Source organism: Bubalus bubalis, chromosome 15 (assembly GCF_019923935.1).
Source record: "Bubalus bubalis isolate 160015118507 breed Murrah chromosome 15, NDDB_SH_1, whole genome shotgun sequence".
NCBI classification, from domain to species: Eukaryota; Metazoa; Chordata; class Mammalia; order Artiodactyla; family Bovidae; genus Bubalus; species Bubalus bubalis.
The window spans coordinates 8,943,305-9,065,200 of record NC_059171.1 but is presented as its reverse complement, the minus strand read 5'-3'; the positions used below and the strand labels follow the sequence as shown (position 1 = coordinate 9,065,200).

General features: G+C 38.5%; 2 protein-coding genes and 1 long non-coding RNA gene across 3 annotated transcripts; 1 reads left to right on the top strand and 2 right to left on the bottom strand.

Moving 5' to 3' along the window:
* Window positions 1–1,512: 1,512 nt before the first annotated feature.
* On the bottom strand, window positions 1,513–83,549 carry LRRC69 (leucine rich repeat containing 69). The gene is made up of 8 exons (XM_006055364.4): window positions 79,843–83,549; window positions 45,899–46,025; window positions 41,139–41,211; window positions 37,874–38,069; window positions 34,945–35,016; window positions 22,396–22,497; window positions 17,082–17,261; window positions 1,513–2,381 (listed from the first exon to the last, which is right to left on the bottom strand). Exons 1-8 carry the CDS (start codon window positions 80,023–80,025, stop codon window positions 2,271–2,273), a joined length of 1,044 nt encoding a protein of 347 aa, XP_006055426.3. The 5' UTR covers window positions 80,026–83,549; the 3' UTR covers window positions 1,513–2,270.
* Window positions 83,550–88,370: 4,821 nt separating this feature from the next.
* Window positions 88,371–103,932, bottom strand: OTUD6B (OTU deubiquitinase 6B). Its single transcript, XM_006055363.4, has 7 exons — window positions 103,728–103,932; window positions 102,933–103,084; window positions 100,368–100,448; window positions 93,803–94,115; window positions 92,151–92,212; window positions 89,881–89,987; window positions 88,371–89,195 (listed from the first exon to the last, which is right to left on the bottom strand). Exons 1-7 carry the CDS (start codon window positions 103,807–103,809, stop codon window positions 89,111–89,113), a joined length of 882 nt encoding a protein of 293 aa, XP_006055425.2. The 5' UTR covers window positions 103,810–103,932; the 3' UTR covers window positions 88,371–89,110.
* A 137-nt stretch (window positions 103,933–104,069) lies between these two features.
* Window positions 104,070–104,624, top strand: LOC102393261. Its single transcript, XR_327295.4, has 2 exons — window positions 104,070–104,222; window positions 104,331–104,624. It is a non-coding gene; the product is annotated as an uncharacterized LOC102393261 (long non-coding RNA).
* Window positions 104,625–121,896: the final 17,272 nt, after the last annotated feature.

The window sequence follows — 121,896 nt, the reverse complement described above, 5'->3', positions numbered from 1 at the left end:
TATTTACCTGGGGCCAAACTATGGTGGAGATGATGAAGATAATGGCGACCTCCTTCAAAGGATCCCATGCATGCACTGCTACACTCAGTGCCCCCAACCCTGCAGCAGGCCACTACAAACCCACACCTCCACCGGAGACTCCTGGACACTCACGGGCAAGTCTGGGTCAGTCTCTTGTGGGATCACTGCTCCTTTCTCCTGGGTCCTGGTGCACACAAGGTTCTGTTTGTGCCCTCCAAGAATCTATTTCCCAGTCCTCTGTAAGTTCTGGCAGCTCTATGGTGGGGTTAATGGCGACCTCCTCCAAAAGGGCTTATGCCACACCCAAGTCTGCTGCACCCAGAGCCCCTGTCCCTGTGGCAGTCCACTGCTGATCCATACCTCCACAGGAGATGCTCAAACACTCTTGAGAGTCCCTCGGACTGCAAGAAGATCCAACCAGTCTATCCTAAAGGAAATCAGTCCTGAATATTCATTGGAAGGATGAATGCTGAAGCTGAAACTCCAATGCTTCAGCCACCTAATGCAAAAAGCTGATTCATTGGAAAAGACCCTGATGCTGGGAAAGATTGAAGGTGGGAGGAGAAGGGGATGACAGAGGGTGAGATGGTTGGATGGCATCACCAACTCAATGGACATGAGTTTTGAGTAAACTCCAGGAGTTGGTGATGGACAGGGAGGCCTGGCGTGCTGCAGTACATGGGGTCACAAAGAGTCAGACATGACTGAGCAACTGAACTGAAATTAACAATATTATAAATCAATTATACTTCAGTACAAAAATGTTTTAATTAAAAATAGAACTATTACATGATCCAGCTATTCTACTTCTGTATATTTATCTGAAGAATATAAAAACATTGATTTGAAAAGACATATGCCCCCTATGTTCATTGCAGCATTATTTACAAATAGCAAAGATATGGGAACAACCTAAGTGTTCATGAATGATGAATGGATGAAGATATGGGATATTATATAATACTGCTGCTGCTGCTAAGTCGCTTCAGTCATGTCCGACTCCTAGCAACCCCATGGACTGCAGCCTACCAGGCTCCTCTGTCCATGGGATTTGCCAGGCAAGAGTACTGGAATGGGTTGCCATTGCCTTCTCCATTATATAATACTCAGTTCAGTTCAGTCGCTCAGTCGTGTCCAACTCTTTGCAACCCCATGAATCGCAGCATGCCAGGCCTCCCTGTCCATCACCAACTTCCGGAGTTCACTCAGACTCACGTCCATCAAGTCAGTGCCATCCAGCCATCTCATCCTCTGTCGTCCCCTTCTCCTGCCCCCAATCCCTCCCAGCATCAGAGTCTTTTCCAATGAGTCAACTCTTCACATGAGGTGGCCAAAGTACTGGAGTTTCAGCTTTAGCATCATTCCTTCCAAAGAAATCCCAGGGCTGATCTCCTTCAGAATGGACTGGTTGGATCTCCTTGCAGTCCAAGGGACTCTCAAGCGTCTTCTCCAACACCACAGTTCAAAAGCATCAATTCTTCAGTGCTCAGCTTTCTTCACAGTCCAACTCTCACCTCAGTCATAAAAAAATAAGATGCAATATTGCCATTTGCTACAACAGGGATGGACCTTGAGGGGATTACGCTAAATGAAATAAGAGAAAGACCAGTATTATATGATTTCCCTCATATGTGGAATATAAAACAAAATAAACAAGCAAAATAAACACACAGATACCGAGAACATATTAGTGATTACCAGAAGGGAAGTGGGTTGGGGCAGGGCAAAATGGATAAAGAGGATTAACCATATGGCAGTGAATGGAAACTAAACTTCTGGTAGTGTATACAGAAGCTGAAATATAATGTTGAATATATTAAACTTATATGTTATAAACCAATATTACCTTAATAAAGAAATAAAAATAAAGATTTTAGTGCCTCTTAGAAAATAAGAACTCAACTGAAATCATAATTGAACTATCTAGCACTAAAATGTGATTCTCTTTCACTTGCAAAATACCCATAAAATAAATACTTGACCCCATCAAAATAAAATGACAGAAAAAAATGACACTCAATTGCCACACACACTGATTTTTCTATTTTTATTTTATTTTTCAGCACACTTAAGAGTCTAGACAATCTAAAGTTAGACTGTGGTGCTTAAACTGGTCCTTTACTTTTCTTTTCTTCCTTTACTTAAGGTATTGACAAAGAGTAGGGCATCATAAGCTGGGCATAATCTGACTATGTGTGCAGAGCTGATGGGTAAGTCATGTGAGGCTCTAAATGAGCTTCTTACCTGCTCTATACCTGAGCAATTCCAAAGATGTTAGGGTTACGTTGGTAAAAACATTTATAAGAACAAATTAATATTCGAAGAGGTACCAGCTGTAGATTTCTGCTTATATTCCAGTTCTAAAAAGTAAAGATTAAAAATAAAATTAAGGCACTACTCAATAAATATTTTAAACATGTACAATATTTTAAGTAAATAAAATAAATATTAGCTTTCTCAGAGATTTCAGAATATTGATTTCTAAAGTACATACTAAACTGTTTATGCTTGATTTGCTCTTTTCCCACACACAAATAAACAAACTTAACTAGTTAACAAGGGCATGCTGCTGTGTGCTGTGCTTAGTCGCTCAGTTGTGTCTGACACTTTGTGACCCCAAGGACTGTAGCCCACCAGGCTCCTCTCTCCATGGGATTCTCCAGGCAAGAATCCTGGAGTGAGTTGCCATTCCCTTCTCCAAGGGATCTTCCCAACCCAGGATCAAAGCCAGGTCTTCTTCACTGCTGGTGGATTCTTTACTGCCTGAGCCACCATTGAAGCCCTAAGAAGGGCACACTCAACACTAAATAAAGTTCAAATGATAAAATATTATCTAGGCTTTTATCCAAAGATATTATTGTATTGCCTAGTTGTAAAGTTTCTGGGATGAAGGCAAAAAAATGATACAGAATCCACACAAACCTGATTCTGATCTACAGGAATGTTAAACTGATCAATAAACAGAGACTAACTGAACACTTTGATACACATCTCAGTTTTACCTAGCATCCATTTCTCATGGAAATTAATCTTCCTAAAACTCTGTTTATTGTCTGCAATGTTCATTAAGATTTTCACAGGCTAGGTTTCAGGAAAGTTGATCAATATATGACTTAAGTTTTTGTACTTACAATATCTCTCATGTTACTTCTATATGTACAAATAAGGAATTTTAGAATATATACACTAAGTTGGTGTACATGTTCTGACCACTTCAGTTCAGTTCAGTTCAGTCATTCAGTCATATCCGACTCTTTGCAGCCCCATGGACTGCAGCAGACAGGCCTCTCTGTCCATCATCAACTCTCAGAGTTTACTCAAACTCATGTCCATTGAGTCGGTGATGCCATGCAACCATCTCATCCTCTGTCGTCCCCTTCTCCTCCCACCAACAATCTTTCACAGCATCAGGGTCTTTTCAAATGAGTCGATTTTTCGCATCAGGTGGCCAAAGTATTGACCTCTTAGTGTACATGTTCTGATCACTATATTTGAAATAATGGCAACCTCAAAGCTTACCATTTATTTGCTTTATAAACAACTTCTGAGGTCAACACAGGTCTCAGTGAGAGAGTCCAAAACAGAGTCAAAGTTTAATTGGTTGATAACGCTGCTTAGTTTTATCATTAACCAACCCACTGGGCTATCATTATCACAATCCACAGTAAGAGATTTCATTACTGTTCTGTTCACTCTTCCATAAAAGAACACCCTGGGCCTATTTAAAGGTTAAAGAACCTAAATACAGCTATTAATCCACTCTCAAGAGAGTAATAACCTTTCAACCTTGGTGATAAATCAATGAAGAGCGAAAGGCTCAGAGAATACATGGCACTATTCTAATGATAAAATATTTTGGATGAGGGTGAAAATTGGAATCTCTACAAATCTGACTTATTTCCTAGAAGTTTATGTGATCAACCAGGAAACATGACTGAAATTCCCTAATGGGAATCTTATTTTTTGTCTGTCAGCACCCATTTCCCACCAGCTGGCACAAAAGCCCACCTCTTCCTTTAAGGAACTGCCTATTCTCCAATTTCAGTGCAAATGCTATGAAAGAGAGAGGGCAACTGATCCCACTACCATAGCCATGTAAGCACATGACCCAAGAGCTTCCAAGAAAACCGATAATCATCAGCCCCAAAGCTTTCCCTGAATCTGTTGAGAGAGGGAAGCGCTCCCTCCACAGCCAGAAGACACAACTGAAAGAACTCTAACCTGAGAGCAAGGGTGCCCCCAGTGGCTCAGTGGTAAAGATCCACCTACAGAGCAGGAGCCACAGGAGATGCAGGTTCGATCCCTGGGTCTGGAAGATCCCCAGGAGAAGGGCATGGCAACCCACTCCGGTATTCTTGCCTGGACAATCTCATGGACAGAGGAGCCTGGTGGGCTACAATCCACAGGATCACAAAGAGTAAGACACTACTGAAGCAATTTAGCACACATGCACACAATCTGAGAGAAAAGCCAAAACAAAGGAAACCAGGAAGACAAATTCTGGATGAATAAATTTGGATACCCAACCCAGCATGATTAAATATTTATTCAGCCAGACTTATCCCTAGACCTTCTTCCTTACCTTAGTTAGTGTGTGAGGTGGGTTTCTTTTACTTGCAGCTATGAGTTATGACAAATTACAAACAACCAAAAACCTGTACCCTATTAGGCAAAAGTGTCAAAGATACAAAGATATATAAGAAACAATCCCTGCTCTAAGACTCTTTCAGCAACTAGTTGGAAATGTAAGATATAAACACAAAAAAATAACTAGAAACATAAGGCTCAATCCAATGATGTGTTCTGCATGGGTGCAGAGAAAAGACACATCACCAGAAGTTGCATATGAAGCAAGACTTCACAATATAACAAAACAGGTTTTAAGGGTTTTAAGGATGTCTAGGATGTGGCTACCTGGAGAAGATACAAAAAGACATTTATTAATAGAAAAGGTTAACTATGAGAGCAGCAATTCAAGAATGTTCATTTTGTATTGGGGAAACAATATCCTCTATATATAAACAATACACAGATCATAAAATGTTGACTCATGGGACATCAACAATAAATATTAGTCCAAAGATAAAAAGAATCCATAAGTAGTTGTACAATATCAGACACATTATATATAATAATTCAAATCTACTCTATATGAGATCAAATTGATTAATTAGCTTATAATGGTTAAATGTTGAAATGGTACTTAAAGAACTAATGACAAAAGCTGAAATCTAAATGTGGCCTTTCCATATACATAGTAGATAACCCTCTCATCTAACAAGCTATTCCTGTCGACGACTGTAACACATCTCATCGAGAACTAAAGGCTATCAAAATATACCATGCTACATGCACTTCACTCAGCTTCTGTTTAAGAAACCAGGACAAAGAGCAGAGCCATGAACCAAGAGGAGGAGGTTGAAGAAAGACAAACACAAACCAAGGAAGCAAGCGTGGCCATAGAGTGATCCAGTTCTCTTTGTCCGGTTTCTCCATGAGGTGAAAAGTTCATAACAGAAACTATTAAAAGCATTTCCTATTTCTGCCATGGTTTTAGCCATTTTCCCTCGTGTCTTTAAGAAAACTGCATGAGCAGAATTTGACTTGGCACTTGCTGCAAGCAGGAATGCAAGATGTCTGTGTTCCTCATTCCTCTTCTGGAGGGTATTATTGTTTAATTAGAATATAATATTTTATTTAAATTTTTTAGTATCTTATTTTACCAAAAGCCATTATCAGCTTTGTATTGAACAACTTGTGGTTATTCTCTGAGTTAATAATTACTATTTACAACATCATATCTCTCACGGCTATTAATTGTTTCCTGGAAATTTTACTGAGAAAAATGGACTCAATATAATTCCTTGGTAATATACTTTTCCATCTAAAGTCACTGAACTCAGCGATGCTTACATGAGAAAAGAAAGCCTCTAATGCCTTGACTCTTGATACCATTTAAGTTTCTATCTCCATTCGTGGCACTGTCACCAGTGTGACATATGTTTCTACTTGTGTAACATACATCCATCTGAAATAAGCATTTACAAAGGAATTATGACACACAGAGTAGACATGTCTTCAGAAACCTCAACTAATAAAACCTCGTAACTCTATCTTAAATACTGCTTTATTGTTTACAGTTAGAAATTGAAACGCTTAAACATCCTTTTTATCAAGCCAAAGTCAGAGAAGAACAAAATGAGTTGGTTTATGATTTTATATCTTTTTAGCAAAAAGCTTTAAAATGTGAAATGCTATACTAAAGTCTAATTTTCACTCTTTAGTCTCTACAGTGAAATGCATTATTTCATTAAGGAAATAAACATGATTATAATCCTCTCCATATTTTAAGGAAAAGTAGCCTTACACTTTAAGTTTGAAAATGCATGCTTACTAAGTTTTATATTCATTGAATGGTGGAATTGAGAGTTGTTTTTAAAATATGCCTGAGTGACAACTACCATATTTTAAGCTTTAAGAAATCAAAAAGTATCAAAATATATATTTATATCATATAGTATAAAGCAGAGCTTTGGATAAAGTTTCAGTATTTCATGAAGTGCAAGGACTAGGAAAGAAGAGATATATGTCTTTCTTTGTTATTAGGAAAGGTATCATGGTAGACAGGAAAAAGGCTCCCCCAAAATATCCAGGTCTTAAACTCTGGAACCTGTGACTACATATGTTATCTTACATGGAAAAAGAGACTTTGCAGGTGTGATAAAATTAAAGATCTGCCGGCATCCAGCCCCGGCTGATCCAGGGAGTTCGAAGCGGGGACAGCGTCGGCGAGGATCAGGATACAATAGCTTCATTTAGATATTAATTAGAGATGTAAAGAGTAATAGAATGAGGATAGCTCAGTAGGAAAATTCAGTGGAGAAAAGAGGCTGAGTAGCTTGGTTTACGCGGGAGACCAATAAAACTTCAAGACAAGAAGCTTGCACCACTTACGTAGGCCACAGGTGTCCTTCCGTTCTCCCAAGGGAGAGGAGACACTGAGGCCTCCCCGGTCGGATCTTAGAAGCCCAGGCATAATTAGTAAGCATGGCGGGTTCTGCGCTCCAGATGGAGACTCAGCCAGAATTTGAGAGAGAGAGCGACATGGGGAGACCAGTATTTCGAGAAACTGATCCCAATTCTTTATTTTCCATGGTCTACTTTTATACACTGAGATGTTATGCAAAAGTCATGCGGGGTCAGCAGTCCTGACTTTTATCAAAGTCAGGTGCTTCATACAAATGTATACAGAGGTCTTAGGGGTGTTACATCATCTTCTAGCCAGGGGGGCCTGCTGACAATTTATGACGCTCTCCTTGTGACAGCGGTCAGTCAACCAGGACACTTATTTCTCCAGGGGTGATTATTCTTAAAACAGATGCCACCCAAATAAAGTTACATTCCTATAGGGTGAGGGTATAGTGGGTTTTAGTTAAGGAAATAATTTACTTAGCCTAATGTCTAATGTGATTAATATAAAAGGTTAATACTTATTTCTTCTATATATTCATTAATGTGTGTAAGGACAGTGGATATGGAGACTTAGCAACAAATATTGGCTCAACAAACGAAAAACCCTTCATCAATACAATTTCTAATCAGCCCACTATACTTATACTAATAGTTATCTAACTTCTCTAAAGAACCTGTTTTTAAAGGGTTTAAAGCATCTCGTGCCTCTCACGGTTGGGAGGCTGTGAGCAATCACATGTGGCCAGACAAGCCTGTCAGGCAGGCCAGAGAACCTTCAGAGGAGTTTGTAGGTTAAAACACTCTTGTCACGCCAAGGAGTTTTTATTAACTGGAGCTCTAGGTTAACTCCTTCTCCGAAAGAGGTGGTGGGGGACAGCCCCCCACCCCCCCCCCGTAAAGTCAGAGGTGTAGGTGAGAGCACAAAGTAGTAAAGTAGGCAGGCTCTGGTTATGGAGGTAGATGCTCGAGGATTTCCAGGGGGACTCCTGAGGCTCGATCCCGCCTTTGCGTATGTCGAGCCTCCTTCCTCATGACCTTTGTCACGGGCGGAGTGCCTCACGCCGGCCCCCCAACAAAGATCTTTAAAAAAAAAAAAAAAAAGATTAAAAGGATCTCAAGATGGAGAGGTTAACCTGAATTATCCAGGTGGACCCAATTTCATCATAAGGACCACTGAAAGTGGAAGAGGGAGGCAAAAGAGAAAGTCCAAGTGATGTGGTCTGAGGAGGACTAGACTTGCCAATGCTGGCTTTGAGAATGGAGGGAGGAGACCTTGAGCCAAGGAAGGTAGGTAGCCACTAAATCCTGGAAAGAGTGAAAAAATGGATTCTCTCTTGGAGGAAAGAATCCTCCAGAAGGAATGCAGTCCTCCTGACACTGATTTTAGCACAATAACACTCATATTGGACTTCTGACCTACTAACCTACAAGCTAATACATTTTTGTTGTTAAAACATCAAGATTATTAGAAATTTGTTACAGCAGCAATGGGAAACAAATACTAGTATCATGTTCTGAATTAGCAGGACCACGAAAAGCCTGACTATGATAGCCACTCTCCCAATTAAGGAATCAAGGCACTCTGGAGCTAGAAGAGATTTTGAATCTACTCACTTCATTGTACAGATGAGGAAACTGGTCCAGATATAATGAGAAGGAAGGTGACTTACCTTAGGCCTCATAGTTAGAGGCAGAGACAGGACTAGAATCTAAGTTCACTAAACTCTAGATCGTTTTAGTCATAGAGTACCTCCCAGCTTCTTTCTCCAATGTAGTGTTTTGATTAGAGTTTAATAATAATTTGCAGAACTGTTTGGAAGAATGAACAGTTATTGGAAAGTGCACATATTTTCAAATAAAGCATAGAAGTTTATTGTTCTGCTATTCTAGTCTGTCTCCAACTGATCGCTAAAAATAGTGACTTCAATTATCCACATATCACTTGAAACTCAACATGTCTAAAATGAAACTTGAAGTCCTGCCCCAAATCAGATCCCTCTGGAACGTTCTGGGTTTCCCACATCCAATCAGTCACCGTGTTCTGCTCTCCTTCCTCCCTTGTGGCGCTTCCGTTCCTTGCATTTCTACTTCTACCCCTCACACCCCACCAGGCAAGCACTCTAACAGCTCTCTGTTCTTCACTTTCTCTTCCCTTCAAACTCCAATTACTCTAGCATAAATGATTCCTTCTAAATCCCAAATGATTCCTTCTAAAATTCTTTTTTATAGCATTGACTCATCCCCACACATTCAGGAGAACTCCATTTCCAAACAGGATCAAGTTCAAATTCTTTATTCTATCCTTTCACATGTTCACAGAATTTGACCCTAATATTTTTGTCTCTTTCTCCTACTCTTAGCCACAAATCACCTTAATTGATTCACTGCCTATAAACATGACTCATTCTCCTCCATACTGTTCTCTCCTCCTAGAATATCTTTCCTGCTTCCTTCTCCATGTATCTGAATTCTAACTATGTCAATGCCCTGCACAAGTTTCAGCATCTGCCTAGGCACTTCTTAGGCCTGACAACCTATAGCAATCTCATCTTACACTTTGAATCCCTAAAGCAACTAGTCTCATTTAACATTTTGAGTTTATAGCTAATGTCTTTTACATCTTCAGAGTTTCAACTCTTAGATTTTAACCATTTGAGACAAACTAGGTTCCCTATTTGTTTGCATGGTATTTAGCATCCAGACTTCCCTGCTTAAAGCAAGGTCTTAAATATTTATGTAATGACTGAAAGTGAAAATGAAAAGTGAAAGTGAAAGTCGTTCAGTCGTGTCCAACTCTGTGACCCCCATGGACTATACAGTCCATAGAATTCTCCATAGAATTCTCCAGGCCAGAATACTGGAGTGGGTAGCCTTTCCCTTCCCCAGGGGATCTTCCCAACCCAGGCATCAAACCCAGTCTCCCGCATTCCAGGTGGATTCTTTACCAGCTGAGCCACAAGGGAAGCCCTGAAAGTAAGTTTAAAAATACAAGATGAACATTCAGAATGACAACTCCTCTATTCCGCATAAGCACCAGGAATGACCACTCCTCTAAAGTTAATTGCTTCAATTAGGAAATGTAGCAATATTCAGTTTTGCTTAGGACAGTCCCGGCTTCCTGATTTTTCAGTTATTAAGAATGCTGTCTACTTTTACTCTCAAAAGAATCTTGACTTACATGATATACTATATATGGTCATTCCACCCTTAGGGCAGTTTGGACTGTAATAAGGGCAGAAATCAGAAAGAAAATCCTGCTCATGACTCAGCAACCCATCTAGCTATGCAACATTCTCTCCAGTACAGAGTGATAACTGCCCTCTCATCACCACCTCTGCATAATCAATGGCTTTTAAGTTTCACATGGGAGGTTCAAACATTCTGGTAATGCACAGCAGATAAATGTGCTGCAGTTGAATGCAATTTAAGATTCTTTAGAAGAAAAAAAAATCATGTATACTGAATACAATTGTTAACTCTACCTAGCAGTTTAACAAAAGACTTCCTTAAAGGGAAAAGAGAATTCAATGAATTTCCATAGAAGTAGAAGCAATCAAGAGACAGTATGTGAGATCATTCATGATGCTGTTGTTGTTCAGTAGCCAAGTCATATACCGACTATAGATCACCAGGCTCCTCTGTTCACCACCATCTCCCAGTTTTTCAAATTCACATCCATGGATTCGGTGATGCTACCTAACCGTCTCATCCTCTGCCACCCACTTCTCCCAATCAATCTTTCCCAGCATCAGGGTCTTTTCCAATGAGTCAGTTCTTTGCATCAGGTGGCCAAAGTATTGAAACTTCAGCTTCAGCATTACTCCTTCCAATGAATATTCAGGGTTGATTGACTAGGATTGACTGGTTTGATCTCCCTGTTGTCCAACAGACTCTCAAAAGTCTTCTCCAACATCACAGTTGAAAAGAATCAATTTTTTGGTGCTCAGCCTTCTTTATGGTCCAACTTTCATAGCCATACATGACTACTGGAAAAACCATAGCTTTTACTAGATGGAACTTTGTCAGCAAAGTGATGTCTCTGCTTTTGAATACATTGTCTAGGTCTGTCATAGTTATCCTTCCAAGAAGCAAGCATCTATTAATTTCATGACTGCAATCACTGGCCACAGTGATTTTGGAACCCAATAAAATAAAAATCTGTCACTGCTTTCATTTTTATATTCTTCTATTTGCTGTGATGGGACCAGATGCCATGATCTTAGTTTTTTGAATGTTGAGTTTTAAGGCAGCTTTTTCCACTCTCCTCTTTCACCCTCATCAAGAAGCTCTTTAGTTCCTCTACATTTTCTGCCATTAGAGTGGTATCATCTGCATATCTGAGGTTGTTAATATCTCTCCTGGCAATCTTGATTCCAGCTTGAAATTCATCAAGCTGGAATCATGCTTGGCATTTCGCATGATGTACTCTGTATATATTAAATAAGCAGGCTGACGACATACAGCCTTGTTATGCTCCTTTCCCAATCTTGAACCAGTCAGTTGTTTCACACCTGGTTTTAACTGTTGCTTCTTGACCCACATACAGGTTTCTCAGGAGGCAGGTAAGGTGGTCTGGTACTCCCATCTCTTGAAGAATTTTTCAGTTTGTTGTGATTCACACAGTCAAAGGTGTTAGCATAGTCAATGAAGCAGAAGTAGATATTTTTCTGGAATTGCCTTGCTTTCTCCATGATGCAACAAAAATTGGCAATTTGATCTCTGGTTTCTCTACCTCTTCAAAACCCAGCTTTTACATCTGAAAGTTCCTATTTCATATACTGCTGAAGCCGACCTTGAAGATTTTGAGCATGACCTTGCCAGCATGTGAGATGAGCACAATTGTACATAAGTTTGAACCTTCTTAGACATTGTCCTTCTTTGGGATTGGAATGAAAACTGACCTTTCCCAGTCTGGTGGCCACTGCTGGGCTTTCCAAATATTCTGACATATTGACTGCTTTGATTTAGGTCATACCTGGATGGCTTAGCGGATTTCCCTACTTTCTTCAATTTAACCCTGAACTTTAGTCATGATCTGAGCCACAGTCAGCCAGGGCTTGTTTTTATGATCTTATAGAGCTTTTCCATCTTTGGTTGCAAAGAACATAATCAATTTGATTTTGGTACTGACCATTAATATCCACGTAGAGTCATCTATTGTGTTTTTGGAAGATGGTGTTTGCTGTTGCTAGTGTATTCTCTTGACAAAGCTGTTAGCCTTTGCCCAGCTTCATTTTGTACTCTAAGGCCAAATCTGCTTGTTATTCTGGGTATCTCATGACTTCCTACTTTTGTATTCCAATCCCCTATAATGAAAAGGACATCTTTTTTTGGAGTGAGCTCCAGAAGACCTTGTAGGTCTTCTTACAACTAGTCAGCTTCTTCAGCATCAGTAGTTGGGGCACAGACTTGGATTACTGTGATGCTGAATGGTTTGGCTTGGAAAAGAACCAAGATGATTCTATCATTTTTAAGACTCCACCCAAGTACTGCATTTTGGACTCTGGTTGACTGTGAGGACTACTCCATTTCTTCTAAGGGATTCTTGCCAACAGTAGTGGACATAATGGTCATCTGAATTAAATCCACCCATTACCATCTATTTTAGTTCACTGATTCCTAAGATGTTGATGTTCAATCTTGCCATCTCCTGCTTGACTACATCCAATTTACCTTGATTCATGGACCTAACATTCCAAGTTCCTATACAATATTGTTCTTTACTGCATCAGACTTTACTTTCAACACCAAACACACTCACAGCTGAGTGCCATTTCCACTTTGGCCCAGCCACTTCACTCTTTCTAAAGCTATTAGTAATTGCCCTCCACTCTTCCCCAGTAGCATACTGCACACCTTCTGACCTGGGGGGTGGAGGGGAGGGCTCATCCTCCAGTGTCATTTTTTTTGCCTTTTCATACTGTCCATGGAGTTCTCCAGGCAAGAACATTGGAGTGGGGTGCCATTTCCTTCTGCAGTGAACCACATTTTATCAGAGCTCTTCACCATGACCCATCCATCTTCGGTGGCACTGCACCACATGATTCAAAGTTTCATTGAGTTATTCAAGCCCCTTTGCCACAACAAAGCTGTGGGCCATGAATGGCAAGATCATCTATACTCTAACTCTTTTACTGTTTTCCAAATTAAGTGATAAGAAACATTCATGCCATTTCAATTTTCTGAATAAATATTTATTACTGTCATGATTATTTACAATTAGAAATGTGGTATCCTTGATCTCCTAAGTGTGTAATTTACTTTAAATTAACTAACCACTGCATAAATATTTTAAAACTAACATTCATTTTCACAGATGACTGGTTGAAATGATCAGTTTCATAAATGAATGTCAGTGGTATACAAATAATAATAACTTTTTGTTGCAAAGTAGGATTTTGCTCTATATGTAATGAGTAAAATTATTAAATGCAATCTTATGTTTCATTACTGACAGCTTGTTATAAAAAAGAAATTAAGACTGAAATTTTAATTATTTTCATAAAGTAGATCAGCTTTTTCACTCATGTGTAGTGAAACCTACTCGACTGAGACTCTTTTGAAGGAAGCCCTCATTACATTACATCACTAAATACAGGACTGACAGTTCATATTCCAAACTATTCCCTCCCTAAACTCTTCAACTTTAAAGGACTCTAGGAAAATATTAAGTTCAACATAACTATAACTATTAAGTTAACATAACTATACAAAATGAAAACATTGAATGCATATCTTTGGCACTATTTGGAATGCAGTATTTGGAAAGAATTTTATGAGACTATTTCATTGGTAGTACCAAGTACCATCAACATAGATGTTACGATCCAAGTTGGTGGTAACTAAAAAGGACTAATTTTTGTTGTTGCTTTGAAGCATTATATCCTTAGTAGTTAATACTTAAGTATCAATTACTTGAAGTTAATGATAATTCTGTAAATGTTGAGGACTAACAAAACTCAGATGGCAAGAGCTATAACACATGAAAAAGTCAAAGGCATCGGAATGAATTATGGTAAAAGTTAATATTTGAGATTCAGAAAAATTTTTCATCAAATATTTTCCAATCCTCTTCTAACTAATTCATAAAATAATTATGGCATAATTTCACATTCACATGAATAGAAGCATTACAATTTGATATTTAGTTATTTCTAGATTTTTAAAACAAGAACAAGGCCCATTTGTAATTGTGTCTCCCTTTTCAATATAATTGGAAAGACTAGAGCTCTCTTCAAGAAAATTAGAGATATCAAGGGAACATTTCATGCAAAGGTGGGCACAATAAAGGACAGAAACAATATGACCCAAGAGAAGAAGAGCTATTAAGACGTGGCAAGAATACACAGTGAAGTGAAATCTCTCAGTCATGTCTGACTCTTTGTGAGCCCATGGACTATACAGTCTGTGGAATTCTCCAGGCCAGAATACTGGAGTGGGTAGCCATACCCTTCTCCAGGGGAACTTACCAACCAGGGATCAAACCCAGGTCTCCCACATTGCAGGTGGATTCTTTACCAGCTGAGCCCCCAGGGAAGAAGAACTATACAAAAAAGATCTTAATGACCCAGATAACCACGATGGTGTGACCACTAACCTAGAGCCATACATCTTGGAGTGCGAAGTCAAGTGGGCCTTTGGAAGCATCACTACAAACAAAGCTAATGGAGGTGATGGAATTCTAGCTGAATTATTTCAAATCCTAAAAGAGGATGCTGTTAAGATGCTGCACTCAATATACCAGCAAATTTAGAAAACACAGCAGTGGCCACAGGACTGGAAAAGGTGAATTTTCATTTCAATTCCAAAGAAGGGCAATGACAAAGAATGTTCAAACTACCGCACAACTGCATTCATTACACATGCTAGCAAAGTAATGGTCAAAATCAACAGCATGTGAACCAAGAACTTGTAGATGTGCAAGCTGCATTTAGAAAAGGCAGAGGAACCAGAGATCAAATTGCCAAAATCCACTGTATCATAGAAAAAGCAAGAGAATTCCAGAAAAACATCTACTTCTGCTTCATTGACTATACTAAAGCCTTTGACTGTGGGGATCACAACAAACTGTGGAAAATTATTAAAGTGATGTGAGTATCAGACCATATGATCTGCCTCCCTAGAAACCTGTATGCAGGTCAAAAACAACAGTTAGAACCAGACATGGAACAATGGATTGGCTCAAAATTGGGAAAGGAGTATGTCAAGGCTGTATATTACCACTCTGCTTATTTAACTTATATGCAGAGTACATCAAGAGAAATGAAGGGCTAGATGAATTACAAGCTGGAATAAAGATTGCCAGGAGAAATATCAATAACCTCAGATATGCAGATGACACCACCCTTATGGCAGAAAGTGAAGAAGAACTAAAGAGCCTCTTGATGAAAGTGAAAGAAGAAAGTGAAAAAGTTGGCTTAAAACTCAACATTCAGAAAACTAAAATCATGGCATCTGGTCCCAGCACTTCATGGCAAATAGATGGGGAAACAGTGGAAACAGTGACAGACTTTATTTTGGGGGGCTCCAAAATCACTACAGATGGTGACTGCAGCCATGAAATTAAAAGACACTTGCTCCTTGGAAGAAAAGTTATGACCAACCTAGACAGTTTATTAAAAAGCAGAGACGTTACTTTGCTGACAAAGTCCATCTAGTCAAGGCTATGGTTTTTCCCATAGTCATGTATGGATGTGAGAGTTGGACTATAAAGAAAGCTGAGCACCGAAGAACTTATGCTTTTGAACTGTGGTGTTGGAGAAGACTCTTGAGAGTCCCTTGGACTGCAAGGAGATCCAACCAGTCCATCCTAAAGGAGATCAGTGCTGGGTGTTCATTGGAAGGGCTGAGGTTGAAGCTGAAACTCCAATACTTTGGCCATCTGATGCGAAGAACTGACTCATTTGAAAAGACCCTGATGCTGGGAAAGATTGAGGGCAGGAGGAGAAGGGAACGACAGAGGATGAGATGGTTGAATGACATCACCAACTCAATGGATATGAGTTTGAGTAAACTCTGAGAGTTGGTGATAGGGAGGCCTGGCGTGCTGCAGACTATGGGGTTGCAAAGAGTTGGACATGACTGAGTGACTGAACTGAACTGTATGCACTGTTGGTGGAAATGCAAACTTGTACAGACAATATAGAAAAAAGTATGTAGGTCACTCAAAAAATTAAAAATACAACTACCATATCATCCATCAATTCCACTTTATTACATATCCAGAGAAACTGAAATCGGATGTCGTAGAGATACCTGCACTCTCGTGTTCACTGCAGCATTACTCACAACAGCCAGGATATAGAAACAACCTATGCATGTCTGTTAACAGATGAATGGATAAAGAAGTTGTGGTGTATATCTATACACCACTGAATGTTATTCAGCTAAGGAAAATAAGGAAATCCTGCCATTCATGACAACTTAGATGGACACTGAAGGAAGTACACTAAGCGAAATAAATCAGAGAAAAAATAAATACTGCACAATAATTTATATGTGGAATACAAAAAAGACAAACTTAGAGAAATAGTAAAGTGATAGTTACCTGATGTTATGTGTTGGGAGAAATGGGGAGATAGTGGTCAAAGTGTACAGATTTTCAGTTATAAGATTAAGTTAGAGGGTCTAATGTACAGCATGGTGATTACAGCTAATACAATAAACATATATCATGTTTATGATATATAAGTATACATATGCATCATACATATTTATGATATATATTAATCATATATACATACATATTACATATGTATCATATATTTGAATGTTGCTAAGAAAGAAGATCTTAAGTGTTCTCACCACAAAAATAAAAAATGATGATATGTGACAGGATGGAGATGTAGGTGATAACTCTGGTGGTAGTCATTTTGCATTTATAAGTGTATCAAATCAACATGTTGTACACCTTAAATTTATACTATGTTATCTATCAATTATAAATCAATAAAGCTGGTGAAAAACCCACTATATAATCATAGATGTCAATTCTTAGATACAAATGTAGTTTATATTGATCAGCTTAGACAAGGACAAAGAATAAGAGGTGGTCTTATGTTCATATTCATACAGAAAACACCATTTACCTTTGATGGAGGAAAAAACTCAACACATTCCAGCCATATGGTTAAAAAGAACTTCCCACATATTGCGCACTTTCTTCCCTGAGAGATTATGCTCCTGACCTGTGGGTACCATTTTATGGCTTCCATTAGGAAAGGATTCTTTTCTGACAGCTGATTCATTATAAATCTTGATGTTATTTCCTAGATTAAAAAAGAATATGGTTTCTCAGATTATTCTCAAAATAACTGTTTTATATTACATTGATTCCCATTTCACTAATTTATATTTTTGGCTTATTCCTCACAGTTTCTGTTAAATTAGTTCTCCATGGTATATATAATGAATTATATTGTCAATAACTGGCATTGTAAGTTTAGTTTTCAGCATATACAAAAAGCAAGTTACTTCCATTGTAATATTTCTGTCTCTGACATATAGGAATTCAGATTATAATAAATTTACATTATTAAAGTGTAGGTTCAAATTTTGTATCTCTCATCACAATAGGAAAGGACTGTACAAATATTCAGTCTAGACTCAAAAATTGACTCTGTCACATTTACTAAGGTCTAAATCCTTGCTACTTAAGCTGCAGAATCAGTAGAATCTGTATCACCTAGAAGCTTATTAGAAATTCAGACTTAGTTGCACTCAGATCTATTGAGCCAGAATCCACAATTTAACAAAGTTCCCCAGGTATTCTGTATGTACATTAAAGTTTGAGAGGTACTAGACTGTTATCTACTAAACTGAGTACCTGAATTGAGCCAAATTAGTAAAGAGTATTGATTTCTATTGATCAAAGCTTCGAATTCAGTATATATTAAACCTAGCCACATAAATACATGCAGAAACCACACTTTAGATAATAACATTACTAAACAATAAAATAGGTGGTGAGGATGGTCACTATGACAATATCACCATCTTAAAATAAAAAATTATAAAATACATATATATCTTTACTGACCAAGCAAACAAAATAAACATTTGATTCATTCCACTAAATGCCCCTCTTGTGCCAAGAGCATGAAGTTCTTTGTAAATTTTACAAAAACACTGCATGAATTTTTAATAGTGTATAAGACCTTTTTTTGGCCAAAGTGAAAGATTTCTCAGTGGTATTAAGATAGTCCGTGTGGAAATACAAACATACATACATAAATATACACATACAAACGTAACCTTTCACTCATCTATCCCAATTAAAATCTTTAAAAATAATAACAAATCCTATAAATCTCTGTCTCCCTGTTCCTTATTACTCTATCCCTTGCACTCAGCAAACATCTGGGAACATTGCCTCTGTACAGAAACAGCCCTGAGCATGGGTTCCTTAACTGCCTGATCCTACAGCAGCGTAACCTCCTACACACTTCAGCTTATTCTCTGGGATGGTTACATGATGAAGTCATCCTTTCTGAAAAACTGCCCTTTCACACTAATATTACAGGACTCCTAAATTCGATGAATGTTATCGCTTCCCTCTAATAAATTACAGAGAACATAGCTTGTGATTCTGAATGAAATGGTGATTTTAGAGGTAAGTTTTAGCTACCAGAATTCAATGGCTAATTTCACTATAAAGCCACAGAAAATAGAGAAGAATTCAAACCCAAAATAGCAGACAGTAGAAGAGTCTGCTGAAATACACGGGACCAGTGAATAGGTCCCATGAAAAAGATACTGATGATGGGGAGAGATTGAAGGCAAAAGAAGAAGGGGGCAGCAAAGGATGAGATGGTTAGATACGGACTCAATGGACATGAATTTGAGCAAACTCTGGGAGATTGCAGAGGACAGAGGAGCCTGATGGGTTACAGTTCATGGGGTCACAAAAAGTCAGACATGACTTAGCAACTGAACAACAACAATTCACACAGCTGACATTTTCCATTTATGATTTCTGGAACCAATCATGTTTGTTGCACTTGGAATTGTTGCACAACTCTTACGTTACCCATTATTTATATCTTTCTCCTACTTGCTGCCAATGTGTTGCTTTGGAAGACTGCTGCTGCTGCTAAGTCACTTCAGTCGTGTCCGACGCTGTGCGACCCCATGGACTGCAGCCTACCAGGCCTCTCCATCCATGGGATTCTCCAGGCAAGAACACTGGAGTGCGTTGCCATTTCCTTCTCGGAGGACTAACATATATCATTGAAATATAAAGTTATTATTTGAAGAAACACACACACACATATATAATAAGATACTTTTGGCATGATCAATAGTAAGTTTTAGGAAATTTATACCATGAAGACACACGCAATGCAGTTTTTCAGAATATACTACTTAATGATGGCTTAATCTCAGTGTATTTAAAAGTCAAGAAATCATTTATAGAAAAATAAATTATCCCTTTTGAATAGCTTATATGCTATTCTGTTGAATATTTGTTAGCTAACTATATGTAGGTCAGAGATTATTTCTATGTTTAAACAATTATAGATTAAAATAGTTTAAGGTGTTTCTTTTAGTTTTCCTTATACATGTTGATTTGATTTGAATCATAAAGTTATCCTTACATATATTTATATATAAATATTAAAATCATAAAACATAAAAACAAATGTGAATCAGAAGGAATGATGAACTTTGGAACTGCTGTATGATCAGTTGTTGCTGTATGACAGGCACTAAAACACAGCATCAAGAGCAAAGATACTGAGTCAGAGTCAGATACATAAATAAGTGCAAATCGTGTAGCTCTATGACTTACTAGTGTGACCCTATTTGACAAGTCCTTAAGTTCTCTGATCTGGAATACCTCACCTACAAAATTGGAATTTTGTTTCCAACCCCACCACACAGAGTTCAGAGAATTAAATTATATAATACAGGTAAAACTCTGCCTAGTATCTGCTGACAGAGTATACTCTGGTTAGTATATTGTTATAATATAGTTATCAATATTAAATTTTAGTTCACATATCTCTGAGGTAAGGAAAAGTCTTTAAAAATCTTAACCAAGGAATATCCTGAAACAAATCCCTATAGTTTTTGAAAGTCCAAGTAGTTTAATCAGTAATATTATAATGGTAACCAAATATCCAGTAGAAATGACTTTTACTTTAAGTATAAATATAAAATTATAGTAAATTTGTCACCTTTCTAAGAAAAATTCTTAGAGATACTCTCAAAAACAACCAATCATTTATATAAGCAAAAGTCACTGCTTCTACTAAATAAACAAAACCCCCAAATTGTTGTGCTTCTGGGTCCTTAAAGCTTTGAAACTGAGAGGGAAGAACTGTTCTCTCACCCTGCACCTAGGTCCCAGACTCAAAGTAACATTCTTGCTCTCAAGGGCTCCCTGTAGTAACCCTTCCACCTCAGGTTAACTGTTTATCCAGTCCCCTCCACAAACCAGAATTTCTTCCAACAAGAGACTACCTTTGTTTCCCTTTTCCCTCACTTCTGGCAGCCCCTTTCTGAGGCAATACTGCAGCATGGAGTCTGGAGGCCAACTGCTTAGAACAGCATCAGCATTCGAAAACTTACTAGACCTGTGAACTTGGACAAGTGATTTAACTTCTCCAAAGCTCAATTTATCTATAAAAGAGGAATAATAATGGTGTCTTCTTTTTGAGGGTTAATGGAGGACTAAATTAGTTCATTTCCATTAAGTGCTTGGAACAATGCCTTGCCCATGGTAAACATAATAAGTATTAGTTGTCTATTAATATTTTTATTATTACTATCAATATTATTTCATTACTATTGTTCTGAAATGTTTGATTCAAGGAGAACAATTAGGGCATGAGGAATTAAACAAATTTAATACTTCAATTTTAAAATCATTTATAATTAAACTTCAAATAAGTTTTTATTCACATAAGAGAGGGAAATAATACTGTTTATGGAAATATAGACTGAATCTCTGGAAGAGAATTGGAAAAGAATTAATCAGCCTTGAAAAGATGAAAGTCCTTTGGCTTAGTGATTTCATTCACAGGGATAATATGGACATGAGAAGAGGATAGCCTTGTTTATAAAGGCCAAAAAGTTATAAGATTATTAATATCTAAACAGCCAACAGTAGGAAAGTAGTTTAAAATATTCTGGTATAATCATATACCAGTATATTATTATGTAACCATCAAAAAAGATGTCATGGACTTATTTTTTACTGACTGGAAAAATATTCACAGTTTTTGAGTAAAAAATGAAGTATCTATTTAGTACACAGCTTGAACAAAGCTTTGATATCAAAAACTTCTGGATTTTTGAAAAGTTCTAGCAAAATAAATGTCAGAACAGTGATTGTATCTCTGCACACTGGATTTTTGAGTATTTTTTTATAAATTTTTATTGCCTTTTCTCTGATTTCTCTAAATAAGCTTGTATTACTTTTAAAATAATTTTTCAACTGGTGACTCAGATGGTAAAGAATCTGCCCGCAATGCAGGAGACCCCAGATCAATTCCTGGGTTGGAAAGATCCCCTGGAGAAGGAAATGTCAATACACTCCAGTACTCTTGCCTGGAGAAATTCATGGACAGAGGAGCTTGGCGGGCTACAGTCCACAGTATCGCAAAGAGTTGGACACAACTGAGTGACTAACACATATGGCATTATAACTAATATTTTCTTCCTCGCTCATCTGTATTTTCTAGTTTTCTGTATTAAACATATATTACTTGTTCAATAAGGGAAAAATGTTATTTTTTTTTAAAAAACTAAACCATTAAACAATGTTGGTTGTTTCCTGTAGTCAGGAAACTTGAACCTTTCCCAATACTTGAAAATTTTAAGACAATTCTGCATGTTCAGCTAAAAGGACCTGAGAAATCCACATTCACAGTAGAGACTCATAGTCAAATGTGGTAAAATCTATAATCTTCAATGTGTCTATCACCAAAAGACATACACAGCCAGTCCTCTAATATACTTCCCTATTCCTTCTTTTAATATCATCAACTTGTTTGACTAAAGGGAACACAATTTCTGGATCATATTCTTTCATCCCCTAGGAATGGGGATAAATGACAAGGGGATGGAAGAGGCAAAAGAGCCCAGTAAGAATAAATCAAATATATCTTTAGATAATACTGAAAAAATACGTGGATGCTAAAGCGAACACAGATTCCTCTCTTTTGATCCAACAAAGTGTTTAAAATGTCTCTGAATGTGGTCACTCTGGAAATCGGGTAGGATCACATTGGATTCTGCAAGCAAGTAAAAAAGATTATGATTAGGCTCCATAATGCCAATGGATTATAGTTGTATTAATCATTTGCTGGCTTGGTAAGAATTCTTTAGAAGAAAACTCTTTAAAACTTAAATCATGGCTTTAGCTCGAAGACCTGTGTGAATGACATAAGGCTTCACCTGTAAACTCCAGACGTCCTCCTGTTTTATAGCACTAACTGGCTGCTTCAGGAACAGCGGGTTTCCCTCACAGTAGAACTCCCTCAGCTTCAAATCTTGAAACTTTCAAAAACAAAATAAAAACTTCATTACACAACAAAATAAACTTCACTTTGGAGCCTTCATCGTCAACAAAACTAGACTTTTTAAAAAGTCTACTTTAAAATTTAAAATAATTAAATATTTATCAATATTTTTAAAAAATATTACTTTATTTAAGATCTATATTCCACATTAGTATTTTAATAGCAAGGCATACTCAAGTTATTAGAAGCACAAGGATCTTCAAGTTACCAAGGATGCAATGACTTTAGAGGTCATTGGTGGCATCCCCCAAACTAGACAGCTGAGAAAGCTTGTTCAGGATCACAGAGCTGGTTACTAATAGAGTAAGGGTTAATTAATCAAATGCTGGGTACAGTTTGCAACTAATATGTTTGTTAGGAACCAAGTATGATGAAAAATCCCTGGAGGTGTGCATAGCGACACACTCCAGTATTCTTGCCTGGAGAATCCTCATGGACAGGGGAGCCTGGAGGGCTACAGTCCATAGGATTGCACAGAGTTGGACACAACTGAAGCGACTTAGCACGCCCTCATGAATGATGAAAAATAACACTCTAATACACACCAACATCTAGGTATCACATACTGTCTTATGATTCATTTATTTATGATCAGGGAGGAAGGTAAGGGGAATAGAGAAATATCAAAAAATTCTCATTTTATTGAAGTACAATTGATTTACCTGTTGTGCACAATGAAAATTAAAAAAAAATGTACAATTCACAAGGGTATTAAATCTTCTTTGAAGAAAACCAAAATTCAGCTGGATTCTACCCTTTGCATAGAAAAATAGGGAATTCTCTTATATTAATATTATGCTTTGACTCCTAAGAAGTCAAAATTTGTGGTTTTCAAAATTAAACTAATTTAGGGATTTACTTTTCTGAGCCTTAGATTCAACTGTGAAATAGGGAAAATAATACCTGCCTTCAGTGGTGCGCAGATAAAATGGCTCTCTGGAAAGGAAAAAAAAAGCTCTGATATGTGGCACGTTTTGATTCAAAGGTGTCAATAGTCCTACAATGGCTGATTCCAGCCACTGTAGGAGTGAGCCAGGATGAGCAATGCCATCACACCACTGCACTTCACACTTATGAAAGAATTAGAGATATTTCCTTGATTTCAGCCCAGGATTTTAAAAAATAATTGATTTTAATACATCTCTCCAGGGCAGCATGTCATCAGGTCCCAAAATTCTCATGAAATTTCTACAACATAGACAAGATTTTAAAATAAAATACAGGGTTCAAGACCTCATTGGAATCACCTTTAGACATTCTACCTTTCTTAATTCAGTTTCCTCTGGTATCCATCAACAAAGAGAACCCAGAGAGTTGAATCCAATGGTGGCCTCAGGTAAGTGCTGAATATGCTAAAGTGAAAAGAGAACTTCTTGTGTTTAATGGAATCACCCTTTCTTCCATCTGGTCCTGGAGAATAACATTCTATTATTTATACTTAAACTCAGTCTTTTTATAAAAAACTGATACAAATGAATATCTTGGGATATGCAAAAGCATTAACAGATGTGAACCTCATTTCAAAGCTGACCATGGCCCAAAGAGCATATATTTTTCTTTAGAGATCATTTTTTTCTTCCTTCAAATTCTGTCATTATTCTTCCATTAAACATGGTAATGAGTTATCCAGCTTGCTAACTTACTACACATAATATATCAGAAAGAAATTAATGAAAGGAAAATAATTAATAATGAAAGGCATTAGCATGTGTTTTGTAGCAGGTAAATTTCAGCAATCTGAAGTCACACAATGTCTCGGTGTCCACTCTGAATATTCCCCAGAGCAGCACTTTTTAATACCCTGTTTCTACATGCACTACTGGGTTTCCTGTCAGTGCATGCGTGCTAAGTCACTTCAGTAGTGCCTGACTCTGTTCGACCCTATGGACTGCAGTCTGTCAGCTCCTCTGTCCATGGGACTCTCCAGGCAAGAATAAGTTGCCTTGCCCTCCTCTGGGGTATCTTCCTAACTCAGGGATCAAACCTGTGTCTCTTATGTCTACCTGCATTGGAAGGCGGGTTTTTTACCACTAGCACCAGCTGAGAAGCCCTTCCTGTCAGTCTAACTTTTTAATACAACAATATTCTTTGCTAGTGTCATCACTCCAATAGCACAATCTCTCCTGCTAATAAAATATTGTTATAGCTGTTCAGAGGCTCTTTGCATAGGCCTGCTTGAACAAACACTGTCATGACATTAATCTCAACTGGAACAATTTTGTCCCTTCCCTCCCCCTCAAGGGTCTACAGATATTTTTCATTGTTACAAGTGGGGCAGGGGCAGTATTACTGGCATCTATTTAGTAAATATTAGGGATGCTGAGAAACATCCTATAATACACATAGCAGCCCCCGCAACAAAGAATTATCAGGCCCCAAAGTGGTGTTGATGTTGAGAAAACCCTGGTTTAGAGGTACAAGGTCATAAACATTCACTGACCCTCTTATCTAGAAAGGGGATTTGCAGCTGGAGGAAAATGAAGGTTCAAATGAAGGGTTTTATTTTTTTAACCTAAAGAAGACTTGATCATGTAGAAGTACCAACACAGAGAGATTAATTTAGAGGAGAAAGAATAATTGAAAGAGTAATGCTCAGGTGAAGGACACAGAAAGACCTTTGAAGATTAAAATCTTTCAATTATCCTGTCTCTATGGCTAGAAGAAAAGATGCAGACATGAATAAATTTGAAGGTGTGGAATTGGATGTGAAGGAGTCAGACGTGATCCCTTTAATTTTTCCTTTGAAATAGAGAATAGACCATCTGCTAACTGAGTTATGAAGTTATTAGCAAGTTGCTAATGTGGGAGAAGCCTTGAAAAAGGTGGGAAAAGTATGGAAAAGTATGGGATATGCTACAGGTTTTAGAAAAGGAACCTGGCATGGTACAAGCAAAAATATTATACAGGGGTGTTGAGGGACCCACTGGAATCCACACATGTGGAGCAGTCCCTGTCCATAGACTGTGTGCTCCTTTGGCACCCAGCAGTCCAGATGCTTTAAGAATCTGCCGAAGGATATACCAGAAAGCAGGGAATGAGCTCATACGTACTAAAACATAACTGAACTGGACTGGGTTCTTTGGCATTTGGACCAGACAGAAAAAGAAATAACAGTACAAAGTTTTGAGGGACTGAAAGTAAAAGGAAGTGTGGAGGGACATGAAGTCTCAGTGATCTCAAAGGAAAGATACCGCAATAAAGCAACAAGAGAACTAGACCGGGAGAAAACAGAGGTCAACCTGCCAAACTGGACTGAGAGCAGCTGAACAGACATGATGTGACGGTAAAGTGAAGACCTGAAAAGATCATCAAAGTCAAGGAATCCAGGGACTTTGAGACTAAGTTGACTGTATTGACCACATTTTTAAAACAACTTGAGTAATATTTATTCTCAAATATTTGGCTATCTCCTGGACATCTCCAGATGGGAGTCCCACAGTCACCATAAATTCTAACATTCAAGAATCGAATTCATTTCTCCCATATTTTCTTCACTCCTTTTCCTTATTACCCACATCAAATCTTCCGTCATCAACCTCCTGTTCTATCAATTCTACCTTCTTAAAACTTCCAGAATTTATCCTTTCTTTCCATCCCCCATTCCATCCACCTCCTCAGCACCTCTGCACCATCCTTTTTCCTGCTCCCTGCCCCCGCCACTAATCTCTCTGGTTTGATTGAAGCCCTCATCTTATATGAACTACTGCAACAGTTCATATATTGCAAGCTTTTGCTCCCAAAGTAGTCTTTTAAAATGAGAACTTATTCATAACACATCCTTGATTAAAATTATCAAGGTTCCCTTATGTCCATAGGATAAATTCAAAAGTCCTAGTATATCATATTTGGTTCTCCTTGGCCTGTTTTAACAACCATATATCCTGGTAGGCTCTACTGTTACCCTTATAAAACAGCCATCCTGTAGAACTTAGGGTCCCAAAGGCCAGTGTCTTATAATTATCACTTGTGCTGTGCCCACTATTCAACACACTCCTGGTCTTCACTTCATGACTAAAATATCACCCCTGTAAGCTTTTTGACTTTCCTTGTGACTCAGATGGTAAAGAACCTGCCTGCAAGGTGAGCAACCCAGGTTTGATCCCTGGGTCAGGAAGATCCCCTGGAGAAGGGAATGGAACCCACTCCAGTGTTCTTGCCAAGAGAGTCCTATGGATAGAGGAGCCTGATGGGCTACAGTCCATGGGGTTGCAAACAGTCAGACACGACTGAGCTACTAACATTTTCACTTTCAGTTTTTGCAACTTCTACCAAATATTCCCATATCTCCTTAGGCCTTATATGTAAATTAATCATATAAGTCATATATGAATCATGCAAAGTCACTTTTGTCATGTCTGACTCTTTACGACCTCATGGACTGTAGCCCACCAGGCTCCTCTATCCATGGAACTCTCTTGGCAAGAATACTGGAGTGGGTTGCCATTCCCTTCTCCAGGGGATCTTCCCAACCCAGGGATCGAACCCAGGTCTCTTACATCTGGTGCATTGGGAAGCGGCTTCTTTACCACTAGAACCACCTGGGAACTCCCAAATTAATCATGCCACCTATAAATACTATGAGGCAATCACTGCTGAAAAGTCTGTTTTCATTTATCAGGTTTTGGTCTTTTTAAGAGCTGCATTGTAAGTGACTATTTAATGTAAGCTCTAAATAGTACCTAGTACACAGTTGAGGCCCAATAAATAATCAATCACATACAGCTCTCCCTGGATACTCAAGATTTGCGAAGGCCTTTTCCTCTGCTGCTAAGTCACTTCAGTCGTGTCCGACTCTGTGCGACCCCATAGATGGCAGCCCACCAGGCTCCCCCATCCCTGGGATTCTCCAAGCAAGAACACTAGAGTGGGTTGCCATTTCCTTCTCCAATGCATGTAAGTGAAAAGTGAAAGTGAAGTTGTGTCTGACTCTTAGCGACCCCATGGATTGCAGCCCACCAGGCTCCTCCATCCATGGGATTTTCCAGGCAAGAGTACTGGAGTGGGGTGCCATTGCCTTTTTCTCTAGACTTGTTCAATTGTTACAAGCGTTTCTGAAAAGCCCCAGGCCTACGGACAATGTGTAAGTTCAGCATTTGCTTCAGACCAGTCTTAAGTAATGGGGGAGATCGGAAGGGGGCTAATTTAGGAAGACATTTGTTAGTGCAAATGAGGAGAATGGAGGCTGAAATTTCATATGAACTTAAAAACAGAACTGATAAGTAAGTGATGGCAAATAACCACATGCCCTTTAGACCATCTCAAAGCTCACAGGGTTACCCTTTAACAAGAATTGGAAATGATAAATATGCTAACAGTTATTTGTGAAAAGAGTAAGATTTTAAGTATTGGGACTGTGTCATCCAAAAATATTTGAAATGGGAGCAAATATGTATATATAATTTTCTCAGAATTATTTAAAATTTTAAAAACCTTCCTATATTAAACAATGTATGACAAGTTACATTACACATGTAATACTCAGGTACTCTGCCTTATCACTATCTATGTATAGAGATCACCCCTACCATCAGCTTTCCCTGTCTCTGCACCAAAGTAAATAAGTGCTATTTGCAGTTATACCTTAGGGCGTGCAAGAATCACAATAAACTCATCTTCACCGATTTCCAACATACCCTCAGTGGTTGCCGGAAATTCTCCTCTAGTCAACATGCTAGTCAATACAACTCCATGTTTTCTTTGCTGGCTCATCTTTTTTGCTTAACAATGAAATAGTTCTCCCCTAAGCCTAGTACATTCTCTTTTCACTTTATTTTTTCCCTAGGCAATCTGAACCATATCCATGACTTGAGTGAAACCTCTATGCAGATGACTCAGGTTCCACACCCTACAGCCAACTGCCTACTCAAAATCTTCACTTGGATATCATAAATATATGTTAAACTCACTCTATCCAAGACTGAACTCAGGATCTGCCCTCCTGAAGTTGGTATTTTTCCTGTGTCTTCTGTATTACTCTATAGAAAGCTCACTAGCTCATCATCATTTCTAAATTTAGCTCTTAAATGTCTCTTGAATTTGTTCAGATATTTCTATCCCAATTGTCACCACCTTAGACCAACTTACTATCATTTACTTTGCTTCAGTAAAAGTCTACCAGATGTCCACCCAGTTCCCTTTGTCAACCCGTCCATTGTGTACTCCACACTTCATAAATATGATCTTTTCAAAATATAGATCTGATATGTCATCATAATCAGAGCACCAAATCACAACTAGCTACTGAACAACCATCAACAGGAGGATGCTGAAACCCACCAAAAAAAGGTACGCCACATCCAAAGACAAAGAAGCAACAATGAGATGGTAAGAGGGGTGCAAACATGATAAAATCAAATCCCATACCTGCTGGGTAGGCAATCCACTATCTGGGGAATAGTAAAAACCAAAGAAGTTCTCCCACTGCTGTGAAGGTTCTGAGCCTCATGTCAGACTTCCCAGCCTGGGGATCCAGCCAAGAGACTGGGAATCCCCAGGGAATCTGACCTTTAAGGCCCATGGAATTTGATTACAGGACGTCAACAGGACAAGGGAAAACAGACACGACTCCTGGAGGCGGCAAACGAAATCTTGTGTGCACTAAGACCCAGGGGAAGGGAGTCGTGACCCTACAGAAGACTGAACCAGACCTACCTGCCAGTGTTGGATGGTCTCCTGTGGAGGTGTGGGTCGGCAGGGGCTCTCTGTGGGGGTGAGGGCACTGGCAGCAGCAGGCCTAGAAGGGGCCCCTTGGCATAAGTCCTCTTGGAGGCCACCATTAACCCTACCAGAGAGCCAGCAGACCCCAGGGCTGGGTTGTCTCTAACAGAGGCAAACAACTAACAGAGAGTGAGTGCAACCACACCCATCAGTGGAGAATTGGATTAAAGTTTTACTCAGCAGGCTCTGCCCACCAGAGCAAGACTCAGTTTTTCCCACCACCAGTCCCTTCCATCAGGAAGCTTATACAAGTCTCTTAGCTTCATCCACCAGAAGGCAGACAGAGAAACAAGAACCACAATCCCTCAGCAGTGAGAACCAAAAACACATTACAGAAAGTTAACCAGGATGAAAAAGTAGAGGGTTTTGTCCCAGATGAAAGGACAAGATAAAATCCCAGAAAACAAATGAAATGGAGATAGGCAACCTTCCAGAAAAATAATTCAGAAAAATGACAGCAAAGATGATCCAGAATCTCAGAAAAATAATGGAGGCAAAGATTGAGAAGATACAAGAAATGTTCGCCAAAGACCTAGAACTAAAGAACAAACAAACACAGATGAAGAATACACGAGAAAGAATCAATAGCAGAATAAGTGATGCAGAAGAACAGATATGTATCTGGAGGATAGAATGGCGGAAATCACTGCCATGGAACAGAATATAGAAAGAAGAATGAAAAAAATGAAGACTGCCTCAGAGAACTCTGGGAAAACATTATAAGTACCAACATTCACATGGGTCCCCTATAGGGGTCCCAAAAGAGAGAGAAAGGACTTGAGAAAATATTTGAAGAAATAATAGCTGAAAACTTTCCTAACATGGGAAAATAGTCAACCAAGTCCAGGAAGCACAGAAAGTCCAAGGCAAGATAAACCCAAGGAGGAACGCACCAAGACACATAGTGATCAAAATGATGAAAATTAAAGACAAAGATAAAATATAAAAAACAACAAGGACAAAAGGACAAATAACATAACAATGAACTCCCATAAGATTATCAGTTGATTTTTCAACAGAAACTCTAGAAGCCAAAAAAGAATGGCATGATATATTTAAATTGATGAAAAGGAAGAACCAAGAATACCCTACCCAGCAAGACTCTCATTCAGATTTGATGGAGAAATCCAAAGCTTTCCAGACAAGCAAAAGGTAAGAGAATTCAGCACCACCAAAAACAGCTTTGTAACAAATACTAAAGGAACTTCTCGAGGCACAAAACACAAGAGAAGGAAAAGACCTACACAAAATAAACCCAAAACAATTAAGAAAATGGTAATAGGACCATACTGTTGTTCAGTCGTTAAGTCGTGTCTGGCTCTGTGACCCCACAGACTGCAGGATGCCAAGCTTCCCTATCCTTCACCATCTCCCAGAGTTTGTTCGAACTCATGTTCATTGAGTCAGTGATACCATCCTACTATATTATCCTTTGTCACCCTCTTCTCAGTCTCTCCCAGCATCAGGGTCGTTTCCAACATGTTGGCTTTTCACATCAGGTGGCCAAAGTATTGGAGCTTCAGCTTTAGCATCAGTCCCTCCAATGAATATTCAGGGCTGACTTCCTTTAGGATTGACTGGTTTGATCTCCTTGCTGTCCAAGCAACTCTCAAGAGTCTTCTCCAGCACCACCGTTCAAAAGCATCAATTCTTCAGAACTCAGCCTTCTTTATGATCCAACTCTCAAATCCATACATGATTACTGGAAAAACCATAGCTTTGACTATACAGACCTTTGTTGGCAAAGTGATGTCTCTGCTTTTTAATATGCTGTCTAGGTTTATCATAGTTTTTCTTCCGAGGAACAAGTGTCTTTTAATTTCATGGCTGCAGTCATTGTCCACAGTGATACTGGAGCCCAAGAAAATAGCCTGTCTCTGTTTCTATTTTTCCCCATCTATTTGCCATGAAGTGATGGGAATGGATACCACAGTCTTCGTGAATGTTGTCTTTAGCTGGCTTTTTCACTCTCCTCTTTCACTCTCATCAAGAGGCTCTTTAGTTCCTCTTCACTTTCAGCCATAAGGGTCGTGTCATATGCATATCTGAGGTTAATGATATTTCCCCAGGCAATCTTGATTCCAGCCTGAGCTTCATCCAGCTCAGAATTTCACATGATGTACTGTGCATATAGTTAAAATAAACAGGGTGACAATACACAGCCTGGACATACTCCTTTCTCAATTTTGAACCAGTCCTTTGTTCCATGTCCTGTTCTAACTGTTGCTTCTTGACCTGCACACAGGTTTCACAGGAGGCCTGTAAAGTGGTCTAGTATTCCCATATCTTTACAAATTTTCCACTGTTTACTGTGATCCACACAAAGGCTTTATTATAATCAACAAAGCAGAGGCAGATGTTTTTCTGGAACTCTCTTGCTTTTCTATGATCCAACAGATATTGGCGACTTGATCTCAGGTTCCTCTGCCTTTTCTAAATCCAGCTAGTACATCTGGAAGTTTTTGGTCCACGTACTGTTGAAGCCTAGGTTGAAGGATTTTTAAGCATTACTTTGCTAGCATGTGAAATGAGCTCAATTGTATGGTAGTCTGAACATTTTTTGGCATTATTCTTCTTTGCGATTGGAAAGAAAACTAAACTTTTCCAGTCCTATGGCCACTGCTGAGTTTTTAAACTAGCTGGCATACTGAGTGCAGCACTTTAATCGCATCTTTTAAGATGTGAAATGGCTCCACTGGAATTCCATCACCTCTGCTAGTTTTGTTCATAGTAATGCTTCCTAAGGTCCACTGGACTTCGCACTCCAGGATGTCTGGCTCTAGGTGAGTGACTACACCATCATGGTTATCTGGTCATTAAGACCTTTTTCACAGTTGTTCTGTGTATTCTTGCCACCTCTTTTTAATCTCTTCTGCTTCTGTTAGGCCCATGCTGTTTCTGTCTTTTATTGTGCCCATTTTTGTATGAAATCTTCCCTTGATATCTCTAATTTTCTGCAGAGACTTCTAGTCTTTCCCATTCTAGTTTTCCTCTATTTCTTTGCATTAGTCACTCAAGGTTTTCTCATCTCACCTTGCTATTCTTTGTAACTCTGCATTCAGTTGAGTGTATCTTTCCCTTTCTCCATTGCCTTTCACTTCTTTTCTCAGCTCTTTGTAATGCCTCCTTAGACAAACATTTTGCCTTCTTGCATTTCTTTTTCTTGGGGATGGTTTCAATCATCACATGCTGTACAATGTTATAAACCGCCATCCATAGTTCTTCAAACACTCTATCAGGCTGAATCTATGTCACTTTCTCTGAATAACCATAAGGGACTTGACTTAGGTCATACCTGAATGGTCTAGGGTTGGTTCATCCTCTGTGTTCATCATTTACCACAATAGTGGCCTTATCTATCAAATGTGGAAAATTCTATTCATTTGGACTAGTTGGACCAAACCTCAGATGAATTCACAGAATATTTTACTTCAATGCACCCAGAAAATTCTGAAATAGGTGCTCCAAATGCAACATTAAGTCATATTCTTTCACAATTACCCTACATTAATGGGCTGGTGTTTTATTAAAACAGCAAAATTGTAACTACAGTATCACTATAGAAGGAACTTTGAATTCATGGTATTACTAAGTCAAATACTGAATATAGTTAAAGAAAATTATTTTTATTTATATGTTTAACAAATATTTATTCAATTCAAGGGCTTCCCAGGTAGTCTAGTGGTCCACCTGTCAATGCAGGAGATAATAAGAGACACGGGTTCAATCCCTTGGTCAGAAAGATCCCATGGAGAAGGGCATGGCTACCCACTCCAGTATTCTTGCCTGGAGACTCGCCACGGACAGAGGAGCCTGGCAGGCTATAGTCCACGGGGTCACAAAGAGTCAGACATGACAGAAGTGACTTAGCACACATGCATTTGATTGAAATTCAAGCCTCCTGGTATAAAGGTGAAAAAGAGTACTCTTTTCCTTTGGAAGATTACAGTCTATTGAGAAGACCAACTTGAAAAGTATTGTTCCATTTTGTGGTATATATGAACCACAGAGGTGCCAGAGAAGACATGGGCGGCTTTGGCAATCAAGGCAGGTAACATAGGGCAGAAGAAGAGTCATACCGAGACATGGATAATATCGTGTAGCAGGACAAATAAAATCCTGTAGGATTTGCAGGGTCAGTATTAACATCCAATGCTTATTAAACATTCAAAACTGCATGTTTTTGGAAAACAGTTTGGCAATTCCTAAAAAAAAATTAAAATATGGAATATGACTCTGAAATTCCACTGCGGGGTATATGCCCAAAAGAAGTGAAAGCAGGGACTTGAGCAGACATTTGTACATCTATATTCACAGCAGCATTATTCTCAATAGCCAAAAAGAGCAAGCAATCCAACTGTCCGTGGGCAGATGAATGAAAATACAAAATATATATACATTTAATGCATATACATTACATATAATGGAGTATTATTCAGCCATAAAAAAGAAAATCTGACACAAGCTATAACATAGATGGACTGTGGAGACATTATACTAAGTGAAATATGCCAGTCATAAAAGGACAAATATGGTATGATTTTATTTATATGAGATTCCCAGAGTACTCGAATTCTCAGAGACAAGAAGTAGAATGCTGGTTGCCAGGGGTTAGAAGGAGTGAGGAATGGATAGAAAACTCCTGGAGATAGGTGGTGATAATGGTGCTGCACCAACACGAATATATATATATATATATATATATATATAGTGACTTACAACTATACACTTAAAAATGGTTAAAATGACAAGCTTTATTAAACATTGCTCAGAGGGTAAAAAGGACGATAATCTCAATTTTGTATTGATTAATCAGAAAAAGTAATGGATCAGCAACTATTTATTGGATACCTCCTGGATTGTTGGGCTTCTAATTACCTTGAAGTGGAAACACATTCACTCCAACATGAAAAACTATAGCTTCTTTCTGAAAAGTTACAAGTTGCTAAGACCAGTTACTTAAAGCAAAGTCAAAATTCATCTCCAAGTGAAAAAAAGTGCATTCCTCATTGTCCATGGCTTAAAAGCAACTAATAAATATCTCCTTTGGATGAACTCAGTTCAGTCGCTCAGTCGTGTCTGACTCTTTGCAACCCCATGGACTGCAGCACATCAGGCTTCCCCATCACCAGCTCTCAGCATCAGGGTCTTTTCTAATGAATCAGTTCTTCACATCAGGTGGCCAAAGTATTGGAGCTTCAGCTTCAGCATCAGTCCTTCCAATGAATATTCAGGACTGATTCCTTTAGGATTGACTGGTTTGATCTCCTTGCAGTCTAAGGGATTCTCAACTGCAAGGGATAAAAATCTATGCTCTGGAAAGTAATACTTTGAAAAAGTCTGAAATGACCAAAAACAGTATGTGATTTTTTAAAAAAACACTTAATCATAGATAATATATTAAAACATTTATGATAACAATCAGAGTTCACTCCGAATTGGAATTAATTGGAATTAATTGTTCCAATTACCGTAGGTTTTACTGGCTGCCTATTTTTTCATAGGGGATTTCCTCTGGCTCAGATGGTAAAGAATCTACCTGAAATGTGGGAGACCCAGGTTCAGTTCCTGGAGAAGGGAGACAGAGGAGCCTGGCAGGCTACAGTCCATGGGGTTGCTCAGACACGACTGAGTGACTGACGCTATTTTTTCTATTCCCAATAAACAAAATTATTTTTCAATTATAATACAAGTTGACTCTACTTACTCCTGGTGGAAACATTTGAATAACATTTCCAGCTACGTCTAGAATTCTCAGGTTGAAAAGATTACAAAGTCCCTGTGTCAGGAAACAAAAGAGGGAAAGAGAGCTTTAACAAATCTAATATGTAGCATCATAAACATTTCTTATAAGTTTAAACTTGATGAGGCTGATCCCCTTTCCTAATTACCTGATCAGTACTCTCCCCAAGGAAATCACAACGAATGAAGCACCAGATTCTCTGAATTCTCCATTTCCTCTGACCACTCCAGGGCAACATAACATGGTGGCCAAGAACTAGACTATCTGTAGTAAATATCTGTAGGTTCAAATTCACCTCTGACACTTACTATATATCTATGGGCAAATTTCTAAATCTTTGTACTTTCACTTAGGAGATCCAACCAGTCAATCCTAAAGGAAATCAGTCCTGAGTGTTCTTTGGAAGGACTGATGCTGAAGCTGAAACTCCAATACTTTGACCACCTGATGCAAAGAGCTGACTCATTTGAAAAGTCCCTGATGCTGGGAAAGATTGAAGGCAGGAGGAGAAGGGGACCACAGAGGATGAGATGGTTGGATGGCATCACCGACTCAATGGACATGAGTTTGAGTAAACTCTGGGAGTTGGTGATGGACAGGGAGGCCTGATGCGCTGCAGTCCATGGGGTTGCAAGGAGTTGGACACAACTGAGCGACTGAACTGAACTGAACTGATCTTCAATATGGACACTGAATGCATTAAACAAATTACTAATCAGAAAGTGCTCACTAAAGGGTTTAATAGATACTGAGCATTTAGTAGACATTTCTATCATTAAAATAGAAAGAATCTTTGGGAGACAAAAAACAGACATAATTCCACTGGCACTTACTTCACAACTACTTCTTGTGTAGCACTGAGCTGACACAACCCTTTCCTTATAAAGGAAATCCATTAGTCCAGCCACATGCCCAATGGGACTGGATGGGCATATACATTCAGACACATGTGTGCAGACATACACATGATTTACAACAGACCAGAAAATGATTCACAATACATTCATTATCAAAACAAACGACTATTTTCTGTAATGCCTTATCATTTATAATACAGACCAAAAAGAACAATGATAGACTGAATCATATTAAACGTACAAGAATATAAATGATTACAGGCATTCTTTGCATGATAATTCAAGACAGGATTTACTGGCATTCAAGTTTTTTTAAAGTTTAAAAGCTTCAGGGTTTATAAATTTGTAGTAAGACTATTGATTTGAAATATGGACTTTTACTTTAGACAGGCATGGATCTAAGATCCTTCCTTGACCTTTGCAAACTATGCTTGAGTCACATAACCACCCTGATCTTTGTTCTAAAATGAGTTTAATAAGAGATATATGATAAAGTTGTTATAAACACAAAATAACATAATGCTTCATGATGATCCTGTTGCTGCTGCTGTTGTTTTCCTTCAAATAAGAGAGACATGCTTTTAACAGGTTTATTCTATAATTTCAAGATATTTTACTTGTTTATACTAAGTAGGATTTTAAGGAATATATGAATAAATTTTTGAAATATACTTATTTACAGCCTATACCTTGGTATATTTTTACATATCATATTACAGTGTGCACAGAATTTTTAAAAGAAACATCTTCTTTAGAGAAAAGTGAAATAGTAGGAATTAATCTATTTTTATCCCTCAGTTTACTGCATGCCATGCCTTTCCTCCTATCAAATTAATTCTAATTTGCCTAATAAGGAAGGTAAATCTGTTGAAAGGTTCCTAACAAGAAACAGTACTCTCAAACTGGAAAAATTGAGGGGGGGGTTTAATAAAGTCACTGTTTATAAAAGTTTGACAGGCTTTAGGGAAACCAAGGTTCCCTAAGCCAAGAAAAGTAGTTCCCTAAACCTACAAAGTTCCCAAAAGCTAGCCAACAGCAGGCAGTTCTTGAACACCACAGGTCTAAAGAGCCAAGGGAATGGAAGAATGTTCACACGACGATGTTCTGATGATCACAGGACATTGCTATGACCCTCCAGAGAGGCATGCGGGCAGCTCACAGCAACCTTCTAGAGACAGAACCACAGGAAAACCATCTGGTACTCAGTGTCCAGGGCTTCCCAGGGGGCTCAGTGGCAAAGAAGCTCCCTGCCTACGCAGGAGATGAGGGTTTGGTCCCTGGGTTAGGAAGATCCCTTGTGGAGAAATGGCAACCCACTCCAGTACCCTTGCCTGGAAAATCCCATGGACGGAGGAGCCTGGCAGGCTACAGTCCACAGGGTCACAAGGAGTCGGACACAACTGAGCAAGTGCGCATGCATGCACTCAATCTTCTCCTGCCCTTTCACCTCCTGACACTGCCTCTCACTGGACATATCCTAGAGGAAATCAGAGGACAAAGGAGCTCACTGACGCTCATACAAGTCAATCTCCCAGACACAGAAGAGAAAAGCAGGTTGGAGAAGGATGGACAGTGGATATAAAGGAAAAATTGAAGATATCTAGCATATATTCCAAAATCAAAAAGTACTTATACTTTGTGCTATATACAAAGTTGCCAGATAAAAATACAGGAGACTCACTTAAATTTAAATTTCAGACAAAAAAGATAAGATTTTTTTAAATGTATAAGTATGTCCCATGCAATATTTGGAGCATACTTATACTAAAAGAATTCTTCTTTGGTAGTCTGAAATTCAAATTAAAGCATTTTGCATTTTTATTTACAAAGTCTAGCATACCTAGCTTTGTAAAAAAAAAATAAAATCCAAGTTATTATCTTTTTTTGTCATAGTGATTTGGGAACTTATTATATATAATCAGAGGGAAAGCAAATGATGGCTTGTATTCAGACACCCTAATCTAGTCTATAACTGCTATCATGGTGTAATGAGTTCTTTACCAACAAAAGAAAATTTGGTTCCATCTTTTGCTTACCTCTGGCAAAGATTTAATGTTGTTCCTGGCCAGAAGAAGCTTCTGGAGCTTCTTCAAGAACTTAATTTCTTTGGGTATGCATACAAGCTGATTGTAGTTAAGTTGAAGTTCAGAAAGATTCTCAAGGAAACAAAGTTCTCTAGGAATGCTGGCTAGCTGGTTATGATTTATACTCAAACATCTAAGATTTTTTAATCTAAAAAATAAACAAAATATATAAATGAAATTCACAAGAATAAGGAAGTCCATTGTACATTTATGTACATATATCATTTATCAGAGCCACGTATCAATTCATATTTTTTGTAGCTCATCTGAGCTTTTCTCCAGTCAAGTGTTCACAACTACAATGAATCATTAGAGGATAAAAAAAAACCTTTGCTGTAATTTAACTTTTAAAGATATTTTATGATCAGATGGTTCATGTTTAAAGTATTTTATATAATCACAACCTAGATTTAAGAGAAAGAAAATTCTGTCTTCAGTCTTTGTACATACACTTTATTAATAGTTATACTGAAGAGGACTTCCCTGGTGGCTCAGACCGTCTGTCTACAATGTGGGAGACCTGGGTTCGATCGCTGGGTTGGGAAGGTCCCCTGGAGAAGGAAATGGCAATCCACTCCAGTACTATTGCCTGGAAAAATCCCATGGACAGAGGAGCCTGGTAGGCCACAGTCCATGGGGTCGCAAAGAGTCGGACACAACTGAGCGACTTCACTTTCCTTTCCTCATACTGAAGAGGAAGCCAGAGGCCAAATGCCATATACACACATATGGATATAGATAGGGATAGATTTAGATACAAATCATATATTCTGTACCACTTGATGCTGTGAAATATGCAAAGACAGGTTGACCACAAATTCTACCCTTATATATATCATTGTCTAGAAGGAGATCTAAGAGACACAGAACAAGGAGAGCAGATACCAACAGTGAGAAAAGGATTAACGTTTGAGCCTGTAATTGCAGATACAGTACCTGAGGTTCACAAGCGCTTTGGAAGAACCAACATTTTGAACTTGGCCTGAAAAAATTAGAGCAACAGGGAGGCATAGTAAATCTGCCTTGAGTAATATTTTCCTTGAGAAAATATTAAGTGTATTTTGAATAAAGAAGCCAGAAGAAATAAGCATTGAAAGTGAAAAGTGAAGTCACTCAGTCATGTCTGACTCTTTGCAACCCTGTGGACTGTAGCCTGCAGCAGGCTTCTCTGTCCATGGGATTTTCCAGGCAAGGGCATTAGAGTGGGTTGCCATTTCCTCCAGGGGATCTTCCCGACCCAGTGATTGAACCTGGGTCTCCAGCATTGCAGGCAGACGCTTTATTCTCTGAGCCACCAGGGAAGCTAAAATAAGCATTACTGAGCACCAATTATGTACTTGCGCATTAAATTTAATCAACAGCACAACCTTAAGGTTGGAATTATTACATTTAATCCAGAAATGAGGAAAATAAAGGATCAGAAACAGTGAATAACTTGTCTAACTTAACTGTCAGAAAACAGTGTCAAGATTCAAATGTCTTCTTGCAAAGCTAAGAATGAGGATTTATAATGCTCTAAAGGTGTTAAAGTAATAACAGAATGAGGTGCCATTTCTAGGCAGTTATAAATGGGGCCTGGAGCTTAGGATAATAGTTGGTGCGAGTGAAAGAGATTTATGGAAAGACTCTATGATCTCGATTGTGGAAGCCATATGAATAGACGAGACTGACAGAAAGAACAACCACAAAAGGGCAGAAAGAGACAGAGAGGAAGCCACTGGAAAGATTCTTGAGAAATATGAACATCTGATCCCCTCCCAAAAGGCACTCAGAGAAGGCAAGAGCAGAAAAATAGATAAACCAGGTTAAGAAGCAATTTCTAAAGGTATGGGAGAAGAGTATTTCAAAATTAAAAAGATGGGCAAAACGCTAAATATTAAAATAGTAAAGAGAAATATTGCAAAAGAAATCCAAACCTACTAGAACTAAAAGCAGGATCACAGACTACAAAGTCTCTATTTTAAATTTATTTTATATGTATATTGTAGCCACAAACAACTGGAAAATAAAATTTTCAAAATTCCATTTACAATAACATCAAAAAACACATAAAATAGTTAAGAATACATTTAATGAAAGACAATACTGTACTCTGTTCTCCAAACAGAGCTAAGCTTACTGAATTGTGAACTCATAATATGTTACAGTTGCAAGAATTTTGAAGTTCATCTCAAAATTCTTCCTTTAGAGATGAGAAAACCAAGATCCAAGACAGTTAAAATACTTGGCCAGCGTCATAAGGCTAATTGCACAAAGTTACGACCTGAACCTAATTCACCAGATCTTCCAAAGTGTCTTTTTCATTACATCACCAACATATAAATCAACTGATAAACTCAATGAGTGAAAAAGCAAGAAGACAACTATTGGCATTTTATTACTATAAATATTCCTTTTCTTCAGAAATGAGATAGCTTCAAATATTTTTCTAGGTGCTTTTATTTAAAACATTACTTTTTCTGTAAAAATCTATCTTGGAAAAATACATTGGGTAGAGGTATAGGCAAGTAAATTGGAATAAACTTTAGGTAAGGCAGAAGGCCTTTCGTTGAGAACCATTCATAGTTTTGGATCCTTCCTTCAAAAATCTGGATGATTTTATGTTGTGATACATCTGTTTCTGTTCAAGAAGCAATAAGGAGTCTCCAAAGTAACCCTAAAGGTTTCTCTCTCCAACAGTCAGAAGAAAAGCCCAAGAGGGTGTTCTGCCAACAGAAGGACAAGACCCTCAGTTGGCTCCAGAAAGCCCCTGTAACAGCAGCTCCTCCGTGCAAATTTGAGTGATAATAAAATGCGGGTTTTTTGGGTTTTTTTTTTTTTTGAAAATGACATACTGATTTTAAAGCCATTATTTTCACATTACCTATTCCATCAAGCTGAAAATGTTTTACTGTAAAGTCCCCAGTTCTATAGCAGAGCAAGCTCCAAGAACCCCACAGTTAGGAAATTAGTAACAATCAACTTTGGAACTGTTTCAAACCCTCACTTTTATACTTAGACTACCAAATCATAAGGTTTCTCATTTCTCTGAAGTGTTTACAGAACCATCTGCTTAAACTTATTGGCTTGCCTCAGTCTTTCGATTGCTCTTTGCTAGGTATAAATCTCACAAGGACTTGAGTCTAGGCATACAGGGTTCTAATAACCAGGGTGGGGGGACACAACAGCTGAAGGGAGAGAGGGAAAAAGTAACCATCTCTCATTATAACAAAATTACCTGCTAATTTCTTGAGGAATCCATGTGAGCTGATTGTTGTTCAGATTAAGCAGGATCAAACTTTGTAAACCATCTGTTAGAAAATAATTTCAGTCATTTTAGCTATCTGTTAGAAAATAATGTTTAGTCACTTTCCCATACACATTTGTTCTCCTTATTTTCTTGTGTTGGCCAAGGTTCTTTGGGTGCTGGTAACTGATACCCTCTTAAATTAGTTTAAGCAAAAAGGTACACCTTACCACAAAGTTACAAAGCTAAATCGTGGCCCCTGAGGACACAGGAGTACCGCCAAACTCACCACAAACTTGAAGCAGAAACTCAAAGGCACCGGTACCCAGGGCTGTTTTAGTTCTGTTTTTTAGACTTGCAAGAGGAGCCCCATAAATGTTTGCAAAGCGCCATGAATCAAGTCCAAAGGGTCTTCTTGATCCGCAAAACTCATTCACCCATTCACCCAACAGAAAACCCGCCAAAGGCCCGGCGGCCCACAGGCACCTTCCGCCCGGGGTCTGCAGTCTCTTGAGGACCAGGCAGGCCGAACTCCGTATCGAAGAAAGCGAAGTAGACGCAGAGCATGCTCCACTCCGTGCAAGTCCAGAGCCAGGGTCTCCCTGGGGCGGAAGGAGCAGATGTGCACTGGCCCTTTAAACAGTTAGTTTCTGACCTTCCCCGGAGACTGGAAGGATCCGGGAAATTCTGTGCGGTGTTTCATGGAGAACAGGTCTTCTTCGGTCACCAGCGTCTGTGCGGGGCGCAAGACGAAGTCGAGTACTAAGGTCTCTCCCCGCTCTCCGTGCCGGGTACTGTGATGGCTCCCCTCTGGCACCCCTCCTGCGGGCAGGGCCCCCGGCTTGCCCACATTACTCGTGGACCCCGTCGCGCCGATGCTTCCCAGCCCCTTGAGAAGGTCAATCTCCCGGGCACAACTACTAGTGCCTTGAACTTGAAGTAGGTGATTCCAGACTGGTATACCCCGCTTCTAGGTACCTCTTCGTCTCCCCAGCAGTCTCCCTGGTTGGACTTGACCTCAGACCTCCCAGTCCATTGCTGGGAGGAGAAAGTCCGTTGCTGCCTGGGCCTGCCCCGCCCTATCCTGTTTCCAACATGCTGGGCCCTGCGGTATGGCAAAGAGTCACGTTAATAGAAATATGTGTATAAACATACATAATATGTAATTTTACACGTGTGTCTATATCACAGTCCCGTGGAGGCACCCATCCTCCACCAGTGGAAAAATCCTCGTATAACTTCTAGTGGGCGCTCCCATCTGTTCTTCCTCTGCACCCCAGGATTTAACCAACCAGTTAACCAACCAGGAAACCTGCAGTATGGCAGTATTTACCATTGAAAAAATACCCTGGTATAAGTAGACCCACAGTTCAAGCCTGTGTCATTCAAGGGCCAACTGTATGTGTTGGGTACAAATATTACACAGTCCTTTGACTTCTCTTGGTAGTCACAGAGGGTCTCCTGGGCTTCTGATGCTCCCTCAAAATCACTGAACTGGGTTGTGACGGTCAAGGAGACCCCCACACTAGCTCCAGGCTAACAGTCTGTCTCTCTCCAGGAGATTCTCCAAGTCTGGGCAGTTATACTCTCTGGGAATCTCTGCAGAACATAGAGTTTCATTTTTTGTTATAGCTTCTCTAAGCTTCGTATTTATATTCTCTCTCTCCCGCATTCCTTCACTCCTTATTCTTTCACTTTTAAACATATTATCTCTACTTTTCCATGTATCCATATAGCTGTCCCACAACTCCTGCGTTTGAATGGTTATGGAGCAGACGGAGTTCTCAGACTGAAATGTCTACAGGAACCGAGAAGATTAACTCAAAGCACAGCGGTGGGCCTGGCAGGGGTCCGCCTGGCAGGGGTGCACTGAACTGGCGAGCACATGCTTTCTGCCACAGGGGACCTGCATTTCAGCCAGCTCCCAGCAACTGGTGTCATGTGGGAATGTGAGTCCACTGTTGCCTGATCTTTCTTTTTCAGAGAAACAAAAAAGAGCCAGAGATCCAGACTTTTATATGAACTCTCTTAATTTGAAAATTTGGGTTGTTGTTCAGTTGCCAAGTTATGTCCGACTCTTCACGATCCCATGGAGTGCAGCACACCAGGCTTCCCTGTCCCTCACTATCTCTCTCCAAGTTCATGTCCACTGAATCGGTGATGCCCTCCAACCATCTCATCCTCTGTTGCCCTCTTCTCCTTCTGCCTTCAGTCTTTCCTAGCATCAGGGTCTTTTCCAGTTAGTTGGCTCCTCGCATCAGGTAGCTAAAGTATTGGAGCTTCAACTTCAGCATCAGTCCTTCCAACGAGTATTCAGTGTTGATTTCCTTTAAGTTTGACGGATTTGATCTCCTTGCTAAACAAGTAAGGGACTCTCAAGAGTCTTCTCCAGCACCACAGTTCAAATTCAGTGCTCTGCCTTCCTTATGGTCCAGCTCTCACATCTGTACATGACTACAGGAAAGACCATAGTCCTGACTATATGGACCTTTCTTGGCACAATGACGTCTTTGCTTTTTAACACACTGTCTAGGTTTGTCATAGCTTTCCTGGCAAGAAGCAATTGTCTTCTAATTTCCAGGCTGCAGTCACCAGCTGCAGTGATTTTGGAGCCCAAGAAGAGGAAATCTGTCACCTCTTCCACCTTTTTCCCATCTATTTGCCATGAAATGATGGGACCAAATGCCATGATCTTCATTTTTTTAATATTGAGTTTTCAGCTGGCTTTGACCCTAATTCAAATTTAAGAGAGGCAGACAAAATAGAACCAACCTATTTGTAAACCAGATTCATCCCACAGGTCACCAGTTTGCAACTTTTCTCTTAGTTCATATGGTTAGCTCAGACCAGAAAAACTGTTTTAGATTCTGTCATAAACCCCAAGAAAGAGAACGTGACTGACTCAGCTTGGGACACGTCTTACCCTGGTCCAGTCTACTCTGATGGGGTAGGGAGAGGGGCAAGAACAGCACCACGCAATACATGTTGGACACCAAACTGCTTCTGCCTTTGGATAATCAAGACCTGGCATAGAACGTAATTTATGTCACTCACATGAGATTTTCAAAGTTCAACAGCCCCAGATCAAGAAATAGAGAAACTACAGACCTTCAGGGGTAGGGTACTGTATACAGATTACATATATTTTTTAAACCTCAAATTTAAGAGCAACATGAGAAAAAATTTCTTTACAGAAGCCTCAAGTAGCATGAACCAGGCTGCTTAATATCATTTATATACATCAGATTTTACCCGTTTGCCCCTCAGTGTAGATCATAAATATTACTATGTACTTTTTTGCATGCTCTTAATTTTTTCCTATTTATAAACTGTTTTCTTTGTAAGTAAATTATAATTGAACCCTGTATCTATAAGTTTGTATATATAATGTACACACCATTAATTAGTTTATTACAGTTATTATTTTGTGGAAAAATATTTCTCCAAGACACATGATCTAATATTTTAAAATACTTTAAAGAGGTAGTACTAGAATCTACTTGTGTTTTTGTTATATATCCACAACTGAGACCCCATGAAATTATACCTTTAATAAATGCTGCTCAGTGATAATGATGACAATATACAGTACCCATGCCTCAGAAGTTCACAGGACATCTTAAATTCTATTCTATAGTTCTGATTTTACTCTTGGCGACACATGAAGTAGTGAAGTGCCTTACATGAGTTAATGAAGCTATAAAGATTATCTGGATCTCTTTGTCAGGTGTTCTATCCTTAAGCATATTCTACCTATATTAAATAGAAAAAATGTCATATTAAATGGAGAAATTATTAGCTTAAGGGAAACACGAAGAAGAAATGCCATTTATTTAACCTCATATCTTTTCTTTAAAATTCTCCCCAAGTTAAGTTAAGCTTCACATCTTTTTTTTTTTTTAATTGGAGGCTAATTACTTTACAATATTGTAGTGGTTTTTGCCAAACATTGACATGAATCAGTCATGGCTGTATATGTGTCCCCCATCCTGAAGCCCCCTCTCATATCCCTCCCCATCCCATCCCTCAGGGCATCCCAGTGCACCAGCCCTGAGCACCCTGTCTAATGCATTGAACCTGGACTGGCGATCTATTTCGCATATGATAATATACATGTTTCAATGCTATTCTCTCAAATCATCCCACCCTCGCCTTCTCCCACAGAGTCCAAAAGTCTGTTCTTTACATCTGTGTCTCTTTTGCTGTCTTGCATATAAGGTCATCATTACCATCTTTCTAAATTCTATATATATGCGCTAATATACTCTTGGTGTTTTTCTTTCTGACTTACTTCACTCTGTACAATAGACTCCAGTTTCATCCACCTCATTAGAACTGATTCAAATGCAGCTTCACATCTTAAACAAAGATAGTGACTTAGTAGTTAAGATGGTGCAAAAAGTATAAAGAACAAGGAGAACTGTGGAGATGTTTCTTGATTTGATTTTCAACTAGTTTTCTCTCCGGTCCAGAAAAAGGGTGCTCAGATTTGACAGTCTATGTGTACCCTGATTCTGAAAAGGGGAAAATTTGCTAACATTAATTTAACACTTACTTATTTTCTTAGATTTACATGTAAAGAAATATATAATCCAGTAGTTTAAAAAAGTTGTTCCCCAAATTCTCTATTTCAAGTGTAAATATCTCAAACCAAAAAAGACTAAAATTCCATTTTCACTTTAGTTCCAAATTGTTCAATATAAGGAAATTAACTTTGACACTATAAACATGCTTTTATTTGACTAACTTACCACATACTCCAGATGCAAATCTATGTATCTTATTTCTAAATAAATGGAGCTTCTTCAGGGATGTAAGGTATTTCATCTCTTCTGGAACTTCTTCTAAAAGGTTGTTTCCCAGATTTAGTGCTGTCAACTGCAAACATATAGAGATTAATAAACTCATAATAAACTTGTTGCTGCTGCTGCTGCTGCTAAGTCGCTTCAGTCGTGTCCGACTCTGTGCGACCCCATAGATGGCAGCCCACCAGGTTCCGCCGTCCCTGGGATTCTCCAGGCAAGAACACTGGAGTGGGTTGCCATTTCCTTCTCCAATGCATGAAAGTGAAAAGTGAAAGTGAAGTCGCTCAGTCGTGTCTGACTCTTAGCGACCCCATGGACTGCAGCCTACCAGGCTCCTCCATCCATGGGATTTTCCAGGCAAGAGTACTGCCTTCTCTGAATAAACTCGTTATCTACCTTCAAATGAGAAAAAAATAATTAAGCCACTTTTCTGAGATCCATATAACCTAAAAAAAATCATCATAACCTTAATTATTTCACATTACCTAAAATTATCTTTATAAATAAAGTTCATTTGAGTTTCATGTTCACTTTAAGCACAAGTTCTCAATTAAAGTACATAATTTCATTAAAATTTTATTACAAACCACTTCAAGGGTATTTAAAAACACAGTTAATGATCCATTCATAACTCACTTGAGCAACTCAAGAGTATCCTAACACTGTGACTCATAGACTGAGAATCATTTAAAACTCAGCAAAGGGGCTAATTTCCTGAAATCAGAAATTAGCCAAAGATCTGAGGTCCTTCTCTCATACTAACCGCAAATGAACTTTTTCACTTAGACCAGTAAGACATGGGTGGGGGTAGAGCAGGAAGGTAGCCATTAACACCACTGTGATCACAAAGTTCATACCAGAAACTATTAACATGATGGGTAGGGTAGGGAAGATCTGCTCCACATGTACCTACTAACATCAGATTGGTCAGACACAGGAGGGACCATACATAGAGGACTTAGAAAGATCCTCTAATCCAATAAATCCGTGACACAGGATTATTCCCTAAAGATGGTATTCTTCACTGATTTGAAATCTAATTGTATTTTTCAAGACTTGGAATCTTTTCTTTTACTCCTAAACATAGCTTACCGTCAGAGAAGGCAATGGCACCCCACTCCACTGCTCTTGCCTGGAAAATCCCATGGATGGAGGAGCCTTGTGGGCTACAGTCCAGGGGGTCGCTAAGAGTCGGACACGACTGAGCGACTTCACTTTCACTTTTCACTTTCCTGCATTGGAGAAGGACATGGCAACCCACTCCAGTGTTCCTGCCTGGAGAATCCCAGGGATGGGGGAGCCTGGTGGGCTGCTGTCTATGGGGTCGCACAGAGTCGGACACAACTGAAGCGATTTAGCAGCAGCAGCAGCACAGCTTACTGTTCAGACTGCATTACAACTTCCATACTTCAGAATTTTAATATTAAAGGGTAAAAGAAAAGGAATCATGGGAGTTTGACAAATTATTGAGTTTACATAAGACAAGAAAAATAACTAAAAAGAAAATTAAGGCAGTTTGTGGTTTATATTAAAATACCACCTGGTATTTGGTATGGATGTATGTTAATTATTTAAATTAATATAAAGTAGACATAGATATATTTACAATAAAATTCCCTGTACTTAGAATTCATGGAAAAGATTTTACTTCAGAAATTCATGCTTTCCTCTGAGAATTACCATTATCCTATAAACAAAAAAATAATGCATCCATCCTGGAGGCCTTATTCTTTTGTGAAGCTTAAGTTAAAATATATTCATTTAGCCATGCTACTCAAAGACTTAATCCAGAGTCAGTGACTGTATTAGTTTCCAATTGCAGCTATGACAAATGACCACAAACTTAGTGGCTTAAAACCATACAAATTTATTATCTTACAACTCTGCAGACCAGCTATCAGAATGGGTCTCATTGACCTAAAATCAATGTGTTGTAGGGGTGTGTGTATTTTGGAGACTCTAGGAGGGAATCTGTTTTCTTGCCTTTTCCAGCTTCCAGAGGCTGCCCACATTCCTCAACATCTGATCCCCCTCTTGTCTTCAAAGCCAGCAACAGCTGGTCAAGTCCTTCTCAGATCACATTACTCTGAAGCTCTCTTCTACATTTAAAGACCCTCATAATTACACTGGGTGCACCCAGGTAATCCAGGATAATCTCCTTATATCAAGATCAGCTCTAATCTCATTTTCACCCTTCTTTCCCCTTTGACATATGATCTAACATATTTGTAGATTGTGGGGATTAGAATGTGTGTATCTTTGGGGCACCAAAGCAACTAAACCCACACACTACAACTACTGAGCCAATGCCCCACAACTAGAGAGTTCATGCGCCACACTGGAGGATCCTGCATGCTGCAACAGAGACTCAATGCAGCCAAGTAAATAAATATTTAAAAAAGAAAAGCTTTTTCATAAGTCACCTAGTGCAGCAGATAAAATACAAGTGAGCAACTATTATATTTTCTTCATGAACTCGGTAATGAGTGGCTTTTTATTTCGTTAGGCAGTTTTACTTCACTCAATGTGGCCTATACTCTTAATTTCTACATTATATACATTATTTATAGCAATTTTAAACTTTTTAAAAAGAATTTATTGCTGTTCAGAATGATCATATATATGCACATAATACATACATACACTCATTACACACACACAATGGAATTGTATGCAATATATGGATCTCTCATTTTATTCTTTTTCTACAGGTTACACCATCTAGTCAGTATTTTGCAGTAGGCAAAGCAAGGCTTTGGAGGCCATCTGCTATGCGATGTACTAGCTCTGGGATCTCAAGAAAGTCACTCAAATTCCTAAGTCGCCCTTTCTATTTTTTAAATGGAGATACTAGCATCTACTTCTCAGGGCTGTCTTAAGGATTAGAGACAATATAATGAAGTACCTGGCAAATAATGGATATTATAAAATGCTAACTATAATCTTTTAGACTTAGGAGAAGACCATGAAACAAGATGTTAGACATACATGGTGCTAGGAGTGCTTCTATGTTGACGCTTCGACTCAGTTTTCAAATTTTGAGCCTGTTTGTTTTCTTAATGATTTCTAACTCATTTTCCCAAAGATTTCTAAATTCGCAGCCACTTTTGAATGACATTTTCAGGAAAGAGAAAAATATCTGTTATTCTGTTGGCTACAGAATAATGACTTTCTATTAAACAGTTAATTTTGCTGGAAACCTCTTTATTGTTTCTACAATGATAATGTGTTCAGAATTTCCATCCAACTATTACTATACCTTGGTTCTCCAATTATTATAATGGATATCTGTGTTTAATACTCCCTCTTGCTTCTCCATGTATCACCTTCACCAGGAAGCTATCTTCCTTTTGAGGTTGCATAGCACTGTGTACTTCCTATGGCCAATTATTATCTTCTGCTTTGTATTACAGTGACTCATGTATATATCCTACCTTTACTATAAAGTTGGAAATATTGCAAAAACAGGGCCTGTTTGCAATGCTGTCATTCATCTAGCATTCGAAAACCGTGTCTGGCATATAATAGCTGTTCAACAAGTATTAGTTGAATGCTGCCTTAGATCATTTCTTTAAAAAGCCAGTGGTTAAAACTATGATTATGGCTCCACATCATTTGGTTTTTTTTCAAAATCAAGACTCTATTGAGCTCAGTCAACACCAATCTACCCAGCTGGATTTACTCCTTTCTAATGGGCAGCATGCTTGCTTTATTCTAGCCATCTGCTCATTCTCACTAAACCCTATCTTCAGTTCAGGGTAGTGCCTAAAATATGTATCCTAGAACTTGGGCCAAGAAGCTTCTCCTAATATTTAAATATGTTATGCGTGTGTTGTTGTTTAGTTACTAAGTCATGTCCGACTCTGCTTGTAGCTATTAATTACCATTAGGAAATTCTATGCTATTTATTATATCTTTCAATTACTTTTTTTATTTTTAAGATGATATCCAAGACTAACTGGGAAAAACAAACCAACTCAAATGTCCATTTTTATCTGGAAGTCTTTCTAAACTAAATCATGACTTGATGACACCATTTTGGAATAAACTATTAAATCATTCACCTGAAACATGTACAAATATGTTTGAGCTAGTATTTGAAACACTAGTCCTTAAATTTCTTAAAAGACAGTGAATATTTCCATTCACTATACCTAAATATTTCCATTCCATATACCTAAATAGTACATGTCAGGTTCTGTAAACTATGTAATAAAAATAATTGAATCAAATTAATAAAAGAAAAATAAGATCTTTACATTTTTTAATTAGTACATGTATTATCCAAGGTATGTGGAAGAGGGCAGCATTAGGTCTCAGTTTGCTAATTTGTTTTTTTTAACGGACAATTTACTTTTTAAAAATTTGTATTGGAGTATAGTTGAGTTTCAATGTTATGTTAATTTCAGGTATACAGCAAAGTCAATCAGTTATACATTTACATATATGCACTTTGTTTTAAAATTCCTTTCCCATACATCCCAGATGGCTCAGACAGTAAAGAATCTGCCTGCAATGCAGGAGACCCGGGTTCAGTCCTGGTGTCAAGAAGATCCCCTGGAGAAGGGAATGGCAACCACTCCAGTATTCTTGCCTGGAAAATTCCATGGAGAGAAGAGTCTGGTGGGCTGCAGTCCATGGGGTTGCAAAGAGTCAGACACAACTCAGGGACTAATACTTTCACTTTCAACACCTTCCCATATAGGCCATTACAGAGTATTGAGTAGAGTTCCCTGTGCTATACAGTAGGTTTTTATTAATTATCTATTTTATATATAGTAATGTGTACATGTCAATCCCAATCTCCCAATTATCTCTCCCTCCCCTTACCCCCTAGGAACCATGTTTGTTTACTGCATGTTAATTCTTATAAACACCCCGCCCCCCGGCTTTTTTTAGGAATCTGGCACCTCAGTTCAGTACAATTGCCAAATTCATCTTCTGAGTCCAGCTGCTCCTGAAAGAATGTTTATTTGAATAATTTTGTTTATTTCAAAATGATTATTTTTCAGTAACTTAATATATCAAGTCAGATTTCTCAAAACAATTATAGTTTCACTGGAAATCGTTTCAAGGTCAAGCATGACATCTAATCTCTAGAGGATCCCTGTGACCTCTAAAAACTATCCCCTTAGAGCCCAAAGTTAATCCTATGGGAACTGGCATTTCTTATTCAACAATGTTGGAATCTCTGGCAGTCTTAGCACAAGCGTTAATAAGGCATTTTATCATACTGTCCCCAAAGCTTCTAAAGAAAAGACTAAAGAAGCAAGGATAAGAGTTCCAAATTCCAAAAAAGAGGAATTACAACACAAAACTCATTCCATTAAAATGTAAAACTTTAAATGTTTGGAAGAGTTAAGCATTTGGATGTTTGAGTGGGGATAGGGGCTAAAATTTTATGAATAGCCAACGTTGGTAAGGCACTCTGCACAAGATGAGTGAAGGGAGGCACAAAGACATTATGTGCTCAGTCAGCAAAGTGAGAAAAGAGGGTTGGTGTTCTTCTGGAGATCTGACAGCTAGAGGAAGAAGCAGAAGTTCCAGTGGGGGTTCAAGAGGTTTAATGCAGCCTTGGGCATACAAGCAGAGGCAAAAGGAGGAATCAAAGTAGGGTAGAGAGAAGGAATTCACTAGGTGCCAGGACAGGGTACACAGTATATGGAGGCCCTGTTTTGATAGCAAAGCCAGGCTTGGCAAACAGAAGGCATTGCCTGTGCTTGACGGAGGAAGAGCGCATTTCCAGTGAATGAGACAGGAGAAAGGACAGGCTTGACGTGGACAAACAGTACAAATGACATCAGGTCCTGTGTTCTGCCAGGCTTCGTGAGACCCAGAATGCCCAGAGGTGAGATAAGGAAAGCTGTTGCAAAGGCTTTTCCCCTGTGTCCCTCTGCATAACTCCCTTCAGATCTCACCTCAGTTGCACTTCACAGGTCTACCGTCCCTGATTTCTCTGACTACAGTTCCTCATAACACAATATAATTCTTCTTCACGACACTTTTCACAATTATAATTTTACATCTATTTGTATATTTGATTACCTTTCCCCAGTAAACCTAAGAGTAGGAACCTACAGATGTTTTCGTTCCTTTTTGTACTGTCAGTATCTAGCAGAGTGCTAGTCTACTAGCAGCACAAGAACTATTTGTTAAACACAGGAAAGGAGAAAGGCAGGAAGGGAGGAAGGCATTCAGGGAGGGAGGTGATTGCGTTAGAGGTCATCCAAAAGGACGGTAAAAGTATGAAAAATAGAAACTATGGCTATAAGGACAATTTACAAACTACCCAACTCTGCTGAGATTTGCCCTTATTTACTGTCAATTATTTAAGGTCAAATAAAAAGCTATTACAGACCATATCTTTGTCCTGGGCAGCCACACATGTGAGCCACTCAAGGAGATCATTGCTGTACTACCATTGGACTTTATGATGCATGTCAAAATACGCTGTACAGAGTTAGAAATAAAGGCTATTTGTTTCCTGTCAGGATTTTAAAACTCTGAGTGACTTACCTATAAAGGATCTTAGTTTCTAGATGGTGCCATAATCATGACAGCCTTGTGCTTGAATAAGTTGGACTTTTAGAATGGCTTACATCCCATCCAAAGTCAACACTCAGTGGTTTACTTAGTGCCAGTCAATAGGGGCAAAACAAGGTCTCCACCCTCAAGAGTTAAAATAAAGTGCTTCTTTGAACACTGTTGATATCCCAGCACTTCAGCAGTCCCAGGCCAAATGCGTTCAACCTATGTTACAGGACAGAGGCAGAGTCAAGATGGAAGAGCATGAGGATGCTGAGTTCACATCTCCTCACAGCCAGGCTAACTACCAGGCATGGGGAGGGGACCTCAGACCTCTAAGGTAGGGGAGGAATCCCCACGTGACCAGGTAGAACGTGGTAGAGGGCTGGAAGTGGAGGTGGGACATGACCGGCACATAAAACGGGCCAGCATCACAAGCCTGCTGGCTTCCCAGCCTGAACTTTTGGGCCCCTTTGACTACAAGGGCCCTGAGCCTATGCCCGCCCCTGCCACCATGACCTTTTCCTTCCCATTGCTGTTCTGATTCTATTTTGCTTTGTTGTTTTCATTTGTGTTTCTGTTTTTTCTAATAAATTTTTAAATTCTTCTAATTTTATTTTTTATTCTTTGTTATTGTTCTGCTCCCTTTTTCTTTGTTGCCTTTTATTTTATATTTTTTTCCATCGTGCAGCTTGTGGGGTCTTGGTTCCCAGGCAGCTGTGGGGCCTGAGTTCCTGTGGCAGAAGTGCTGAGTTCAAACCCCTGTACTAACAAAGAACCTCAGACCCAAGGGAATATTAATCAGTGTGAGCTGTTTTGGAGGTTTTCATCTCCTTACCAAGACTCAACTTCACCCAACTGCCTGCAAACTCCAATGCCAGATACCTCAAGCAAAACAACCAACCAGACAGGAATACAGCCCCACATCAAAAAAAATTATATTACAAAAAATGTGGTACAGACAAAGGAACAAGGAAAAAATCTACAAGACTAAATAAATGAAGAGGAAATAAGAAATCTACTGATAAAGAATTTAGAGTAATGATAGTAAAAATGATCCTAAACCTCAGAAATAAAATGGAGGCACATATCAAGAAAATACAAGACATGTTTAACATTTGACTAAAATGCTTGACTAAAGCCATTGACTGTGTGAATCACAACAAACTGGAATAGTCCTAAAGAGATGGGAATACCAGACCAACTTACCTGCCTCCTGAGAAACCTGTATGCAAGACAAGAAGTAATAGTTAGAACTAAACATGGAACAACAGACTAGTTCAAAATTGGGAAAGGAGTATGTCAGGGATGCATATTGTCACCCTACTTATTTAACTTATATTCAGAGTCTATCATATGAAATGCCAGGCTGAATGAATCATAAGCTGGAATCAAGATTGGTGGGAGAAATATCGATAACCTCAGATAAACGAATGAAATCACCCTAATGGCAGAAAGTGAAGAGGAGCTAAAGAGCCTCCTGATGAAAATGAAAGAGGAGAGTAAAAAAGCTGACTTGAAACTCAACATTCAAAAACCTAAGATCATGGCATCTGGTCCCATCACTTCATGGCAAACAAATGGGGAAAAAATGGAAACAGTGACCTACTTTATTTTCTTGGGTTCCAAAATCACTGCAGACTTGAAATTAACTTCAGCCATGAAATTAAAAGACACTTGCTCCTTGGAAGAAAAGCTATGACCAACCTAGACAGCATATTAAAAAGAAGAGACATCACTTTCCCAACAAAGGTGCATATAGTCAAAGCTATAGTTTTTCCAGTAGTCATGTACGGATGTGAGAGTTGGACCATAAAGAAGGCTGAGTGCCAAAGAATTAATGCTTTTGAACTGTGATGTTGGAGAAGACTCTTCAGAGTTCTTTGGACAGCAAGGAGATCAAACTAGTCAATCCTAAAGGAAATCAATACTGAATATTCATTGGAAGGACTGATGCTGATGCTGAAGCTCCAATACTTTGGCCACCTGATATGAAGAACCAATTCCCTGGCAATGACCCTGATGGTGGGAAAGATTGAGGGCAGGAGAAGGGGGTGACAGAAGATGAGATGGTTGGATGGCATTACTGACTCAGTGGACATCAGTTTGAGCCAACTCAGGAAGATAGTGAAGGTCAGGGAAGCTGGTGTGCTGCAGTCCATGGAATCACAGAGTTGGACATGGCTTAGTGACTGAACTAAAAAGCAAAAACTAAAGAACAAATAGTAATGAACAACACAATAACTGAAATGAAAAATACCCTAAAAAGAATCTATAGCAGATTAACTGAAGCAGAAAAATAAGTGAGCTGGAAGATATTAATAGAATGGTGGAAACAATTGTCAAGGAGCAGAATAAAAAAAAAATTGGTCTGACAGTATCAGACAGCTCTGGACAACATTAAACACAGGAACATTTGAATTATAGGAGTCCTAGAGAAGAAAAGAAAGGGTCTGAGAAAATATCTGGAGATTATAGTGAGAACATCCTTAACATGGGAAAGAAAATAGTCAACCAAGTCCAGGAAGTGCAGAGTTCCATACAGGATAAACTCAAGGAGAAATATACAGAATCACATATTAATCAAACCAACAAAACTAAATTAAAATTTAAAAATATTGAAAGGAGCAAAGGAAAATAATACAAAGGAATCCTCATAAGTTTATCAGCTGATTTTTCAGCAGAAACTGAAGGCTAGAAGATAATTGCAGGACATATTTAAAGTGATGAAAGGGAAAAACCTACAACCAACATTACTTTACCCAGCAAGGATCGCATTCAGATTCAAAAGGTTTATAGACAAGCAAAAGCCAAGAAAACTAAGCACCATGAAACCAGCCTTCTGATATATGCTAAGGAATTTATCTAGACAGAAAAAAGATAAAGAAAACATCCACAAAAACAAATCCAAAACTATTAGGAAAATGGCAACAGGGACATACATATTGATAATTACTTCAAATGTAAATGGATTAAAGCCTGCAACCGAAAGACATAAACTGATTCAATACTGAAATAAGACCTGTATCTATGCTATCTACAAGAAACCAACTTCAGACCTAGGGACACATACAGACTGAAAGTAAAGGCATGGGAAAAAAAATATTACATGCAAATGGAAATCAAAAGAAAGCTGGAGTAGCAATAATCATATCAGATAAAATAGACAATATTTTAATGAATTTTTTACTTGGAGGATAATTGCTCTATAGTATTGTCAGTTTCTGCCATGCATCAACATGAATCAGCCATAGGTATACATAGGTTCCCTCCCTCTTTAATCTCTCTCTCACCTCCCACTCGATCTCAACCATCAAGATGGACACAGAGCACCAAGTTTGAGATCCCTGAATCATACAGCAAATTTCTACTGGCTGAATATTCTACATACTGTAATGTATATCTTTCAATGTTAGTCCTTCAATTTGTCCCTCCCTCTCCCTCCCTGTGTCCACAAGTCTGCTCTCTATGTCTGTATGTCCATTGTTGTCCTAAAGATAGGTTCATCAGTACCATCTTTCTAGATCCCATATATTTGCATTAATATATCATATTTATTTTTCTCTGATTTAGTTCACTCTGCATAATAGGCTGTAGGTTCATCCACCTCATTAGAACTGACTCAAATGTGTTCCTTTTTATGGCTTAGTAATATTCCATTGTATATAGGTACCACAACTTCTTTATCTATTCATCTTCTGATGGGCATCCACATTGCTTCCATGTCCTAGAAACTGTAAAGAATGTTGCAATGAACATTGAGGTACATGTATTTTTAATTATGGTTCCCTCAGAGTATACGCCCAGTAGTGGGATTGCTGGGTCATATGGTAGCTTTATTCCTAGTTTTTTTTTTTTTTTTTTTTTTTAAGGAATCCCCATACCGTTCTCCATAGTGACTGAATCAATTTACATTCCCAGCAATAATGCAAGAAGGTTACCTTTTCTCCATACCCTCTTCAGCAATTCTTCTTTGTAAGTTTTTTCAAGTTCACCATTCTGAACAGTATGAGGTGATATTCTTTGTAGTTTGATTTGTATTTCTCTAATAACTAGTGATGTTGAGCATCTTTTCATGTATTTATTAGCCATCAGTATGTCTTTATTGGAGAAATGTCTGTTTAGGTCTTCTGCCCAATATTTGATTGGGTTGTTTTCTGACAGTGAGTTGAATGAGCTGCTTGTATATTTTGGAGATTACTCCTTTGTCAGTTGTTTCATTTGCTATTATTCTCTTCCATTCTAAGGGTTTTATCTTCAACTGCTCACACCTCTGATTGTTGTTTAGTCACTCAGTCATTTCTGACTCTTTGTGACCTCATGGACTGCAGCACTTCCAGTCTTCCCTGTCCTTCACTATCTCCTGGAGCTTGCTCAAACTCATGTCCATTGAGTCAGAAATGGCATCCAACTATCTCATCCTCTGTTATCCCTTTCTCCTCCTGCCTTCAGTCTTTCCCAGCATGAGGGTCTTTTCTAATAAGTCAGCTCTTCACATCAGGCAGCCAAAGTACTAGAGCTTCAGCTTCAGCCTCAATCCTTCCAGTAATATTCAGGATTTATTTCCTTTAGGATTGACTGGTTTGATCTTGCTGTCCAAGGGACTTTCAAGAGTCTTCAGCACCACAGCTAGAGAGCGTCAACTCTTCGGCGCTCAGCCTTCTTTATGGTCCAACTCTCACATCCGTACACGACTACTGGAAAAACCATAGCTTTGACTATATGGGCCTTTGTCAGCAAACAATGAAAATTTTATTAATACTTTTTTCAATCAAGATTCATTTCTTTTTCTTCTCTGATTGCTGTGGCTAGGAATTCAAAAACTATGTTGAATAGTGGTGAGATTAGGTACCCTTGTCTTGTTCCTGAGGAAATGCTTTCAGTTTTTCACTGTTTAGAATATTTGCTGTGAGTTTATCATATATGGCCTTTATTATGTTGAGGTATAATCCTACTATACACATTTTCTGCAGAGGGTTTTTTTTTTGTTGTTGTTGTTTAATCATAAATGGGTGTTGAATTTGGTCAAAAGCTTCCTCTGCATCTATTGAGATGATCATACAACTTCTAGCTTTCAATTTGTTTATATGGTGCATCACATTGTTTTATATGCATGTATTGAAGAATCCTTGCATCCCTGGGATAAAGTCCACTTGATCACAATGTATGATCCTTCTGATGTGCTGTTGGATTGTTTGCTGGAATTTTGTTCAGGATTTTTGCATCTATGTTCATAAGTGATATTGGCCTATAGTTTTCTTTTTTTTTCTAGCATCTTTGGTTATGGATGGATTCAGGGTGATGGTGGCCTTGTATGTTCAGTTTAGTTTCAGTTCAGTTCAGTTTCCTTCCCCTACAATTTTCTGGAGAAGTTTGAGCAGTATAGGTGTTGCTGCTAAGTCGCTGCAGGTGTGTCTGACTCTGTGCGACCCCATAGACGGCAGCCCACCAGGCTCCCCCATCCCTGGGATTCTCCAGGCAAGAACACTGGAGTGGGTTGCCATTGCCTTCTCCAATGCATGAAAGTGAAAAGTGAAGGTGAAGTCGCTCAGTCGTGTCCGACTCTTCATGACCCCATGGACTGCAGCCTACCAGGCTCCTCTGCCCATGGGATTTTCCAGGCAAGAGTACTGGACTGGGGTGCCATAGCCTTCTCCAAATACAGGTGTTAGCTCTTCTCAAAGATTTTGATAGAAATTGCCTGTGAAGCCCTCTGGCCCTGGGCTTTTGTTCATTGGAAGATATTTTACTACTCTATTTCCATGCTTGTGATTGGTCCGTTCTTAATTTCTATTTCTTCCTGGTTCAATTATAGAAGGTTATACTTTTCTAAGAATTTGTCTATTTGAAATATATTAGCATATACTTACTTGTAGTAGCCTCTTATGATCCTTTGTATTTCTGCATTGTCTGTTGTAACTTCTCCTTTTTCACTTCTAAGTTTATTGATTTGAGTCTTCTCCCTTTCTTTCTTGATGAGTATGGCTAATGGTTTGTCAATTTTATCTTCTCTAAGAACCAGCTGTTAGTTTTATTGATCTTTGCTATTGCCGCCTTCTTTTTATTTCTGCTCTGATCTTTATGATAACTTTGGAGCTTTTGTTCTTCTTTTTCTCTTACTGTAAGTATAAGGTTAGGTTGCTTATTCGGTGTTTTTCTTGTTTCTTGAGGTAGGTTTGTATTGTGATAAATTTCCTTCTTAACACTGCTTTAATTGCATTTGATAAGTCTTGAGATGAGTATTTTTCCTCTTTTATCTCTTCACTGACCTCTTGTTCATTCAAAGTATGATGTTTAGCCTTCATGTTTTTGTGTTTCTATAGTTTTGTCTTGTTGTTGTTTTCTTTTTCCTGTATTTGGTATCTAATCCTAGAGGACTGTAGTCAGAAAACATGCTTGAAACAATTTCAATTTTTTTATAATTTACCTTGGCTTGATTCGTGACACAAGAGGTGATCTATCCTGGAGAAAGCTTCATGTGAACTTGAGAAAAAGTGAAATCTGTTGTTTGTGGATGAAATGCCCTGTGGATACCAATTAGGTCCAACTGGCCCAATGTATCCATTAGAGCTCATGTTTCCTTATTAATTTTCTGTCTGGGTGATCCATCCATTGTTGTGAGTGAAGTGTTAAAGTCCCCCAATATTAGTTTGTTACTGTCGATTTCCCCATCAATTGTTGTTAGCATTTGCCTTATTTATTGAGGCCCTCTTATGTTGAGTACATATATATTTTTAATTGTCACATATTCTTGGATTGATCCTGTAATCATTATGTAGTGTCCTTCCTTATTTCTTGTAACTATTTTAAAGTCCATTTTATCTGAGTATTGCTACTTTCTTTTGATTTCCATTTGCATGATTATCTTTTTCACTTTCATTCTATAGGTGTCATTACCTCTTAATTGTGTCTCTGGTAGACAGCATATATAGGGGTCTTGTTTTTGTATCCATCCAGTAATTCCATGTGATTTGGTGGTAGCATTTATTCAACTTACCTTTAAAGCAATTATTGATATGTATGATCCTATTACAGAGAAGGCAATGGCACCCCAATCCAGTACTCTTGCCTGGAAAATCCTATGGACAGAGGAGCCTAGTAGGCTGTAGTCCATGGGGTCGTGAAGAGTCGGACACGACTGAGCGACTTCACCTTCACTTTTCACTTTCATGCATTGGAGAAGGCAATGGCAACCCACTCCAGTGTTCTTGCCTGGAGAATCCCACGGGCAGGGGAGCCTGGTGGGCTGCCGTCTATGGGGTCGCACAGAGTCGGACATGACTGAAGCAACTTAGCAGCAGCAGCATGATCCTATTACCACTTACTTTATTGTTTGGGGGTTTTTTGTAGGCCTTTTCTTTCTCTTGTATTTCTTCTCTAGACACATCCTTTTATATTTTTTGTAAAGCTGGTTTGGTGTTGCTGAAGTTTCTTAACTTTTGCTTGTCTGTAAGCTTTTGATTTCTCCTTCAAATAGGAATGAGAACCTTGTTCAATAGCATAATGTTGGTTGTAGGGTTTCTCCTTTCATCACTTGAGTATATCAAACTACTCCCTTCTGGTCTGAAGTTTCTATTGAAAGATGAACCGTTAGCCTTAAAGGGATCCCCTTGTATGTTATTTGCTGCTTTTCCCTTGGTGCATTTCATATTTGTTCTTTGTGTGTGTGTGTGTGTGTGTGTGTGTGTGTGTGTGTGTTTTAATTTTATTTTTAAACTTTACAAAATTGTATTAGGTGTTTTGCCAAATATCAAAATGAATCCGCCACAGGAATACATGTGTTCCCCATCCTGAACCCTCCTCCCTCCTCCCTCCCCATACCATCCCTCTGGGTCGTCCCAGTGCACCAGCCCCAAGCATCCAGTATCGTGCATCGAACCTGGACTGGCAACTCGTTTCATACATGATATTATACATGTTTCAATGCCATTCTCCCAAATCTTCCCACCCTCTCCCTCTCCCACAGAGTCCATAAGACTGTTCTATACATCAGTGTCTCTTTTGCTGTCTCGTACACAGGGTTATTGTTACCATCTTTCTAAATTCCGTATATATGCGTTAGTATACTGTATTGGTGTTTTTCTTTCTGGCTTACTTCACTCTGTATAATAGGCTCCAGTTTCATCCACCTCATTAGAACTGATTCAAATGTATTCTTTTTAATGGCTGAATAATACTCCATTGTGTATATGTACCACTGCTTTCTTATCCATTCATCTGCTGATGGACATCTAGGTTGCTTCCATGTCCTGGCTATTATAAACAGTGCTGTGATGAATATTGGGGTACACCTGTCTCTTTCCCTTCTGGTTTCCTCAGTGTGTATGCCCAGCAGTGGGATTGTTGGATCATAAGGCAGTTCTATTTCCAGTTTTTTAAGGAATCTCCACACTGTTCTCCATAGTGCTATACTAGTTTGCATTCCCACCAACAGTGTAAAAGGGTTCCCTTTTCTCCACACCCTCTCCAGCATTTATTACTTGTAGACTTTTGGATCGCAGCCATTCTGACTGGCGTGAAATGGTACCTCATAGTGGTTTTGATTTGCATTTCTCTGATAATGAGTGATGTTGAGCATCTTTTCATGTGTTTGTTAGCCATCTGTATGTCTTCTTTGGAGAAATGTCTGTTTAGTTCTTTGGCCCATTTTTTGATTGGGTCATTTATTTTTCTAGAGTTGAGCTGTAGGAGTTGCTTGTATATTTTTGAGATTAGTTGTTTGTCAGTTGCTTCATTTGCTATTATTTTCTCCCATTCTGAAGGCTGCCTTTTCACCTTGCTAATAGTTTCCTTTGATGTGCAGAAGCTTTTAAGGTTAATTAGGTCCCATTTGTTTATTTTTGCTTTTATTTCCCTTACTCTGGGAGGTGGGTCATAGAGGATCCTGCTCTGATGTATGTCAGAGAGTGTTTTGCCTATGTTCTCCTCTAGGAGTTTTATAGTTTCTGGTCTTACGTTGAGATCTTTAATCCATTTTGAGTTTATTTTTGTGTATGGTGTTAGAAAGTGTTCTAGTTTCATTCTTTTACAAGTGGTTGACCAGATTTCCCAGCACCACTTGTTAAAGAGATTGTCTTTAATCCATTGTATATTCTTGCCTCCTTTGTCAAAGATAAGGTGTCCATATGTGCGTGGATTTATCTCTGGGCTTCCTATTTTGTTCCATTGATCTATATTTCTGTCTTTGTGCCAGTACCATACTGTCTTGATAACTGTGGCTTTGTTCTTTGTGTTTAATTTCATTAGCTCGATTAGTATGTGTCTTGGCATGTTTATTCTTGGGTTAATCCTGCATGGGACTCTCGGGGCTTCCTGGACTAGAATGGCTATTTCCTTTCAAATGTTAGGGACATTTCTAATAGAATCACCTCAAATATTTTCTCAGTACTGTTTCTTTTTGTCCTCTTCTTCAATTTGTATATGGGTGTGCTTAATATTGTCCCAGAGGTCTCTGAGATGGTCCTTGTTTATCCTTAGTCTTTCTTTATTTGGCTTTGCTTCCTTTATCCACCATTCAATCTTCTAGATTACTTATCCATTCTTCTCCCTCAATTTTTCTGCTATTGGTTTCACCTAGTGTATTTTTAATCTCAGTAATTCTGTTGCACATTGCAAACTCTTATTTCTTCTAGGTCTTGTTAATCGTTTATCATATCTTCTTGATATGTGCATCCAGTCTATTTATCTGAGCCTCTATTTTATTTTCAAGAGTTTGGATCAATTTTACTATCATTATTCTGAATTCTTTTTCAGGTAGAATGCTTATTTCCTCTTCATTTCTTTGTCTTGTGGGTGTTTCCATGTTCCTTCATCTGCTACACGTGTGTCTGCTTCTTCATTTTGCTTAATTTACTGTGTTTTGTGTCTTCTTTATGTCAGCTGGAAGATCACAGTTCTTAATAATTGTGGAGTCTGTCCCCCACGGGTGGGGTTGGACTAGTGCCTTGTGAAGATTTCCTGGTTGGGAGGACTTTTGCTTGTGTTCCGGTGGATAAAGGTAGATCCTGTATCTCTGAAGGGCAGTGCATGTCAGTAGTGTATTTTAGGGTGTCTGTGTATTTGGTATGGCTTTGGGCAGCCTGTCTGCTAATGTGCAGATCTGTGTTCCTGTTTTCCTGAAGGACTAGTGTGGGGTGCCTGGCACTGGAGCTTGCTGGCCTTCAGGTGGGCTTGGTCATAGTGTTGAGATAAAGGCCTTTGAGAGAGCTCATGCCAGTTAACATTCCATGGGGTCGGGAGTTATCTGATGGTCCAAAATCCTGGACTAAGGTCTCCCACCTTGGGGGGTTAGGTCTGACGCCTTACTGTAGCACCAAGACTTCACAGCCATATAGTATAGAAGATAAGACCTCAAGATTAATGGTGAAAGCACACTGAACAGCCCAGAAAACCCAAAGAAATTCACATCCTTACAAAGAAAAAAGAAGAGAAAAAAAGAGGAAAAAGAAAAAAAAAAAAAAAAGGAGGGGGATAAAAACAGGAGTCAAAAAAGCAGAGAGCAACCAAGTCAATAAACCCATAAATGAAAATGAATAACAAAACCTAGACTAGCAAGAATACAAAATCAAAAGCATAGCAAAAAATGCAACATAACTAAAGGGTACTTTGTTGACTTTGCCAAGAAAGGTCCATTTATTCAAAGCTATGGTTTTTCCAATAGTCATATATGGATGTGAGAGTTGGACCATAAAGAAGGCTGAGCGCCAAAGAATTGATGCTCTCGAATTGTGGTGCTGAAGACTCTTGAAAGTTCCTTGGACAGCAAGATCAAACCAGTCAATCCTACAGTAAATCAACTCTGAATATTCATTGGAAAGACCGATGCTGAAGCTAAAGCTCCAATATCTTGGCCACCTGATGTGAAGAGCCAACTCATTGGAAAAGACCCTGATGCTGGGAAAGATTGAGGGCAGGAATAGAAGCGGGCATCAGAGAATGAGGTGGTTGGATGGCATCACTGACTCAATGGACATAACTTTGCACTAACACTGGGAAATAGTGAAGGAAAGGAAAGACTGGTGTGCTGCAGTCCATGGGGTCACAAGGAGTTAAACATGACTTAGCAACTGAACAATAACAACAACTGTAAAAATAGGGAAATAAAATTAATTTATTTGAAAATAAGTTAGTTTAAAAAAATAAAAAATTATAAAAAATACAAATGGAATAATATAGAAAGAACACTAGAATAATATGAAAAAGAAAAAAAGAAAATTATATAGAGTGGTAGTAACAGGAATGTCCTCATGATTCCTGTGTTTTCCATCCCACACAGTGTGCTCCAGTCAATCTGCTTTACTCACAAAGTTCTCAAGTATTTCTAAGAAGGTCTCTGGACCTGTGTGGGCAGAGTAGGGTCAGCACAGTCCAGACCTGACCTTACTGCAGCCTGTACTTGCTCCCAAAGGCCAGCAGTTCAGTTCAGTCACTCAGTCATGTCCAACTCTTTGTGACCCCATGAATCAAAGCACACCAGGCCTCCCTGTCCATTAGCAACACCCGGAGTTCACTGAGACTCACGTCCATCAAGTCAGTGATGCCATCCAGCCATCTCATCCTCTGTCGTCCCTTCTCCACCTGCCCCCAATCCCTTCCAGCATCAGAGTCTTTTCCAATGAGTCAACTCTTCGCATTAGGTAGCCAAAGTACTGGAGTTTCAGCTTCAGCATCATTCCTTCCAAAGAAATCCCAGGGCTGATCTCCTTCAGAATGGACCAGTTGGATCTCCTTGCAGTCCAAGGGACTCTCAAGAGTCTTCTCCAACACCACAGTTCAAAAGCATCAATTCTTCGGCGCTCAGCCTTCTTCACAGTCCAACTCTCACATCCATACCTGACCACAGGAAAAACCATAACCTTGACTAGACAGACCTTTGTTGGCAAAGTACTGTCTCTGCTTTTCAATATACTATCTAGATTGGTCATAACTTTCCTTCCAAGGAGTAAGCGTCTTTTAATTTCATGGCTGCGGTCACCATCTGCAGTGATTTTGGAGCCTAAAAAAAGAAAGTCTGACACTGTTTCCACTGTTTCCCATCTGTTTCCCATGAAGTGATGGGACCACATGCCATGATCTTCGTTTTCTGAATGTTGAGCTTTAAGCCAACTTTTTCACTCTCCACTTGCACTTTCATCAAGAGGTTTTTTAGTTCCTCTTCACTTTCTGCCATAAGGATGGTGTCATCTGCCTATCTGAGGTTATTGATATTTCTCCCAGAAATCTTGATTCCAGCTAGTGCTTCTTCCAGTCCAGAGATCCCATGATGTACTCTGCATAGAAGTTAAATAAGCAGGGTGACAGTATACAGCCTTGACGTACTCCTTTTCCTATTTGGAACCAGTCTGTTGTTCCATGTCCAGTTCTAACTGTTGCTTCCTGACCTGCATACAAATTTCTCAAGAGGCAGATCAGGTGGTCTGGTATTCCCATCTCTTTCAGAATTGTCCACAGTTGATTGTGATCCACACAGTCAAAGGCTTTGGCATAGTCAATGAAGCAGAAATAGATGTTTTTCTGGAACTCTCTTGCTTTTTCCATGATTCAGCAGATGTTGGCAATTTGATCTTTGGTTCCGCTGCCTTTTCTAAAACCAGCTTGAACATCAGGAAGTTCACAGTTCACATACTGCTGAAGCCTGGCTTGGAGAATTGTGAGCATTACTTTACTAGCGTGTGAGATGAGTGCAATTGCGCAGTAGTTTGAGCATTCTTTGGCATTGTCTTTCTTTGGGATTGGAATGAAAACGGACCTTTTCCAGTCCTGTGGCCACTGCTGAGGTTTCCAAATTTGCTGGCATATTGAGTGTGGCACTTTCACAGCATCATCTTTCAGGATTTGAAATAGCTCAACTGGAATTCCAGCACCTCCACTAGCTTTGTTTGTAGTGATGCTTTCTAAGGCCCACTTGACTTCACATTCCAGGATGTCTGGCTCTAGGTCAGTGATCACACCATCATGATTATCTGGGTCGTGAAGATCTTTTTTGTACAGTTCTTCTGTGTATTCTTGCCATTTCTTCTTAATATCTTCTGCTTCTGTTAGGTCCATACCATTTCTGTCCTTTATCGAGCCCATCTTTGCATGAAATGTCCCCTTGGTATCTCTAGTTTTCTTGAAGAGATCTGTAGTCTTTCCCATTCTGTTGTTTTCCTCTATTTCTTTGCACTGATTGCTGAAGAAGGCTTTCTTATCTCTTCTTGCTATTCTTTGGAACTCTGCATTCAGATGCTTATATCTTTCCTTTTCTCCTTTGCTTTTCGCTTCTCTTCTTTTCCCAGCTATTTGTAAGGCCTCCCCAGACAGCCATTTTGCTTTTTTGCATTTCTTTTCCATGGGGATGGTCTTGATCCCTGTCTCCTGTACAATGTTACGAACCTCATTTCATAGTTCATCAGGCACTCTATCTATCAGATCTAGGCCCTTAAATCTATTTCTCACTTCCAATGTATAATCATAAGGGATTTGATTTAGGTCATACCTGAATGGTCTAGTGGTTTTCCCCACTTTCTTCAATTTAAGTCTGAATTTGGCAATAAGGAGTTCATGGTCTGAGCCACAGTGAGCTCCTGGTCTTGTTTTTGCTGACTGTATAGAGCGTCTCCATCTTTGGCTGCAAAGAATATAATCAATCTGATTTCAGTGTTGACCATCTGGTGATGTCCATGTATAGAGTCCTCTCTTGTGTTGTTGTAAGAGGGTGTTTGTTATGACCAGTGCATTTTCTTGGCAAAACTCTATTAGCCTTTGCCCTGCTTCATTCTGTATTCCAAGGCCAAATTTGCCTATTACTCCAGGTGTTTCTTGACTTCCTACTTTTGCATTCCAGTCCCCTATAATGAAAAGGACATCTTTTGGGGGTGTTAGTTCTAAAAGGTCTTGTAGGTCTTCATAGAACCGTTCAGCTTCTTCAGCATTACTGGTTTGGCATAGACTTGGATTACTGTGATATTGAATGGTTTGCCTTGGAAACTAACAGAGATCATTCTGTTGTTTTTGAGATTGCATCCAAGTACTGCATTTCAGACTCTTTTGTTGACCATGATGGCTACTCCATTTCTTCTGAGGGATTCCTGCCCACAGTAGTAGATATAATGGCCATCTGAGTTAAATTCACCCATTCCAGTCCATTTTAGTTTGCTGATTCCTAGAATGTCGACATTCAGTCTTGCCATCTCTTGTTTGACCACTTCCAATTTGCCTTGATTCATGAACCTGACATTCCAGGTTCCTATGCAATATTGCTTTTTACAGCATTGGACCTTGCTTCTATCACCAGTCACATCCACAGCTGGGTATTGTTTTTGCTTTGGCTCCATCCCTTCATTCTTTCTGGAGTTATTTCTCCACTGATCTCCAGTAGCATATTGGGTACCTACTGACCTGGGGAGTTCCTCTTTCAGTATCCTATCAATTTGCCTTTTCATACTGTTCAAGGCCATAGTTGACCCTAAAATCCAGTCTCAGGCTAAGCACGAGGATTCAGTATGCTATACTTGAAGCTGCAGGAGCTAATTCCCTTTCTATTCTTCAGTCACATAGCCCCTGGTGTTCAGCTTTGGTTTTGGGCTAATCTTTGCTTGTTGGTCTTCCTCCAGTGTCTGTTCCCCACCTAGGCAAGACAGGTCAAAGACCAAGGCTTATTAGGGCCACTTTTTCAATTGGGCTGGGGAGAAAGTAGTATACAGCATCACTCAGTGTCATGTACCAATGAGTGTCTGCAGCAGTAGAACCTGCGGTATGTTGTTACAGTCTGAGACGTCATGTGTGCTCTCCCAGAGTTGGCCTTGGGTCATGAGTCCCTAGGAAGAGCCAAGCTGCTCAAGCTCTGGGCAAGGTGTGGGCAGCAACCTGTGCCTGCTCACCGCCTGATGGCAGATGTTACCTGGGGTTGAGATCCCAGCAGTAGTGTTTTGTCTGCTGTCAGGCACTTCCCCTAGCTTTGGCAGTAGCTAGTGGCTTATGTTTCCTGCTCTGGGATCATAAACAGCAGTCACATCTAATGCCAGCAGCACTCTTACTGCTTTGGCCAGTTTTGGTGGCCACTGCTGGGCACATAGCCACTGTCTGTGACTGCACAGAGTTAAGAATGGCCTGGGAACAAAGATCTCTTTCCTCTCTGGGATGCCCAGTGTTTTCCCTTAGCTCCCCCAATTGTGTCATAATGGCACCCCACTCCAGTACTCTTGCCTGGAGAATCCCATGGATGGCAGAGCCTGGTGGGCTGCAGTCCAAGGGGTCCCGAAGAGTCGGACACAACTGAGCGACTTCACTTTCACTTTTCACTTTCATGCATTGGAGAAGGCAATGGCAACCCACTCCAGTGTTCTTGCCTGGAGAATCCCAGGGACGGCAGAGCCTGGTGGGCTGCCGTCTATGGGGTCACACAGAGTCAGACATGACTGAAGCAACTTAGCAGCAGCACCAGCAGATCCCTCAGAGTATCCTTACGGCCAGTACCAGTCCTCTCTCTTGGGGCCAAAACCTGAGCCTGAGCCTCAGCACCCCGCCCTCTCCCTCTGCTGCAGGCACAGGCATGCAAGCCGCTCTTTGGCTATTACGTGCTGTTCAGCAATGATCTCTGTGGTGAATTCTCTCCACTTTGCCTTCTGAGCACCTGCTGTTGCACTTCCCTCCACCCTGTCCATGAGTGGGTTTCAAAGTGTGCAGAAACTTTTCCTCTTTCATGACTCCCTTCCCAGAATGCAAGTCCCCATCCTGAAATTTTCTCTTTTGTTTTTAATCTTTATCTTTTGCCCTACCTCATTCTAAGGAGATTGGCTTGCCTTTTTGGAAGTATGGGTTCTCCTTCCAGTGTGCACGTGTTCAGAAGGAGCTGTTCCATATGCAGATGAATTTCTGATGCATTTGTGGGAAGGGAGGTGATGGCCCCATCTTATTATTCTTCCATCTTGGAAGTCCTCCCCAAAATAGACTTTAAAATAAAGACTGTTTCAAGAGACAAAGAAGGTCACTACATAATGATAAAGTGATCAAACCAAGAAAAAGATTTAACAACTATATTTATGCACCCACCACAGGAGCACCATAGGAGCACCTCAATAAATAAGGTAAATGCTAACAACAGTAAAAGATGAAACCAAAACAGTAAGGTATTTTAACACCTTAAATATACTAATGGACAGATCTTCAAGGCAGAAAATAAATAAGGAAATACAAGCTTTAAATGCCACAATACACCAGGTAGATGTAATGGATACCTATAGGACATCCCAGCTGAAAGTGACAGAATATAGTATCTTCTCAAGTGCACATGGAACATTCTCTAAGATAGATCACATCATGAGTCACAAATCAAGCCTCATAAATCTAACAAAATCAAAATTTTATCAAGCATCTTTTCTGACCACAATACTATGAGATTAGAAAACAAGTATAAGATTAAATATTAACACAAAAACATGCAAGCTAAACAATACATTGCTAAATAACCAAGAGATCACTTAAGAAATCAAAGAGGAAATTTTAAAAATACATAGAAACAAATGACAATGAAAACATGATGACCCAAAACCTATGGGATGCAGTAAAAGCACTTCTGAAAGGGAAGTTCATAACAATTCAACCTCACCTCAGGAAACAAGAAAAATCTCAAGTAAACAATCTAACCTTACAACTAAAGCAACCACAGAAAGAACAATAAAACCTAAACTTAGTGGAAGAAAAGAAATCATAAAGATCAGAGGAGAAATCAATGAAACAAAAATGAAGAAAATGAGAACAAGGATCAATAAAAGTAAAAGTTGTTTTTTTAAGAAGATAAAATTGATAAACCATTAGCCAGATGCCTCAAGAGGAAAAAAAAGGGGGGGGGGGGTGGGGAGAGGATTCAAATCAATAAAATTTGAATTGAAAAAGGAAAAATTACAACTGACACTTCAGAAATACAAAGGATCATAAGAAAATATTACAAGTAACTATATGCAAACAAGATGGATAAGCCAGAAGAAATGGACAAATTCGTACTAAGGTTCAACATTCCAAGATGGAACCAGAAATATCAATTCAAGCAGACCAATCATATATAATTAAACTGAAACTATAATTATAATCTTCCAACAAATTAAGGTATAGGACCAGATGGCTTCACAAGCAAATTCTACCAAACATTTAGAGAAGCGCTAAAGCCTATCTTTCTCAAACTCTTCCCAAAAATTGCATGGGGAGGAACGCTCCCAAACTTATTCTATGATGGCACAATCACGCTGATCTCAAAACCAGACAAAGACAGCACACACAAAAAAAGAAAATAACAAGTCAATATTACTGATGAACACAGACACAAAAATCCTCAACAAAATACTAGTGAAGAGAATCCAACAACATATTAAAAGGATCATACACCATGATCACATGGGATTTTTCCTAGGGATGCAAGATTCCTCAACATTTACACAATTCAATCAGTGTGCTACACCATATTAACAAAAAATAAAAACCATCTGATAATCTCAATAAATGCAGAAAAAGCTTTTGACAACATTCAAAACCCATTTATGATGAAAACTCTCCAGAAAGCGGGCATAGAGGGAACCTACCTAAACATAATAAAGGTCATTAAAACAAACCTACAGCAAATATCATTCCCAAGAGTAAAAAATTGAAATCATTTTGTCTAAGATCAGGAACAAGACAACGATGTCCACTCTCACCATGAAAGTCCAGGCCAAGGCAATCAGAGAAGGAAAAGAAATTTTAAAAATTTTAAATTGGAAAAGAAGTAGTAAAACTGTTCACTGTTGCAGATGACATGATACTATACATCAGATCAGATTAGATCAGATCAGTCGCTCAGTCGTGTCCGACTCTTTGCGACCCCATGAATCGCAGCACACCAGGCCTCCCTGTCCATTAGCAACTCCCGGAGTTCACTCAGACTCACGTCCATCGAGTCAGTGATGCCATCCAGCCATCTCATCCTCTGTCGTCCCCTTCTCCTCTTGCCCCAATCCCTCCCAGCATCAGAGTCTTTTCCAATGAGTCAACTCTTCGCATGAGGTGGCCAAAGTACTGGAGTTTCAGCTTTAGCATCATTCCTTCCAAAGAAATCCCAGGGCTGATCTCCTTCAGAATGGACCAGTTGGATCTCCTTGCAGTCCAAGAGTCTTCTCCAACACCACAGTTCAAAAGCATCAATTCTTCAGTGCTCAGCCTTCTTCACAGTCCAACTCTCACATCCATACCTGACCACAGGAAAAACCATAACCTTGACTAGACGGACCTTTGTTGGCAAAGTAATGTCTCTGCTTTTCAATATGCTATCTAGGTTGGTTATAACTTTCCTTCCAAGGAGTAAGCGTCTTTTAATTTCATGGCTGCGGTCACCATCTGCAGTGATTTGGGAGCCCAGAAAAATAAAGTCTGACACTGTTTCCACTGTTTCCCCATCTATTTCCCATAAAGTGATGGGACCGGATGCCATGATCTTTGTTTTCTGAAAGTTGAGCTTTAAGCCAACTTTTTCACTCTCCTCTTTCACTTTCATCAAGAGGCTTTTGAGTTCCTCTTCACTTTCTGCCATAAGGATGGTATCATCTGCATATCTGAGGTTATTGATATTTCTCCCAGAAATCTTGATTCCACCTTGTGTTTCTTCCAGTCCAGTGTTTCTCATGATGTACTCTGCATATAAGTTAAATAAACAGGGTGACAATATACAGCCTTGACGTACTCCTTTTCCTATTTGCAACCAGCCTGTTGTTCCATGTCCAGTTCTAACTGTTGCTTCCTGACCTGCATACAAATTTCTCAAGAGGCAGATCAGGTGGTCTGGCATTCTCATCTCTTTCAGAATTTTCCACAGTTTATTGTGATCCACACAGTCAAAGGCTTTGGCATAGTCAATAAAGCAGAAATAGATGTTTTTCTGGAACTCCATTGCTTTTTCCATGATTCAGCGGATGTTGGCAATTTCATCTCTGGTTCCCTTGCCTTTTCCAAAACCAGCTTGAACATCAGGAAGTTCATGGTTCAAATATTGCTGAAGCCTGGCTTGGAGAATTTTGAGCATTACTTTACTAGCATGTGAGATGAGTGCAATTGTGTGGTAGTTTGAGCATTCTTTGGCATTGCCTTTGAGATTAGAATGAAAACGGACTTTTTCCAATCCTGTGGCCACTGCTGAGGTTTCCAAATTTGCTGGCATATTGAGTGCAGCACTTTCAAAGCATTGTCTTTCAGGATTTGGAATAGCTAAACTGGAATTCTATCGCCTCCACTAGCTTTGCTCATAGTGATGCTTTCTAAGGCCCACTTGACTTCACATTCCAGGATGTCTGGCTCCAGGTCAGTGATCACACCATCGAGATTATCTGGGTCGTGAAGATCTTTTTTGTAAGTTCTTCTGTGTATTCTTGCCATCTCTTCTTAATATCTTCTGCTTCTGTCCTTTATCGAGCCCATCTTTGCATGAAATGTTCCTTTGGTATCTCTGATTTTCTTGAAGAGATCTCTAGTCTTTCCCATTCTGTTGTTTTCCTCTATTTCTTTGCACTGATCGCTGAAGGCAGCTTTCTTATCTCTTCTTGCTATTCTTTGGAACTCTGTATTCAGATGTTTATGTTTTTCCTTTTCTCCTTTTCTTTTCACTTCTTTTCTTTTCACAGCTATAGAACATCCTAAAGATGCCACCAGAAAACTACTAGAGCTCATCAGTGAATTGGGTAAAACTGCAGGATACAAAATCAATGCACAGAAATCTCTTGTAGTCCTATAACCTAACAACAAAAGATCAGTAAGAAAAATTAAGAAAACAATCCTATTTACCATTTCAAGAAAAAGAATAAAATACACAAGAATAAACCTACCTAAGCAGATGCTGCTATGAGACACTGATGAAACAAATCAACGATGACACAAATGGAGAGACATACATACCATGTTCTTGGATCAGAAGAATCAATATTGTGAAAACAACTATACTACCTAAAGCAATCTATAGAGTCAATGTAATCTCTATCAAACTACTAATGGCATTTTTCACAGAATTAGAACAAAAATTTTACAGTTTGTATGGAAACACAAAAGACCCTGAATAGACAAAACAATTTTGAGAAAGAAAAGTGGAGCTGAAGGAATCAGGTTCCCCAATTTCAGACTATACTACAAAACTACAGTCATCAAGACAGTATGGTATTGGCACAAAAACAGGAATATGGATCAATGGTACAGGATAGAAAGCCCAGAGATAACCCACAGACTTATGGTCACCTAATCCATGACAAAAAAGGCAAGAATACACAATGGAAAAAAGACAGTCTCTTCAGTAACTGGTGCTGGAAGCAAAGGAAACTATAAACAGGGTGAAAAGAACTCCCTCAGAATGAGAAAAAATAACAGCAAATAAAACAACTGACAAAGCATTAATCTTCAAAATATACGAGCAGCTCATTCAGCTCAATATCAGAAAAACAAACAACCCAATCAAAAAGTTTAGGACAGAAGATCTAAATAGACATTTCTCCAAAAAAGATATACAAATGGCTAATAAACACATGAAAAGCTCATTATTAGAGAAATGCAAATCAAAACTACCATGAGATATCACCTCACACCAGTCAAGACTGTCCATCATCAAAAAATCTACAAACTAAATGCTGGAGAGGGGGTGGGGAAAAGGGAACTGTACTGCACTGTTGGTGGTAATGCAAATTGATACAGCCAGTATGGAGATTTCTTTAAAAACTAGGAATAAAACTACCATATGACCCAACAATCCCACTATCTGTCATATACCCTGAGGAAACCATAATTGAAAAAGACACATGTATCACCAATGTTCATCACAGCACTATTTACAATAGCCAGGACATGGAAGCAACCTAGATGTCAACCTAGAAAGATGAATGGATAAAGAAGTTATGGTATATATACACAATATTACTTGGACAGAAAAAGGAATACATTTCACTCAGCTCTTATGAGGTGGATGAACCTAGAGCCAATTATATAAAGTCATGAAGAGAAAGATAAATATTTGTACATTAATGCATATACATGAAATCTAAGAAGATGGTACTGATGAACCTACCTGCAGGGCAGCAACAGAGACAGAAACATAGAGAACAGACTTGTGGACACAGCGGGAAGAAGCAGAGGGTACGAATTCAGAGTAGCATTAAGACAAACATTACTATATGTAAAATTAGAGAGCCAGTGGCAATTTGCTGGATGAATCAGGGAGCTCGAATCCAGGGTTCTGTGACAACTTAGAGGGGTGGGATGGGTGGAAGGAGAGAAGGAGCTTCAACAGGAAGGGGACATAGGTATACCTACAGCTGATTCATGTTGATGCCTGGCAAAAACCAACACAACACTGCAAAGCAATTATCCTTCAATTAATAATAAATAAATTAAAAAGCAAAAAATTAATTTTTTTAAAAAGTGGTGCTGAGAAAACTGGAGAAGTACATGTAAAAGAATGAAACTAGAACACTCCCTAATACACAAAAAATAAACTCAAAAAGGATTAGAGACTATAAAAACTCTTAGATGAAAACACAGGTAAAATACTCTTTGATATAAATTACATCAAGAATTTTTTTGACCCACCTCTTAGCATAATTAAAATTAAAATAAAAATAAACTGATGGGATCTAATTGAAAACTTCTGCACAGCAAAGTATAAGCAAGATGAAAAGACAACTCTCATAATGGGAGAAAATACTTGCAAATGAAGAAATTGACAAGGGATTAATCTCCAATATATACAAACAACTCATGCAACTCAGTATCAAAACAAAAAACCCAAGTAAAAAAATAGGCAGCAGATCTAAATAGACATTTCACTAAAGAAGACATACAGATGGCCCATGAAAAGATGCGCAACATCACTAATTGCTACAGAAATTCAAATCAAAACTACAATGAGATATCAACTCACACTGGTTAGAATGGCCATCATCAAAAAAATCTACACACAAGAAAAAAATCTACACACAGGAAATGCTGAAGAGGTTGTGGAAAAAATGGAATCCTCTTGTACTGTTGGTTGGAATGTAAACTGATACAGCCACTATGGAGAACAGAATGGAAGTTCCTCAAAAAACTAAAAAGCTAGAACTATTTTATTACCTAGCAATCCCACTACTGGGCGTATACCCCAAGAAAACCACAATGCAAAAAGAAACATGTACCCTGGTATTCACTGCAGCACTATTTACAATAGCCAGAACATGGAAGCAACATAAATGTCCACTGACAGATGACCGGATAAAGAAGTTGTGGTCCATATATACAATGGAATATTACTCAACCATAAAATGGAATGAAATCAGACCCTTTGTAGAGATTTTGATGGACCAGAGCCTGTCATACAAAGTAAAATAAGTCAAAAAGAGAAAAACAAACATCTTACATTAATATGGAATCTAGAAAAATGATATAGATAAACCTATTTGCAGGGCAGGAATAGAGACAGACATAGGGAATGGATGTGTGGATACAAAGGCGGGGTGGGGAGGGCTGGATGAATTGGGAGATTAGGACTGACATATATATACACTACATATGTAAAACAGCTAGTGGGAACCTGGAGCTAGCTCAGCTCAGTGTCTGTGATGATACAGATGGGTGGGATGGGGGAGGGACGGAGGTCTAAGGGCAAGGGGATGTATGTATGCACATAGCTGATTGTTGTACAACAGAAACTAACAGAACACAGTAAACCAATTATACTCCAATAAAAATACAAAATAAATTATAGGACATCAACTATTTCTTTCAAGTCATTAGAAGCGATTTGAAAATTTCCAGTTTCACGAGTCAATTAGCAAAGAAAAAAAGAGATAAAATCTTGTATTCTCTAAAGACTCTGCTTCCATTTTATCCTTGTGTTGCTAGTCAGACCATAAAGGTGATAATTTTAATAGCAACACTAATTTATTTAATAGTTCCAATGTCAAGTACTGAGTTTTTTATATATTAATATTTAATTCTCAAATGTGAAGACAAAGACCTTGTTTTTTTCACATCTGTATCCTCAGGACCAGCATAGACACAAGATGATGAATGATAAGTATCTGTCAAAAGAATGGACATGTAAAATGGAGAGTTGGAACAATATATGTATTAATAGTATTTAAAACTACCATCTTCAGACAACTCAGGTTTTGTAAGTGTATAAAATAATAAAACAGAGCTGAGAGCACCTGAAAAGAGACTTCATTTTATACATGTACTCACTGGTTGACCTTGACAAGTGACTTAATCTCTTACTGAATCATAAATTTTATTATCATATCAGTGATAATAACTTCCTTGAAAATGGACAGAGTTCCCAGCATTGTGCCAGCTCTCAATATATAAGGGATGCTGTTATTCTGATACCATTTTGTATCAAAATGGTACAAAAATTTTGAAACATTACTTTTGAATTAGGAACTTAAACATCAACACTATTTTAATGCCATGTTAAGTGTTTTTATATATATATCATAGGGGGAGTTTCAATCATTATTAATACAACTACAACCTGTAGCAACACAAGAAAAGAATTTAGAAAAACACATTCCTGGATTTTATATAAAATTGTTAAGAGTAAAAATTACCATCTTTGAACTATGACATAAGCATGACCAAGTTATGAAGACCACAAGGACTCTTGCAGCATTTCACCTGAAAGCCACAACGTGCCCTGCCTGCTTTTTCTGTTATTTTTTTTTCCTTAGCACTAATCACTACCTCCCATTCCTACTTGTTCTGCTGTCTGTTTCTTGCATCTCTTCTGACTACAGCATAAGCTCCATGAAGGCAGGTATTTTCATCTGCTTTTAACTGCTAAGTTACCTGAGACACAGACGGTACTCAACACTTAAGTGTGGCTTTGAATAAATGAAAGCAGAAAATGAGGCCCAGTGAAATTAAATACCTATGTTTAGTTGGTGAATAGCTGAACAGGTTGAAGTATCCAGGACTTCCAGATACTCATCCAGGGCTCTTTTCAGCGCTCCAAGCGCTCTCTTTTCTGAAAGTTTTGTTTTTTCTGTTAGCAGCTGGCAAAATGAGCAGTATTTCTGAAATGTGTAAATAACTTCTATCCATCATTTGCGGGTTTCTAGAACATTTTATTTGAGGTGCTTCTAGAATGGGCTTCCCTGGTGGCTCAGAAGGTTCACCTGCAACATGGGAGACTCCTGGGTTCAATCCCCGGGTTGGGAAGATACCCTGGAAAAGAACTGTGTAAATAGTCTCTAGCCCTCATTTGAGGGTTTCTAGCACATTTTATTTGAGATGCTTCTTCAACACCCATTATAAAAGGGAAATACATTTTTTTTCCAAAATTCCACAACATTGGAGATTCTATATGAAAAAATATTGGCTAGTTCATAAGAGTCAAACAATAATGCCATAAGCCAGCTTCTGTTTGTAAAGCACTTTAAAGATGGACCACAAAAAGCCTAATTTCTAATCAGCTGAATTCTTCTTTAAAAGTAAGATGTGATTTCTTCTTTAAAAGTTAAGAGCTGAGCTGAGCCAACACCCTGTTAAAGGAAACTGAGCTGGGAAGTCAAAATTTAGAGTCTCTCCTAATAGTGAAAGGATGAGGAGGAAAGTAACGAGGGAGCCACAAGAAGACAAACTAATGATCAACTCATCACCTTTTTTTACCTGCGGAAGTATATTTTGCAATCTATACTTCTTACTAAACAACTATTAATCAAACAGGAGAAAAGAATACACATGTTTTCAACTACGCAAGAGTTCAAAAAATCTAATTACCACATACCTAGTCTAGAGTAGGGCTTCCCAGGTAGTGCTAGTGGTAAAGATCCTGCCTGTCAATGCAGGAGACAAGAGATTCAGGTTCCATCCCTGAGTTGGGAAGATGTCCTGGAGGAGAGCATGGCCACCCACTCCAATATTCTTGCCTGGAGAATCCCACAGACTGAGGAGCCTGGCAAGCTACAGTCCAAGGGGTCACAAAGACTTAGATATGAGACTTAGGATACACGCAGATCGGGATGATGCCTGGAGAATTATTTCTAGAAAATAAGTGAGTAAACCGAAAAAAAGAAGAAAATATGGTTACAGAAAACACTGATTCCAATTCAGGAGAACTGCACAAGGATATTTGAGCAGGAAGTATCCACCTAACCTAGATTAGCTTAAACTGGGGCAGGAGGATGGAGGCTCCTGGGGGAAGTCACTCAAGGAAAAGGCACATTTGATAGGATATGTAATATGATCAAGTTTAAAATGAGGCCATGACAAAGGAAAAAGGTACAAGAATAAGTGAAAGACATTAGGAACTCCAAGGTAACAAAAACGGTATATAAGGAAGAAAATATAATCTTAGTACTTTGATTGGCTCCATGTAAATTTCCTAAAGGAAATCAACCCTGAATATTCATTGGAAGGACTGATGCTGAAGCTGAGGCTCCAATACTCTGACCACCTGATATGAAGAGCTGACTCATTAGAAAAGACCCTGATGCTGGGTGGGAGGAGAAGGTGAACAACAGAGATTGAAGATTGAAGGTGGGAGGAGAAGGGGACAACAGAGAACAAGATGGTTGGAGGCATCACTGACTCAATGGACATGAGTTTGAGCAAATTCCAGGAGATAGCGAAGGACAGGGAAGCCTGGCATGCAGCAGTCCATGGGGTCGCAGGGAGTCGGACACAACTGAGCCACTGAACAAAATTATATTTACTTATTAACAATATACATTTTAGAATTTTAGAATTCTCCAAGACAAAGATTTAATCATTGTTATATCTGGGTACACTGTAAATACTATACACCTCATAAAAGTAAGAAGTTTTTAATTTGTGAAGAGGAAGAGAAAACGTGAGCTGAAAGTAGATTACAGACGCTAACACTGCCATCTTACCAAGTGGAGAGTAAAAAGATTGTAGTTGATGAAAAATAAACAAAGGTTGGGAGATTAGGACTTAAACACGTAACACACTACTATACATAAAACAGATAACTAGTAAGTATCTACTGTATAGCGCAAGGAACTCTACTCAATACTCTGTAATGACCTATCTGGGAAAAGAATCTAAAAAAGAGTGGATATATGTAGATGTATTACTGATTCACTTTGCGGTCCATCAGAAAATAACACAGCATTATAAATCAACTATACTCCAGTAAAAATTAATCAAAAAAGAAACAAACATACAACAATATTAATTTCAAAGATTACTATGAAGAAACTAAACATTAATTTATATTTGGAAGATGATGAAGATTGATATTTTAAATGGACATATCAAGAAAAGAACTAAAAGCAGTTATATATGGAGGTCAAAATTGTGATTTCTTAAGAACAAATGGACTGTTGCTCTAATAAAAAAAAAAAAATCACACAGAGGTGGAGAATTGACTCACTCAAATTCCAAATTCTTTTGCATAAAACTCCTCTGTCACATTAGAAAAGTCCAAATCTTTACTATCGTTCTGTTAACTCGAAGGTACTTTTGGAAGTTATTAAAGGGGGAGTTTTGGAGTATTCCCCTATTTCTTGGAAAGACATGGGCACAGATTAGATTACAAACTCAAATAATTTTGTAAACCTAAGAAATGAAGTAGGTGAAGGTAAGAAAATAAGAGTTGTTTTTAGTAACTCTCAACTCAAAACTAATGAACTATAATGAATTACTATTACTTAGCTGGTTAGAGATTCTTTCAGTGCTGATGGCAGTTTAGAAATGAACAAAAAGAAAACTACAAGGTTAATATCCCTTGCCTTCTCCCAACTTTTAAGATCTTTAGCAGCTGGAGTTTCACAGAAATGTCATTCATCAGAAATACTTAACACAAGCATCTAGGATTCATTTTGTTGCTCTTTACAAAGGATATTCTTTATTTAAAATGCTAAGTTTCTTTTAAAGCCTACTTCATAAGAAATCTATGTTCTGTCCTTTCCATTTCCTGCCAATACTCCATTTCAAAGTGTAGCCTGCTCTAGGAAATTGAAAAGAACTCCCTTCCTATATCAGATGTCTCTCTTCATTCCATACGCAACAGCTTCAGGATAGTCCCCAGGGTGTACAGCCTCTCAGGGATCTTCAAATCCACGTTGAGATGGAGCCCCAAGGTAGACAAGTAGATCCAGGCTCCCAAGCCCTCTCCAAATGACAGCTTCCAGAAAAATAAGTGTTGCAGAGGCCTAACCCTCTGATGCCAAGTGTGGGCCACAGAGCATATGAATAAATTGAAACATCTCCCCCTACCATATGTAATTCACTAAAAGAGAAAACCATCTGATGCTGTTCCAGCAACTATCCACATTAATTCTCCAGAGAGCTAAGTCTCCAGTGATTGAAGCCTTCTTAATTCTTTTTTCTCTTCCTATCCCCTCTTTTCATCCTTAGTTGAAAAAGATAATGCTGTTTCTCACCTGGGTCAAGTTGCTTATCTCTGGGCACACTTTGGAAATTTGGTTATTCTGAAGGTACAGTGTCTTCAGGCCTGGAAGTTTTTCTAACACTGAGGGCATCTTTGTTATGTTCTTTCCATTTAAGATAACAATTTTAGTGTTTTTACCACCCTTCAGTGCTCTTATTAACAAACTTTCAGCCATGGGTATGGAAGAGAAACAGGTTCCTTACTACCCATCTTTGGAATCTAATTGCAGAATTGGTGTGCCATGGAAACAAAAACATTCTGAGATCTATCATGCTGAAGGTGGTAGCATTGGATAATTTCCTGCGTAAAAGGTAGGGAAGGAAAATAACTGATTCCAGGTTTGGGGCAGGAAATGTACAAGATGACCCTAGAAACATGACATTATACCAGAAACATGACATTACCAAGGACTAATGAGATCACATCAAAAGAACATACAAATGGGCTTCCATTAGTCTAAAATGGGAAAATTTGAGACACAAAGAATGACGAATGGACCAAAATAAATTAAAATCTAGAGCTTATGGTACCATAAAAATAAAAGAAAGCCTCTAATTACATTGGAACTTGCTGGGGAACCAACTCCTAAGACTGAAAAATAATAAATGGAAAAAAATGAAGCACTTATTCTGCTTTTCCAGTACAAATCATGTTTTTGTGTAACCTAATACAGTTCTTACTCATTGAAAATTTGAAGCCAATAAATGAGAAAGAAAAAAATAGATTTAGAAAAATCACCATTTTTGCAAACCTAATGAAATAATGGATATATATATAAAGATCATAATTCGATGCTAAATGCATTAGGTAAGAGGTTGACGGGGAACTTTCCAAGTATGAAATCAGGCTAATTACCTACTAATCAGTTTTACCATCACTAAAATTGAAACAATCATGGTGTCATACAATAAAAATTACACAGTACCAATATTAAATATTCTTGAATCTGAGTTTAATCATGCTTCTATATCTAAATACCATTTACAGAAAATATGAGGAATAGAAAAAAGCTAAATTAATCTCAGGGAAGCAGTCAGCCAAATCTCCAAACTGGGAAATTCTATAAGGTAAATGATATACAATATTTAACCAACAAATTTTGTCATTAATAAAAAGATGGGGAAACTGTTATGAAAAAATGAGACTTAAGAAAAACAACAGTCAAATGCACTCTGTGAATCTTGTTTAGATCCTGATTTGAATAAAAATATTTCAGAGTCAACTAAGGAAATTTGATCATAGACAATGTATCAGATGAAAGGAATTACTAATTTTGTTATGTATAATAATGACATGGTGGTATTATTTTCTTAAAATGTACCTAACATTTAGAAATGCATCTGAATTTTCAGGTGAATTTTTTTTTAATAAGTGGGGCAGAAAAGTGAGTGGAAAAAAATAGATCAAATAAGATTGACAAAACATTGGTAATTATTAATGCTCAGTAATGGGTACTAGGGGTTCATTATATTATTCTTACTGTTTTTTGTATAATCTTTGAAAATTTCCAAATGAATGATTAAGACAAAGGCAAAGGAGTAAGGGAAAAGAGATAAGGGCAAAGACATCTGATTAGAACCCCACTTGGGCCGGTTATGAGGCTTGGAGGCATTTGGGCTACATGTGTACCACATCTGGAGGGCTCAGTTCCAAAAACTTGAACACTATAATATGCATTTGAATTCTGCATTCAAAGTACTCAGAACACAATTCTATCTTCCTCTGTAATTCCCTTTATTCATTCAACAAACATTTAGAAGTATCTACTGTATGCAACACTGTTCCACTGGGGATAGAAGAATGAATTAAAATGACAAAAATCTCTCAATGAAATTACATTCTAGGAGGAGGAGAAAAAACAAGCAAATAAGTAAACCTAGGTGTTAGATGGCATTAGATGCTATGGAAAAAAATAATAAAACAGGTAAGGAGTTTGCAACTTTAGGGTAACCTGAGAAGGCTTCACTGCAAGGGTGCTATCAGAGACGGGAGCTTTTCCAAATAAGATGGCAAAGCAAGTGCCAAAGGCCCAAAGAAGAATCATTAAATTTATACAGGTTATTATAATGAACATCAGTATCATCATAACAGTAAAATAAAAAGTGCTGGTTAATAGAGTTCCAATTGCTAGAATCATCATTTTTTAGGTACTTAATCACTGCTCTTTTTATTGAAATATCTCTTCCAAACCTTCCAAACCTATTTTCCAGTGTCTTTATTTTGATACTGTTTTAGTTTCCTAAGAACAATCATGATGTTACTATCTGAACAAATTAAAAAGCTTTGTTTAAAAAAAAGAAGTCTCATAATACTCACCTCCTCTAAAGTAATGCTGCATGGCTAGGACCCCAGCTGACACTGTCTAAATGGGCCATTTTTTTTCCTGCTTTAAATGGGTAAACAGGCCAATATAATCTACTACTGCTTTTTTTTTTTTAATTAATTTTCCTAACCTAGAAAATCTGGTAAACATCTTTAATTTCTCCTTCTCTCTCCAGGCTCCTCTGCCCAGATGATTCTTCAGGCAAGAACGCTGGAGTGGGTGCCATTCCCTTCTCCAGGAGATCTTCCGGACTCAGGGATTGAACCCGGGTCTCCTGCATTGCAGGCAGATTCTTTACTGCTGAGCCACCAGGATGACCAACCCCAGACCCTAGGTAACCACTAATCTCCTTTCTATATGTTTGCCTAGTCCAAACATTTTATACAGATGAGAACATATGTCTTTCACTCAACATAATGCTTCCAAGGTTCATCCAGAGTTATAGCATGTACCAGTACTTCAGTCCTTTTTATTGAATAAAAATACTCCATCCTATACTATATTTATTTATCTACTTATCAGTTGATGGGCATTTAGATTGTTTCTGCTTTTTGGCTACTACAAACAGTGCTATGTACAGTTTTCTTGGGCGTATACCTAGGAGAGGTCATATGGTACCCTTTCAGGAACTGCCAGATTGTTCACCAGTGGCTTCATCAGTTTATATTCCTACCAGCAATGTATAAAAGCTTATCTTTTCATTTTTTACTGTCGCTTTTGACCCAAATTGATACAATCAATCCCTTTAAAAAATTTTGTTAAGTTTGCCTTGAAACAGTTCATAATTCACTCCATCAGACAAAAGCCACATGCCAAAACTCTTTGCAATAGCCTTTCTCTATTATAGGTTCCCAAATGAAACTACTGTGGGACAGTAGCCTTAAGAATTTTAGAAGCTCGCTCATCTGCTGATTAGGAAATGCCTTTAATATTTATGAGATCCTAACAAAGGGTTTCACAGTCATGCCCTAGGCTTCATCTTTGGAGTTCATTTTCCTGACAGTTCCCCGACTTGCTCTCTATCTGAGAGTTAAAAGTCTTAGTTGCTCAGTCGTATCCGATTCTTGGCGACCCCATGGACTGTAGCCCACCAGGCTCCTCCATCCATGGAATTCTCCAGGCAAGAATACTGGAGTAGGTAGCCATTCCCTTCTCCAGGGGGATTTTTCCAACCCAGGGATCGAACCCAGGTCTCTTGCATTGCAGGTAGATTCTATCGGAAACTTACTCCTTAATTTTACCATCATTTACTGTCTGGCTGGCTGAAGCACAAGCTGGAATCAAGATTGCCGGGAGAAAAATCAATAACCTCAGATACACAGATGACATCACCCTTATGTCAGAAAGCAAAGAACTTAACAGCCTCTTAATGAAAGTGAAAAAGGAGAGTGAAAAAGCTGGCTTAAAACATTTAAAAACTAAGATCATGGCATCTGGTCCCATCACTTCATGGCAAATAGATGGGGAAACAATGGAAACAATGACAGACTTTATTTTTTTTAGGCTCCAAAATCACCACAGATGGTGATTGCAGCCATGAAATTAAAAGACGCTTGCTCCTTAGAAGAAAAGCTATGACCAACATCGAAAAGCAGGTTGAAAAGCAGAGACATTACTTTGCCAACAAAGGTCCGTCTAGTCAAGGCTATGGTTTTTCCAGCAGTCATGTATGGATATGAGAGTTGGATTATAATGAAAGTTGAGCACCAAAGAATTGGTGCTTCTGAACTATGGTGTTGGAGAAGACTCTTGATAGTCACTTGGACTGCAAGGAGATCAAACCACTCAATTCTAAAGGAAATCGGTACTGAATATTCACTGGAAGGACTGATGCTGAAGCTGAAACTCCAATCCTTTGGCCACCTGATGCATTGGCAAAGACCCTGACGCTGGAAACAATTGAAAGCAAGAGAAGGGGATGACATAGAGGATGAGGCAGTTGGATGGCATCACCAACTCAATGGACCTGAGTTTGAGCAAGCTCCAGAAGTTGGTGATGGACAAGGAAGCCTGGTGTGCTGCATGCAGTCCATGTGGTTGCAAAAAGTCAGACATGACTGAGTGACTGAACTGAACTGAACTGTCTGGAGTGGCTAAGAATGAGAAAGTTTTGCTTTGCTTTTCAAACCCAAAAATTTGTAGCTCATTTATATTTAATAATTTTTCCTCTTGCTTGCCTTTCTCCTCCATCTAGAAGAATCCAGATAGCACCTTCAATACTCTCTAGAAATCCCCTCAGGGAGATCACCCAGCTGATGAGATATACTTATTTTCCATGTTAACACTTACTGGCATCATTATTAAACTTTCTTCTACTATGTAACAGAAGTTACTTTTCTTTCAAATTCTAGTAAGTTTCCTCATATTCCTCACCAACATCAGGCTCCTGCTAACAATCTCTTCAAGACCTTTTTAACTTACACCCGAGGCCCAATCCCAAAGCTCATTTCATGGTTTATGTGTTTTGTTACAGTACCAACTTCTTTTCAGGGCTCAATCAGCAAAAAAGACCAACTAGGAACCATACAGTTTGACTTTAGGTAATTATAGAAGCTGGGGAAGCCATCTGTGTAGGTCTGTTGCTTTTGTGTCTGGTGCTGTGCCTACCCCAGAATTCAGAGAAGCTCAAGCAAAAGATCTGGCAGAAGGGGAAGAAGCTAGAGGCTTCATGAAAAAAGTGCCGTTCTGTTCATTTCTATGTCCCTAGTGCCTCAGTGCTCCATGGTGTTAGCACCTCTCTAAGTCCCAAGAGTAGTGCTCGCACACTTGAGAGTTAACAAAAGCTGAAGATTTCTATTTAAACGTCTACATGAAACAGCACAAAAAATAACTACTTTTACTGAGCATTTATTACATATCAGGCAGTGTGTTAAATTCTTTATGGAAGTGGACTTAGTCCTTATAGAAGGCAGGGCTTGGTATTTTTTTTAAAAATCAAGACCAAGATTGTAAGTCATTCCTGTTAAAAAAAATAATAATAAATTCAGCAGCCTTGTGCAAAAGCAGTAATTTCAGTAAGCCATATTAGTCACCCAAGTATACTGAAAGGAGACAATCGTAAACTTTTTCCTGATCAGTATATTAACAAAGCTTTTTATTTGTTTCGGGTCTGTATATTTATTTTCAGCAACCCCTGGGTCAGGAAGATCCCTTGCAGGAGGAAATCACAACCCGCTCCAGTATTCTTGCCTAGAAAATTAAATGGACAGAGGAGCCTGGTGGGCTACAGTCCATGGAGTCGTAAAGAGTCGGACACAACTGAGCACACACACATACCCACACTTATTTCAGATGCTATTATTTTTTAGGTTTGTTAAAATCAGATTGTCCTAATCAACACATGAAGGTAAATTAACTGTAACCCACTATCAGAAGTTCTAAAAAAGGAAAACTCTCTTGGGTTCCATTCTTCAACTAACCAGAAGACTTAAGAATTCACCAAGGGTAATATAAATTAAAAGACAGCCCTTCTGTGAGCAAGAAGAATTCTAAGTCACTATCTCATTTATTCTTAACAGTCTATTAACCTAATGAAACTCCCAAAAGTCATATCCTATCCACTGAATTGATAACTATTAACAAACCTTAAGCACTTTATAATATATAGGCCTAGCAACGTGATAGACATTTAATAGTGAGGCCCTTGTTTTTAAGCACTTAAAGACTAAGGGGAAACAATAACAACAATAATAAACAACTAAATGTAAATAACTATTATTAAGTGTATAGTTACTAGAAAGTAACATGTATGACCCAGGGTCCCTAACCTAGCCCAGGTGGGAGAAGTCTGGGGAGCTTACCTAGGTCGGAGCTATTTAAGCTGAGACCAGGAGGACAATAAACTAGGTGAAGCAGGTTGAACCCAACTCCAAGTGTTAGTTCAAAGGCCTTGTAGGAGGGAACAAGAAGGGATAATATAAAGAACTGCTGCTTCTGAAACTTACTTTAAAAACAGAATTAGAAACCCTGTGAGTTCTACTTTTCCACAAGATGGAGAAAGATATATTTTAAATAAGACTTAGAAAAATCAATGTATGTAAATACACAAGACAGGAAGAAAAAGCTCATTTGTTCAGTAACAGTAAAAACAGTATGAAATTACAAATTAAATTTCAAAAAAAAAAAAAACCCCTGACCTACTGCTTCAGCTAGTTCCTAACAACTTCTACCAAGACCATGTATTAACAAGTATGTGCCCGCAGTAACTTGCACAGATTTCCTTCTTACTGCTTCATTTTCTTACTCATGTATATTCATTTTTTTTTTAACATCCAAGAGTTTTGGATAGTCTTCTAATTTGCCCTTTCTTATTTTAAAATAACAAAATAATACATAAATATTAGAATCTCTATTATTTCCAATTATACATGAGGACAAAATAAAAACTAAATAAAATTCTCAAAAAGTTTACTCTTCTATATTCTAAAAGTATTAAAGAATAACCATTTGAACAATGCTGATTTAATTCATCTTTTATTTTTTCTTTTAGCAAACATGTAGATAATATGGACAAAATTGTACTGTTAACTATAGTTACACATCCTTATTTGCTTTATATGTTATAAACATACTTAAGCAGATAAATTCACCGAAGTAAATTAGACATATTCCAGAACTCTGACATATACTTTTCTAAGTCAGGACAAAAGAAAGCTTATCAGATTTTCCTACGAGATTAGCATCATACAGCAAACTAAACTAGTATATGCTGCTTTTAACTTAACATGTGCCATTTTTCAGACTTTAATTTTAGGTCACAGCTAAAATAATTTTTATCTCAAGTTTTATGAAAGAACAGAAGCTGAAACATACAAATCCTGTCCATAACCATATTGGCCATTTAAAAATAAAAAATATACCTATAATCAAGAAAATTCTATTCACCCTGCTAGAAAAAAATAGCCAATAAGTTATTTTACAATACTTAAAGTATAGTGGGAATTTACAATAACTAGATTTCACTGTATCTTATTTTATTGCTTAAAGCTTCTCTTTTAATTTTAAAGTAACAGATTACCCACCGCCCCTCCTTTGCAAAGAAATCCAGATCCAGCATTACAAAACAAGGAGCCTTCAGAATATATTTTGCTTAGCAGGCAGAATGGTTCTTAATCTTTGCAAGTGTATAATACTTTCATGCAGTACTTATCTGCTCAATAGTTCCACATACTGTTGCCTGCTGAATACATAACACTGATACCCTGTTTTTTATGTTATAAAACCCAGTTGTTGTTACTTAGTTATTCAGGCGTGTCCAACTCTGTGACACCACAGACTATACAGCCCACCAGGTTCCTCTGTCCATGGAATTTTCCAGGCAAGATTACTGGAGTGGGTTGCCATTCCCATTACAGGGGATCTTCCCGACCCAGGGATCAAACACGGGTCTCCGTATCTCCTGCATTGCAGGTGGATTCTTTACCACTGAGCCACTGGGGAAGCTCATAAAACCCAGTATTTACTTAGAAAAATTAGTTGCATTCATGGAGAAAAAATTCAAACTTTATATACACTTGATGTAAAATGTTATTAGTTACTTATCTGAGAAAAACAGATCAACCAAAAAGGTCTCATTATCATAAAACCCCTTACATAACAAATTATCACAAACATTTGTACATATGGGTGTACCATCTTCTTAAAATATTTTTATAAATAACTTAAAATCTGATCTGACAAATCATTCAACTGAAAAGTACTGTACTGATTTTATTATACAGTCTTGACTCAACAGTGGCTTTCAGCTTTATCCATATATATATAACATAAAAATTCCCAGATATTTGAAACAAATATTTTCAAATATTTGAGGAAAGATGAAATTAATAAGGCTAATAAAATAGCAAGTAACAAAGGCTTTCCCTAGTCCTAGAGAATGAAGCAAAAAGAGAAACCTTATGAGACAAATTGGAAAAGAAGAAGAATTTGAAGTAAATTTGGCCTTGGACCCTTTTACAAATTTACAAATTGCTACTCCTTCAATTTGCACAAGTTAAAGAATAACAGAAGCTAATAACTATTTCTCAGTGGAAAAGGGTGCAAGGAAAGCAAAGCAGCTTAGTAGTGATGGAGAAAGTACAATAAAGAATATAAAAATTTATAGTTCAGATAATCAAGAAATGATGTCACAACCATTCTGAAGTTGAGAAATAACACGGAATAATCAATGAATTAGAAAAGCAATAATGTGCTGCATCTTTTAAAGTTATATACAAATAAAAGACTTATTTTTATTTTTATTAAAGCAACCTTCTTAGCTGCACTTTGATGGGGTTACATAAATGTCACAGCATCAACCTCAAGGGGTGGGAAGGGCAGCGATGGGAGGGAGGTTCCAGAGGGAAGGGATATATGTATACTTAGGGCTGATTCATGTTGTTACATGGCAGAAACCAACACAAGGTTCTAAAGCAATTATCCTCCAATTAAAAATAAATGTTAAAAAAAGTCACAGCATTAATCCCATCAACAGCAATGTTACTGCAATCAAATTATTTATACACATTAATTAAATCTGTTATCACCATCACATGATTGCAATGTCAAAGAGACTGAGTCATTTCACTTCTCCATGAAAAATTACATTGATATGGTTACTGAAAGCTTTCGGTAATAAGGAGAAAAAAAAATTTTTTAACAACTTCAACACAGAATAGAACGTTCAGAATCTTATATTTAATAAAAATATCAACAATCAGGGTACCATCTTGGTCTATAAATGATATTCTCCACAAAGAACTTACATGAGTTTTTTAAAACACCATTAAGGGGACACTGGTTGAAGTTTCTCTCGGACACGTTTTTTTAAAACCTATTAGTAGCTTTGCCATAAAACTGATTTAAGGTAGCTGTGTTTTTTCAGAAACACTGAGAATAATCCAATACTTGGTATTAATACTCAGATCAGCACACTGACATAATAGCAACATTTTATAGACTAGCTGCAATTTTCAGTAGCTGTGTTCACCAACCGTGTAACAGAATTGTAGTGTTCTCCTAAGCCATATGCATGTCTCATATAACTGAAATGCAAAAAGGAGAAATAAGTAATTTAGACAAAAGTATTTCACTATAAGTATATAAATGTTTTAAAACCAAGTACCCTGAATTAATCACTTCACAGTGGTATCATTCAATAGACTTCACTACTTAAAACTTTAACACCATTTAAAAAGCATCATCAGTGAGTAAAATATGGTTCAATAACTCTGCTGAGTTTGTCCAGTAAAACACAATCACTAGAGTGAAAAAAAAGACTGAGATGGCAAATTCTCCATGCTGTGTTTCAGAGAACTCTCAATTATGTAAAATACTTTTACAATATGAAGAAAAAAATCTCTAAAGAATAAACAATAAGGCAACATGAGTGCATTTCAGCTTTTACACTTGCTAAAACTTTTAGCATTATTAATGTCAAACCAGAAAAACATTAAAAATAATCCTAAAATTTTGTAACCTTTAGAAATGACTTTATTCTTAACACATACATAAGAATAAATCACAAAAGATTTAAACAGTTATCTAAACCATGTATTTTGACAATGCTTTCTAATTCTGTAATTGCCTTTAACATGAAATAAGCATAATTAATGCTGCTGAAAATAGACTTGATTAATCAACATACATAACCTAAAATTTTTCATAATCCCTTAAGACAAAAGTCTTAATTATGAAAAATATTAACAGCAGGAATTTCTAGGTACTTACACAAGTATTAATGGATCTTCTGGATATTCTTCACCAACTACTATAGGAGGAGAATCTGCCTGTATTATCTCTATTGGTGTTCGTAAAATGTGAGACAGGGCTCTTAGCTATAAAAGACAAAATGGAAACTATATATATATATATATATATTTGTAAGAGAAATAGAGGTAAATCTTATTCAAATCATGAACAGGGCAACCAGTCAGAGCAGGGATCTACTTCTATTCCTTAATACACATCAAGAGCTCAGTAAAAGGGCATGGAATGGAGGGTGCAAAACAAGCTCTGGAAATCTTGGCATCCCATCTGCTGCTGCTGCTGCTGCTGCTAAGTCACTTCAGTCGTGTCCGACTCTGTGCAGCCCCTTAGACAGCAGCCCACCAGGCTCCCCCATCCCTGGGATTCTCCAGGCAAGAATACTGGAATGGGTTGCCATTTCCTCCTCCAATGCAGAAAAGTGAAGTGTGAAAGTGAAGTCGCTCAGTCGTGTCCGACCCTCAGCGACCCCATGGACTGCAGCCTACCAGGCTCCTCCGTCCATGGGATTTTCCAGGCAAGAGTACTGGAGTGGGGTGCCATTGCCTTCTCCCAGCATCCCATCTAAGTCTTCAGAAATCATACACAGAATTTCTCTTTAATAATTTAAATTTACTCCATTGTGAAAACAGCAACTCTTTTTTCAAATGAATTCACAAATGATTTAAGAGAAAATGTCCTTCAAAAGATGTTTAAAGGTTTTTCTCAATTTAAAAAGTCACTTATGTCTCTAGAACTCACATTGATTTGAGATTCTTATTAAAAGTTCAAGCATCTTTAATTACTCCTAATGTAGTCACAAAGCTAACCTTCCCAAGTTTCAAAGACCCAGGAGAGGCATATACAACATTAAGGCATATAAAACAAGTTCCCTCTGGTGGCTGAGGTACAAATATAGCACTGCTAAGAAAAACACTTTGATGAAGCAATCATGTCCTATCTTCAAACTTAATTCTTGAAGTGAAATATTCTTGAAGTAAAAATTCTTGAAGTGAAACAAACTATTTGAGATGGCTAATCATCATTACCAGAGAAGGCAATGGCACCCCACTCTAGTACTCTTGCCTGGAGAATCCCATGGACAGAGGAGCCTGGTAGGCTGCAGTATATGGGGTCGCGAAGAGTCAGACACGACTGAGCGACTTCACTTCCACTTTTCACTTTCATGCACTGGAGAAGGGAATGGCAACCCACTCCAGTGTTCTCGCCTGGAGAATCCCAGGGGCGGTGGAGCCTAGTAGGCTGCCGTCTATGGGGCCGCACAGTCGGACACGACTGAAGCGGCTTAGCAGCAGCAGCAGCAATCATCATTACACAGTAATATTAATAATACTGTTAGAGTCATCCATGTAGCACTTTAGCTTCAAACTTCAATGCATATAGCCTTTGCTTTGTTTAATATATACAAATGGACTATCACGTACACATGGGGTCTTATTACCCTCATTCAATAATCAGGAAACTGGAGCTCAGGAGGTTGGCTGATTCCCCAAAGTCAGAAAACTGAGAAGTAGAAGGAACCAGCACCCAGCCCCCAGACTTTCCCTGTTACTCCCTGACTTCTAACACCCCAAGCTACCTCATCACCAACCTGCACACTCAGGGGTTTTATGTTCCTTTAATGAAACAAAGATAACAGTAAGATAAATAATTAGAGCTTTAAAAAAAATCATGATTAACTCCCTACAAATGACTAACATATTTTCTTGTAAGTAAATTTTAATGCATTAAATATTGCTTTCACATCAGTCAGTATCAACTAGGAACTCAAGACACAATTGTAATAGATGTGTTATGGTAGGATTTGACCTGTAATCTCACATTAAAATATTGTTTTCTATTTCTGACGTTTTCCAATGTGATTTTCATCTGGGGTAAAATTTTACTGTATTTGAGAAAATCTTCACTTTCATAAGTCCATAAACTCAAATATATTGCCTGTAGCAAGATCACAAATAGAAATATGCAGACACAACACTAGCTTCACCAACTCACAGATCAAACACTGGGCTATTTAAAATTAAATAGTGCTTCAGTTCCCAAAAGTACATAATTAAATTAAAGGCCTAAGAATATTAACTCCTTATATCAATGTTTTATCAGTAGAGAAATAGCAAATATATAAAGAAAAGGAATTGTCAAAGAAAAATCTGGATCACCTGAAAAATATGTCTAAAAACTACAGAAGGGATTTAAAAATAATTTAACAATTTCACGATGAATAACAAACTTACCTCAAGTTGACCCCCCCAAGCAGCTGTGTTTACAATATCATCACAATACTTTCCAAACTCTTCTGTTGGAAACAGATCAGAAAACAGCACTTTTTAGAATTCATAATAGATCCCTTTTATAACTCCCACAATGCCTGATGAAACTGCCCAAGTTACGAACTTCCTCCTTCTCCACCTATATCCTCCAGAATTTAATCCATTTCCCAAATCCAAACTTAACTCACTCCAACTTTCCATCCAAGAGCAAAGCAATTCATCTCTGTTTCTCTCCCTCAACCTGAGGTCTAGCAATCTCAACTAAATTATAAGCCTACCTCTCTCTTGATCCAAGCACTGACCCCAAAACTGCCACCACATTCACATTGTAAAATCCAAATCTGCATCTTAAAGAACATGCTAAAAGATTAAAAGATGCATCCTCTGTAAAACAGGCTTCACTATAAAACCCTATAAGAAATGTGAGAAGAGAATTAAAGCACAAATGAGTTGAAACTCCTTTCCCAGTGACTGTCTGATGACAGTGACAGCGACACCAAGCAGTGCCCCATATTTCGGAAATGTTTACTTTATTATTCTAGCCAAAAAAAGGTCTTCCTGTATCAGGCTTGAGAGGAGGTAAAAGACCTAACTTCAGAGTTTATAATGGCATATCTTGAGCATACACACTGCTGTTATACAGAAAGTTAAAGTCAGAAAAATCACTAATACCCTTGGTGTTTAGAGGAAGAAGAAAAAAATTATGGGCATCTAGGAGAAAACACGTCCCATGTGCCCATCTTATTCACTGTCTCATATCCCCAGTGATGAGAACAGTGCATCAGCACGCTGCGGCCCTCAATAAACATTGACTGAAGGACTGGGGATAATTACAGCTTTTGTCTTTTTCTTTGATTCACCAAGCTGAGGTATCACCTCCTCTCCCCTGCCCTACAACTAGCACAGCTGGGGACTTCATTAAACAAAAGTCAACCCTAGCCTTCCCCTCTTCAATCCACCCTGAACATATGACTTACTCTCAGGGAATACTGCCACGTCTGCTGTCTTATCTCAAGGACTAACTTTCTCCCTTACTCCCCTTTCACTTTCAGAAACTTTTCAAATTTTTACTTGTTCCCTCCTTTATTTGCTAGTTGTGCATTTTTTTTTTAACTTTCCCAACTATCAAAGATATTATACAGAATATTAAGGCAGGTTTTGCAGTCAAATTCTGCCTGAATATTATGACTTATCAAAAATAAAATTAAATCTTCCAAAGTACAGGATAAGAGGAGGAATTAGTTTTCCTAACCATTCTCTACTGATCATCTTCAGACCCGATACTTGCAGAGACTAGACAAAGCTTAACTTTGTGAAATATGAACTTATTTACACACTTTTTAAACTAGTAATACAAACCCTATTCCTATTTTCATCTTAAGATTAATATTTTCAACTACAAAAGAGTTAAGTACTTAAAAAGATCTTGATAAACAAAAATGTGCTATCATCTACTAAAGTCATAGAAAATAATTTTGCCTAAATGTTAGATGTTTTCCCCCCATAGGACTATTCAGGCTTTCTTTTTTTTTTCATTCTCAGTTACAGAAACCACTTTACTTAATAACCATCACAGCTAAAACAGCAACAAGACGTAGCAGAGAAAAATAAATTACCTGGAGTATACATTTCTCCTGTATTAGGATTTGTTAAAAATGGCAGAAAGTCTTCCACATGACTCTGCATATAGTTAGCAGTCTGACATCTTAAGGCAGCCACAGTCAGAACGCCGTTCTGCTCTTTCAGCTGATCTTCAATGGCTCTATACATACAGTGCCCATCAGATGGAATCTGTTTAATTTCCAACTGTCTAGCTGCCAATATTTGAGCAAGTTTTTCACTTTCTACATGTCTAGCTCCAGTTAAGTTTTCAATTTCAGCTTCGGCTATCCTTTCTTCCCGCTCCTTTTCCAATGCAGCCTTTTTGTCCTATGCAGAGGGTAAAATGTAGGAAAGTTAATTCCTAATAATTAAGACTCGTTTACATTTATCATGGGGACAGAAATATAAGATTCTCAAAAACATTTTTCTCCCTTCTCCCACAAACACTATCAGACAGATGATCTCATCACCTGTAGAATTTTCTATACTGTGAACTCTTCTAAAGGCAAACAAGATTTCTCATCTGTGCATACCCAGCACTGAGCTCTGTCTTGGAACAAAAGAAGGCTCTCAAATTTTTCTGTGAAGTCTGTCTGAAACTACATGCCAAGTTTCTAAAAACTTGACTTACTGATTTCAAAGTACTATGGTAGATTGAGCTGTCCTAGGCCTTAGTAACATCATTATCATACTTAAGTCCAAGCTTTATAACTTATTACTCCACCAGTGAGGTCTTAATGTGCTAGATCACGAGTTCATGAGCAAGGCATTAATTTGCTTAGGTCTTTAGAAGGGTATAGTAGTTCTATTTATCCAGCATTTAACAAAAATGTCCACATACAAACACACACACATTTAGCTTAAGATAAAAACATTCTTCTCTATTAAAAAAACTATTACAGATAATCTAAAGTCCCCCTTAAGGACCACTGCCAATCTCTCAGTGCCTGCTTTAGAGATCTGATATGTTTCCCTCTAGATTTTTTTCCTATGCATTTTAATAAATACAGATGTACTCATAGAAAATCTATAGAAAACAGTATTTTAACAAAAGTGTATCATACATTACATTCAACTTGCTTTCCTTCTATTCAAATTTCCTATGAAATCTTCCCATGCAAACATATGCAAAGATGGGATGAGGAGAAGGTAATGAGAGATTTATGACATGGAGGATGGATAGGAAGTAGAGTGGGAAGGCTAGGAAAAAGAGAGAAAATTCCTGACACTTGGAATAACAAGGATCAAAAGACAGAAAGCACTGTATGCTTCATTCATGGCTGAACACAGTTCATATACCTAGAATACCAGAGAAAAGTGTCAAGAGATGAGGTGGGAGGCGAAAGACGGGACACAGTTAATAATATGAAAGTCTATGCATACATAGTTCAAAAAGCACCAGGAGGATATCCACACAATAGTGCTTTTCGGTAGGATTACAAAATAAGTTTTGTTTTGTGTGTGAGCCTGCATGTGTGTGTGTGTGTGTGAACATGTTTCTGAATCTCCATGGTTTCTTTTGGGTACCATGGTATCTTCCCAGGTGGCTCAATGGTAAAATGTCAATGTAAGAGATGGGATTCGATCCCTGGGTCGGGAAGATCCCCTAGAAGAGGAAATGGCAACCCACTCCAGTATCCTTGCCTGGAAAATTCCATAGACAGAAGAGCTTGGCAGGCTACAATCCATGGGGTCACAAAGCGTCAGATACAACTGAGCACGTAGCACATGTGCCTGCCTGTGCGTGTAAACAGCTCTCTAGCTGTCCATGGTATGTTTTATTTGTATGCTGAGAGCAAATATTTTCAACTTAAGAGAATAAAAAGTTAAACTACATTCTATAAATTTTGATGTGCTGATAGCAAACTACAGTGAAGGATTTGGATAAACCAAGAAAAAGAAGATACAGGTAAAAATTTTTATATCCCCAGCTCTAACCTTTCCTTAAGGGCAGAAAATATGAATGGAAAGGCAAATTTCAATTTGATTTAATGCCACCTGCTTCTACTATATGCTTGTTATATGTCATGCCAGATAAAGCTAGTGCTTCCTAAGTTAGCTGAATCAAAAGCACATTATTGAAGCAACCTAGATGTCCATCGGCAGATGAATGGATAAGAAAGCTGTGGTACATATACACAATGGAGTATTACTCAGCCATTAAAAAGAATACATTTGAATCAGTTCTAATGAGGTGGATGAAACTGGAGCCTATTATACAGAGTGAAGTAAGCCAGAAAGAAAAACACCGATACAGTATACTAACGCATATATATGGAATTTAGAAAGATGGTAACAATAACCCTGTGTACGAGACAGCAAAAGAGACACTGATGTATAGAACAGTCTATGGACTCTGTGGGAGATGGAGAGGGTGGGAAGATTTGGGAGAATGGCATTGAAACATGTAAAATATCATGTATGAAACGAGTTGCCAGTCCAGGTTCGATGCACGATACTGGATGCTTGGGGCTGGTGCACTGGGACGACCCAGAGGGATGGTATGGGGAGGGAGGAGGGAGGAGGGTTCAGGATGGGGAACACATGTATACCTGTGGTGGATTCATTTTGATATTTGGCAAAACTAATACAATTTTGTAAAGTTTAAAAATAAAATAAAATTTAAAAGATAAAAAAAAATAAAGTCACTTAAAAAAAAAAAGCACATTATCTTAATAAAACATAAACCTATTTAAATTTTTTCTTTCCAACTCAAACCATGCCAAAAGTAACATGATACAATTTATTTCACAGCATATCTGCAACTGTGGATCACAGTGGCATAAAACCTTAAAACACAAGGTGGCACTATTACTTTAAAAGACTACAGAAAACATTTTTCAGAGGGGAGAGGAAGAATAAGCACCTTGAATATCATCTAATCCAAAACCCCTCATTTTCCTCTTTTGAGGAAAGGAAGATTTCCAAAACAGCATGAAGAAAGATTTCCAAAGGCCATACAGTTGGTTAGAAGCTGAGCAGGGACCAGGGACAACACAGAGAGCTCCTTCTATCCAGGCACCTGAATCAAAGTTGGAGCAGATGGGAGCTGGAGTTAATGATGTCAAGCACTACTGGAAAACTGGAACTTTACACTATCTGTAAAACCTTAATTTAAGCCTCTAAAATACTCATCCAAGAATCTCATTTTTTTTCCCTCATGCTCTGCTTCAATATTACAAAGCAACTGCATTTCCTTTCCAGGACACCAGGTAAAAAACACACAGGATTGTTTTCCCAACATTCTTCTACTATATGAAGTTTTCCAATGGCATGAGCAATTTTCATTTTACAGCCCTAGTCCTGGAGATAGAACGGCATCAATAAACTCTAATGAAAATGTATGTAAGATGAAAATAGCACAATAGCACAATAACTCAAAAATACACTGTCAGTAAAACTAGAGTCATTCTGGTATAGCAACAGCAAAAACAAATCTGAAGACAAATCTTAAGAGCTGGGAACTAGTGCAGCAGTTGTAAACTTTTAGCATGCCACTGACACAACTTGAGCCTCCTCAGCTTTCTCGTTTATAATACAAAGAAACTGAAGGACATCTCATTCCAGCTCTCAAATTTCAAATTTTTGGAACCCAGGTCTACGTTCTATTTCAAGCTGTTTCTACCATACCAATGAATTTTCACTGAAGCTCTCTGAGATAAATAAAATACTCCCTATGCTTTTCTAAATTGAAAATATGGGATTTGCTCTTAAGATATCCCAGTAATAAATCTTCATAAAATTTTGCATGTTTTCTACCAGAGAGTTGTATCTCTCCCAAAGATAAACATCATTAGTTAACTGACTTTTCATTCCTTGGTGCCTCTGGGTGGGCAGGAGTGGGGAGTGGGGTGGGAAGTAGTTCAATGTAAGTCTAAGACCCAATTATCTACCCTTGTCTTCAGGTCCCATTTTCTCAAATACTATAAACTCAGTGTTTTCTGCTCCAAAATCCTATTAACACAACAAAGCAGTAAGAAACTTTGGGCATTACTTACCAGGGTGTTGTCAATCTGCTGACTATAAAAATATACATTTTTTGACACTATAGCTGGAAAAAGTATGCATTTCAGCTATGCAATATTTTAGGAGAAAAGTAACAAAACGTTTGAGAAAGGTAAGCCTTTGTTTTGTTGCCTAAGGGACAAGGTAGAGTGAACAAATTTTGATAAAAGGAGTTGTATCGTTTTCTAGAGTTAAATAGTTGCTACTCTAAGATACAGGGGCTTCCCTGGTGGCTCAGACAGTAAATAGTCTGTCTGCAATGCAGGAGACCTGGGTGGAAAAGATCCCCTGGAGAAGGAAATGGCAGCCCATTCCAGTATTCTTGCCTGGGAAATCCCAGAGGAGCCTGGCGGACTACAATCCATGGTGTTGCAAAGAGCTGGACACGACAATGACTGAGCACACATACTCTATGTATATACTATATACTACTATACACTAAGCAGAGTCAATTCCAACAAATATTTTGTTATGCAAAATTTCTGCCCTTCACTTCTGACCTATATAAAATAGATGACAATTATAAGACTATAACAGAAAAAACATATGTCGTTAAGTAGAGAGCTGGTGAATTAGATAACCTCTGCTGCTGCTAAGTCACGTCAGTCGTGTCCAACTCTGTTCGACCCCAAAGACGGCAGCCCACCAGGCTCCCCTGTGCCTGGGATTCCCCAGGCAAGAACACTGGAGTGGGTTGCCATTTCTTTCTCCAATGCAGGAAAGTGAAAAGTGAAAGTGAAGCCGCTCAGTCGCGTCCGACTCTTAGCGACCCCATGGACTGCAGCCTACCAGGCTCCTCCATCCATGGGAGTCCCCGGGCAAGAGTACTGGAGTGGGTCGTCAGTGCCTTCTCCAAGACAGCCTCTAAGATACCATAAAACCTAAATTTCTATGAAGTCTATGAAGTTCACAATAATTACTCAAGAATAAAATTTTACATTAGTACAAGAAATGCTTGACAATTTGCAACTTAAGCAACTTTCAAACAAATTGTCTTAGGTTGAATTTCTTAAGCAGTGTACTATGCAGTACTTAAACACAGTGAAAAACAGTATCATTTGTTGACCCAGCAGTTCTTCAGGCCTTGTGTTAGGGCTTTGGAAACAGTAAATTATTTAACATTCACAATAACTCTATGAAGTAGGTATCATTTTCTCCTATTGTATACATGGGCTTCCTTGGTGGCTCAGATGGTAAAGACTCTGCCTGCAATGCTGGAGACCCGGATTCAATCCCTGGGTCAGGAAGATCCCCTGGAGAAGGGAGTATCAACCCACTCTGGTATTCTTGCCTTTAAAATTCCATGGACAGAGAAGTCTGGAGGGCTACAGTCCAAGGGGTGGCAAAGAGTCCAAAGGATCAGACATGGCTGAGCAACTAACACTTCCACTGTCATTTCATACACGTGAAACTAAGGCTTAGAAAGGTTAAGAATCTTATCCAAAGCCACCACAGTGGGATTAAAATCTCCACCTGACTGACATCAATTCCATGTGCAATTAAATGTACATACTAAATTATATTTACTATTAAATTATAAGATACAAGCTAGTTTAAAAATAAACATTTAAATTCTAGAAAACATTGTATTAATAAAAACAATATTTGAGAATAAAAAGACTGGATTTAAACTTCTTGTTCTTTTTCAAAGTGAAAAGCCCTTTCCTATCTAATCGCATTCCCATAATTTTGATATCATAAACATTACATCCAATAAATCAGTTTCCTTATAGCTCTTTGATGATGCAAAATTTCATTCTCACATTTGTTTTTGTGCAAGATGTCTCACTTACTCCAAATAGGCTAACTAAATAATTATTTTTCCACCAAATACCAACTATTTAACACGTAGCAGAGTGAATCTTTCCTTCTCTAAATTTTCATCACAACTAACCAATACATATATAACTACATAATCCTGTTAATTTTGTGTACCTATATATCTTAACTTCTAGGTTCAAATTCTTCTTTTACCACTTAATATCATAGTTTTTAACCAAAACTGTACATCAGAATCACCTGGGCTCACACTCTTCAGATTCTAAATTAAGTCTGGAATAATATATTTGTAAAAAATATCCTTTTCACACCCCCTTTCCTAGATCCACTCTCCTATGAGAACTGCAGACTGGACATACACCTATTTTCTTATCTATAAAATGAGGATAAGAAATCCTACTTCACAGGATTACTGTCAAGACTAAATGAGATTTCATATAATCTAAAGCCTAATAATAGGGCTTCCCTGGTGGCTCAGAAAGTAAGAGTCTGCCCGCAATGTGGGAGACCTCGGTTCAATCCCTGGGTCGGGAAGATCTCGTGGAGAAGGAAATGGCAATCCACTCCAGTATTCTTGCCTGGAGAATCCTAAAGACGGAGGAGCCTGGTAGGCTACAGTCTACGGGGTCGCAAAGAGTTGGACACGACTGAGCGAGTTCACTTCAAAGCCTAATAAATGTTAGTTTAGGTCCTTTGGCAAGGGAATTCCCTTTTTTTTTTTCTATTCCCTTCCAATACAACACCTAAGATAGTATTACACATATAGCACTAACAAATACTAGGCAACTTTCATACCCGTCTCTTTTGTGCTTTTGATATCCGAAGTGGCTGATTCTCAAGAACCAAGTTTGAAATATTAACAGCAACAGAATCTATCTAAAGGAAACAAAAAACATTACCAAGTTAAGGAAAAATACTTTTAAGTTATTATTCAAAGTATTAGATTATTAAATTATTATTGCAAATCACATATTATGTTGCATTCCACAATTCAAATCTGAATAACAGCACTAGATACAATACTAAATGACATGCTTGTATACACTTTCTCTATATTTTAGAGAGAATTTGTCAGGTTCCCAAGAACTTTCCTTATAGCTCTACAAAGACAATGCTTATTTCTGCATGGTTTCCTTCCTTCTCAGAATGTCTACTCCATTCATATAAATACTTCCTACAAGTGCCAATTCATTCAGCGCGCCACCCTTCCCATCTCTAAATGTTTTACTTTATAGAATATATGAAGTAATATATTACTGTGTTGGCTCAGTTTATACTACTTTCATCATCTCAAAAGTGGGGGCAAAGGCCTTCCTCCATCATAATTAGCCAGAACCTGATGAGCAATGCTTCTTGACCCTAGTAGAAATTTATTAATTTATAGTTATCATTAAAACATTACAACCAGTCTTAATCATCAAATGACTGTTATATGTTTGCTAAAGAAAACAGATGTTAGACTTATTTACTATCAGGATTAACAGCTAGTATTTTATTACCACAACTATATATTAAGCTAGTTTTTAGGTGACACATACATGGAACATATCAAAGCCTCTAATAACAAGAGTCAGCAGTCTCTACGTCTCTTTGGCCCAAATGATCAAAATGTCAAAATAAGATTAAGACTTCAAAGAGTGAAATAGGATTCTTACAGTTTTTCAGAGGAATGTGCTAAAATTTAACAAACTGCCATACTGCAGGCAAGATACAAAGAAACAACTGGGGAAAAAAAGAGAAATGACAAAAGAATTCAGGTGACATTCTAGAAGAAAACAAGTTTCAGTTAAAATTAAAAAAAGATAATAGTTCAGAGTAGGAGGGGAGTTTGTATTTTAACAGTTGGACAATATGTAGCTTAACAATCAAACATTTTTCACCTTCGAAACCTAGGAAAGAAATCTCACAATTGAAGGGCCTGAGACTAAACTATCTCACTAACAGAAAAGATACGGAGATAATTAGGAATGCCATGACTCTAACAATACAAACATCTGGAATCATGCCTTGTTACTTGGATTTTAATAAAGTGTGTTAAAGGCAAGGAAGGCCAGGATCTTGATGAATGGCAAAAAAACTTCAAGAAAATAAAACTAAGTTTAATACCTGTAAATTAGTATAAACAAGCCATTTTCCCTGTCAACAGCAGACCAAAAATAAACCAAATAAAATTTATTTATGGTAGATAAAATCTTGGGCTTCCCTTATAGCTCAGTTGGTAAAGAATCTGCCTGCAATGCAGGAGACCTGGGTTCGATTCCTAGGTTGGGAAGATCCCCTGGAGAAGGAAATGGCAACCCACTCCAGTATTCTTGTCTGGAGAATCCCACAGACAGAGGAGCCTGGCAGGCTACAGTCCATGGGGTCGCAAGAGTTGGACACAACTTAGCGACTTCACTACGACGACTACTACTACTACTACTAGATAAAATCTTGCATAGACCTAAGAACTTTTCAATTATCAAAAATGAGAGTGAGATTAGGGAGTCTTATGATATTTTACATCTAAAACCCATGAAATAAATTATCACTCTAGATAAAAATTGTAACAGAATTCAGTATTTACCTTCTGGAGTAAGACAGCTCTAAATGTGAATTCGGGCTTTGGTACTTAACAGTTGTTATAAATTTAGAAGGAAGTTTTTAATCTCTCTGAATCTGTCTCCCACTTTAAAAATGGGATTATCTACACTTACTTCAGAGGTAACACTGACTAGTGTGTTATTGTGAGAATTATTTGAGAAAATGAATGCAATATGTTAAACAAAGTATGTGGCATACAAAACACTGTGCAGCTATAATGATGAAATACATATTAGCTAAATTGATGACAGTTAACATGCTCCAATTTCCCAAGAAACATCAGTAAATTTCTATTTATTACAACTTGCTCATAAAGCACTTTCATAACTTAAAAAATGATTTCACATTTATTCTATTTCTTAGAAAAATCTTGTGCTTAAACAGCAATAGTATTTGTATCATATATGTGAAGAAATTGATGCTCGAGAAGATTACGTAAATTTGCCCAGGTTCAAATACTACTTAATAGCAATTCTGACACTAGGAGACTGGTCTTCCACTTTCTTTTGGTAAAGCTTCCTCTAGCCCATTTTATGAATCTGTTCATCTTTGGGGCAGTAGACTTTCTTTGCTGACCTTCCTTAAAAAACACACTACCATGTAAATCTGATCAGAAAAATAACAATGAAAGGTGATGCCTGAGCATGACTGATGCCTGAGCATGACTAAGTGCCTTCTTTCCCTCCGGTTTTACGATTTCACATAGTTAACCGTGTAACAGAAGTGGACGACTGCTTTCCGATGTTGTAGACAAGGAGAAACATTAATTTCACATACTTTACTCTCTTTAGAAGTCAACTTCAACTGATCCAGCTCCTCTCTATGTTTCTGTTCCATTTCTGCTTCTAACTTAGCAACATCTTCTGTAAGTTGCTTCCTCCTCTTTTTGTCATTCCTGGGAACAGCATTCTTCATACTCTGTATTTTGGCTGAAAAGCCACCAAAATCATTACATCAAAAACCCAGGGATTAAGAGGAAATAAGAAATAATAGCAATAAGGAGATGGTAAGAAGAAAAGGGTACAGGAAAAAGGTAATTATGAAAGTAAAAAGACAAATTACAAAACAGACAGCTACAGAGAAGAGTCCAGATGAAGCTGAGACCCTCTCTCAAAAAAAAAAAAAAAAAAATAATAATAACATAACCGTGAGTTTGGTGTGGGAAGAGGAAAGGGCGGGAGGCGGGGAGGAAACCTAAACGTTTAAATCTTTCAACTATCCTTTCCGAGTCCTTAAAACTGATGTGGGATATTTCGAAACGCACCCATTAGGGTCAAGTGTCGGTTTACTAGGGCAGGAACAGGAAAGGGGGGGCCTGAGTCCAAGGCTGTGGCTTACAAGGGTTTTCAGAAACCCGCACCCCGGCGGCCTCGCAGGATGGGGGAACGCGGCGCACCCGAAGCGAGGAAGCTTTTGAAGGTCGAGGGGATTAAGGGGGCCTGGGATGTAGGTCACTGGCTACCCTGAAGAACCCCAGAAGGGTTCAGAAGTCCCTCAACGTTCCCCAGACGGATGCGCCACACTCCCTTCCCTGGGTCCTGGCGACTCCTAGGTTCCCCACTGCCCCGTCACCTTGCAGCTCCTTCTTCTCTTTGCGATGCCGTCTCACCAGCTGTTCCTCTTCATCAAGCTCCTCAGTCAAGACTGTCTCCATGACGGGTAGGCAGCCCAGCACACGCGCTGAAGAGAACCAGCGCCACGGCCTAGCGCCACATTCCACCTTTCAACCTTAACCCCACGCGCCATTGGACGCGACTGGCATCCAGCCCCGCCTTAAGGCGGTACAGGAGCGCAAGTAAAAGGGATGCGCGTGCGCACTCCCTTGACCCGCGCTGATTGGGCGGGGCGGCGGGGTGGAGCGCGTCGGCTGGTTGTGGGTGTGGCTCCGTCGGCTGATGTTTGCATGTGAGCGCTAGTCTATTGGCCCTGACTTGAGGCGTGCAGAGATGACGTAGCTTGAGGCGTGCAGAGATGACGTAGAGGGGAACCGTTTTGGACGTTTGTTTTGTTCGTTAATCAAAACATCTTTCCTTTTTGGTGCCATTGTTCAGAAGAGTTGTTCAAAAGGTAAGAAAGAAAAAACATTTCAACAAAACCTTGAATAATTCTCATGGGAAATCTTTGTGTTGATTCAGTCAAATAGTAGGGAATTAAGTTCTTTTTATTCTTTTCAAGGTCCTGATACCGCAGGTCCAAAGGAAAACAGCTAATTGAGAAAATGCCGCCTCTTGAAACGAGTATAGCGGTGGAAACAGAAGAGATAGCAAGGATTAAGTATATCGCACCAGAGCTTAAAGACCTATGCTTAATGATAAAAATTGCTCTTGTCGGAGCACTTGAAAAGTGTGAGGGAGCTGAGAGAACAGAAATGTTCAAGTCTGATGGGGCACAAAATCGAATTACTGAAGTGAACGCAAAACGAGAAATTTTCACAGCATGCAGGAAAAAAAAAAAAAAAAAACAGAAAAAGGAATCAAGTAAAGAGAAGAAGGAAGACCTCGATGACCTGTCCAGGTGATAAAATCTACGCATAATAGGAATACCTGAAACAGAGGACAAAGCAAATAAAGCTCAAACTGTAACTAAGGAACTAACTGAAGAAAAATGTTCAGAGTTAACAAACTAGATCTACAAGTAGAAAAGGCTCGCAGGGTGCCATTAAGTTTTAGTGAAAAGAAAGCAGTACCTAGATATATCCTGCTAGTTTTTTTTAATTGGAAGGGTAAAGAAAAAAAGTCCACAAGTATCCCAGAGAAGACAAGCCACTTATAAAAGGATGAAAGTTAGCCTGACCTCGAATTTTTCCCTTGCAACTGTAAATGCCAGAAAACTATCTACAGTTTTTGCTCAGAGGCTCAGTCTTATCCTGCTCTTTACGACCTATGGACTGTCAGGCTCCTCTGACCGTGGGATTCTCCCAGCAGGAATAGTGGAGTGGGGTGCCATTTTCTCCTCCAGAGGATCTTCCCCACCCAAAGATGGAACAGGTGTCTCTTTTGCCTCATTCATTGGTGGCAGGTGGATTCTTTACCACGTGGGAAGCCCATCTATGGTTTTAAGGGAGAATAGTTTTGAACCAATTAGATGTCCTGACAAGTTATTTCTGTACCAAGGCAATTGGAAGCATTCATACATATGCAGAGGCTGAGAAAGTATATCTTTTAAGTACTGCCATTGAAAACTTTGTTAAGTGATGTACTGCAGCCAACAAAAAACATGGATTAAAATAAGAGTAAGGAGGCAACGGTATAAAAAAATTGGTGGTAAGGTTTAGTTAAACAGCCTTAAGGTTACAGTGTTATATAGAATTATAAAACTAAATGCAAACAAATATGTAAACTGGGTCTAAAATTTCAGCTTATGTATAAGCTTAAAAGGCATGCTAAATGTTCAATATGTAAAAAAAAAAAATACTGCTCTATTTTTAGCATGTAAAGATATGCATGTTCCTAAGTTAAACATGTAAAATAAAAGGACTTTGTCACTGTGGACAGAACCTGTAGAATTAAGGCATATCAAATGTTAACCTAACAAAATGGGAAAACCAGTAGCACAGTTTTATTTCCTCTAGTTTTAATTATAGGAGTGGGAAAGTAGCAAATTTGTAATGCTAATACTAGTAGTGTAAAAAGAAACTTTATAAATTATTGATTGGGGTGATAGTGGATTGAAACCTTATTTAAAGTACATCTTGCCTGTGGAAAATCAGTACCTACTGCTTTATGTAGTAGATCATTGTAGGTAAATTTGACAATAAATGCTACAAATAGGACATATTCAAATTGTAGGGGAAGTGGTGAAAAACAGCAAGGAAGCATTAAAATTGGAATAAAATAGATTGATACAGGTACTGCTGAGTTACCACACTCAAACTGGTTAAATATTCCTATTTTAAAAGATTAAAATTGGGTCAAAAATTGATCTATAATCCTGGATACCCACATTTGTAGAAAACCGTAAAAGAGTTTAAAGATAATGAAAACAATGAGTCATAAGGGAGCAATATTTTTATTAGACAACTCAAGCTATAACATATTTATAAAATATACTGTACAGTTAAGATGCTTTATGTGGTAGATAACATGGCATTCATTGTAAAATAAATGTTCAATATCTTCCTATGAGTGATAGTTTTACTGATGTATACATGTTTTTAAAAATTGTACATTTATAATTGGTACACTTTATGTACTTAGAATTAGTAAAGTAATCCTTTAAAGAAAATACATATCGCAAAAACTGTTAGACTGTGACTTCAATACTTAAACCATTTAGTAAGCCAAATAAATGAAAAGTTGAGATAATTAAGAAAATAGTTTAGAGGTGTATGTGCATTTACATTATTTTCAAATTGTCCTGAAACATTTCTAAGTGATCTTATACTAGGGTGCAGAAAAAACTTTAATATATTTCTAGAAATCACAAATTACCACATTACAAAAAAGCCTAGGAGCTAAGTTAAATGCTGAAAAATAACATATTTGAAAATTTTTACTGTTATGAAATAGATTATAATGAATGGTGATAATTTAGGAACTGCAACAATAAGAACATTATGTGTTGTATATTCTGGGATGGATGTACAAAAGGCAGGGAGCTAGGAAGGAGAATACTAGATGAAGAATGGCATATGCACCTAGGAAAGACCTAGTTACTGAACTTTGTAAATTTTGCTACCTTCCAATTCTAAGTAGTGGATTTACTTCAATATAAACTATTCTAAGTGCCACAGTTAACTTCTTGTTCAGTTGCTAACCCGTTCAGTTACAACGCCATGGACTGCAGCACACTAGGTTTCCCTGTCCTTCACTATCTCCCAGAGTTTCTTCAAATTCATGTCCTTCGAGTCATTGAGGCCATCCAGCCATCTCATCCTCTGTAGCCCTCTTCTCCTCCTGCCTTCAATCTTTCCCAGCATCAGGGTCTTTTTCAAGTCAGTTCTTTGCATCAGGTGGCCAAAATATTGGAGTTTCAGCTTCAGCATCAGTTCTTCCAATGAATATTCAGGACTGATTTCCTTTAGGATGGACTGGTTTCATCTCCTTGCAGTCCAAGGGACTCTGAAGAGTCTTCTCCAGCTCCACAATTCTAAAGCATCCATTTTTTCAGTGCTCAAGTCTTTTACGGTCCAGTGCTCACATTCTGTAATGACTACTGTAAAAACCATAGTGGCAGATTTTTCACAATTGGATTTTACCATAATGAATTCTAAGGACTTAACAGTTGACTCGTTAAAGAGAGAGAAGCTAAATTCTCAACTCTCACCACTAACCTGCCCCTCTCCTCATCACTGTTTTGTTATTCCTTTCTCAGACATCTATATAATTCTTCTTGCTCTACAATCTATTGAAAAGTATCCTCAGAAAAGCAGCGTGAGCATTGCCTGGGAGCTTGTTAGGAACGTGGTACGTCAAGGTAATAGTGGCACAGAATAGATTATGAACTGTATTATTAAGCATCTATAAACCTCAGTCCACACAGTGCATTGTACATTATGAACATTTAGTAAGTGTTAAATAGTGTTAGAATCTAGAAACAGGTTTGTTCAAGCAGTGTTATTGTATGAGAGATTTTGTGATTAAAGGCTGTTGCAGCATCCCTCTTTAAATCAACGATTTGGGCTCATTTTCTAAATATTTCAGATGAGAACTAGTGCTTCTGCTTTTCTTTGTAAAGATGGAACACAAGGAAAACTTACTGAACAATCCAAATTTTAAAATGTTGAAGGAGTACAATTTAAAATGGTAGAAAGACAATTTCCCCAGTGGTCCAGTGGTTAAGAATCCACTTTCCAATGCAGGGGACGTGGGTTTGGTCACTGGTCACGGAACTAAGATCCCACATGCCACAACTACTGGGTGTGCGTGCTCACTCAGCCCACGCACAGAGAAGCCCGAAGAGAAGTCTTTGCACTGCATTGCAACAGGAGAAGCCTCCACACTGCAACAAAGACCCAGAACAGCCCAAAAATGCATAAAAAAGATAAAGGATAATGAAAGAATGAACCTTTCTCTAGTAAATAAAATAACCATGAAGTAGATTGAAATTAGATATTTCAAGGTTTCTGAATAAAATATCCATTTACAGCAGCTATATATAATTGATAACAGGTAGATAAGAGCATTGGCGATAATTGTAATAGTAGCTTTAGTAAGTTACAGGACTTTTTGACTCGTGAATGATCTATTCCCCTGAAGGCAATATAACACCTTTCTGTTAGCAAGGGAAAACCAGACCAGTGATGCTCAAATTTAAATATGCAAACCAGTTGCCTGGGAAGATCATGGTGGTGGTTTAGTCACTAAGTTGTATCTGACTCTTACAACCCCATGGACTGTAGCCCGCCAGGTGCCTCTGTCCATGGGATTCTCCAGGCAAGAATACTGGAGTGGATTGCCATTTCCTTCTCCAGGGGATCTTTCTGACCCAGGAATCAAACCCTGGTCTCCTGCATTGCAGGCAGATTATCAACTGGGCTATGAGGGAAGATCATATTAAGATGCAAATATTGATTCACTAAGTTTAGGGTAAAGTTGAGATTTCTTGTGAGTCCCTGTGGGGTGTTGTTACTGCCACTTTGAGTACCTACCACACTTTCAAGAACAATAATAAAACCTATGTTGTATCTACTGTCCATGAAAATGAGGCTCAAAAAAGGTAATTGGCTTAAGACCACATAGTAAGTATCAAAACCAAATGTGACCTCAAGGTCAGTTTATACCATCTATACAATCCTGTCTTCATCCATACTACAAAACCTACGTAGAAGATTGTTGTGAGGAAAAAATTCACATAATGAATAAAGCTCATTACTTCACGGAAGTTACATAGTTCAGAAAACATTGGCTCATGGAAGGGAAAATGAATTTTGTTTGTAACATGTTGAGCATGATTTGTGACAGGGACATTTCTGGATAAGTCAGACAGATATTTAGAAATTCAGGTCCAGAGCCAGAAGAGATGTCATGATTGGACATTTAGGTTTTAGCTTTCTGACTTGAAGCCGGCATTTGTATCCATCAGAAATCACCCTGGAAACAATGATAGGAAATAGAAGAAAAAGAAAAGGAGGTTAAACCTTAAGGGCTATACCTATATTTGATGGGTAGTTGTCAAAGAAGAATGAAATATATTCAAACTTATAGTTTCAACTGAATTAAACATCAAAAATAATGCACTACAATCACTGAGTTGAATAATGAGTAGGAGAACATTTTATCTTTAAAGAATTATGTGATGCAGGAGACCTGGGTTCATTCCCTGGATCAGGAAGATCCCCTGGAGAAGGGAATGGCAACCCACTCCAGTATTCTTCCCTGGAGAATTCCATGGACAAAGAAGCCTGGTGGGCTACAGTTCATGCGATCACAAAGAGTCAGACACAACTGTGCTAACACTTTAGATTTTTTAACTTTATAAACTATAAAAAATCTGTAGTAGCACACATTATTCCATTATTGATTCTAATTTTGTGATTCACTACTACAGATACTATGTCTGTATCTAGTTGATTTTTGCAACTGGTGGTAGTTATGTTCTCTAAAGTTTCTTAAGAAACACTGAATTAGTGAATACTATATCACTGTCCCTAGGAGAAATACAGAATTAGGTTTCTACAAGCCTCTGATCACATTACTATCACCAAATGATGGATGCATAACCTTGTTTTAAGATACCTTATTTAGTACTGTTGTTAATTCACTGACATCAAACCCATGGCCAATAGAACTGTAACTCATGGCTTCAGTTAATCTTCAGTTCAGTCCAGCCGCCCAGTCGTGTCTGACTCTCTGCGACCGCATGAACCACAGCACACCAGGCCTCCCTGTCCATCACAACTCCCAGAGTTTACTCAAACTCACGTACATTGTGTCAGTGACATCATCCAACCATCTCACCTGTCTTCCCCTTCTCTTCCTGCCTTCAATCTTTCTCAGCATCAGGGTCTTTCAAGTGAGTCAGTTCTTTGCATCAGGTGGCCAAAGGATTGGAGTTTCAGCTTCAGCATCAGTCCTTCTAATGAATATTCAAGACTGATTTCCTTTAGGATGGACTGGTTGGATCTTCTTGCAGTCCAAGGGACTCTCAAAAGTCTTCTCCAACACCACAGTTCAAAAGCATCAATTCTTCAGTGTTCAGCTTTCTTTACAGTCCAACTCTGACATCCATACATGACCACTGGAAAAACCATAGCTTTGACTAGGTGGACCTTTGTCGGCAAAGTAATGTCTCTGCTTTTTAATATGCTATGTCGGTTGGTCATAGCTTTTCTTCCAAGGCACAAGTGTCTTAATTTCAAGGCTGCAGTCACCATCTGCAGTGATTTTGGAGCCCAAAAAATTAAAGTCAGCCACTGTTTCCACTGTTTCCCCATCTATTTGCCATGAAGTGATGGGACTAGATGCCATGATCTTCATTTTCAGAATGTTCAGTTTTAAGCCAACTTCTTCCCTTTCCTCTTTCACTTTCATCAAGAGGCTCTTTAGTGCTTCTTTGCTTTCTGCCATAAGGGTGGTGGTCATCTGCATATCTGAGGTTATTGATATTTCTCCCGGCAATCTTGATTCCAGCTTCTGCTTCATCTAGCCCAGCGTTTCTCATGATGTACTCTGCATATAAGTTAAGTAAGCAGGGTGATAATATACAGTCTTGACGTACTCCTTTCCCAATTTGGAACCAGTCTGTTGTTCCATGTCCAGTTCAAACTGTTGCTTCCTGACCTGCATACATATTTCTCAAGAGGCAGGTCAGGTGGTCTGTTATTCCCATCTCTAAGAATTTTCCAGAGTTTGACTTTGCCAAAGTCAAAGGCTTTGGCATAGTCAATAAAGCATAAGTAGATGTTTTTCTGGAACTCTCTTGCTTTTTCAATGATCCAATAGATGTTGGCAATTTGATCTCTGGTTCCTCTGCCTTTTCTAAAATCATCTTGAACATCTGGAAGTTCACAGTTCATGTACTGTTGAAGCCTAGCTTGGAGAATTTTGAGCATTCCTTTACTAGCGTGTGAGATGAGTGCAATTGTGTGGTAGTTTGAGCATTCTTTGGCATTGCCTTTCTTTGGGATTGGAATGAAAACTGACCTTTTCCAGTCCTGTAGCCACTTCTGAGTTTTCCAAATTTGCTGGCATATTGAGTGCAGCACTTTCACAGCATCATCTTTTAGGATTTGCAGTAGCTCAACTGGAATTCTATCACCTCCACTAGCTTTGTTCATAGTGATGCTTCCTAAGGCCCACTTGACTTTGCATTCCAGGACTTGACTTTGCTCTAGGCAGTTAATCTTACCTAACACATATTTTCTCTATGAAGTACTTAAGAACAATACACTACCCTTAGGGACCATTTAAAACAGCAAAATCACTCATAAAAAGCACAAAATTCCAAAAATCACAGTAATTATATTCTGAGAAGGACATTTGTTTACAGTATGAGGACTGAGACAAGATAGGCTGTCACCTTGTTCCATTTCATCAGGCAACTTTTTTTTTTTTTTTTTTTTGCTGCTCTGCACATCAATATGCCATTAGTTTTGATTCCAGAGTTACTAATTTTAGTAAATGAATTCACAATCTGTGAAAAATAAGTATACGCTAACAACATGCTTTTTTCAGCTTGAGTTTGGGAAGCCATATTTCTATTAATGAAGCCTAAAAATTCTGGCTTTTTTTTTTTTTTTTTTTGGTAGAGAGTACAACACTGATGACTGCCACAGATTCAAGGATCAATACAAAGGTTCTGAAGGACTTGTCCATGGTTACCATGAACTGCTCAGCAGACTTTGCTGTATGCTCTTCTGTTGGCACTGAGCCAGAAAATCCAGCTTACTAGCATCATTATTTCATTATCCTCTCTGGGATGGCAGGAGAATATTCCCAATATGAAACAGGAGGAGTTGAAATCTAAAATACCTGATCCCAACTGTTAATTTCAAAGAACTCACAGGAGGATTAAACGATGGTATGAATCTATATGCCAAAAAAAATTACAGGAAAATTGAGGGTTTCCATTTTGAAAGTGAAAGTGGGGAGTGAAAAAGTTGACTTAAAGCTCAACATTCAGAAAACAAAGATCATGGCATCCAGTCCCACCACTTCATGGGAAATAGATGGGGAAACAGTGGAAACAGTGTCAGACTTTCTTTTTCTGGGCTCCAAAATCACTGCAGATGGTGACTGCGGCCATGAAATTAAAAGACGCTTACTCCTTGGAAGGAAAGTTATGACCAACCTAGATAGCATGTTCAAAAGCAGAGACAGTACTTTGCCAACAAAGGTTCGTCTAGTCAAGGCTATGGTTTTTCCTGTGGTCATGTATGGATGTGAGAGTTGGACTGTGAAGAAGGTTGAGCATGGAAGAATTGATGCTTTTGAACTGTGGTGTTGGAGAAGACTCTTGAGAGTCCCTTGGACTGCAAGGAGATCCAACCAGTCCATTCTGAAGGAGATCAGCCCTGGGATTTCTTTGGAAGGAATGATGCTAAAGCTGAAACTCCAGTACTTTGGCCACCTCATGCGAAGAGTTGACTCATTGGAAAAGACTACGATGCTGGGAGGGATTGGGGGCAGGAGGAGAAGGGGATGACAGAGGATGAGATGGCTGGATGGCATTACTGACTCGACGGACGTGAGTCTGAGTGAACTCCGGGAGTTGGTGATGGACAGGGAGGCCTGGCGTGCTACGATTCATGGGGTCGCAAAGAGTCGGACACGACTGGGCGACTGATCTGATCTGATCTGATTTGATTTTCTGTTTTGTTGGTGAGACTGCAACTATTTATGGAATGAGATTGATAGTCAAGGGTCACAAATTACCTCAGCAGGGTTACACGCAGCAGAAGGGAAGTGGACCTTAGTTTTTATTAGTTGGCAATTTTGAGCCAGTCATCCTAAAGACTATCATAATGATAAAAAGGAAAAAAAAATGATATTTCTTAGTCTATGTGGGCTGCCATAACAAAATACCATAGACTGGGTAGTTTAAACAACATACATTTATTTCTCACCGTTCTGGATGCTGACAAGTCCAAGGTCAAAATGCCAAGAGATTCTGTTTCTGATGAGCACTCTCTCCCTGACTTGTAGACAGCAGCCTTCTTATTGTTTCCTGATGTGTTTAAGGGTGAGGAGAAGGGAGGGAAAGATACAGGAATGGGAGACAGAACATGCTCTCTGGCATCTTCTTGTGCTGTGCTTAGTCACTAGCTCAGTTGTGTCCAATTCTTTGCAATTCCATGGACTGTAGCCCGCCAGGCTCCTCTGTCCAGGGGGCTTCTCCAGGCAAGAATACTGGAGTGGGTTGCCATGCCCTCCTCCTCCAGGGGATCTTCCCAACCCAGGGATCAAATCCAGGTCTCCCGCATTGCAGGCAGATTTTATGTCATCTGAGCCACCAGGGAAGCCCAAGAATACTGGTGTGGGTAGCCTATCCCTTCTCCAAGGGAACTTCCCAACCCAGGAATTGAACTGGGGTCTCCTGCATTGCAGGCATATTCTTTACCACCTGAGCTACCAGGGAAGCCCCTATTGACCCTGGAAAGGTCAATTTTCATTCCAATCCCAAAGAAGGGCAGTGCCAAAAAATGTTCAAACTACCCAACAATTGCACTCATTTCACGTACTAGTAAGGTTATGCTCAAAATCCTTCAAGCTAGGCTTCAGCAGTATGTGAAATGAAAACTTCCAGATGTACCAGCTGGGTCTAAAAAAGGCAGAGGAATCAGAGATCAAATTGCCAACATTTGTTGGATCATAGAAAAATCAAGGGAATTCCAGAAAAATATATGCTTCATTGACTATGAGAAAGCCTTGACAATGTGGATCACAACAAACTGTGGAAAATTCTTCAAGAGATAGGAATACCAGACTACCTTACCTGTCTCCTGAGAAATCTATATGCAGGTCAATAAGCAACAGTTAGAACTTTATATGGAACAACTAACTGGTTCAAAATTGGGAAAGAAGTATGTCAAGACTGTGTATTGTCACCGTTTATTTAACTTATATGCAGAGTAGATGATGTGAAATGCCAGGCTGGATGATGCTCAAGTGGGAATCAAGGTTGCCGGGAAAAATATCAACAACCTCAGATATGCAGATGACACCACTCTAATGGCAGAAAGTGGAGATGAAGTAAAGAGCCTCTTGATGAGGGTGAAAGAGGAGAGTGAAAAAGTTGGCTTAAATTAAGGAAACAATTCCATTCACCATTGCAACGGAAAGAATAAAATACTTAGGAATATATCTACCTAAAGAAACTAAAGACCTATATATAGAAAACTATAAAACACTGGTGAAAGAAATCAAAGAGGACACTAACAGATGGAGAAATATACCATGTTCATGGATTGGAAGAATCAATATAGTGAAAATGAGTATACTACCCAAAGCAATCTATAGATTCAATGCAATCCCTATCAAGCTACCAACAGCATTCTTCACAGAGCTAGAACAAATAATTTCACAATTTGTATGGAAATACAAAAAACCTCGAATAGCCAAAGTGATCTTGAGAAAGAAGAATGGAACTGGAGGAATCAACCTACCTGACTTCAGGCTCTACTACAAAGCCACAGTTATCAAGACAATATGGTACTGGCACAAAGACAGAAATATAGATCAATGGAACAAAATAGAAAGCCCAGAGATAAATCCATGCACATATGGACACCTTATCTTTGACAAAGGAGGCAAGAATATACAATGGATTAAAAACAATCTCTTTAACAAGTGGTGCTGGGAAATCTGGTCAACCACTTGTAAAAGAATGAAACTAGAACACTTTCTAACACCATACACAAAAATAAACTCAAAATGGATTAAAGATCTAAACATAAGACCAGAAACTATAAAACTCCTAGAGGAGAACATAGGCAAAACACTCTCTGACATACATCACAGCAGGATCCTCTATGACCCACCTCCCAGAATATTGGAAATAAAAGCAAAAATAAACAAATGGGACCTAATTAACCTTAAAAGTTTCTGCACATCAAAGGAAACTATTAGCAAGGTGAAAAGACAGCCTTCAGAATGGGAGAAGATAATAGCAAATGAAGCAACTGACAAACAACTAATCTCGAGAATATACAAGCAACTCCTACAGCTCAACTCCAGAAAAATAAATGACCCAATCAAAAAATGGGCCAAAGAACTAAATAGACATTTCTCCAAAGAAGACATACAGATGGCTCACAAACACATGAAAAGATGCTCAACATCACTCATTATCAGAGAAATGCAAATCAAAACCACTATGAGGTACCATTTCACACCAGTCAGAATGGCTGTGATCCAAAAGTCTACAAGCAATAAATGCTGGAGAGGGTGTGGAGAAAAGGGAACCCTCTTACACTGTTGGTGGGAATGCAACCACTATGGAGAACAGTGTGGAGATTCCTTAAAAAACTGGAAATAGAACTGCCTTATGACCCAGCAATCCCACTGCTGGGCATACACACTGAGGAAACCAGAAGGGAAAGAGACACGTGTACCCCAATGTTCATCGCAGCACTGTTTATAATAGCCAGGACATGGAAGCAACCTAGATGTCCATCAGCAGATGAATGGATAAGAAAGCAGTGGTACATATACACAATGGAGTATTACTCAGCCATTAAAAAGAATACATTTGAATCAGTTCTACTGAGGTGGATGAAACTGGAGCCTATTATACAGAGTGAAGTAAGCCAGAAAGAAAAACACCAATACAGTATACTAACGCATATATACGGAATTTAGAAAGATGGTAACAATAACCCTGTGTACGAGACAGCAAAAGAGACACTGATGTATAGAACAGTCTTATGGACTCTGTGAGAGAGGGAGAGGGTGGGAAGATTTGGGAGAATGGCATTGAAACATGTAAAATATCATGTATGAAACGAGTTGCCAGTCCAGGTTCAATGCACGATACTGGATGCTTGGGCCTGGTGCACCGGGAGGACCCAGAGGGATGGTATGGGGAGGGAGGAGGGTGGAGGGTTCAGGATGGGGAACACATGTATACCTGTGGCGGATTCATTTTGATATTTGGCAAAACTAATACAATTATGTAAAGTTTAAAAATAAAATAAAATTTAAAAAAAAAAAAACTAAGATTATGGCATCCGGTCCCATCACATCATAGTAAATAGAAGGGGGAAAAGTGGGAGTGGTGACAGATTTTACTTTCTTGCCCTCCAAAATCTCTGCAGATGGTGACTGCAGCCATGAAATTAAAAGACACTTGCTCGTTGGAAGAAAAGGTGTGACAAACCTAGACAGCTTATTTAAAAGGAAAGACATCACTTAGTCAACAAAGATTCATATAGTCAGAGCTATGGAATTTGCCTGCACTGCAGGAGACCCCAGTTTGATTGATGGTTCGGGAAGATGCTGGAGAAGGGAAAGGCTACCCACTCCAGTATTCTTGGGCTTCCCTTGTGGCTCAGCTGGAAAAGAACCCCCCTGAAATGCAGGAGACCTGGGTTCGATCCCTGGGTTGTGTAGATCCCCGGGAGAAGGGAAAGGCTACCCACTCCAGCATTCTAGCCTGGAGAATTCCATGGACTGCATAGTCCGTGGGGTCGCAAAGAGTCGGACAAGCAAATCTGATTGAATTAAAGTTCCACCCTTATGACCTCATTTAATTACTTCCTTATGCAGCCATACCAGGATTAGGAAGATCCCGTGGCGAAGGAAATGGCAACCCACTCCTGCATTCCCACCTGGGAAATCCCATGGACAGAGGAGCCTGGCGGGCTATAGTCCATGGGATCACAAGAGTCGGACATGACTTAGCTACTAAATTACCACCACCACATATGAATTTGGGGGGAAAACCGAGCCTAAACCACCACCACCACCAGTTAAACCTACAGCAAAATGGGAAGGCCATGCATTTTGAGACGTGCAGCCCTAAGCAACTACTAGTTTACCAACACTGAGCTCTTAGGCAGCAACCTGTTTACTCAGCTATTATACACTAAATATTTTATAATAATAAAACATGGAATGAAAATCAACTTGGAAGTTTGAATTTAAGTGGTTTCTGTATTCCAAAAAATATTTTAACTGAACTTCTACACAGTTTTATTTAAAGAAGAACTGCAGATATTCAATTAATTTCCATCATATGCCTTCTATGATTGCTAAAATGGGCACAGTGCTCTGTGATTATAAAGTCCTTATATATTATTAATATTTTAAAATCTCAGTTCACTAAGATAGGAAAAAACTATTACCATCATCAATCCTATGCTAGAAATAAAGAAAATAGGGTCCAAGAGATTTGAAATGGAGCAAATAATACAATAGTAATGAAATGATCAATAAATTCTTTCAGTGTGATTAACCTTTTACACTTTTGAAGGTAGCATAATAATTCATACCAAAAACAACTACTTAATCTCTTGAAATTTTTCCTGGATAACAATAGAAGAGTATGTGAAAATCCGTAAAAATTAGAGACAATGTATATGTCCAGGTATAAGATGTTAGTTACATACATTAATGTGTAACTGTTAAAAAGAGCGAGCTCTCTACTGATGGATAAGGGAAAGGGTCTCATGACAAACAGGAAGGAAAAAGTCTAAATAAAAGTCAAAAGCAGATATAATAATACTTCTTTTACATTTTTTTAATGTTCAATGTCTTTGTCTCTCCATGTATCTAGAAAATGTAGAAAAATATTTGGATATTGCAAATTTAACAGTACCTACATCTGAGTGGTAGCCTTTGGATAATTTTTTGTTTCTGTATCTTTCATCAGCATGTTCATGTTAACAGAAAAAGTTATTTTACCTTTTTAATTAAAATATTTCTGCAGAAATTTTGAACAAATTGTAGATGATGATAAGTGTTACCCACCATGCAAGGATGTCCTGAGAACAGGATATTTCTTACTGGAAATTACTTTTAAATTACTTTTCATATTTAGATGATAAAAAATATATATATAAATTTCTGCTTTTTGTTCACTTGCAGTAAAGCATTTTTAATATTGCATATTTTCCCATCACATAAGACAACTGTCAAAACCATCACTTTTCAGCCTGTAACTTGCTTACTTTCTAAGTAATATTGGACACCATTGACTATTCCTCCTGTCCGCACTTCTACTCAAACATGAATAAGCCCGCCCTTGTCCCTCTACACAAAACAAAACCAAAAGCAATGTGCCCTCCCCACCTAGCTTTCCTATTGCCTTGCTTAACCTGCTTAATGCTAACAGTTATCAGTATGTGGAATACAAATATATACACTTCCTTCAGCGTCGTCTATCTCCCCCTTGGCCTCTGTGACACAGCCTCTCCTGCTTTTTCTCCTTTGCTGTTTCTCTATCACTCACTACGATTTGCTGGATGCCTTTGGGCTCTGTCCCAAGTACATCTGTCACTCTTTACTCTTCCTGCCAATTTCGTTTCCCATGGCTGTAACCACTGCATCTATGTGCCAACTGAAACTTTCTTCCAAGTGCCAGGGTCAGACATACATACAGAGCTTCCTGGCTGACTCCACTTGGATTGCCCCACAGGCACTTCAGACTTAACGTACTTAAAGTCCTCTAAGTCTGTCCTCCAGATTTTTTGGTTTGGTTTTTTTTCTTTTTTGAAAAAATTTATGTATTTTCAGGATTTTTTAAGAACTCATTAAATGGCATAACTCCATATCTTAGAAGACCCCACCTGTTTTTGTTCCTGCATTCATGTCTGATCCCATCTACTCCCAACCCCAGACCTTAGCAATTTTGATCTTTTTCTCTGTTTCTTCTTGCCACAGAAGTTTTTCTCAAGGTACTTTTATGAATTGGGAAAAATACAAATTTTTTAAAGCTGGCCTTCTATTCAGATAAAAATGCATACGTTTCACTTTGTCAAAGATGCCTCAAAACCTACATGGCACCCCTGCCATCAACTATATAGCACCTCTCTCAAGGCACTGCCAATCGCTTTACCTGCTGTCCCCTGCTTCCTCTCTGATAGCATCTTCTTTTAACCTTTTATCTTTTTAAAGCTTTATCCATTGAGGTATAATTGACATACAATAAATTATAACAAATCAATCAATAAATAACACCACTGTCCTCAGTTACTTACATCAAAAACCTGGGTATCCCTTTTGCACTTTTGGTGGGAATGTAAACTGATGCAGCCACTAAGGAAGGCAATATGGAGATTCCTTTAAAAGCTAAGAATAAAACTATCATATGACCCAACAATCCCACTACTTGGCATATGCCCTGAGAAAACCATAATTGAAAGAGACACATGTACCCCCAGTCTAGCACTATTACAACAGATAGGACATGGAAGCAACCTGGATATTCTCTGACAGGTGAATGTTATCAGCTGTGGTACATGGATATGATGGAATACCTCTCAGCTATAAAAAGGAACACATTTGAGTCAGTGCTAATGAGGTGGATGAACCTAGAGCCTATTATACAGAGTGAACTAGGTCAGAAAGAGAAAAACTAATATGGTAGATTAACTCATATATGAAGAATCTAGAAAGATGGCACTGATGGACCTATTGTCAGGGCAGTAATGGAAATACAGACATAGAGAAGAGGCTTATGGACATGGGAGAGGGGGAAGGAGAGGGTGTGACAAATGGAGAGAGAAGCGTGAAAATATATAGACTGCGTGCGTCCATGGAGAACTTGTATCTGACTCTTTACAACACTATGGCCTGTAGCCCTCCAGGCTCCTCTGTCCGTGGGATTCTGCTGGCAAGCATACTGGAGTGGGTTGCCATGCCCTCCTCCAGGGGATCTTCCCAGCCCAGGAATCAAACCCACATCTCTTATGTCTCCTGCACTTACCACTAGTGCCACCTGGGACACCCAACATGTACACTATCGTATGTAAAATGGACAGCCAATGGGAATTTGCTGTATGACTCAGGGAACACAAACTGGGGCTCTGGGACAGCCTAGAGGGGTGGGAGGTGGAGGCAGGCTCAAGAGGGAGGGGTCATGTGTATACCTATGGCAGATTCATGTTGATGTATGGCAGAAACCAACACAATATTGTAAAGCAATTATCCTTCAATTAAAAAAAAAAAAACCTGGGTATCATTCTTGACTACTTTACTTACAACAAATCATTAAGTCCTACTTTTTAACTATATCTTATATCAATCTACTTTCCTCCACTTTCACTGGCACCTGTCCAAGTCTGAGCCTTAACCACTTCTCACCTGTACTACAAAAACATGCTGCTCTCTTGTGTTTATTCTTTATAACACAACAGAGTGATCTTTAACAATTCAAGCCGTATTTAAGCGTTCCAACTCTTTAGTTTTTCAATAAGTGTGTAGCTTTTAGCTTGCTTCTCGGGGCCATCACCAGTCTCATCCCATGCCATACTCTGTTACAATCTGATTAAGCCATCTGGAATTTGGTATCTTGAACTACCATGCTTTTTTTTTCTCCAGGAATGGAATACCTTTGGAAACAGTGATTTCTCAACACTGCAAATATAGATCTGTTATCACTCTCTCACCACTCGATCTAAAGTAATTCACAATCTTATACATTCATTCTCTATTGCAAATGCCTTATCTTTCTTCTTTGTAATATTTTTGTCTTCTCTGAATCCTGCACTTGGATGTATTTCCATAAAACATGGACTAACTAGATCTGTCTTCTTCGTGTGTGTTCTCATTACCTAGTATGGTGCCTGGTATATAGAAGCCCTTCAGTAAACATTTTAATAAATCAAACATGAACTGATAATGACTTAGCAATAGTAAAGGCAGATAAAAGGGCATTTAAGGTTTCTTTTATCTTTAAATTCAACAGTTATAGAAATATCTTCTTACATTTTACCTTCACTATTTCTCAGCTGTGATTATAAGATGAAAGATCAGATCTTGTCTCATCAATGAGCTTTTACCCAATGGCAAATAATAGAATGCCAGTAAATAAAAACAAACACCTTAAAGAACTTTCTATTTTGGTCTTTTAACTTTCTAGGATGTCTTATGATTTATATTCTGTTTTACTTTGTTCAAATATTTTAAGTTACAATGTTTCAAAATCTCACATTTTTCATTTCTTGCCCATTTCCAAATCCTTTTTGCTAAATTACCTTTCTTCTTCTTTCATGAATTTTTTTATTTAACCTATCATTAAAAAAAAAAAATCCCTCCATGGATCACAGCCTTGTGGTGGCAAAAACACTTGCATAACTCAATGAAGCTGTGAGCCATGCCATGCAGTGCAACTCAAGATGGACGGGTCACAGTGAAGAGTTCTGATAAAACATGGTTCACTGGAGGAGGGAATGGCAACCGACTCCAGGATTCTTGCCAAGAGAACCCCATGAACAATACGAACAGGCAAAAAATTATGGCACCAGAAGATAAGCCTCACAGGTCAAAGGGGTCCAATATGTTACTGGGGAAGAGTGGAAGCAATTACTAAGAGCTCCAGAAAGAAAGAAGCTGGTGGGTCTAAGCAGAAATCACGCTCAGTTGTGGATGTGTCTGATGATGAAAATAAAGTCTGGTGCTGTAAGGAACAACATTGCATAGGAACCGGGAATGTTAGGTCCATGAATCAAGGAAAGCTGGACGTGGTCAAGCAGGAGATGGCAAGAGTGAACATTCACATCTTAGGAATCAGTGAACTAAAATGGATGGGTATGCTGCTGCTACTGCTGCTGCTGCTGCTGCTGCTAAGTCACTTCAGTTGTGTCCAACTCTGTGTGACCCCATAGACGGCAGCCCACCAGGTCTGGGATTCTCCAGGCAAG

Excerpts from the sequence above, each read along its gene's own strand:
- OTUD6B (XM_006055363.4), bottom strand. The coding sequence starts at position 103,809 with ATGGAGACAGTCTTGACTGAGGAGCTTGATGAAGAGGAACAGCTGGTG. Across the intron at positions 100,449-102,932 it reads TGACTTCTAAAGAGAGTAAA|ATAGATTCTGTTGCTGTTAA; the intron begins GTATGTGAAATT and ends TGTTTCCTTTAG. Across the intron at positions 92,213-93,802 it reads AGGAGAAATGTATACTCCAG|AAGAGTTTGGAAAGTATTGT; the intron begins GTAATTTATTTT and ends TGTTTCCAACAG.
- LRRC69 (XM_006055364.4), bottom strand. The coding sequence starts at position 80,025 with ATGGCTGAAAGTTTGTTAATAAGAGCACTGAAGGGTGGTAAAAACACT. Across the intron at positions 35,017-37,873 it reads ACATTAAATCTTTGCCAGAG|GGACTTTGTAATCTTTTCAA; the intron begins GTAAGCAAAAGA and ends TTCCTGACACAG. Across the intron at positions 17,262-22,395 it reads AGGACGTCTGGAGTTTACAG|GAAATAACATCAAGATTTAT; the intron begins GTGAAGCCTTAT and ends TTTTTAATCTAG.